At 41.2% G+C, this 144,179-nt stretch overlaps 6 protein-coding genes across 7 annotated transcripts; 1 reads left to right on the top strand and 5 right to left on the bottom strand.

The window, feature by feature from the left end:
* Positions 1 to 9,843: 9,843 nt before the first annotated feature.
* Positions 9,844 to 27,044, bottom strand: LOC311057432 (uncharacterized protein; the record flags this gene model as incomplete). The annotated part of the gene is made up of 4 exons (XM_084074391.1): positions 26,971 to 27,044; positions 26,615 to 26,770; positions 24,672 to 26,301; positions 9,844 to 11,493 (listed from the first exon to the last, which is right to left on the bottom strand). The coding sequence occupies exons 3-4, from the start codon at positions 26,289 to 26,291 to the stop codon at positions 9,844 to 9,846; spliced, it is 3,270 nt and encodes a 1,089-aa protein (XP_083930517.1). The 5' UTR covers positions 26,292 to 26,301; positions 26,615 to 26,770; positions 26,971 to 27,044.
* On the bottom strand, positions 17,272 to 19,591 carry LOC311056913 (E3 ubiquitin-protein ligase TRIM39-like). Its single transcript, XM_084073762.1, has 3 exons — positions 19,499 to 19,591; positions 18,934 to 19,212; positions 17,272 to 18,615 (listed from the first exon to the last, which is right to left on the bottom strand). The coding sequence occupies exons 2-3, from the start codon at positions 19,207 to 19,209 to the stop codon at positions 17,560 to 17,562; spliced, it is 1,332 nt and encodes a 443-aa protein (XP_083929888.1). The 5' UTR covers positions 19,210 to 19,212; positions 19,499 to 19,591; the 3' UTR covers positions 17,272 to 17,559.
* Positions 27,045 to 30,944: 3,900 nt separating the features above from the next.
* On the bottom strand, positions 30,945 to 33,540 carry LOC311056909 (E3 ubiquitin-protein ligase TRIM21-like). The gene is made up of 2 exons (XM_084073758.1): positions 33,453 to 33,540; positions 30,945 to 33,169 (listed from the first exon to the last, which is right to left on the bottom strand). The coding sequence occupies exon 2, from the start codon at positions 33,164 to 33,166 to the stop codon at positions 31,529 to 31,531; it is 1,638 nt and encodes a 545-aa protein (XP_083929884.1). The 5' UTR covers positions 33,167 to 33,169; positions 33,453 to 33,540; the 3' UTR covers positions 30,945 to 31,528.
* A 5,950-nt stretch (positions 33,541 to 39,490) lies between these two features.
* LOC311057433 (zinc finger protein RFP-like) lies at positions 39,491 to 42,024 on the bottom strand (the record flags this gene model as incomplete). Its single annotated transcript, XM_084074392.1, has 2 exons — positions 39,491 to 40,473; positions 42,018 to 42,024. 2 exons carry the CDS (start codon positions 42,022 to 42,024, stop codon positions 39,491 to 39,493), a joined length of 990 nt encoding a protein of 329 aa, XP_083930518.1.
* A 936-nt stretch (positions 42,025 to 42,960) lies between these two features.
* Positions 42,961 to 98,668, top strand: LOC311056904 (WD repeat-containing protein 44-like). 2 transcript variants are annotated; one of them, XM_084073749.1, is made up of 24 exons: positions 42,961 to 43,517; positions 49,404 to 49,437; positions 52,015 to 52,092; positions 55,462 to 55,678; positions 56,798 to 57,012; positions 57,732 to 57,969; positions 59,798 to 59,931; positions 61,418 to 61,516; positions 66,423 to 66,559; positions 67,527 to 67,610; positions 71,116 to 71,222; positions 75,618 to 75,653; positions 75,775 to 75,926; positions 78,850 to 78,988; positions 80,755 to 80,819; positions 81,923 to 82,042; positions 87,338 to 87,460; positions 88,262 to 88,453; positions 90,135 to 90,236; positions 90,536 to 90,651; positions 91,415 to 91,542; positions 92,308 to 92,463; positions 94,233 to 96,927; positions 97,137 to 98,668. In XM_084073749.1, the coding sequence occupies exons 1-23, from the start codon at positions 43,429 to 43,431 to the stop codon at positions 94,319 to 94,321; spliced, it is 2,850 nt and encodes a 949-aa protein (XP_083929875.1). In that variant the 5' UTR covers positions 42,961 to 43,428; the 3' UTR covers positions 94,322 to 96,927; positions 97,137 to 98,668. The 2 variants fall into 2 exon arrangements, with proteins under 2 accessions (XP_083929875.1, XP_083929876.1); XM_084073750.1 differs by lacking the exons at positions 75,618 to 75,653; positions 97,137 to 98,668 and having other exon boundaries at positions 94,233 to 95,246.
* Positions 84,157 to 85,569, bottom strand: LOC311056911 (trifunctional enzyme subunit beta, mitochondrial-like; the record flags this gene model as incomplete). The annotated part of the gene is made up of 1 exon (XM_084073760.1): positions 84,157 to 85,569. One exon carries the CDS (start codon positions 85,567 to 85,569, stop codon positions 84,157 to 84,159), a length of 1,413 nt encoding a protein of 470 aa, XP_083929886.1.
* Positions 98,669 to 144,179: the final 45,511 nt, after the last annotated feature.

A 144,179-nucleotide genomic window follows, 5' to 3' on the forward strand; every position in this document is an offset into this window, starting at 1 on the left:
ATTGGATACAATTGGTATCCTGACCTGAAAATGCATTTTCTGTTTAATAAAGAGCTGGAGAGACATGGAGACTCCTGTTGCTCTATATAGCAATGATGTCAACATATAGAGCTATTTAACACTTATTTTAACCAAAGGAAATCACTTACCCTAACTTTAACTTCATTAAAATAGGGTTATGCATCTGGTCTGGATTGTATTGTAATAGAGCACAATAATGTTGAACGATGTTTTATACTTGACATGGAAACATTATACAACACCTTTTACCAATTGAAAGATCAGACAAGGGAATTTCAGGGAATATGAAAATAGGGTAAAAGCACATCTAGATACAGTTTCATATACCCAGTGGTGGAAAGTAACTAAGTACATTTACTCAGGTACTATAATTAAGTACAATTTTTAGGTATTTTTACTTTACTGGAGTATTTCCAGTTTTCAGTACTTTTACTTCTACTCCACTACATCTCAGAGACAACGATTGTACTTTACTCCACTATAATTATTTGAAAACTTTAGTTACTAGTTACTTTGTAGATTTTAATTATTATAACAAAACATATGCTAACCACTACATTGCTATTTGAAAATAGCCGATCTACAAGTTCACAACGCGTCGCGATGCAACGTGTTGTGAGTTTGTAGATCTGCTATTTCCAAAAGATTTTAATACATTTTATACAGTACATATGATAGCATGTGAAATGGGACTTTCTGCATAATGAGTATAATTTCTACTTTTGGTATTTTAAGTACATTTCGATACCAATACTTTTGTACTTTTACACAAAAGTACATTTTGAATTCCAAAATTGTATTTGTAACAGAGCATTTCTACATTGCAGTATTGATACTTTTACTTAAGTAACAACATGTGAGTACATTTTCCACCACTGCATATACCTTATATTATTGTCTTTTAGTGAATAATAAATCCTTATCTAATGTACTCACCTGTCTTTAAGTGGTCAGTATAGCTGTTAAAGTCCTGGTGAAGGTTTGAGAGAGAGAGAGAGAGAGGTGGCACTGCCACCAAACTGATTTGAATTGTAAATTTCAGGTTCGACTTATTGACGAACTCCTCCTCCTACAGCAGCTGTTAACCCTTCACATCTTCCACTCCTCTCCATACAACGGTGGTGGTGGAAAAGGTACTCAATTGTTTTACTTAAGTAAAAGTATCAATACCGCTTTCCTACAGCTTTAAGTCCAAAAATCTGAACTAACCCTTTAAGTACACTAGTACTTGAGTAAATTAAGACCTGTAAAGCACTTTGGTACAATGCGAGTTGTTTTTAAATGGGCTATATACATACTGTAGTAAACTTCATAATTTGCCAGGTGAATCCATAGTAATAACTCCTGTTGGTATTTGCATTGCATCGTATTGTATACAGCTGTGACTCGACATTCTTTCTCCTTTGTGGTCACAGTTGCGATATTGGACAGTTGTTTGGTACATGGACCTTAATGTCCACTGTTCCATCCACTGTCCCAGGGCTGTTCAGAGTAGACACGCACAGAACACAGAGCCAGCCAGCCTGCTAGCAGCTAGCGTGAATGGTCTGTCTCAGTGTAACCACACTAGCCAGACGCACACATGCACACGCACGGGTCCATGGTTGTGGATTTTAATCTAAAATGTGTTTTTCCCCTGAACAATGCCAATGGGACCATTGGAATGCATTGCACAGTAGCCTAGGCTACGAAGTTTCAGAGAGAATAGCCACCCACAATAACACCCAGAACTGAGCACAATTCAATCTATAATAAGGCCACATCTAATTTGAAAATATTATTAAGAGCATATGAAAGCCATTTAAAATGTTTACACTATTGGAATCACACAGGTGCTCCCAAATAATTAATTACACAGGCCTTGTAGATCGGCTATTTTCAAATGGCAGAAATGTACACAGGGCTGAAGTGGTTAATGGATGTTTTGTAATGATTATCAAAATCTACAAAGTAGTGTCGTATATTGGCCCTTATTTGCTTGTTTTATGAACGGTATTCAAGTCAAAAATCAGATATAAATGATAGAAGTTATTTCACTACAGTCAGGAGTAGCCATGTGTTGTAGGCTAGTCCAGTGGTTCTCAACCTGGGGGTCGCGACCCCCAGGGGGGTCGCCAAATAATTTGGGGGGGTCGCCAGATTTTTGGGTGAATTTAAAAAAAAAAAAAAAAAAAAACTTTTTTTTTTAACAAAATATTTTTTTTATGTTATCATTAATTCATGTTTTATCAGTTAATTTACTCAATTTACCCACTTTTTGCAAAAATGTTTTGATAATAAACAATTATCAAATAACCTATTATAATTAAATAACCTTCGCGCGCGAGAACGGGACCGCGCGCGTGCACGCGGGGGGTCGCGGGAAATAATATCATTATTTTGGGGGTCGCGGCCTGAAAAGGTTGAGAACCCCTGGGCTAGTCGACAGACACAGTCTAACTGTCTGCACTTCTGGGCTATTCAATGATGTTAATGTTGACCTGTTGTTCAAGAGGAAGTCTGCTGCCAGGTATGAATGGTGATTTGCATCTCTATTGTTAATCTGATGACATCAGGCCTAGCTTCCTGACAGGCAGGATACAGACAGATAGTGACACTGATCAAAGGAATTGATCAACTGGTTGTTGAGTTCTCGTTTAGAGACAATGAAAACTACAAGAGCTTGCGTTACACTGTTTACTTCGAGATTAATCATAGGTCATACAAACAGCATCCTCACATGTCGTGCAGTATAATAGCATAGACTTCCTGGTCGGTTCCCGGGCACGCTCCTTGTAGGTCTCCTAAGCCCGGACCTCCCATAGCATGACATCATCATTAACATGTTCAAAGCCAGGTAATAACATTACACCACATCCCCCTTACTTTAACTTGAAAAGATCCTTAGCTTTTCAATTCACTGAAAATTCTGTTAACACCTTGAACCTTAATCCACATGTAACATGACTGTTTTCTTTTCATTAGCAAACACATAACAAATCACATTTCTTCTTCTCTATGTGGTCGGTCTCCAGATTGAAATGTAGGCCCAGGATGAAGTCGCTGAACCTCTCACAGGCCCATGTCAGCACTAGTGCTTCCTTTTCCAGCTGCGCATATCGCTGCTCTGTGTCAGTCAGAGACCTGGAAGCATACGCTACTGGTGACCAAACTTCTTTGTCCTTCTGGAGCATCACAGCGCCTAGCCCATAGGATGAGGCGTCGGCTGATATTTTCAGTGGCTTGTTAGGGTAGAGCTGGAGGACTGGTGCAGTGGAGAGCTCCTGTTTGAGGCTGCAGAAAGCCCTCTGTTGTTCATGACCCCAGCACCACTGATTCTTTTTGGACAGCAGATCTCTCAGTGCTTTGTCCTTCTCAGCCAGGTTAGGTTGACATTTCCCTAACTGGTTCACCATACCCAGGAAACTTCTGAGCTCAGTTAAGTTTGTAGGCTCTTTCATGTCCTGCACAGCTCTGGTTTTATCTGGGTCCGGCTTCATGCCGTCTGCTGAGATGATGTAACCAAGGAACTTAACCTCTCTCTTTCCAAACTCACATTTTGACATGTTGAGTGTGACCCCTGCCTTCTCTGCTCTCTCCAGTACAGCATGCGTCCTGGCGTCATGCTGCTGCTTTGTAGCCCCCCAGACAAGAATATCGTCCATGTGACATACTACACCTTCTAAGCCGGAAGTGACCTCAGTCACCACCATGTTTTGAAAGTGCTCTGGGGCAGAGGAGATACCGAAAGGCAGGCGGTTAAAGTGGTAACGCCCATATGGCGTGATGAAAGTAGTATAGAGAGCTGATTCTTTGGCCAGGGGAATCTGCCAGAAACCCATATTTGCATCTAGCTTAGTGAAATATTGTGCTCCTGTGAGCATGCCTAGCGTCTGCTCTACAGAGGGAAGGATATATTTCTCACGGCACACTGACACATTCAGTGGTGTCATGTCCACGCAAATGCGGACTTCCTCTTTGTTCTTTTTCGGGGCTACCACCATGCCACAACACCAGTCTGTTGGTTCTTCAATGCGGCTGATGACCCCAAGACTTTCCATCCTCTCCAGTTCTTTTTTTACTTTGCCCATGAGTGGCAATGGGACTCGGCGTGGCACTTTAAGGGAAAATGGCTGTGCGTCGGGCCTGAGTTTGATTGTGTAAGGCTTCTGAACCAGCCCGAGGCCATCACAGAGTTTAGGATAAGTCTGCTTTACTGACTCTTTGTCTATTGTATCAACTCTGGCCACCAATTTGAGGCTAACTAAAGCTGGCCTGCTCAGCAGTGCCACCTGTAGGCCTCTCACTACAAAGATCCTCTCTGTAATGTTCCTCTCCTTGTATGAGAGCGTTTCTGTGGCTGACCCCAGGACTGTCAGTTTAACACCACCCGGCCCATAGAGTGGTTTGATAGCTTTTTCTAGCTCCCCCTCACTGTGCATGACACTTTTGTACACCTGCTCTGAAATGGTGTCTATTTTAAAGGACACTGTGCTGCCCCTTATGCTGATATCAGCCATCCATGGGTCCTCTCCTGAGGCCACCTCACCTAAGAACAGTTCATCCACATCCTCAGCCACTTCATTTACAGTTTTATTTGATCTGCACACCTTCCCAAAGTGACCACGTTTACCACAGTTGTGGCATTCAGCACTCTTAGCTGGGCACTGTGACACTGGGTGAGAGGGTAATTTTCCACATTTGCCACACACTTTATTTTCAGCTCTGTTCTGCACAGGTTTATCAGATTTCCAACTTTTGTACTGTCCCTGTGTCTGATCTTTATTTCTGAATTTGTTCTGTTTCCCCCTCTTAAAATGCATAGCATCCATAGCTGATTTGCTAGCACTTAAATCCCTCAGATCAGTCTGTTGCCTCTTTATTTCCTCAGACTGTCTGGCCATTGTGATGGCTTTTGCTAGAGTGAGGTCTTTATCCAGTTGCATTCTCTCTGACAGGGATGCCTTTTGAAGGCCCACTACTAGTCTGTCTCTCAGGAGGTCGTCATGTAGATCGCCATACTCACAGTTCTCTGCTAGTGCATAAAGTGCTGTGATGAATACGTCCACTGTCTCTGAAGGCTGCTGTACTCTCTTGTTGAATTTGGGCCGTTCATATATGACGTTTTTCTTTGGGATAAAAAACTTGTCAAATCCGTTTTTGACTGTACCATATAGCTGTCGCTGCTCGGCTGTTAGGTCCAGCCCTCGTAGCACGTCGTCAGCCTCGTCCCCCATACAGTATACCAGTGTGTTCACCTGGTTCGCGTCGGAGGAGGAGTTCAGGTTACTCGCCAGTCTAAAACGCTCAAACCTCCTTATCCACTTCTCCCACTCGTGTGGCTTTGCGAAGTCGAAAGGCTCCGGAGGTTTGATGCTGAACGTCACCATCGGAGGTGCCGCGATCACCGGCTGGAGTGCTGCTGCGTGCCCCGGCTGCGGTGCTGCTAACTCCGGCTGCTGCTGTGCTGCCGCGCCGGCTCCGTCCCCTTCACCGGCCATGTCCCTTTTACACGGTTTCTTTTTCACTAAAGTCAAACGTTTGGTCGCTCAAAGTAGCTCCACTTCTGACACCATGTTGAGTTCTCGTTTAGAGACAATGAAAACTACAAGAGCTTGCGTTACACTGTTTACTTCAAGATTAATCACAGGTCATACAAACAGCGTCCTCACATGTCGTGCAGTATAATAGCATAGACTTCCTGGTCGGTTCCCGGGCACGCTCCTTGTAGGTCTCCTAAGCCCGGACCTCCCATAGCATGACATCATCATTAACATGTTCAAAGCCAGGTAATAATAATAACATTACACCACACTGGTGGGGGGATTCTCATTGACCCCCACCCACATGAACCGTCTGTATTGTCATGTGACTGTGTGAATGACATGTGAGAGAGTACTGACCACGCCGTGAGGCTGGGGGTGGACAGGGGCTCTGCCCCTGGAAGCTTTCTATGCTGTTGTTGCTGAATAAATGAATGAATGGTGAACATGGATCCGGAGGTCTCTCTTCTTCTCTTCTACACTTCTTTTAAACAGCTAGGCCTGGTAACCCGCAGTATAGTTAAGCCTTAATTGACCACAGTAGCTTATAACTAAAGTTTTCAAATAATTGTAGTGGAGTAAAAGTACAATATTTGCCTCTGAGAGGTAGTGGAGTAGAAATAAAAGTACTGAAAATTGTAAATACTCCAGTAAACCAAAAAATACCTCCAAATTGTACTTAAATACAGTACTTGAGTAAATGTACTTAGTTACTTACATCCAGGTGTTATTGTATGTTATGTAATATTGGATGTGATTTGGAGGTGACCAGCAATGCGCAAATCTGTGTGACAGGCCCCGCAAAGATCACCCTGGTTAATACTGAATGTGCATGTCATTTGCTTATGTTGCCTGTTAAAAGCAATATTGTATTAAGACAAGACAGTAATATGGGTTCAAAATGGAAATTTGTAAAAGAAAAAGTAAACATGTCAATACAAATATATCTAATATAATAAATGTCATCACCAACAGACCAGCTATATACGTTCTATGTGTTCTATTAGTGACATAGAACGTAGCTTGTCTGTCGGTGATGAAACTGCCAGCGAATACTACTACTAGTATAAGTACTACTACTGCAGGAGGCGGTTTCAGGCTGTTGTAAATTCATAGTTATTGTTGTTTGTTCGTCTCCAACAGAGCAGCTACTTTGCATGTGTGCTGTTTTATCCCTGAGGCTGATAGGATGACAGGTAAGTGAGTCACCATCTTTATTTCTGATAAAACATGGTCTTTACAACATGTTTGGACCAACAGTGACCTCTAGTGAATGATGTGAAGACAAACAGTTGGCTTATAGGGTGAACCTGGACATATTTTGTTGAGAGAAAAAAAACTAATATTTCAAATATTTTGTTTAGGCCTACTTTGTTTTTGTTCATTTTCAAAACTCTTCAAAAATGTCCTTAAACAAATCAACCCCCTTTAATTTTTCTAAAATAGTGAAAATAACTGATCTACAAGCTCACAAAATGTTGCACTGTGACATTGTGAGCATGTAGATCTATCTTTACGTTTTTTTAAAGGACTTAAAGGTTCTGCTAAAGTCCTGTCTACAGTAGGTTTTGTATAGAGTGTGAGCGCTGTCATCAAACTTCACCGTTTACCTTCAGTTTAGACTTTAGACTCCTTGTACAATAGCTGTTAACCCTTCACACCCTCCACTCTGCACCGCTTGTTATCAGTTAGGCTATTTCATTTAGACAGGATTTATTTACATTTTAAAGTGACAATTTACACAAGTAAGTCAACTATTTACGACGTGTCAATGCATGTCAAAGCCAAGCAAACAGTAATGACTAGCAACATGTAAGATGGACAAACTGTAAATTTGTAATTAAATTCAATTCAAAGGAGCTTTATTGCCATGAGAAAACATATGTTTATATAGCCAAAGCAAGTGTAAAAAAATAATAGTGGAAGTTTCAGAAAACGGGAGTTGGAGGGGGTACAGCATTGTACACAAAAAAAAAGAAAGAAAAAAAAGATATATATATATATATATATATATATATATATATATATATATATATATATATATATATATATATGTATATGTATATATGTATATGTATATATATATATATATGTATATGTATATATATATATATGTATATGTATATATATATATGTATATATATATATGTATATATATATATGTATATATATATATATATATATATATATATATATATATATATATATATATATATATATATATATATATATATATATATATATATATATATATATATGTGTGTGTGTTTTTTCAAATATTTTCATTTTTATTTCTGTGTCATAAGACCCATCCCTTACGGGATTATAAGACACCTAAAATATCAATAAACATTATCACATTCACTTCTTGGTTAAAACCCCAAAACTAAAATAAATAAATTACATTATGTTTTCTTTGTCCGTTTGTCCCATGCTTTCGATAAGTGTAAATATCTTATTTTAAAATATCCATGCAAGTCTCTCTGCATCACTTAACCAAATCAAATGTATCTTTTTACACCTATTAAATATGTGTTGATGCAGCTTGTGATATAAGGGGCAGTAGAACATAAAGTGGAACTCATTCTTAATATCATTTATGTCACAGTAAGTTCTTCTATTACTCCTCTATACCTGGTTTCCTCCTCATAGGGTCAGTGATGGGATCCAGACGTTAATCCATTTAGATTTGATCTATATCAATATAGGTTTATCACAAAACTGTTAGGATTTAGACGGTATTTCATTGCTTTCGGGCAGAAACCTCTTATCTCCATATTCTGTCTTATCTCCAAAGTAGCAGATCTACAAGCTCAAAACGTGGCGCAAAGCGACGCATTTTCAGCTTGTAGATCTGCTACTTTTGATATTTTTGAATTTTAATTCTGAAAAGTAACAGTTTTGGACATGAGGTGTAGAATCAGCCTCAGGTCTAAATGGGTAATGTTAAAATATGAGACAAAAATTTAAGATTTGTTATTCTTACGTTAGCGAAAAAAAACTAAAGAAAATTGACAATAACACTACTTGTTTCTTTTTTTCATTATTTATTCTTTATACATTTATTCATTTTAACCATAAAAAAACGAAATCTACATTTAAAAGCCAAACATCCCAACAATAACCAATAATTGAACTGAAATAACATAATAAACAAAAAAAGAGTAGGAAGTAGGAAGAAGCAATGCTTATTTATTCCTATATAAGCATTTACAGTAGTTCTAAATTCATGATGAAAAATATGAACTGACACAATAAAATCTATAACAGCAATATCAAAATCTCCTTTGTGTTGGTAAAGTTAAGGTTAACACTGACAAATATGTCAATTGTTGCAGTTGGTTTGAATATACATGAACACAGTGATATATTCACCTATTTGATTCATACATGTTTAAACATTTATAACAAATTGGCAGCAGAAATAATATGATTTCCATAAGATTTAAGATCTTCTTTTTCAGTATGTCATCAAATGACATAATAGAGGATATGCGTGTGACATCATCATCAAACCCGGAAGTTATGCAGGAATGCCTACTGAGTATCAAAAAAATATTTTGTGGCCTAGACAGCCCATGCATCCAAACAGAAAAGTCATATCTTATTGCATTAAACAACATTAAACAATGTTAAACTCATTTTGCATGTTTCTTTGCCACTCGATTTGCCACTCGATGTGCCATTCACTTTCAGCATGCGCATATCCTCTATAGGCTGCACAACACTCAAAATGAGCATGGATAAAACTTCCTTATACCTTTATGTATAAAAGCACCTTTCATGACATGAAATGCTGCTCAAAGTGCTTAACACAGCAATTAAAAAAGAGAACAAAAATAAAGAACGAGTGCTTTAAAAAAAAAGCTAAAATAATTTAACAAAGCAAAAAAGAAAAGCAAAAGCATAAAACAACATTAAAATAATGGCAATAATTGAATCAGGCAAAACAGTGAAGACATATGAATAACAACATAGAGATTTAAAAAATCAACTGAAAGCATGAGTGAAAAAATAGTTATTGAGCTGTGTTTTAAAGTTATCTACAGAGGCTGCCTGTCGGTAGAACATAATCAGGATCAGGATGATAGTGACGTGTCCGAACATAACAAATATACAAGCCAAGTTCTTGGTCTTCCCAGACATGCGTCCACCTACAAACCCCATTCAAACACTTAAAATGTACTGGACAGCTAGAGATGTCAATCTACCATCATTGTCCCAATAAAAAAAGAAAAACTACACAAATCACAAACTGTGTCCCAACCATGCCCCCCCCTCCCCGCTGAGAAACACTAGTCTAATCTATTTGATTGACAGGAGAGATGATCAGAGGAGCAGAGTTTTTACCACCATCTTTAATACATGGAGTGAAGTATGGAAAGAGTTTCTCAGTGAAGGTGCAGCCAGTGTAAGAGTAGAGATGAACTCTGGTCTCCACATCATAAAAGGAGACCAGACCCTCCTCATAATCCACAAACACTCCCACTTTCAGGACTTCCTCTCTTACAGGGAGGAGATCAGAATATGGGTCAGCATTAGCCTCATACTCATTTCCATTCATCAACCCTATAGTCCAGTAACCATTGGTGGGACTCAGTGTGGTTTCACCTTTCCTGTTGATGGACTCTCTGGCCACTCCTAAATCCCAGGCAGTTTTTCCTTTAACCTGAACCTCATAGTAAAACCTTCCTGAGGAGAAGCTTTGTTTTCCTAAGACACAGGGATATTTAGAGAATCTCTCTGTGTTGTCTGGGAGATTTTTCTTTACATGTCCATGACTCACTTGTTTTCCATCCTCTGACAGGATGAGTTCACAGTGTGCTGTATCAGGGTCCAGAGTTACATCCACCTCATATTGCTGGATCCTCCTCAGCTCACCATCACACAGCTTCTTCTTCATCTCTTGACTGAGTGTCTTCTCCAGCTGAGCCACAGCTGTCCTCAAAGTTCCCTCATGTGGAGACTGATGGACATTTACCTTTGTCCAGTCCTTGGTGAGTGGAGGGGTGTGGATGGATGTGAAGTTCTGGAGGAGGTGGAGGTGGTCTTCAGTGAGTGAGAGCTGCTTCAGCTCAGAGCTTCTCTTCTTTAACTCTGTGATATCCTGTTGCAGCTCTTTAATGAAGCCTTCAGCCTGTTTCTCTGTTGTTTTCTGCTTCTCTTCAATCACATCAATGAGCTCAGCCTGGCTTCTTTCAATACAGCTGATCAGGGCATTGAAGACCTGCACACTGTCCCCTATCTCTCTGTCTGCATCTTTCCTGCTGATCTCTACTGAGTGTTTGATCTCCTGAATCTTCTCTTGTCTCCCCTGGATCATCTGCTGAACTTCAGCCTCTGTCTTTCCCAGCTCAGCCTTCTTTCCTTTACATTCTTCTTCCAGAGATACAATGTGATGGGACTTGTGGTCTGACTCAGTGCAGGACTGACAAACACACGTGTGGTCAGTCTTACAGAACAGCTCCAGAGGTCTGTCATGTTTCTTACAAATAAAGTCTTCCAGGTTCTTCACAGGGTCGATTAGTTTGTGTTGTTTTAATCCTGTGCGTCTCTGATGAGGCTCCAGGTGAGTCTCACAGTAGGAGGTCTGACACACCAGGCAGGACTTCAGGGCTTTGAGTTTGGTGTCGGTACAGACGTCACAGGAGACTTCATCTGGTTTAGCAGCCTCTCGGTTGGCAGTGTGATTTCTTTTCAGCTGCAGTGACTTCCTAAACTGGTCAGTCATCTCAGAAATGAAAGTATTGACAAATACTTCTGGTCTCCTATAGAAGGATTTGTTACATAGTGGACACTTACACACATCAGTGCTGTCCCAGTGTTGTGTGATACAGGCTTTGCAGTAGTTGTGTCCACATGGAGTGGTGACTGGATCAGTGAACACATCCAGACAGATAGAACACAGGAACTGCTCTTCAGACTGGACACTACTGGCTGACGCCATTTTCTACACACTGAGAATAAAAGTGAAAGTATCAGTTTTCACTGCCCTACCAAGCCAGAGTGCAGCAACTACGCTCAAGGTGAAACTGAGATAATTGGCTTTAAAGACGGGGTGCCGTGATTTTCAGTGACCCCCCCCCCCCCCTAAAACATACTCATCAGGTATTATGGTTATACTAGGAGGAAGATTCTTTTCAAAAAAGTGTACATAAATTGTTAAAATTATGTTTTTATGTGGACACACCTCCAGTTCATTAAGTATACCTGGTTCTGACCTTAGCATCTCCTCCACCACCTTAGCACCACCCACCTGTCCTAGTCCCTCCTCCTTCCCATGCCCACGCCTGTTGTGTTATGATAATGAGGGGGAGGGTATGTTTTTACTATGTCACTAAAGCGCTGTTTTTTTATTGGCACGTTTGACCCTCAAGGTAGAAACTCAAAATAGTCAGAGAAGACATAAAACACCATAAAAACACCTATCAACCTCATAGACACATGAAAAACAGAAAAAGTGCAAAACCATGGCACCACCTCTTTAAAGTTTGTCAACTGGCCAGCCAAATTAGTTAAAGGTATACAAGTGATATTACTTTTATTGTGCATGTATTCATGTGGTAATTAATAATTACCACATTCTGGTTTTTAGGCATGATAATTACTAATTATCATTCCTAAAAACCAGAGTGGCTGTTTTGACCCTTGACCCCAAAAATGTACTTACTGCTTACTACTTACTACGTACTTACAATGCAAAGTGCAGTAACTACAATGATGTTGTTTTTGCCATCGGTGTGTGAATGTGTGTGTGAATGGGTGAATGTAATGCACAATCTATGTAAAGCGCTTTGGATAAAAGCGCTATATAAATGCACGATTTACATAGTGAGACATACTCACTTCTAGATACGTACATATCAGTTAAAAGAAAGGAAACTAACCCTAAATCCATTCAGCATAACAGCATGTCTAATAAAGAGCCTGCCTTGAGACGCACCATTATGGTTGCTGAATGGGCCAGTGAAGGGTTAACATTTTGAACAGCCATGCTGGATTTGTTGTCTTGACAAAGGTACATTTGTACCTAAATTAGAACTTTAAAGCAGATGCTGTGTTTCCCCATGGTGTTACCGTGAGGAAAATGCATGTTATTTGCCTAAAAGACTCAAGGGGGAAATCCTAATGCACTAACTTCAGGAAGTTGAAGGAGAAATTGCAGGATTTTAATCCCCAAAACTATGCATTTTTTCACAGAATAGGCTACAAGCTTGTCTTGCCTACATTCTCTAATGAAATTGAATGTCAACGTCATGAATGGAGAGTGAAATTATTCGGTACATTGGCATCCATATCAACACATTGAATTTGGGAAACAACCCGAATTGAGATCCCTTTCATTGTAGCTAGATTACATGAAACCCTTGGATTAACTTGATTAACAAGTGGACAAACAACCAAGGTGACGGCATTGGCCGATCGGCGATCACATTAAAGTACAGAGGATTATGTCACAGTTTTTATGGAGCAGATCCCTAACAGGTATGGTAAAACATTAGCCCTCACACATGACTGTCATATCATGAGTCATGGATGAACTTCAACCTGGTGTTTGCACTTCTCCATTTACGGCCCGTACATCTACATGAACGTTCAAATTTCAAATATAAAGTGCTGACCCGATGGCCGGGGATGCCCTCAGAAGTACCCGTATCTTCCGTATTGTTCAATACAATTTTTCATTTTAATCCGATTGGTGGCCATTTTCTATCGGTTGGGAGGTGTACTGCACTCTGATACATTATAACTCTTTCTTTGTAAATGGCCACCAATCGGAATAAAATGCTTTTTATTTAACAATACGGAAGATACGGGTACTTCTGCTGGCCCGTACAATATTGTAAGATCCATGGCCATGGGCTAAGTACTTTATATTTGAAATATGAACGTTTATGTAGATGTACGGGTTGTAAATGGAGAAAGTGCAAACACCAAACCAAGTTTTGAGTTAGGTTTTGTAGTTACTGGAATTTTTTATAATGCTTTTTCTCTAAAACAAAACAAAATTAAACTCTGAAACTTTGTCACAAGAGAACAGACACCAAGGAGTTCAGTTTTTGTTATGACTCAATTTCGACCAAACATGTAGTTACTGTACTCTGGCTTTGTTGTGCAGTAGTAGTTCTTGAATGCTACTTCTCATAGCTCGATAGTTATTAATAGGATTGTATGGGACTAGAGCACAATAATGTTGAACAATATTCTATACTTGACATTAACATTACATGTAATGTTTTACCAATTGAAAGATCAGACTGAGGGATTTCATGGAATATGAAAAAAAAAGAAAAGCACGTTTGGATACAGTTTCATATACCTTATATTATTGTCTTTTAGTAAATAATAAATCCTTATCTGCTGTACTCACCTGAAGGTCTTGTATAGAGTGTGAGCGCTGTCACCAAACTTCACCGTTTACCTTCAGTTCAGACTTTAGACTCCTTGTACAATAGCTGTTAACCCTTCACACCCTCCACTCTGCACTGCTTGTTATCAGCTAGGCTATTTCATTTAGACAGGATTTAGATTTTAAAGTGACAATTTACACAAGTAAGTCAACTATTGGCAGCGTGTCAATGCATGTCAAAGCCAAGCAAACCAATTCAATTCAATTCAAAGGAGCTTTATTGGCATGAGAAAACATACGTTTATATTGCCAAAGCAAGTGTAAAAAAAGAATAGTGGAAGTTTCAGAAAACGGGGAAAGCATATACAGTTGGAGGGGGTACAGCATTGTGTTAAACAGAGCTACATTGAAACAAATGGCAGCACTCTTTTGCTGTCACTTTGGGACAATTAGCCAGATTTAGTTTACAAAAAAGCCTCACATGTTTTACTTAAGTAAAAGTATCAATACTGCAATGTAGAAATACTGTTCAAAATGTACTTGGGTAAAAGTAAAACAGTATTGGCATCAAAATATACTTAAAGTACCAAAAGTAAAAGTATTCATTGTGCAGAAAGTCCCATTTCACACGTTCAAAATGTATTAAAAAAACGTTTTAAAATAGCAGATCTACAAGCTCACAACGTGTCACATCTCGGCGCATTGTGAGCATGTAGATCAGCTATTTTCAAATGGCCGAAATATATATAGTTGTTAGTGTGTTTTGTAATAAATACAAATCTGCAAACTAACTCGTTTTCATATCTTTGTAGTGGAGTAAAAGCACAATATTTGCCTCTGAGATGTAGTGGGGTAGAAGTAAAAGTATTGAAAATTGTAAATACTGAAGAAAATTGTACTTGAGTACATGTACTTAGTTACTTTACACCACTGCTTAACATGTATAAATCATCATGATTTGTGTGCATGGGGATCTCATCTTAAACAAGCTCAGTGCTTAATGACTCTCCCAGTTTAGTAGACCTTGTATTGTGAATTTGTACTTCCATGTACTGATGTTCTCATGTCTTACTAAATACAGTACATCAATCAATCAATACACAAATGCCACTAGGGGGCAGCACACCACTGTGCTCACTCACTGCAACTCTTCAAGTCAGTAATCTTGCACAGTGTCTGTTCTGGATGCAGGTCAGAGGTCAGGATACATTACAGTGATGCTGTTGGGATTCAGGCCTATAGGGGGCATAGCAGTGGTGGCCATTTTGTGGTGCCACAGATAGAAACCCCATTAATTATTTTCCCCATAGATATTTCAGAAAATCTTTATGAAAAATATTTCAAGCCTGGAACCAAAGCCATCCAGGATCCTGGTGAATCATGACCATAAAACATTTGATTCTCTGTCAATAAATATTGTAATATCTAATTATATTTACATACTATATCTTTTAAAAAAAATATTTTTGCGTATCATTTTTTAATATCATTTTTATTTCCGTGTCTTTTCATAAGACACCAAAAACATCAATAAACAATATCACATTCACTTCTTGGAAACAGAAAAGTGCACGAAAAAAACTCAAACCCAAATATATTTTGTTAATATCCAAAAACAAAAATAAAATACATAACATAATATATGTTTTCTTTGTCTGTTTGTCCCATGCTTTCTCTAAATATTCTGCAAGTGTGAATATCTTATTTTCAAAAATCCATGCAAGTCTCTCTGCATCACTTAACCAAATCAAATCTAGCTTTTTACACCAATTAACTATGTTTTGATGCAACTTGTGATATAAGGGGCAGTAGATCATAAAGTGGAACTCATTCTTAATTTATGTCACAGTAAGTGAAAATCTGCTCTTCTTCTATTACTCCTCTATACCTGGTTTCCTCATCATAGGTTAACCTATTTAGACCTGGAAAGCATTTAGATTTTAGTCATAGTACAGCGTCACACAAGCACCAAAAGTAGCAGATCTACAAGCTCGAGGCGTGGCGCGAAGCGTTGCATTTTGAGCGAGCTTTACAACAAAAATGTGGAATGCCCTACCTAAAGGAGTAAAGGAGTGTAAAACCCTACTCACTTTCAAAACTGCCCTAAAAAAATCACCTTCAGGAGGCTGCAATTCCAAACTGGCCCCTGTCAAAGTCTTAACCTAAGCCAAGTGCTTTTATGAGCGATCCAGTTTAGAGGACCTTGTATTGTGAATTGTACTTCCATGTACTGTTTCCATGTCTTTCTAAATAAAGTATTCAATCAATCAAAGCTTGTAGATCTGCTGCATATTCTTGAATTTGAATCCTGAAAAGTAACAGTTTTGGATAATATGATGTCTTCACTAGACAGAAGATTTGTAAAATCAGCCTCAGGTCTAAATGGGTTAAGGTTAAGACTTGAGACAAAGATTTGTATTCTTACATTAGCGTAAAAACTGAACAAAATTGACAATAACACTAGTTGTTTTTTTTTTCCCCATTATTTATTCTTTATACATTTATTTATTTCAACTATTAAAATATATATATCTAAATTTAAAAGGAAAACATCCCAACAAAAAACAATAAATGAACTGAACACAATGCACCAAACAAAGAGTATAGCAAGTAGGAAGAAGCAATGCTTATTCATTCCTAAATAAGCATTTACAGTAGTTCTAAATGTCTGATGGAAAATATTAACTGACTTAACAAAATCAATAACAGCAATATCAAAATCTAAGTTAAGGTTAAAACTGACATCTGTCAATTGTTGCAGTTTATTTGAATATACATGAACACAGCTATATATTTACCTATTTGATTGATACATGTCTAAACATGCAATTTGTCAGCAGATATTATGATTTCCATAAGATTTAAGATCTTCTCATTCAGGATGTCATGACATGTAATAAAAGGCTGCACAACACTCAACATGGACATGGATAAAACTCCCTTATACCTTTATGTAGAATTATGTACGTAGGTAATAATAATAATAATGATAATAATAATAATAATAATAATAATAATAAACTTGACATTAAATGCAGCTGAAAGTGTTTTACACAGTAATTAAAAACAGCAAAAATAATTAAGCGTGTGTGCTTTATAGAAAAAGCAAAAACAATTTAACAACAAAGCAAAAAAAGAAAAGCAAAAACATATAATAACATTAAAACAATAGCAAAAAAGGCAGTGGATCAGGCAAAAATATTGAAGACATGAATAACAACGCAGAGATTAAAACATCAACTGAAAGCAAGAGTAAAAAAAACGGTGTCGGTAGAGTCAGGATCAGGATGATAGTGACGTGTCACTTGCCGAAAAAACAACAAATCTACAAGCCAACGATGTGTTGCATCGTGACGTGAAGTTCTTGGTCTTCCCAGACATGCCTCCACCTTTACAAACCCTATTCAAACACTTACACATGTACTGGACAGCTACAGAGGCCAATCTACCATCATCATCCCAATTTTAAAAAAAGCACAACTAAACACAATTCACAAACCACGCCTCATTTAACCGCAGCGTTAATGAAAGAAAGTCTAGGATTAAATAAATAAAATTTTCATTCAAATACATTAAACTGGTGCCCCCTAAGAGTGCCCTCCTTTCACAAAACATTGCTTCCAGAGCCCCCCAAAATTATTTCCACCCCCACTGATAAACACTAGTCTAATCTATGTGAATGACAGGAGGAGAGATGATCAAAGAAGCACAGTTTCTACCACCATCATTAAAACATGGACTGAAAAATGGAAAGAGTTTCTCAGTGAAGGTGCAGCCAGTGAAAGAGTAGAGATGAGCTCTGGTCTCCACGTCATAAAAGGAGACCAGACCCTCCTCATAATCCACAAACACTCCCACTCTCTGGACCTCCTCTCTTACAGGGAGGAGGACATCAGGGTCAGCAGCAGCACAATACTCATTTCCATTACTCAACCATATAGTCCAGTAACCAGTGTTGGGACACAGTTTGATGTCTCCCTTCCTGTTGATGGACTCTCTGGCCACTCCTAAACTCCAGGCAGTCTTCCCTTTAACCTGAACCTCATAGTAAAACCTTCCTGAGGATAATCTTTGTTTTCCTAAGACACAGGGACATTTAGAGAATCTCTCCGTGTTGTCTGGGAGATTCTTCTTTACATTTCCATGAATCACTTGTTTTCCATCATCAGACAGGATGAGGTTGGGATGTGCTGTATCAGGGTCCAGAATTACATCCACCTCATATTGCTGGATCCTCCTCAGCTCAGCATCACACAGCTTCCTCTTCATCTCTTGACTGAGTGTCTTCTCCAGCTGAGCCACAGCTGTCCTCACTGTCCCCACATGTGAACACTGATGGACATTGATGTTTGTCCAGTCCTTGGTGGATCTCCACCCAGTGCTGATGGATGTGAAGTTCTGGAGGAGGTGGAAGTGGTCTTCAGTGTGTAAGAGCTGCTTCAGCTCAGATCTTCTCTTCTCTAACTCAGTGATTTCCTGTTGCAGCTCTTTAATGAAGCCTTCAGCCTGTTTCTCTGTTGTTTTCAGCTTCTCTTCAATCACATCAATGAGCTCAGCCTGGCTTCTTTCAATACAGCTGATCAGAGCATTGAAGACCTGCACACTGTCCCCTATCTCTCTGTCTGCATCTTTCTTGCTGATCTTTACTGAGTGTTTGATCTCCTGAATCTTCTCTTGTCTCCACTGGATCGTCTGCTGAACTTCAGCCTCTGTCTTTCCCAGCTCAGCCTTCTTTCTTTTACATTCTACTTCCAGAGATACAATGTGATGGGACTTGTGGTCTGACTCAGTGCAGGACTGACACACACACATGTGGTCAGTCTTACAGAACAGCTCCAGAGGTCTGTCATGTTTCTTACAAATAAAGTCTTCCAGGTTCTTCACAGGGTCGATTAGTTTGTGTCGTTTTAACCCTGTGAGTCTTTGATGAGGCTCCAGGTGAGTCTCACAGTAGGAGGTCAGACACACCAGGCAGGACTTCAGGGCTTTGAGTTTGGTCTCGGTACAGACGTCACAGGAGACTTCATCTGGTTTAGAAACCTCTCTGTTGGCGTTGTGATTTCTTTTCAGCTGCAGTGACTTCCTAAACCGGTTAGCCATCTCAGAAATGAAAGTATTGACTGAGACTTTTGGTCTTCTATAGAAGGATTTCTTACAGAGTGGACACTTACACACATCAGTGCTGTCCCAGTGTTGTGTGATACAGGTTTTGCAGTAGTTGTGTCCACATGGAGTGGTGACTGGATCAGTGAACACATCCAGACAGATAGAACACCGGAACTGCTCTTCAGACTGGACACTGCTGGCTGACGCCATTTTCTACACATTGAGAATAAAAGTGAAAGTATCAGTATAGTAGTTCTTGAATGCTACTTCTCATAGCTTGATAGTAATTAATAGGATTGTATTGGAATAGAGCACAATAATGTTGAACAATGTTCTATACTTGAAATGGAAACATTACATTATTTTTACCAATTGAAAGATCGGACTGAGGAATTTCAAGGAATATGAAAACATGAGAAAATTCACGTTTGGATATGGTTTCATATAACTTATATTTTTGTCTTTTTGTGAATAATAAATCCTTATCTGCTGTACTCACCTGTCTTTAAGTGGTCAGTATTTCTGTTAAAGTCCTGTTGAAGGCTTTGTAGAGCATGAGCGCTGTCACCAAACTGTTGAAGTTTTTGTAGAGAGCAGTGAGCGCCACCAAACTGTTGATGGTTTTGTAGAGAGTGAGCGATGCCAGCAAACTTCATGATTACTTTCAGTGTAGACTTTGGACTCCTCCTTGCACAATAGAAGATATGCGCATGCTTAAAGTGAATGGCACATCGAGTGGCAAAGAAACATGCAAAATGAGTTTAACATTGTTTAATGTTGTTTAATGCAATCAGATATGACTTTTCTGTTTGGATGAATGGGTTGTCAAGGCCATAAAGTATTTTTTGACACTCAGTAGTCATTCCTGCATAACTTCCGGGTTTGATGATGATGTCACACGCATATCCTCTATAGCTGTTAACCCTTCACACCCTCATCTGCACTGCTTGTTATCAGTTAGGCTCGAGACACACCTCAAGTTGACATAGCTGTGAGGAAATATGTACAAACATAAAGATTGTGTACTTAGTGACAACAAAAAAGGAGTTGTCCTCTGACAATTTTTTTATGTGAAATTGAGACACACCTCAAGTTGACATAGCTGGGAGGGAATATGTACAAACATCATAAAGATTGTGCACTTACTGTAGTGACAAGTGTTAGAATTTTGGCATGGTGTTTGGTGTGGGTGTAAGGTTTTCAAAACCCACCGCATACAAGTGCTGGCCCACCAGTGGCCGGTTTTCCCAATAGATTATGTTACTATTGGGCATGCTAAATAGCATTCTAACAATCTAGGAAAATGTAAAGGCGTCATTTTCAAGCTGCCGTCCACGATGGAGCTTATATGGCTATATTACTATTCAACTCAGAAAGGGTGAAGTAAGATAAGATATATCTATTACTTACTTACTTATCTATAACTTACTTACTTACGTTATTTAATGACTTAAATAACACAGGATTACTTGACAACACAATGTTGTCAAGTAATCCAGTAAGCAGGTACAAACCCATTGTAGGCACTTGTGTTATACAGACTACAATCACTATTCATCGTCATCCTCTGACTCCTTTTTTATATGGAATTGAGACATTCCTCAAGTTGACACAGTCCACAGACAGTAGTAGGCCTACATAGTTGTCCATATCTTCTACAAAAGCAGCTGAGTGTCTTGTAGGCAGTGCAGAATTTATTATGAATGTCCTTGAATGAATGCTTCTGGAGCAGCATTCATTATTGATTTCAGCTTCACCCAGCTGATGGCTGCCGGGACTGGTGCTGGGGAGCAGTTAGGGGTTAAGTGTCTTGCTCATGGACACTTCAACACATAGCTGGGGCCAGGAATCAAACCTGGGACCTTAAGTTTCCCAGGTCGACTCACCCATTCAACTGTGACCGCCCACTAGACCGGAGGGTCAACTTTTACAAGCTTATGGAAAGCAGTCTTTTAGCAAATCAGAGAAGTCGTGTCACAACCAGTCACAGCACAATCTCGGAACCCAGATTCAACTGAAAAAGGAAAAACAGCGACCTCTGTTCGTCCCTCCTCAGTTGACTCTGGGCCAAAGCTAATGTGGGACCTGTGCGCACGGAAACGGGGTTTAAGTCTGCCTTCAGCGCTCCACTTCCGGGTGGTGCGACTATGATTTCATTCCCACTAACAATATTTCTACACGGAACACTAACACCACTTCTCCCAGAGAACATGGATCGTTTTGGTTATAAGCCCACTTGTTTCTATGATGAAAGAGTAAGTTCAAATGTGAATATCTTTCCGTGGTTTTGTCTGCTCCACGGACGCTATTGTTAAATTAGTTTCCGGTAGTTTCCAGTAGGGAAAGATCGACGGACACGTGAATCCCGCCCACTACATTTTATTGGGTAAAGCGCGGCCTGCTTCCTGATCTGAAGGCACGCCCACTCCCACACAATCTGTACACGTTAGGACGAAGCTTCAGGACAGATTCTCTCACGCAGTGCAGAATCTGTTCTTGAGAGATTAGTCACAGCATGGATTAATATCCATTGAGAACACTTGATATGTCTGAGAATATATTTTAAATGGTCCATGTTATACACTTTAAAACTGGTCTTCTCTGAATTGTACTACTTGTGTGTTGACTGTGTCAACTTTAGGAATGTGACGATTCCACAATAGTTTCTTCCAGAGGAGTCAGAGAATGATGATAAATAGTGACTGCATAACATAAGTGCATACTGTATAATGGGCTGGTTAAACTGGCTTACTGGATTACTTGACGACTTTGATGTTATTTGAGTAATACAAATATGCTTCCAAAAAGATTTACGTTTACTTGACTATATTAAATGTGAGTTATAGTGTACTCATAGTGCAGAATGTCCCATTTCACAAGTTCAAAATGTATTAAAAATATTTTGAAAATAGCAGATCTACAAGCTCACAACGTGTCGCATCACAACACGTTGTGTGCTTGTAGATCGGCTATTTTCAAATGGCCGAAATATATATATATATAATATATATCTATTTTGTAATCATAATCAAAATCTACAAAGTAACTTGTAGCTAAAGTGTTCATATAATTGTAGTGGAGTAAAAGTACAATATTTTTTTTTTTTACTTACTTAAGTATAGTACTTGAGTACATGTACTGAGTTACTTTACACCACTGCTTAACAGGTATAGACAAATGCCACTAGGGGGCAGCACACCACTGTGCTCACTCACTGCAACTCTTCATGTCAGTAAACTTGCACAGTGTCTGTTCTGGATGCAGGTCAGAGGTCAGGATACATTACAGTGATGCTATAGACGGGTTTCCTGTTAGTAAACATGAGAGGAATATGACCGCGCAGACGCGGGGGGAAGCCTATGGGTGCGTTTGGAAATTACGCACCGGAGCACACTCTCCTATTAGTTTGTATTGGCCAGTGCGCTCACTGCCGCTCAGGGCTGTATTTTCGAACGCGCCTTCCCCCCAGGCATGCGCAGATTGCGCATTCTGCTCTGTGATGACGTCGCGCGGAAATCCGTCTATTGGGATTCAGGCCTATAGGGGGCATAGCAGTGGCGGCCATTTTGTGGTGGCCATTTTGTGGTGCCACAGATAGAAACCCCATTCATGTTTCCCCATAGAGATTTCAGAAAATATTGATATAAATTATTTTAAGCCTGGAACCAAAGCCATCCAGGATCCTGGTGAATCATAAAACATTTGATTTTGTGAGAAAATAAATTGAATATTTAATTATATTTAAATACTATATTTAATAAATACCCTTTTTTGTGGTTTTCAAATATTTTGTTGGTTCCACTCACGAATCCTGCTTTTAAAAACGTGTGGTTTGGGGCTGTTCATCTCTGAAGTGTACACATTAGAAATGACAAACACCACCCACTCTCCCTCCCTACCCTCTCCTCCCTCTCCTTTTTGTAATGTGTTGACATATGGTAATGCTTTAGCCTGATTTATACAACAACTTGTAAAGTGTGCTCCTCTGAGCGCAGATCTCCACTAAGCCTGGTGAATGAATGAATGATTTTTAATTTCCGTGTCTTGTCCTAAGACCCATCCTTTAGTTTACGGGATTATAAAATACCCCAAAACATCAATAAACAATATCACATTCAAATGGAAACAGAAGACTGCACAAATAAAAACATTCATTTAACATCCAAAAAATAAATAAATACATTACATAATATATGATTTATTTGTCTCTAAATATTCTGCAAGTGTGAATATCTTATTTTCAAAAATCCATGCAAGTCTCTCTGCATCACTTAACCAAATCAAATCTAGCTTTTTACACCAATTAAATATGTTTTGATGCAGCTTGTGATATAGCCTAAGGAGCAGTAGAACATACTGTAAAGTGGAACTCATTCTTAATATAATTTATGTGCAAATCCTCTTCTTCTATTACTCCTCTATACCAGGTTTCCTCCTCGTAGATTTGATCTATATCAACATAGGTGTTTCCGACAACTGTTAAGATTTAGAAGGCATTTCGTTGCTATCGGGCAGAAACCTCTTATCTCCATTTTTTAACTGTTTGTGTTTTCTCACAAATCAGCACCTTAGTTGATCATACTACAGCGTCACACAAATGCACAAAAAGTAGCAGATCTACAAGCTTGAAGCGTGGCGCCAAGCGACACGTTTGCAGCTTGTAGATCTGCTACTTTTGGTATTTTTCAATTTGAATCCTGAAAAGTAACAGTTTTGGACATATGAAGTTTACACCCGACAGACGATTTGTAGAATCAGCTTCAGGTCTAAATCGGTTAAGGTTAAGACATGAGACAAATATTAAATGTTGTTATTCTGACATTAGCGTAAAAACTAAATTGATATAAACACTAGTTATTTTTATTCATTTATTATTTACACTTTATATATTGAAGAATATTAAAAAAATACAATTCAAACTTTAAGAGCCAAACATCCCAACGATAACCAATAATTGAACTGAAATAACATAATAAACCCAAAAAAAGACTAGGTAAGTAATGCCTATTTATTCCACAAATAAGCATTTACAGTAACCTCTAAATGTATGATGGAAAATATGAACAAAATCAATAAGAGCAATATCAAAATCTCCTTTGTGTTGGTTTATGTTAAAATTAAGGTTAAAACTGACAGATATGTCAATTGTCACAGTTTATTTGAATACACATGAATACAGTGATATATTTACCTCTTTCAATCATTGATTTATACAAATTGGCAGCATTTCCATAAGATTTTATTAACCTTGGGGGGGTGGGGGGGGCACCAAACGGCGTGAAAAAAATAAACCGCAAAAAAACACTGCTTTGGACAGGGAAAGAGTATATTGCTGTGAGCAGCTATGATAAATGTGTTTTCTTATGTACTGTTACTGTATTAGACGTGAAACAGGACATGGCATTCAGATCAGTCGAGTCAAGATCCAGTAAGATACTACTGAATATAAACAGACACTACTGATGTGTATTTCAACTGTGTTTCACAGATACCCCCCTACCCTGAAAACTAAATAAATGTGTTGCACCGGATTGAGGAACCTTCTTCTTTACATATGTGTAACACCCCCCAAGAGTACCTCGGTGCCCCCTTTGAAAACATTGCTTCCCGCCCCCCCAAAGTTCTCTGTACCACCCGTGTTGAGGAACGCCAGTCTAAAATATGTAATCGACATCAGATATTATCAGAGGAGCAGAGTTTCCACCACCATTAAAACATGGAGTGAAGAATGGAAAGAGTTTCTCAGTGAAGGTGCAGCCAGTGAAAGAGTAGAGATGAACTCTGGTCTCCACATCATAAAAGGAGACCAGACCCTCCTCATAATCCACAAACACTCCCACTTTCTGGGCCTCCTCTCTTACAGGGAGGAGGACATCAGGGTCAGCAGCAGCACAATACTCATTTCCAATCTTCAACCATATAGTCCAGTAACCATTGGTGGGACTCAGTATGATTTGTCCTTTCCTGTTGATGGACTCTCTGGCCACTCCTAAACTCCAGCCAGTCTTCCCCTTAACCTGAACCTCATAGTAAAACCTTCCTGAGGAGAATCGTTGTTTTCCTAAGACACAGGGACATTCAGAGAGTATCTTTGTGTTGTCAGGGCGATACTGCAGTACATTTCCATGACTCACTTGTTTTCCATCATCAGACAGGATGAGCCAGTAATTTGCTGTATCAGGGTCCAGAGTTACATTCACCTCATATTGTTGGATCCTCCTCAGCTCAGCATCACGCAGCCTCTTCTCCATCTCTTGACTGAGTGTCTTCTCCAGCTGAGCCACAGCTGTCCTCACTGTCTCCACATGTGAAGACTGATGGATATTGACCTCTGTCCAGTCCCTGGTGGGTCTCCACCCAGTGCTGATGGAAGGGATGTTCTGGAGGAGGTGGAGGTGGTCTTCAGAGAGCTGCTTCAGCTCAGAGCTTCTCTTCTTTAACTCAGTGATTTCCTGTTGCAGATCTTTGATGAAGCCTTCAGCCTGTTTCTCTGTTGTTTTCTGCTTCTCGTCAATCACATGAATGACCTCAGCCTGGCTTCTCTCAATACAGCTGATCAGAGCATTGAAGACCTGCAAACTGTCTACTATCTCTCTGTCTGCATCTTTCTTGCTGATCTTTACTGAGTGTTTGATCTCCTGAATCTTCTCTTGTCTCCCTTGGATCATCTGCTGAACTTCAGCCTCTGTCTTTCCCAGCTCAGCCTTCTTTCCTTCACATTCTTCTTCCAGAGATACAATGTGATGGGACTTGTGGTCTGACTCAGTGCAGGACTGACAAACACACATGTGGTCAGTCTTACAGAACAGCTCCAGAGGTCTGTCATGTTTCTTACACATAAAGTCTTCCACGTTCTTTACTGGGTCGATTAGTTTGTGTCGTTTTAACCCTGTGCGTGTCTGATGAGGCTCCAGGTGAGTCTCACAGTAGGAGGTCAGACACACCAGGCAGGACTTCAGAGCTTTGAGTTTGGTGTCGGTACAAACGTCACAGGAGACTTCATGTGGTTTAGCAGCCTCTCGGTTGGCGTTGTGATTTCTTTTCAGCTGCAGTGACTTCCTAAACCGATTAGCCATCTCAGAAATGAAAGTATTGACTGAGACTTTTGGTCTTCTATAGAAGGTTTTGTTACAGAGTGGACACCTACACTCATCATTTGTGTCCCAGTGTTGTGTGATACAGGTTTTGCAGTAGTTGTGTCCACATGGAGTGGTGACTGGATCAGTGAACACATCCAGACAGATAGAACACAGGAACTGATCTTCAGAAGGGAGACTGCTGGCTGACGCCATTTTCTACACACTGAGAATAAAAGTGAAAATATCAGTAGTAGTTCTTGAATGCTACTTCTCATAGTAATATAGTAATTAATAGGAATGTACTCAATAGTAATTAATAGGATTGTATTGGAATAGAGCACAATATTATTGAACAATGTTCTATACTTGACATGGAAACATTACTTCTGTCATTTTTTACCAATTGAAAGATCGGACTGAGGAATTTCAAGGAATATGAAAATATGAGAAAAGCATGTTTGGGTGTACCGTTTCATATACCTTATATTATTGTCCTTTAGTGAATAATAAATCCTTATCTGCTGTAGGCTACTCACCTGTCTTTAAGTGGTCAGTAGGCCTATTTCTGTTAAAGTCCTGTTGAAGGTTTTGTAGAGAGCAGTGAGCGCTGCCCTAACCGCTATATTTTGGTTCACTCCCAGCAGATGGACGACGCCACACTTCTCTCAGGTTCACAGCATTTATTGCCAACTCTGTTAGACAACAACAACAACAACAGAGACAGTGCGGTTGGTGTTGGTGATGTGGGTTATCAAAACACAGCTCTCGCCCCATAACAGGAAATGCAGCAGCAGAAAGGGCCAATCACAATATTCACAGTGTGATTGTATAGTTTTATCATTTTTTTTTACCAACATGAATTAATAAACTAATTTCCCTTCGCAAAACGTACCCGTTAGACAACAACAACAGACACAGTGTGGTTGGTGGTGTGGGTTATCAAAACACCGCTCTTGCCCCTAAACATCAGAACAGAAACAATACATTTCAAATGGCACACCCATTACTGTTGTGCAATAATACCAAGCTGCATCTTACAACTTATCACGTCAGAACAAAAGACAAAACAGTACAATTTTCATCCTACTGATGACGTGGATATCTGTAGACTAGGATATTCTATCACCAGATGTATGGATGGAGGGAAAGACACTTAGTCCAGGCAGATCATCAATCATCATCTCTTTATTTGCGTGCAGGCAGGTTACAGCATAGCAGTTAGCAGGCAGTCAGCTCCCGAGCCCTCATAGTTCAACTACTACCTCCCTCTCATCATCAGAACTCTCTGGCAGAACCCTCTCCTCACATTTATAGGACCCGATGTTGCAATTCTTATTTTGCTTCTCCCCCTCCTTTTTGATGGAGTCCTGTTCTTACGTAACAACACAATAACAATGTTGATATCATCTCATTTCTGAGCTTCTAGAACTTTCCACTGCCTTCTCAGACGCTCTGATTCAAAGTTCACCCAAAAATGACTTATTTTCTATCAATTGCACACCCCATGAAGCCTTGAATTCATGGATTCATTTTTGTTTTTGTGGCATTCCTAAGCCAATAATTTGATGACCGGGTGTGTATCCGGTAGGAGACACAAATAATGTACTTTGTGTCTCCTACCGGATACATTAGCCATTAGGAGACTGGAATCAAATTATTGGCTTAGGAATGCCACAAAAAAACAAAATAAATCCATGGATTCAAGGCTTCATGCGGTGTGCAATTGATAGAAAATAAGTCATTTTTTGGGTGAACTATTCCTTTAAATAGAAACATATAACAATGGTATAATGTAACTAAGTACATTTACTCTATATTTTTCTTTTATATAAGTATTTGCCACTACCACTGACAATTGCAAAACATGTCCACAACATTGATATCACTCAACATATACTCTGATTTAAGTGAAATTAGCGTTTTGTAACTTAATACGTGAAAAATCACGGAGCTGTAGTGACACATACCAGGAAATGCAGCAGCAGAAAGGGTGGTTTCCAATGACTAATATAAACACCACCCGCCACAGGGGAGCGCAGTTACACCAGAGGGAATATAAAACGGAGCCTTGCATAGATGAACAGAATCAGTGGTGTAAAGTAATTAAGTACATTTACTTAAATACGGTACAATGTTGAGGTATTTTTACTTTACTGGAGGATTTGTAATTTCCGATTTCCGAACCTACATTAACCACTTTAGCCCTATTTGAGTACTTTTTCCACCACTGAACAGAATACACATGCATTTTTACAGACTTCAAACACAACAACAATCCTGTTACACTGGCACCAAATGATTGAAATGAATTGTGCTGAAATTAATTGTGAATTTCAGGTTAGACAAGTTTAGAAACTACAGCTGCTGTACTCCTCATACAGCAGCTGTTAACCCTTCACATCCTCCACTCATATCACCTACAACTAGGGTTGCCAACCACCTGAACACCCGTCCCTTATTTCTAAGAAAACTTAAGGGACGCCCAGAAAAAGATCTCACTGTAAATGTTATGTATAGTTTTTGTATATTACATTAACCACTTTAACCCCAGCATCCATATTCTGTGGGGAACATCAGCCAAATACAGCAGATCTGCACGCTAACATATTCTACGACGATTTACAGGCGATGCCTGTAGATCGTCTATTTGAGACAGCTCAGGTCCAGTCTAGATGGTTTAAGTGATGAACTACCTGTATTATAGAGTATGTATTATTCAATAAAAAGCATTTTAATATGATTGGTGGCCATTTTCTCTGTATTTCCTCCATAAGCTTTCAACTACGTGACCATATCGGTTGGGAGGTGTACTGCACTCTGGATACATTATAAGTCTATAAGAAACTGGCCACTGATCGGATTGAAATGCTTTGTATTGAACAATACGGAAGATATGGGTACTTATGAGGGCCCGTACATAATTGTTGTAACATCCATGGCCATGAAATGTGAACGTTTATGTAGATGTACGGGGCAAAAAGGGACAAAGTGCAAACATCAAGTTGAAGTTTATCCATGACGAGCGTGACAGACGACCGTCGTGTGATCCATATGGCTCGTCCTAGACTCTTCTCCCTTTTTGATCTTTTATTTATTTGACCCTGTACGTTGCTCTGTTTGAGAGTGTCTGCTAAATGCTGGACTCAACCAACATTGTTGACAAAGTCCTCATTCAATGTGAAATAATGACACCACTGCACAATTAGAGCTGTAGGTCTACACCTAACTCTATGGTCTTCACATGGGATGTTGTTTTAGAGTCACTACAGTTATAATCTAGATACACTTTAAATAGCAGAGAGAAAGCATTGCAAAGCAAACTTAAAATACAACAAAACCTTGCAACTTTTTTTTATTCATACTGCTATATGCATAAAACTACATTCAGTAAAAGAAGGTGACTGTCACACTAAACTAAAATTATACCGTTTTTTCCCCCCTCACAGCTTTGAAGTTAACCACTAGAGGGCAACATGGTGCTTGTATATCATTCAGTCTCAGTCTATGATGTGGGTCCTGTATACATGGGGTACTTACTTTTACCTTTGACATAATGTTGTTTTAACTTCCAAGTTATTTTGTGACTAATCATGGATTAAAATAAAAATGTCATAGGCTACATTTGATCTACTTTACCACTTAATGCTGTCCTGACGTGTGAAATATCCAAAACACATGCTCACAACGCAGTTTTCAAATAGTTTGAATCATTTTTATTTTCGTGACTTGTCATAAGACCCATCCCTTACGGGATTATAAGACACCTAAAACTTCAATAAACAATATCACATTCACTTCTTGCAAACAGAAAACTGCACAATAAAAATGAAAATATTTGGTTAATACCCCAAAACTAAAATAAATAAATTACATATATGTTTTCTTTGTCCGTTTGTCCCATGCTTTCTCTAAATATTCTGCATGTGTGAATATCTTATTTGTAAAAATCCATGCAAGTCTCTCTGCATCACTTAATCAAATCAAATGTAGGTTTTTACACCTATTAAATATGTGTTGATGCAGCTTGTGATATAAGGGGCAGTAGAACATAAAGTGGAACTAATTTGTAATATCATTTATGTGACAGTAAGTGCAAATCCTCTCTTCTTCTATTACTCCTCTATACCTGGTTTCCTCCTCATAGGGTCAGTGATGGGATCCAGACGTTAGGTTAACCCATTTAGATTTGATATATATCAACATAGGTTTATCACAAAACTGTTAGGATTTAGAAGGTATTTTGTTGCTGTCGGGCAGAAACCTCTGATCTCCATATTCTAACTGTACAGTATGTGTTTTTTCTTTAGAAATGAACGCCCTATTTGATCATACTAAAGCGTCACACAAAAGCATCAAAAGTAGCAGATCTACAAGCTCGAAACGCGGCGCGAAGCGACGCGTTTCGAGCTTGTAGATCTGCTACTTTTGATGCTTTTGAAATTGAATCCTGAAAAGTAACAGTTTTGGACATTATGAGGTTTCCACCCGACAGATGATGTGTAGAATCAGCCTCAGGTCTAAATGGGTTAATGTTAAGACATGAGACACATATTAAATACTTTCATTCTGACATTAGTGTAAAAACTGAACAAAATTGACATAAACATTAGTTATTTTTATTTATTTATTTTGTATTCTTTATATTGAAGAAAAAAATAATAATACAATTCAAAATGTAAAAGCCAAACATCCCAACAATAACCAATAATTGAACTGAAATAACATAATAAACAAAAAAAAACTGTAGGAAGAAGTAATGCTTATTTATTCCTAAATAAGCATTTACAGTAGTTAAAATTCATGATGGAAAATATAAGCTGACAACAAAATCAATAACAGCAATATCAAAATCTCCTTTGTGTTGGTTTATGTTAAAGTTAAGGTTAAAACTGACAAATCTGTAAATTATTGCAGTTTATTTTAAAATACATGAACACAGTGATATATTCACCTATTTGATTCATACATTTATGCAAATTGGCAGCACAAATATAAGATTTTCTCATTCAGGATGTCATCACATGTAATAATAGGCTGCACAGCACTCAAAATGGACATGGATAAAACTCCCTTATTATGTAGAACAGAATCATAGTGACGTGTTGCTTGTCGAAAAGAACACATCTACAAGCCATGCTTCCACCTTTACAAACCACATTCAAACACTAACAAATGTACTGGACAGCTACAGAGGCCGATCTACCATCATCGTCCCCATAAAACAAAGCAAAGCTACACACAAATCACAAACCACGCCTCATGTAACTGCAGTGTTAATGAAAGAAAGTCTAGGATCAAACAAAGACAATTTGCACTCAAATATATTAAACTGGTGTCCCCCAAGAGCACCTCAGTGAAACCCCCTTTCAAAATCATTATTTCTAATGACCCCCAAAGTTCTCTGAACGTCCCCCGGGGGGGCTGAACCACCCCCACTGAGAAACACTAGTCTAATCTATGTGATTGACAGGAGAGATGATCAGAGGAGCAGAGTTTCCACCACCATTAAAACATGGAGTGAAGAATGGAAAGAGTTTCTCAGTGAAGGTGCAGCCAGTGAAAGAGTAGAGATGAACTCTGGTCTCCACATCATAAAAGGAGACCAGACCCTCCTCACAATCCACAAACACTCCCACTTTCTGGACCTCCTCTCTTACAGGGAGGAGGACAGGAGGGATAGCATTAGCCTCGTACTGATTTCCATTCTTCAACCATATAGTCCAGTAACCATTGGTGGGACTCAGTATGCTTTCACCTTTCCTGTTGATGGACTCTCTGACCACTCCTAAACTCCAGGCAGTCTTCCCTTTAACCTGAACCTCATAGTAAAACCTTCCTGAGGAGAAACTTTGTTTTCCTAAGACATTGACATATCGAGAGAATCTCTTTGTGTTGTCCTGGAGATTCCTGTTTACAGTTCCATGACGCACTTGTTTTCCATCCTCTGACAGGATGAGTTCACAGTGTGCTGTATCAGGGTCCAGAGTTACATCCACCTCATATTGCTGGATCCTCCTCAGCTCAGCATCACACAGCTGCTTCATCTCTGTACTGAGTGTCTTCTCCAGCTGAGCCACAGCTGTCCTCAAAGTTCCCACATGTGAAGACTGATGGATATTGACATTTGACCAGTCCTTGGTGGGTGGAGGGGTGTTGATGGATGAGATGATCTGGAGGAGGTGGAGGTGGTCTTCAGTGTGTGAGAGCTGCTTCAGCTCAGAGCTTCTCTTCTCTAATTGAGTGACTTCCTGTTGCAGATCTTTAATGAAGCCTTCAGCCTGTTTCTCTGTTGTTTTCTGCTTCTCTTCAATCACATCAATGAGCTCAGCCTGGCTTCTCTCAATACAGCTGATCAGAGCAGTGAAGACCTGAACACTGTCCCCTATCTCTCTGTCTGCATCTTTCTTGCTGAGCTCTACTGAGTGTTTGATCTCCTGAATCTTCTCTTGTCTCCTCTGGATCCTCTGCTGAACTACAGCCTCTGTCTTTCCCAGCTCAGCCTTCTTTCTTTTAAATTCTACTTCCAGAGATACAATGTGATGGGACTTGTGGTCTGACTCGGTGCAGGACTGACAAACACACATGTGGTCAGTCTTACAGAACAGCTCCAGAGGTCTGTCATGTTTCTTACACATAAAGTCTTCCACGTTCTTCACAGGGTCAATGAGTTTGTGTCGTTTTAACCCTGTGAGTCTCAGATGAGGCTCCAGGTGAGTCTCACAGTAGGAGGTCAGACACACCAGGCAGGACTTCAGGGCTTTGAGTTTGGTCTCTGTACAGACGTCACAGGAGACTTCATCTGGTTTAGCAGCCTCTCGGTTGGCGTTGCGATTTATGTTCAGCTGCAGTGACTTCCTAAACTGGTCAGTCATCTCAGAAATGAAAGTATTGACAAAGACTTCTGGTCTCCTATAGAATGATTTGTTACAGAGTGGACACTTACACACATCAGTGCTGTCCCAGTGTTGTGTGATACAGGTTTTGCAGTAGTTGTGTCCACATGGAGTGGTGACTGGATCAGTGAACACATCCAGACAGATAGAACACAGGAACTGATCTTCAGACTGGACACTGCTGGCTGACGCCATTTTCTACACACGAAGAATAAAAGTGAAAGTATCAGTAGTAGTTCTTGAATTGTAAATCTCATAGCTTGATAGTAATTAATAGGATTGTTTTGGAATTGAGCACAATAATGTTGAACGATGTTCTATACTCGATATGGAAACATTACATTCTTTTTACCAATTGAAAGATCGGACTGAGGAATGTCAAGGAATATGAAAACATGAGAAAAGCACGTTTGGATACAGTACCGTATACCTTATATTAGTGTCTTTTTGTGAATAATAAATCCTTATCTGCTGTACTCACCTGTCTTTAAGTGGTCAGTACTGCTGTTAAAGTCCTGTTGAAGGTTTTGTAGAGCAGTGAGCGCTGTCACCAAACTGTTGAAGGTTATGTAGAGCGTGTGAGCGATGTCACCAAACTTCACCGTTTACTTTCAGTTTAGACTTGTTGAGAAACTCCTCCTTGCACTGTAGCTGTTAACCCTTCACACCCTCCACTCTGCACTGCATGTTAGTTACTGCATGTCCTTTCATATAGACAGTATTTACATTTCAAGATGACAATTTACATAAGAAAAGTCAACTATTGGCAACGTTTCAATGTTTTTCAAAGCCAAGCAAACAATGACTGTAGCAACACTGAATGTAAGATGAAACTTATTCAACAGAAACATTCAACATTGGTCACACGTTTCCCTTACTCACTAGCTAAGTGTTTTACTTTACTGTTTTTCTTTATCGTGACGTTAAAAATGAAGGTGCAAAAACACATCGGTAGGTCCACATATTAGCAGTTACTTGAGATTAGACATGAAAACACTATAAGCTTCAGACCTCCCAGAACAAACTGATACGACTACTTCTCGGCCTTAAGCCCATGACCCACCTGATTCCAACTGTTGGGTTTTGCACTGAAAACCGTAATACCTCTATATATCTATATCAGGATGGCTCAGGTTAGAAGACAGGGTTAAGCAAATACAAATGTTTTTTTAAGATAGTCAAAGAGACATTGCCCTCAGAGCCCTCAATACCCTCATACATGTCAAACTACTTCAACACTAGAGGGAGCCACCATGATATGGTACTCCCCAAATATAGAACACACATGGGAAACTTCTGACAGGGAAAAAAAAGGCTGACAGGAAATGGGCAGAGATATAGGGAGTGACACGCAGCAAAGGGCGTCAGGGTCGGGACTCCAACCCACGACATGCTGTCAGGCTACTTTGGAGCCTAGGTGCCTGGACCGCTACGCCAGCGGTCCAGCTGCTCTGCCACCAGAATCAGGGATTTACTGACACCATACATTAAAGCAGGGGTCTTCAACAGGGGGTCCGGGACCCCTAGGGGGTCCTCAGAGTTACTACAGGGGGGCCTCCAAATCTTAGTGTGATAGGATTTTTTTTTTACATTAACCACTTGAACCCTAGCATCCCTTTTCTGGGAGAACTTTAGCCAAAAATAGCCGATCTACAAGCTCACAACGCCTCGCGCTGGGAGGCGTTGTGAGCTTGTAGATCGGCTATTTTTGGCAAAGAGGTATAGGTGTAGAGGGAAAAAAGTGCAGACCAAGTAAAAAAAAAACTGCATTAAACGATGTGAATCACTGAAAAAACATGCATTAGGAGCCAACTTTACTAACTTGTGTACATAATTGTGTTTGTATTTGTTGATGACATGTATTATTGTGCCAATTTTGTATGCTATCTTGATGAATTGAATACATAGGACCACAATGGAAACTTAGATCAGCTAGCACAGGAATACTGCGTTAGCTAGCTCTTCTCTAAAACACCCTGGACAACGCTCCACACGTCCTACACTCTTGTCTCTTCTCTAAAACACCCTGGACAACGCTCCACACGTCCTAGACTCTTCTCTCTTCTCTAAAACACCCTGGACAACGCTTCACGTGTCCTAGACTCTTCTTCTCTCTTCTCTAAGACACTCTGGACAACGCTCCACACGTCCTACACTCTTCTCTCTTCTCTAAAACACACACCCTGGACAACGCTCCCTTTTGACCTTTTATTATTATACTTTTTTTTTTACCTTATAAGTCACTCTGGATAAGAGTGTGTGCTAAATGTCAGACTCAACCTCATTCATTTCCTTCACAGCAAACAAACCCCATGTGAAATAATTACACCCTTGCACAACTAGAAATGTAGGTCTACACATGGGCTGTTGTTAGAGCCACTACAGTTATAAACTAGATAGAGAGAAAGCACAACAAGATCTTCCATTCATACTGCATGCACAAATCTACATTCAGCGAAAGAAGGCAACTTTCACACACACTAAACCACTAGTGGGCGACATGTTGATTGTATATCAGTGAGTGTCAGTCTATGATGCTGTGTCCTGTATACATGGGGTACTTGGTTTTACCTTTAATAAGATGTTATTTTACCTTCCAGGTTATTTTGTGATTAATCATAGATTCAAATAAATATTAACATAGGCTACATTTGATCTCCTTTACCACTTAATTCTGTCCTGACTGACGTGTGAAAATATCCAAAATACAAGCTCACAACGTTTTGAGCTTGTAGATCTGCTATTTCCAATTGGCCGAAATATATATAGGGGTTAAAGTGGTTAGTGTGTTTTGTAATAATAATCAAAATCTACAAACTAACTAGCAACTCAAGTTTTCATATAATTGTAGTGGAGTAAAAATACCATATTTGCCTCTGAGATGTAGTGGAGTAGAAGTAAAAGTATTGAACATTTTAAATAGTGAAGGAAATAATGATGGCCAAAAATTGTACTTGAGTACATACATGTAAGGCCTACTTTACACCACTGCTTAACAGGTACAGACACATGCCACTAGGGGGCAGCACACCACTGTGCTCACTCACTGCAGCTCTTCAAGTCAGTAAACTTGCACAGTGTCTGTTCTGGATGCAGGTCAGAGGTCAGGATACATTACAGTGATGCTGTTGGGATTCAGGCCTATCCACCTGTTTCCTAGGCTTTTCACTGTGTTCCACTTCCTGTCTTTTGATCCAATGAAATCCAATGAAACCGGTCAGATGACTAATGATATCCAATGAAATCCGACAGGAAGTGGAAAACACAAGCCTAGGAAACAGGTGGATAGGGGGCGCGTTATTATCATAGACATATAAAGGTAGACGCCTCCTCTGGCTCTGAAGCGTGTGTATCTCGGACGCACTTCCGCTTCCTCTATGCTTGTGGGGGCCAGCTGGAAACTTCCGTGTGCGTCACAGAAGGGGGCGTTCGGTAGGCCAATCAGAGGAAGGTGGGGGCGGGACAACTAGATTCTGACAAGTCCTGGAAAAGACGCACTGTGATTGGCCAGTAGTCAACTCGCTGTGATTGGCCAGTGCCCGTCCCCCGGAAATATGGTGGCCACCATACCAAGCACGTCGCTCCAATGAACTGTAGAGGCCAATGAGGTATCTAGGTTTCTATATCTATGGTTATTATGATTCCCACACCGCGTCGTGGCAAACCCGCTGAGCGGGCGCTGTGATTGGTCAGTAGTCGCTGTGATTGACAGTTCTCGTTTTTGCTACTATGCCTATACCTAACCTCAACCCTAACCCTAACCTCAGTAAAACTATGCCTAAACCTAACCCTAACCCTAACCCTAACCTCAGTAAAACTATGCCTAAACCTAACCCTAACCCTAACCCTAACCTCAGTAAAACTATGCCTAAACCTAACCCTAACCCTAACCCTAACCTCAGTAAAACTATGCCTAAACCTAACCCTAACCCTAACCCTAACCTCAGTAAAACTATGCCTAAACCTAACCCTAACCCTAACCCTAACCTCAGTAAAACTATGCCTGCCGGGGAGCGAATCAGACACGTAAGGCGGGTCTAAATCCAGGACGCGGCGTGGGATTCATAATAACGCATAGGGGGCATAGCTGTGGCGGACATTTTGTGGTGCCACAGATAGAACCCCCCCCCCCCCCCCCCCAACACACAAATAATTCAGAAAATATTTATATGAATTATTTTAAGCCTGAAACCAAAGCCATCCAGGATCCTGGTGAATCATGACCATATTTCCGTGTCTTGTCATAAGACACCAAAAACAACAATAAACAATATTACATTCACTTCTTGGAAACAGAAAAACTGCACAAATACATATTAAAATATTTGGTTAATACCCCCCCCCCCAAAAAAAAAAAAAAAAACAAAAAAAAACATTACAAATATGTTTTCTTTATCCGTTTGTCCCATACGTTCTCTAAATATTCTGCGTGAATATCTTATTTTGTAAAATCTCTCTGTGTCACTTAACCAAATCAAATCTAGGTTTTTACGCCTATTAACTATGTTTTGATGCAGCTTGTGATATAAGGGGCAGTAGAACATAAAGTGGAACTAATTTTAAATATAGTTTATGTCACAGCAAGTGAAAATCGTCTCTTCTTCTCTTATTCCTCTATGGGTGCGGTCACACCGAGCTTTGATTCTACCCACATTATGAGGGTGGATTCTGCCAATGCTTTTCAATGGGAACAGAGTGTTTTTTTTTCTCGCAGAAATCCGCAAATGGCAGCAAACCACTCCATTCCCATTGAAAAGCATCGGCAGAATCCGCCCTCATAGGCAGAATTAAAGTTTGGTGTGACTGCACCCAGATACCTGGTTTCCTCCTCATAGGGTCAGTGGTGGGATCCAGACGTTAGGTTAACCCATTTAGATTTGATATATATCAATATAGGTTTATCACAAAACTGTTAGGATTTAGAAGGTATTTTGTTGCTTTCGGGCAGAAACCTCTGATCTCCATATTCTAACTGTATGTGTTTTTCCTTTAGAAATTAATGCCGTATTTGATCATAATACAGCGTCACACAAAAGCACCAAAAGTAGCAGATCTACAAGCTCAAAACGTGGCGCGAAGCGATGCATTTTGAGCTTGTAGATCTGCTACTTTTGATATATTTTTATTTGAATCCTCAAAAGTAACAGTTTTGTAGAATCAGCCTCAGGTCTAAATGGTTTAAGGTTTAGCGTAGACTAATATTAAATATTTTTATTTTTTACATTGGCTTACAAACTAAACAAAATTGACATTAACACTAATCATTTTTTCCTCATTATTTATTAGCGGTGCCAGCCGCTCTATATTTGACTATGTCCGTCCGTATGTCCGTTTGTCCGTTTGTCCGTTTGTCCGTTTTTTTTGTCCGTGAGCACGGGCTTTAAACAGCTATAACTCCAGTTCGCAGCATGCCAGCAAGTCCAAATTTGGTATGTGGACTTAGACCACCAATAGGGACGAGCATTGACTGCTGAAGCCCCGCCCCGCCCTATTATAGCGCCACCAGGAGGCCACTGCCTTTAAACAGCTATAACTCCAGTTTGCAGCATGCCACCAAGTCCAAATTTGGTATGTGGACTTACACCACCAATAGGGACGGGCATTAATTGCTGAAGCCCCGCCCCGCCCTATTATAGCGCCACCAGGAGGCCACTCATCAAAGGCACCGCTTCCTTCACACAGGGTGCGATTTTTTTTATACATTGAAGAATATACAAAAATAATAAAATGTAAAAGCCAAACATCCCAACAACAACCAATAATTGAACAGAAATAACATAATAAGAAAAAGAGTAGGAAGGAGCAATGCTTATTTATTCATAAATAAGCATTTAGTGGTTCAAATTCATATGAACTGACAACAAAATCATAGACAGCAATATCAAAATCTCCTTTGTGTTGGTTTATGTTCTGTAAATTGTTGCAGTTTCTTTGAATATATATGAACACAGTGTTATTTACCTATTTGATTCATACATTCATATAAATTGGCAGCAGAAATATTATGATTTCCATAAAATGTTCTCATTCAGTATGTCATCACATGTAATAATGGGCTGCACAGCACTCAAAATGGGCATGGATAAATGCCTTATTATAAATGCCTTATTATGTAGAATTATGTAGAACAGGGTCATAGTGACGTGTCGCTTGCCGAAACGAACACATCTACAAGCCAACAACGCTTTGCATTGTGACAAGTTCTTGGTCTTCCTAGACATGCCACCTTTACAAACTCCATTCAAACACTTACAAATGTACAAATGTACGACAGCTACAGAGGCCAATCTACCATCATCATCCCCAACAAAGTGCAACTCAACGCAAATCAAAAACACAAACCACGCCTCATTTAACTGCAGTGTTAATGTATATTAAAACGGGTGTCCCACAAGAGCACCTCAGTGAAACCCCCTTTCAAAAACATTACTTCTAATGCCCCCCATGTTCTCAGAATGCCCCCCCCCCCCCCCCCCCCCCCCCGCAGGGGCTGTACCATCCATGTTAAGAAATGCTAGTCTAATCATTAATCCTGTCAATAATGTGATTGACAGGAGTGATGATCAGTGGAGCAGAGTTTCTACCACCATCATTAGTACATGGCCTGAAGAATGGAAAGAGTTTCTCAGTGAAGGTGCAGCCAGTGTAAGAGTAGAGATGAACTCTGGTCTCCACATCATAAAAGGAGACCAGACCCTCCTCATAATCCACAAACACTCCCACTTTCTGGACCTCCTCTCTTACAGGGAGGAGGACATCAGTGTCAGCAGCAGCCCAGTACTCATTACCATTCTTCAACACGATAGTCCAGTAACCATTGTTGGGACTTGGTATGTTAAAACCTTTCCTGTTGATGGACTCTCTGGCCACTCCTAAACTCCACTCAGTCTTCCCTTTAACCTGAACCTCAAAGTAAAACCTTCCTGAGAAGCTTTGTTTTCCTAAGACATTGGCATATCGAGAGAATCTCTCTGCGTTGTCTGGGAGATCCTTCTTTACGTTTCCACAACTCACTTGTTTTCCATCCTCAGACAGGATGAGTTTGCCGTGTGCTGTATCAGGGTCCAGAATTACATCCACCTCATATTGCTGGATCCTCCTCAGCTCAGCAACACACAGCTTCTTTTCCATCTCTCGACTGAGTGTCTTCTCCAACTGAGCCACAGCTGTCCTCAAAGTTCCCACATGTGAAGACTGATGGACAAGCTTTGTCCAGTCCTTGGTGAGTGGAGGGGTGTGGATGGATTTGAAGTTCTGGAGGAGGTGGAGGTGGTCTTCAGTGTGTGAGAGCTGCTTCAGCTCAGAGCTTCTCTTCTCTAATTTAGTGATTTCCTGTTGCAGATCTTTAATGAAGCCTTCAGCCTGTTTCTCTGTTGTCTTCTGCTTCTCTTCAATCACATCAATGAGCTCAGCCTGGTTTCTCTCAATACAGCTGATCAGAACAGTGAAGACCTGTACACCGTCTACTATATCTCTGTCTGCATCTTTCCTACTGAGCTCTACTGAGCTCAGTAGCAACGCTCCACACGTCCTACACTCTTCTCTCTTCTCTAAAACACCCTGGACAACGCTCCACACGTCCTAGACTCTTCTCTCTTCTCTAAAACACCCTGGACAACGCTCCACACGTCCTAGACTCTTCTCTCTTCTCTAAAACACCCTGGACAACGCTCCACACGTCCTACACTCTTCTCTCTTCTCTAAAACACCCTGGACAACGCTCCACACGTCCTAGACTCTTCTCTCTTCTCTAAAACACCCTGGACAACGCTCCACACGTCCTAGACTCTTCTCTCTTCTCTAAAACACCCTGGACAACGCTCCACACGTCCTACACTCTTCTCTCTTCTCTAAAACACCCGGGACAACGCTCCACACGTCCTAGACTCTTCTCTCTTCTCTAAAACACCCTGGACAACGCTCCACACGTCCTACACTCTTCTCTCTTCTCTAAAACACCCTGGACAACACTCCACACGTCCTACACTCTTCTCCCTTTTTGAACTTTTATTTTTTACGTGTGAGTGTAAGTGACTCTGGATAAGAGTGTGTGCTAAATGTCAGACTCAACTTCATTCATTTCCTTAACAGCAAATGAATTTCATGTGAAATAAGGACACCACTGTGCAACTACAGCTGTGTACGTCTACACATGAGCTGTTGTTTTAGAGTCTCTACAGTTATAAACTAGAACAACTTTAAATAGCAGAGAGAAAGCACTGCAAAGCAAACTTTAAATAGAACAAAACTTTGCAAAAAAACAAAAATGTCTTTAATTCATACTGTACTGCATGCACAAAACTACATCCAGTGAAATAAGGCAACTGTCACATTCACACTAAACTAAAATATAGTGTTTTATTTTTTCTCACAGCTTTGAAGTTAATCACTAGAGGGCGACATGGTGACTGTATATCAGTCAGTCTGAGGCTCAGTGTATGATGCTGTGTCCTGTATACATGGGGTACTTATTTTACCTTTAAAACGTACACCTCATATGGTTAACCGGAGTCCCTCAGGGCTCAATACTACTAGTTTATTTTCTGTTTTCTGTAATTATGAGGAAAGCTTTTGTTGAAAATAGTAGATCGACAAGCTCACAACGCCACGCAACGCGTCGCGTTGTGAGCTTGTCGATCTGCTATTTTCAGCGAAAGCTTTCCTCACAATACCGATGCTGGGGTTTAATTAAGTGTTTAATACAATGTTGTTTTAATACACAGTTTGTTGTGTTGAAGGTATTTTGTGATTTGTCATGGATTCAAATAAAAACAAAAATGTCAGAAGAAGCTTAGATTTGATCTCTAGCTGGATGTTTACCACTTAATCCTGACGTGTGAAAATAGCCAAAAGACCCAAGGCAACACGACACATGAGCTTGTAGATCTGCTGTTTTCGGTGGAGAGAAAAATGGCACATTTTCGAAATCCTCAAAAGCATGGACGACATTTTGGAAGTGATTAAACCCAAAATGTAATTGTCAATAGAAGCATCACAATCATTTTAATCACTTTATCCATTTAAGAAATAGCAGATGTAAGCTCACGGCACATCACTTCGTGCTGCCGCACTACAAGCTTGTAGATCTACTATTTTTGAAAAAATGTTTAAATGTTTGGAACATTTTCCTTTTCAAATGGGGGTCCGTGGCCAAATATCGATATCAAATGTGGGGGTCCTTTTCCTTGACAGGAACAAGTTAGAGAACCAGTGAACTGTTTAACGCAGGGGTCTTCAACGTTTTCAGGCCAAGGACCCCCTAGCTGAGAGAGAGATAAAGCAGGGACCCCCTCTATATTGTTTAAAATTGTGTGAGTTCACCCAAAAAAATACTTATTTTCTATCAATTACACACACCATGAAGCCTTGATTTCATGGATTTATTTTAGTTTTTGTGGCATTCCTAAGACAATAATTTGATGACCGTGTGTATTTCCGGTAGGAGACACAAATAATCTACTTTGTGTCTCCTACCGGATACATTAGCCGGTAGGAGACGGGAATCAAATTATAAGTAAACAAAAAAAAGTTGAATCTGAAACACAATTTTATACAATATAGAGGGGGGTCCCTGCTTTATCTCTCTCTCAGCTAGGGGGTCCTTGGCCTGAAAACGTTGAAGACCCCTGGTGTAGACTTCTTGTAAATTCAGTAAGGCAGATGTTTAACAATAATTTAACTCTTGAGAGCGTAAAATGAAACCAAATGGACCCGTCCCGTAAGGTAAGGGTGACGGTCCATTTGGTTTCATTTTACACTCTCAAGAGTTAAAGATCTATAAGGGTCCATTTGGTTACCAACTCTCCATCATTTAGCTGGGGACCACCTGGAAACTCCTCAAGGACCACCCGGTGGTCCCCAGACCACTGGTTGGGAACCACTGGTCTAAATCTGCCTAATGTCACCTCAAGCAGGGGTAAAAAAACCTACCCTATGCTCCTAGCCCCGCCCTGTGGGGTTTGTTTGTCATTATTACACTAGTGTCTGTCAGTTAGCCTGCTGGTGGCTAACCCTCTGTGCTAGCTGTGTCTGTATAGAGTTATATTATATAAACTAAACCTGTGTCTCTATGAGGAACACATTCATCTACACACTGCTTTAAGAAGAACTACAACCAACCGCCGCCGGAAGCCTTAAAGAACTACAAACAAACCGTTAGTGTGACTGTCCGTTAGACACATAGAGATAGCATTAACCAGCTAGCTAGCTATGCTAGGCTAGCTCACAGTCACAGCGTTATGATGGCGTGATGACGTTTATAACAGATCTATAAATCACTGTTTCTGGAGGATTCGGCGGCACATCAAAGGGCTTTTTTTATTGGATTAGATTCGTGTGCCCCACGGGCGCGTGCACGCATGCACGTATGTGTGCACCTGTGTGTGTGCTGATAGCAGGTTAGCAGCTAACTGTAGCTAACTGATTAAAGTTGAGTTAGTTTAGGGTAAAGCATCATCATGGATGACCCCGTGACCTCTGACACCAGCGACACCGAGGAGTTCTACGATGCTCCAGAGGATGTGAACTCCTCCCCTTCTCCTCTAGTGTAAGACCTGTCTGTCTGTCTGACTGTCTGTCTGTCTGTCTGTCTGTCTGTCTGTCTGTCTGTCTGTCTGTCTGTCTGTCTGTCTGTGTCTGTCTGTGTCTCTGTCTGTCTCTCTGTGTGTCTGTCTGTCTGTCTGTCTGTCTGTGGGTCTCTGTCTGTCTGTCTGTCTGTCTGTGTGACTGACTGTGTCTCTGTCTGTCTGTCTGTCTGTGTGACTGACTGACTGTCTGTCTGTGTCTCTGTCTGTCTGTCTGTCTGTCTGTCTGTCTGTGTGTGTCTCTGTATGTCTGTCTGTCTGTGTCTCTGTCTGTCTGTCTGTCTGTGTGACTGACTGTCTGTCTCTGTCTGTCTGTCTGTCTGTCTGTCTGTCTGTGTCTCTGTCTGTGTCTCTGTCTGTCTGTCTCTCTGTGTGACTGACTGTCTGTCTGTGTCTCTGTCTGTCTGTCTGTGTGTCTGTCTGTCTCTCTGTCTGTGTGTGTGTCTGTCTGTGTAATAATGTTGTTATTTATTATTATATGTTCAGAGGATGTGAACTTCATCGTTTCTCCTAAAGTGTAATAATATTGTTATTTATTATGTTCAGAGTTCAGAGCAGGAAAGATCAGCTTTATGTTACTGTGATGATCAGTGACTCTGTCTGTCTGTCTGTCTGTCTGTCTGTCACCAAGTTGTCTTGCTCAGTGACTTTTAATCAAATCGAATCTAACCTTTATGCTGTGTGTGTGTGTGTGTGTGTGTGTGTGTGTGTGTGTGTGTGTGTGTGTGTGTGTGTGTGTGTGTGTGTGTGTGTGTGTGTGTGTGTGTGTGTGTGTTGGGGGGGTGGCACCAATTTGTCTTGCTTTTGTGGCTTTTAATCTAATCTACAGTAACTGTTATGCTGCCTGCCTACCTGTCTTCCTGTCTGTCAGTCACCAATTTGTCTTGCATAGTGCCTTTTAATCTAATCTGTGTGTGTGTGTGTGTGTGTGTGTGCGCGTGCGTACGTGCTTGTGTACGTGCGTATATGTCAGCAACTGTCTTGCTTAAGTGGCTTTTTATCAAGATCATGTTTCAGTTCCCATATCAGTGTGATAACGGTTATTGTGTGTGCGTGTGCGCGTGTGTGTGTGTGTGTGCGTGCGCGTGCGACTTAACTTGTGTATAGCGTAGTGACTGTTTAATGAAGCTACCGCATATAATGTACATCATAGACCGTTAATAAGACTTAAATCATAATATGACCAAAGACTAGAAGCTGTGTTCCCGTCTGAACAGGCCTAGTCATGACTCAGTCATAAGCAGACCTTACAGAGGCTTACAGATGGTTATGATCGTGTCATAACATAATGTTGGGTGGATTTGGCTTTTTAATTGGTTCCTCTGGGACCAATTTAATCCATTAAGACCGGGATAGAGTCTGTCATTTTTATGATTTCAGCTCACCATGAGCTTGTAGATCTGCTATTTTTGAAAGATCGTGAAAATGTGTGCAAATCTTTGAATATATATATATTTTTTAAAGCGAACATTTATATTTATATTTATAACACAAGTCATTGCTTCTGGGGGGTCCCTGGAACAAAACATTTTGAGATTGTGGTCCGCGGTCCCCGTACACATGATATGTATTTGGCCACAGACCCCCATCTCAAAATGTTTTGTTCCAGGGACCCTCATGAAGCAAAGATTTGAGTTAAAAATCTTCACTTTAAAATATATATATATAATCAAAGATGTGCACAAATTGTTTTAACTATTTAAAAAAAATAGCAGATCTACAAGCTCATAGCGCTATGAGCTTGTAGATCTGCTATTTTTGTATATGGCCAAAGAAATCTTAAAATGACACGGATGCTTCCCACGGTCTTAAAGGGTTTAGATTGTGCAATAACATAATGTTGGGTGGATTTGGCTTTTTAATTGGTTCCTCTGGGGCCCGTCTAAAGCTTCCCAGAAGTCGGATCGCGCCAGGAAAGGCACCCAACACACACACACACACGCACACGCACACACACAGTGGAAACCTCTGTTCATTTAACTCTGAGAGTCTACCAAACAGTGGTGGAAAAATTACTACATTTTTTTACTCAAGTTAAAGTATCAATACTGCAATTTAGAGTTAAAAATGATTGGTATCAAAATGTACTTTAACCAAAAGTATAAAGTACTCATTGTGCTGAATGTCCCATTTTACAAGTTTTCAAATGTATAAAAATAATTTTAAAATAGCTGATCTACAAGCTCGATGCGACGCATTGTGAGCTTGTATATCTGCTATTTTCAAATGGCCGAAATGTATATAGGGTTGAAGTGGCTAGTGATGATAATCAAAATGTACAATTGTACTATTAACTAAAGTTTTCAAATAAATGTAGTGGAGTAAAAGCACAATATTTGCCTCTGAAATGTAGTGGAGTAGAAGTAAAAGTAGTGACAATTGGAATTACTCCAGTAAAGTGAAAATACCCCAAAATTGTACTTAAGTACAGTATTTGAGTACATATAATTAATTACTTTTCAGCACTGGTACCAAACGGCCAATTGTCCTGTTTGGTACTCTCAGAGTTACAAGTTGGATATAAACAAAACACTTGAGGATTTTGTTTTACTGTTTGTGTGTGTGTGTGTGTGTGTGTGTGTGTGTGTGTGTGTGTGTGTGTGTGTGTGTGTGTGTGTGTGTGTGTGTGTGTGTGTGTGTGTGTGTGTGTGTGTGCGTGTGCGCGACTGCGCGTGTGTGTAAAGGTAAAGTAAAGCGAAAGTCCAACCTTTACGTGCCAGTCACATGCTGTTTATGTGGGCCTGCCCTGCCTGGGACACTTTAGTCAATATTTGTGCAACGGTTCTCTGTCCGAAAGCTAGAACTCAGAGCCAAGTCAGCAGAGTGTTTTCCTCCTGTGGTGAAAGTGACCTTCCTTCCCCTAGCAGACCAGACCAGTTGGAATGTTTCTGATAGAACCGTACCTGTACGCTAGTGTAACCCATTCCATCTAGGAACGCGTCTGTGTCATTTTACATTTATTTGGCTATTCAAAAATAGCAGATCTACAAGCTTGTAGATCTGCTATTTTTGAAAAATAAATCGTGAAAATGTGTGCAAATCTTTGAATATATATATACATTTTTAACTCAAATCTTTGCTACTGGGGGTCCCTGGAACAATACTTTTTTTAGATGGGGGGGACCATGGAAAAATAAATACATGTGAACTACTGATATTATAGAAACATAAGTTTTTGTTTTTCAGAAAAAAACTGTTAGGATTTAGAAGACATTTTTAGAATCCCCCAGAAGCAAAGATTTGAGCTAAAAAAAAATGCTTTAAAAAATATATATATATTCATTTTGCACACATTTTCACGATCCTTCAAAAAACAATAGCAGATCTACAAGCTATGAGCTATTTTTGAATATCCTAAAGTATAACATAATGGTTATAGCTATAAAAAAAAGATCTCAAATGACACAGTGTTCCCAGACTGAATGGGATAAAGACATGAAAGACTCTGCCATTATTGTGGGTGACCTAGACTCAGAGAGGTTTCTTTTGAATTGTCATGCTAGCTATCTATGCAGTGAAACAGGAAGGAAGATATGATGTCAACAGAGTAACATGAATGTTTAATTGCACATCTGAAAACAGTATAGGTATGCCAAATGGTATTAACCCATTTAGACCGGGAAAGCATCATTTTAAATTTCTTTAATAAAAAATATATTCGCAAAAAATTGCAAATATACAAGCTCATAGCGCGGCACTGAGTGCTATGAGCTTGTAGATCTGCTATTTTAGAAACATTGTTTTTAACTTCTGGGGGATTCTACAAATGTCTTGGAAAAACTTATTTTGCTATAATATCAGTGGTTCACAAACTTTTTAATGTCAGGGACCCCCAAAATGATATGTATTTGGCCGTGGACCCCCATCTCAAAATATGTTGTGCCAGAGACCTCCCCAGAAGAAAACATTTGAGTTAAAAATGTTTGTTTTAAAAAATATATAAATATATTCAAAGATTTGCAAATTTACAAATGTTGACAATTTTTCAAAAAAATAGCACATCTACAAACTCACAGCGCTATGAGCTTGTAGATCTGCTATTTTTTAATAGCCAAAGCATAAAATAATGGTTAAAGTGGTTACACAGATGTGTTCCTGGTTTTAATGGCTTAAAGCGTAGGGACACGTTGGTGTAGGTTTGGGATGTGTAGTTCTCTTGTCATGATGTGACTCCAAATATTGGCCAGAGATCTTGCTCCATTCCTCCGTTGATTAGAGTTACATGTGGACTTACATCATGGACACTAACATGGTAACTAACTACACAACCCAACCCTCTACCAAAGTGATGTTATTGCTCTTTATGCTAGGCTGTGTCATTTCTTTTCTTTTACGCGTCAATATAACTTGTGCTTGGTACGACAGATTAATGCTGCGTTCACACACTGCCCAGCAGTAGAAGCTGCACAGGCTACAAAATGACCAAGAGTCAGCAGCTTATACGCTGCTACAGAGTGGCTTTTTGCACAACACGCTGGTTCATGGTGTTACCAGTGGTGGAAAAAGTACTCATACGTTTTACTTAAGTAAAAGTATCATAACTGCAATATAGAAATACTCTGTTACAAGTAAAAGTTTGGAATTAAAAATTTACTTGAGAAAAAGTGTTGGTACAAAAATGTACTTAAAGTACCAAAAGTAGAAAGTACAAATTGTGCAGAATGTCCCATTTCAAGTTTTCAAATGTATAGAAATCTTTTGAAAATAGCAGATCTACAGTACAAGCTCACAATGCGATGGTTAAACAGCTCTCAAAGTCACTCTTTTAGCACGTAAACGAACACAAACAAAGTTGATTCAGACAATATAGAACATCACCAAACCCACTACTGTTTGTTTTTTTCATAACAATGTCAACATCCTGCTGATTTTACTATTAGAAGATCGGGATCCGGTCCGTGGATCCAGTCCGGGGTTTCTTCTTAATAAAAATAGCAAAATCAACAGGAAGTTAACATTTCTATTAGACCTATCTCCATGTCTTTTTGTTCCAAAGACATGGCTTGTAGCCAGTGTGAACGCAGCATAAAATGTAAATACGTCAAAGAAAAAAAGCTTCCTAATAAGAATGTATGCACCGTCTAAAATGGACAGCAGTCTTGTCTGTCATCACCAGTAAGACTTGCTTAATGCAGGATGTATTATACCTTCATGTTGGCTGGCTGCCAACAGGGCGCGACAAACAACGAATTAGGCTTAATGTTTCAACATGCATCTTTACCGTTTGTCATCTAAACCCCCAGAGGGTTCTGCCCAATGACATCACAGGAACACAGCTTTCTTCTTTCAGAAAATAGTTCACCTTTGAAACATATTGATTGAACTGTTTTTTAAAGATAATACTAGGATGGATTTTCATTCATTTCTCCATGTCAAACATGTTCTAAACCGTTGGTTCTCAAAGTGGGGTCCGGGGACCCCCAGGGGTACTTGAGGGGGTTCCAGGGGGTCCCCAGCTAAATGATGGATAGGAACCAAACGGACCATTATGGGTCTGTAACTCTGAGAGTGTCCAAATGGAACCAAATGGACCCTCACGGGTCCATTTGGTTCCATTTGGACACTCTCAGAGTTAAATTAACATTGACTTTACAATATGAATTGGGGTCCCAGAGATATAAATGCCATTAAATGGGGGTCCGTAGCCTAAATGCATGTCAAACTGGGGGTCCTTGAAATTAAAATGGTTGAGAATCACTGCTAGAGCCGTAAAAATCGTCTCTTATGGGGGGTCCCTGGCATATCTTTTCAAATGGGGGTCCACAGGCTAATAAGTGTCAATTTGGGGGTCCTTGACATGAAAAAGTTTGAGAACCACTGTTCTAAACTGTTTCTCTTTTGCCTTTCAGGTCGCCTGCAAAGTTTGTCATTCCATCGAGTCAGGTAGGTTGATTAGATAACAGTGGGTTGAATAAAGAACCATGTCTATTTTTAGACTAAAGATAATCTATTATATCGTCCTACTTGATCATACTACAGCATCACACAACAGCATTGAAATGTGGCGTGAAGCGACACGCTTTGAGCTTGTAGATCTGCTACTTTCGCTATTTTTGAATTGTAATCATTGGACATATGAGGTTTCTACCCGACAGAGAGGATATATCTTAATATCTTCTAGCTCAGTGGTTCTCAACCAGTGGTCCGGGGACCACCAGTGGTCCTTAACCCATTTAGACCTGCTGCCACCTATACGTTGTTATACCTTTGAATCCGGGAGCCACCTCTGTGTCTCATTAGTTGTTGCTATACATATAGTAACATAATTTTGTATTCATTTTTTTAGTAAGAATTTGAACGTTTTCAGAAATTTTAGGTTAGGTTTTAGAAGGCGTTTTTAGAATCGGCTTCAGGTCTCAATTAAGGGGGTTCCACGTGGTCCCCAGCTAAATGATGGAGAGTTGGTAACCAAATGGACCCTTATAGATCTATAACTCTTGACAGTGTAAAATTAAACCACTTTCAAGAGAGTGGTTATTGTTAAACATCTGCATTACTTAATTTACAAGAAATCTACACAATTAGAGAATGTAGAAGAATTGTTTTTTGTTTTTTTCCTCTTATCTCTCCTATGGAAGCAACATCAATACAGCATGGATGGAATTATGGACAACATCTTATCCATCGATAACAAAATATTCTTTGTCTTGGGTCTGAGAGGCTAAATCTCATCAAACGGTGATGAATCCGTGGCTCAAATGCCGAATAAATAATGGACCGTGTCGCCTTAATTGAGTGTTAAAAAAACACTGTTCTAGCTCAACCAGTTCTCCTTTAGCAATATGACCCTGTCATGATTATTCTTGAAACACAGAAATATTGTCGCAACAACAACGACACAGCTGACTCTCACATTCCTCGTCGGTTACGTTGATCAAGGGAATGAACCCCATGAACCGTACAGTGTCCTTGTTCTGGGGTGAACAACATTCAGTGAAAATAGCAGATCTACAAGCTCACAACGCATCGCAACGCGATGCGTTGTGAGCTTGTAGATCTGCTATTTTTTGGGTGGAAGAGATTGTCGTAGAGGGGGAAAATAAGGAGCAGGCTAAGTACAGAGCTCTGGGAGAGACCGACCAGCTAAATATATTATAGGGTTTAAGGGTTTGATTTAAAATGGCTCTTGACAACATTCTCGGATAAATACTGAATATATAAATGCGCTTGGATTTTTGTCATACAACCATGAGTTCTGGATTCACCTTCATTGATACAATGTAAGAATGTAGTTTATTCCTTGCACTCGTTTGCAATAGAACCGTGTTTCACTCTCCAGAGGGAACCATAACGTTTCTCTGATGCTACTCTGACACACTTCAAGGTGAAGTCATTAGCTAAGGCCTAAATCACTTAGAATGCATTCAGTGTTGTTGTTTACTTTGGAACACTGTCAGCCCCTTGCTAGTGACTCACTTAGCACAGCAGGGAAAGTGACACTAAACTGTCGTGCATAATAAATCATTTCAGTGGAAAACACTAGTCATCCAGTATGTTGTTAAAGAAGCTCTTGACTTTCTCCTCACTACATGAAACCAGAAAGACTGGTTACAAGTTTTGTTGGGTAATGGAAAATCAAACCAATAAAAGCTTCCAGTCTTATTAACCTATGAAAACATTTTTAAGTACTTAAAGCAATTCTGAGGCAGTTTAACCTCTTTTAAAGGGTCTTGATAACCCTAGGGGGAGTTTGTAGGTTTATTTTTCTTAAGTGTCAATAATAAATAAAATACAAATAGGATAAAAACACATCTGCAGCTAATCAAATTAATAAAGGGGGTGTATTTAGATTAAGGTGTGGTGTGATCAGTCTAATCTTGTCTAGTCTTAGGCCCTGTTTAGACGACAACGGTCTATAGAGGGAAACGTCAACATAAAATATCATATGTGCCGTTCGTTTAGACGGCCACGGCGCTATCCGGGGTTGAAACCGCAACAAAGTGAAAACCACCTTCCTGAGTGGAAATCTTTGAAAACGCTCCGCCTCGTGTCTCCATGGTAACATGCAATATGGGGGAATCCGCAAAACGTGTGATGTCATCATGGCTCACGTCGGCTCTGGTGCAGAGCCGTAGAACCACCGTTGCCAGAGTTTTGTGAGAGAAATAAGCAGCCAGTTCTATGAAAGCGAGCCCAAAAGAAGCGACTATAGGCTACATGAGCACTTTAAACCTATAATACAGTGCATAGGCTATTTGAAAATAGCCGATCCACAAGCTCACAACGCGTCGCATCCGCGACGCGTTGTGAGCTTGTAGATCTGCTATTTTCAAAAAAGATCTTGAAGAGAAAATGTGAAAATAATATTTGCTTGCCTAGATTGGAAGTGAACCGGGACTCGACTGTTTGAGTTGTGTGTGTGTGTGTGTGACCGTACCCTAAAGCAGGTTGAATGCACCCTGTGGACTGAGAGTTGACCGTAACGTACCGTATACCCCCCCCCCCCTCCTCCCCCCGCAGAGAACGGTGAATCCAGCACCACCAGAGGCCACTGTTGGACCGGCTCCAAACGACTCTCATCCAGATGATTCCCTTCAGGTCTGACTCTCATTTTTACCTTTCCCACTGTCAGTGGTGGAAAAAGTACTCAAATATGTTACTTGAGTAAAAAAGTACCAATACTGCAATGTAGAAATACTCTGTTACAAGTAGGCGGCAGTGGCTCAGGGGTAGAGTGGCCGGGTAGAGTGAACTGGAAACCGAAAGGTTCCCAGTTCGATCCCGGGCTGGAGTTAGTGTGGAAGTGTCCTTGAGCAAGACGCTGAACCCCTAATTGCTCCCGATGAGCAGGTTGGTGCCTTGTATGGCTTCCTCCACCGTGTGTGTGAATGTAATGTACATCTATGTAAAGCGCTTTGGATATAAGCGCTATATAAATGTACCATTTACCATTTACAAGTAAATGTTTCGGAATTCTAAATTTACTGGAGTAAAAGTACAAAAGTATTGGTATAATTTTTTTTTTTATAATTACGTTTTCAAATGTATAAAATTCATAAAAATCATTTGAAAATAGCAGACCTACAAGCTCACAATGCGTCACATTGCGTCACATTGGCCACGGTTACATGGACAGTTGTATTCGGAATGAATACACTTCTATTCGGAATGAATGAATGGATGAATTCATTCCGAATAGATTTGCTCATATAAACACCCCAATTGGAATAGAATATTCCATTCCAGTCTGACCCGAATGCATTTTCATTCGGAATAGGAGGGGTGGTATAGACCGTTTGAATCGGGTTAAATCAATCGGAATTGACCATGTAAACACTTTATTCCAAACGCTCCTGTCTGTTTGGAATACATGCATTCCTTTGCGCATGTCCGTGCTTAGTAGGGCTGTCAGAATTGTCCAAAAATGACCTATCAAATCTCTAATTCGGCCACGGTTGGTGCTGAGAAGCGCTCGCTCCTGCGGGATAAAATTAATGATTCTAATAGCGTCATTTAATAAGCCTGTAATGGTTAAGCCCAGACTTGTCCAGGAGAACGGACGCTCCGAGGATTGCTGGCCTAGGCTACACTTATGTATCTTTTTCTAAACAGGTATTTTAGTCCGCAGTTTTTAAAAAGAATCCCTGGCCACATGACAAAGATTAAAAAAAAGAAATCCCTGTCCACACGTAAGCACAGAAACACATTGATCAGCATGCAAGTTTCAATTTTAAATCAGATTTTATTTTATTATTTTTATTTATTTTATATATGAGGGACAAAATACATATACATTTTAATCGCATGTTAAGGCCCAATACTGCAATAGCTGCATTATTTTAATAGCATACGTGAACAAAAATAAATGAAAACAACATTATTAGGGCGCAACTGCAGCGAAAACAGATGAGTCTTCATCAATTCATTAGCCTACATGGGCAGCCGGAACGGTCGTTGAGCGGGCCATCCACGGCTGCTCCATGGTGGCTGGATTTTGACCCGGGGCGATTGTGTTTTAGGGCGAAAGACCCGTTATATTATAGCCTACCTTTATGAACAGACCCCGTGTGCGCACCGCGCGCTACGCGGCGCAGAAAGAGGGTTTTCGTCACAGTGAATGAGTTACAGCATGTTTCAAAGCTTTTTCATAATAATACAAGAAAACGTGACACTCGGCATAATGAGTAGCTTATTTTCTACTTAAGTATATTTTGATGCCAATACTTTTGTACTTTTGCCATAAATGAGCGTGCCTTGTTTCATAGACTGTAGTGTTGCTTGCGCTCTCTCTCTCTCTCTCTCTCTCTCTCTCTCTCTCTCTCTCTCTCTCTCTCTCTCTCTCTCTCTCCATTTATTATTATAATGACCATGAGCGGTCCGGTGTTTAAGTATTATTATTTATTATTATAATGACCATGTGCGAATGCGCGATGACATCATCGTACGGTACCTACATGAGAAATGTGACAAATACTCGGCTAGCCTACGTTTTACCGTGTCTGGTACCAATACAAAAAAAGAAACTGGTCTGAACTTGTAGATCTGCTACTTTTGCATTAAAACGGCGATGACAAAGGAACACAGGCTTGCACCGCATACAACGCTGCCTGGTAAGACCAATAGACCTCCGCCGCGGAGGCACAAGGGGGCTATTGCCTCCTCCCATGCCCACCAGGGGAAGCTCTGCTCCGGGTAGTGGCCCGTGGTCCATGCCCGGGCGTAGGCGGGAAACACTTTGCGCATGTCAAAAGTTATATTCTGAATGAATGCTTTGGTCATGTAAACGAGGAATACTTTTATTCAGGTCCCATGTAAACAGGTGAGTGGATCAGATTCCTCTATTCAGAATGAGTTCATTCGGAATGAATTCATTCTGAATGAATACATGATGGTCCATGTAACCGTGGCCAGTGTGAGCTTGTAGATTGGCTTTTTTCAAATGGCCGAAATGTATACAGAGCTGAAGTGGTTGTTTTGTAATAATAATCAAAATCTACAAAGTAACTAAAGTTTTCAAATAATTGTAGTGGAGTAAAAGTACAATATTTGCCTCTGAAATGTTGTGGAGTAAATGGCAAATGGTGCATTTATATAGCGCTTTTATCCAAAGAGCTTTACATAGATTGTGCATTACATTCACACATTCACACACATATTCATACACACATTCACACACAAACATTCATACACTGATGAAGGAGGAAACCATGCAAGGCACCAACCTGCTCATCAGGAGCAATTAGGGGTTCAGCGTCTTGCTCAAGGACACTTCCACACTAACTCTGTGGGAGCCTGGGATCGACCTTGCGGTTTCCAGTTCACTCTAACCCGGCCACTCTACCCCTGAACCACTGCCGCCCCTTAGAAGTAAAAGTATTGAAAATGGGAATTACTCAAGTAAAGTAAAGATATGTCTTGTAAATTGTACTTGTAGGTACAGTACTTGAGTCCATGTACATAGTTACTTTACACCAGTGGTTTTCAACCTTTTTCATGCCAAGGACCCCTAAATTGATATACATTTGGCCGCGGACCCCCATTTGAAAAAGATATGCCAGGGACCCCCATAAGAGAAGATTTTTTACGGCTCTAGCAGTGATTCTCAACCATTTTAATTTCAAGGACCCCCAGTTTGACATGCATTAGGCTACGGACCCCCATTTAATGGCATTTCTATCACTTGGACCGCAATTTATATTGTAAAATCTATGTCAATTTAACTCTGAGAGTGTACAAATGGAACCAAATGGACCCGTTAGGGTCCATTTGGTTCCATTTGTACACTCTCAGAGTTACAGACCCACAAGGGTCCATTTGGTGCCTAATCTATCATTTAGCTGGGGACCCCCTGGAACTCCCTCAAGGACCCCTGGGGGTCACCGGACCCCTTTACACCACTGCCCACACTGCACGACCTCGACCTCGTCTTTGACTAATTAGTGATGTCACTATGCTCCTCCCATCCAGATCATTGACAGCATCATACAGGAGAGTCAGAAGGAGGTGGATGCAGACGGGGAGGTGGCCCAGCTGTTGGAACAGCTGCACGTGGACATCAGGGCGCCGCCGGAGGCGGAGCCTAACCACCACCTCCTCCACCCCCACCACAGCAAAGCTCCTCCTCCCCATGTTCCCATAGAGCCCGCACCGCCACCAACACCGCCCCCTGCTGCTGGGGAACCTGGTACGGTTCCAATAATCGACAAATGTGTTTTCTATACACTGTATACTGTATATAGCTCTGGTCCATTGCGTTAGAAGTAGTTCTTCTTAACGCTATGCTACTTTCCATCCTTTCCCCTCACACCCGTGTGGGTGCAGGCTGCACAGCCTCTCGTCTTTAGTAAAAATTAAAAATAAACTCTGGTGAAATAAAAAAAAATATATATATTATTTTCTTTTTTGGCCAAAAAGTGTATTCTAGACGTGAGGTGTGGGGCTCAGAGTGTTCCTACTAAGTAGAGTAGGCTTTCAACGAATATATCAATGAATTTATTCGAATGAAAATTGCTGATATGCAACCTCACAAGCTCGTATATATCTGCTCTGTTCACAATTTATTTTTAAATATCGGAAACTTTTCACCTACTGTAATGACATGCCCAACATAAGGATCCATAATTCATATATTATGTCATAAATGTATGAATTATATATATTTACGCTCCTATAAGTGGGTTTGGGACCCATCCGTGGCGAAAGTTTTTCTTTCCGTCGTGAAAATGTGTCTTTCGCTGTACTGTGATTGGCTGATTGGTATTCAGACCCTTTGCTTAGTACTGTGATTGGCTAGCTAGACGCATGATGAAATTAATAACTATAAATAGCACCACTCATTAAAAAAAAATACTTTTTAAAAAAAGTGAGCTTCCATCACTGTGATGACCACTGTTGTTTTTTAAATAGCACCGCTCACTTCACACTGGGTGTGTTTTTGGGGAGGTGTAGCCGCCCCCTATAAGTGAGTTTTGGACACCGACCAAAAGATTTGTATACCCCCTAACCCTTCCATTGTTAATGCAAATCGATACTTTTGCAAAGTCAGCCAATCACATTACAGCTAGTGTCATCACCACTAACTGTAATGTGATTGGCTGACTTTGCAAATTCAGGACTGTGATTGGCTAGCGAAACACATGCCACATGTGCAGCCCTATGAATAGCAGTATGGAAGTCATTTATCCTTTTTTTTAAGTGAGTCATGTTGTGATGACCACACACCGCCCACTTCACACTGGGTGTGATTTTTTTATTAAATTGTGAATTAAATTGATAGTTCCATTAACCTTTTGCACACCTTTAGACCCTGGGCCCATGGACAGTCCAGAAGCACCGACGCAGCAGAACGGAGCGGAGGAAGGCTTACCCGACCCCGACCCCTCAGACGTCTCCGGGTCGCCAGCGGGGGGGCACCGCGTGGTCCAGCCCCCCGACATCACCAGCACCCTGGGGAGACCCCGGGGTCTGCCCGCGGAAGGGGACCAGGAGCAGCAGAGACCCGCCGATCTCTTAGACCAGGTGCAAGGGTTGATATTCTTAAATATTAAAGCACTAATGCTCTTCACTAATGCTCACTATGGGGGCCGTGTCTCGTCCACAGAGAACGCCTTATTTTGAGTTTATGGGCGCTTTGGATAGGGATTTCATGATATCCATAGCGCAGCATGAGTGCCACGCTATGAGCTTGTAGATCTTTTTTTTTAATCGTGGAAAATGTGTGCAAATCTTTGAAAAAAATAAAGAAATACTTGGAAAAGCTGGAGCACCACTGATATAGCAACATACTGTTAGGATTTTTAGAAATCTATTTGGCCGTGAAAAAAAAAAGCTTTAAAAAAAAATATATACATTCAAAGATTTTTTTTCTTCAAAAATAGCCAAAGAAATCTAAAATGACAACGATGCGTTCTCGGATTGAACCGGTAATTTTAACCCATTAAGACCCGAGTCCGATTCTTAAAATGTTTTCTAAATCCTAACAGATTTTTGAAAAAAATAAAATATATATTTTTTTACGATTTTTCAAAAATAGCAGATCTACAAGCTCATAGCGCGGCGCTATGAGCTTGTAGATCTGCTATTTTTCAATAGCCAAAGAAACCTAAAGTGACACGGATGCGTTCCAGGTCTAAATGGGTTAAATGTTCTTCAGAATTTGATTAAAATCTGTTATTTTTTAATAATCAATTAAAGTGATTTAAGTAGGATTTAACCCTTGCCCCTCCCTCCTATACCAGGTCCCCCACCTGTCCGCGGGGTCCTCGGTGGACACGGAGGACGACTCGTCGGGCGGTCCCACCAAGCCCCCCCGCCAGTTCACCGTGGAGCCCGACATCGTGGCCAGCACCAAGAAGACCCCGCCCACGCGCCCGCCCCCTCCCGGCGGGGCCCCGCCCCCCAGGCCCCCCCTCCCCTCCTGGCGCACGCTGCCTTCCAAGAAGTCCCACGACTCTCTGAGGCTGACCGGACTGGACGGTACGCACACGCACGCACGCACGCACGCACGCACGCACGCACGCACGCACGCACGCACGCACGCACGCACGCACGCACGCACTTACGCACGCGCGCACGCACGCAAACACACATATGCGCGTACACACACACACACACACACACACACACACACACACACACACACACACACACACACACACACACACACACACACACACACACACACACACACACACGTATATACACACACACGTATATACACACACACACGCACACGCACACACACACAGTTTCACTTATTTATCCTCTATCCTGGGGGTCCTCAACGTTTTCAGGCCAAGGACCCCTTGGCTGAGAGGGAGATAAATGCAGGGACCCCCATTATATATTGTATAAACCAGGGGTCTTCAACAGGGGGTCCGGGACCCCTAGGGGGTCCTCAGAGTTACTACAGGGGGTCCGCCAAATCTTTGTGTGATATGATTTTTTTCCCCTTAACCACTTGAATCTTAGCATCCCTTTTCTGAGGAGAACTCAAAAAAAAAGTTGAATCTGAAACACAATTTTATACAATATAGAGGGGGTCCCTGCTTCATCTCTGTCTCAGCTAGGGGGTCCTTGGCCTGAAAACGTTGAAGACCCCTGGTATAAACTATGTTGTTTCCCCCATAGATTTCATAGGCAGCTTCATAGACTTGTTTCAGAGCACTATCATGTTCGATTCATGTTAATGTGTATTTCCAGACATGTAACCATGCACTTAAACAACACTTTGCAAATCTGACCTTTCACTCTGTACTTAGTCTGCTCTTTTTCCCCCCTATACCAAACTACTTTGCCAAAAATAGCAGATCTACAAGCGCACAACGCCTCGCAGCGCGAGGCGTTGTGCGCTTGTAGATCTGCTATTTTTGGCTAAAGTTCTCAGAATGGGGATTGCTTGGTTGAAGTGGTTAATGTAAAAATGACACAAAGATTCGGCGGACTCCCTGTTGAAGACGATGCGATGCGGCGATGCGATGCGTTGTTTCCATAATCCATAAACGTTTTCAGCAAAGGCTTTATGTGATCCGCAAGTTAAGATCATTATCTGTTGCCCCTCATCTTCTGCTATTACTGTACAAAAGCATCATTCAACCCGTTTTGTTTTATTGTTCCGCATGTTTTTTCACCATACTGTCCATGCCTAACAGGAACAAACTTTACAGTATCACCCGGATTGCCTCCAAAATCATCAGACTTCCCATACCCACACTTGCTGATATGAACAATAAGGCCATCACACGCTTAGCACTCTCAATAACAAATGACACTGATCATCCCCTGTATCGCTACTTTGACCTCATGCCATCTGGTCGGAGATACAGAACCTTAAAATGGAAAAAGGTTTGTTTTAGCAGGAGTTTTGTCCCCTCAGCCATCGCGGCATTAAACCAACTGCCCCGTCCATAGGAGGGTTTTCCGTGTACAGTGGGGACCTCATGTCTTTGTCTTGTGATGTGTTGTTTTTGTTGTCATGTTGTTATGTTGTTTTTGTTGTGAACAGACCTTGTGAAGACAATTTTCCCCTTGGGGACAATAAACATTATTATTATTATTATTATCATTTTTTCCAATCGAACCCAGTTCGATTTGTGCGTCTTTTCGCATTCGCGGTAAAAACTGATTGACTAATCGCACCCTGTGTGCAAAGGCCTTTACTGAAAAAAAACAAAAACAAGCATCAGTACTCTCTCTCTCCCTGTAACCTGAATAGAGAAGCACTGTTTGTGTCCAGTAGTGGACAGTAACTTTCTCTCCCCTACACTTTAAAGACACAAACACATGGTACTCTTGTCTCCACCAGACGCCGGTGTGGAGCCTCTGGAGCCGTCCGGCCTGCTGTCCCCCACCAGCACGGTCAGGAACATCACCAAGGAGCTGCAACACTCCCTGGACCTGGCTAGCGCCACCAGCGGGGACAAGGTGGTCACTGCACAGGTTAGTGTGGCTTTCTATCTACGTCATACATGGGCAACAGGCGGCCCGGTACATCCAGTGGGCATTGGATGTACGTGTTTTAAAAAACCTCTGGCACTTGATGCGTTAACCCATTGAGACCTGAAGCCGATTCTACATGTCTCCTAAATCTCAACAGTTTTCTGAAAAACCTATGTTTCTATATCAGTGGTGCTCAATCTTTTTCATGTCAAGGACCCCCCGAATTATATGTATTTGGCCGCGGACCCCGATCAAAATATTTTTGTTCCAGGGACCCCCCAGAAGCAAAGATTTGAGTTCAAAATGTTCGCTTTAAAAATCTATATATTCAAAGATTTGCACACATTTTCACGATTTTTCAAAAATAGCAGATCTACAAGCTCGTAGCGCGGCACTCGGTGCCGCGCTATGAGCTTGTATATCTGCTATTTTTGAATAGCCCAAAGTGTAAAATAATGCTTTTTAGCGCAAATCAAAAAATGACACAGTTCCAGGTCTTAATGGGTTAAGTTACGAAAAAACACAGAAGGCTAAAATATGGAGATAAGAGGTTTCTGCCCGACAACAACGATATACAGTATAGTGGTCCAGAGCTCAAACACTGTGGAGAACCACTGATCTACATACTGTATCATCATCTACAATGAAATGGTTGAGGCTGATACTAGTGGCTCATAGGTATGTCACGAGAAAGATTCGCTTAATTTGTTATGCTAGACCAGTGGTTCTCAAACTTTTTCATGTCAAGGACCCCCAAATGGACACTTATTAGCCCGCGGACCCCCATTTGAAAAGATACATTTTAAGGACCCCCAGTTTGACATGTATTAGGGCTACGGACCCCCATTTAATGGCATTTCTATCTCTGGGACCCCAATTCATGTTGTAAAATCAATGTTAATGTAACTCTGAGAGTGTACAAATGGAACCAAATGGACCCGTTAGGGTCCATTTGGTTCCATTTGTACACTCTCAGAGTTACAGACCCATTAGGGTCCATTTGGTGCCTATCCATCATTTAGCTGGGGACCCCCTGGAACCCCCTGAAGTACCCCTGGGGGTCCCCGGACCCCACTTTGAGAACCAATGTGCTAGACCATACCCGGTGATGTGCGCAGGCGAAAGTAGTTGCACGTCCCGTTGCGCGTCCCGTCACGACGCGCGCATGCTCAGCTTGATCTTCTGTTATTTGAAACGCTTATAAACGGCTGAGATTTGATGAAATTGAGAAACGGGCTTCGCAGTTGCGTTCAGATGGTAATGGTCAATGGCTGTGTGCAAAATCAGAGCGATTGCTCCAGCTACTGAGGAGAACCGGGCCGCCTCACCATGACAGCACGCACCACGCACTACAGACAGAGGTTTGTCAAATTATAGGAGGATTATTGAGCAGCAGCTGTAAACTCTATGTGTGTGTGTGTGTGTGTGTGTGTGTGTGTGTGTGTGTGTGTGTGTGTGTGTGTGTGTGTGTGTGTGTTTCCTCCAGGAGAGCGAGGGGGAGGACCAGGCGTCGGCGGACGGCGGTCCAGACACGGCGGGATCTCAGCGACCACGCTCCGGCTCTGGCAGAGAGCTCACAGACGAGGTGAGGGCACTTTGACACTTGGGTTTGAATCTTAATTCCCTTGACATTTCCTCACAGCCGCTGATCCGGCCCGACTTCACACTATATACAAAACTATAAACACATGTATATATATAATAGTGTATGTCATTGTGTATTTTAGTGAATGTTTCATATAGATTCTTGTAAACCATGTTTTTTCTGATCTATAGACCCAGTAGGACACAAAAAACCCGGTTTACATTTTTTTCAGCCCATAGGTGGCGCTACAGCAACCAATTCAAAACGCTAATTCATGATTACTTACAAACTACTCATCAAATATTTATCAAATTCGATGGGTTGTTGCATCATGAGCTGAGGCACAACCTCTGAAAATTTGACCACAATCCACCTATAGGTGGCGCTACAGCAACAGATTCAATATGCAAATACACAATGGTGCAAGAGCTACCTGACGATTTTTAACAAATAGTGTATGTAGTTATGTAGCAATAAGAAGTTAAGTGAATGTTTCATACAGATTCTTGTAAACCATGTTTTTTCTGTTCTATGGACCCAGTAGGACACAAAAAAAGCGGTTTACATTTTTTCCCCCCGCCCTGGCACTATTTTGGCACCATGGCAACATTTGGCAATGTGACGCAGTATTTTATGTCTGTCTGTATTTCTGTCAACATCATTTCTTCAAATCTGCATGGCCAATCCTCACCAAATTTGGTGCACAAATGTATGATGTGTCCCAGAAGACACCATAACATTTTCACCATGATCGGCCAATAGGTGGCGCTACAGCAACCAATTCAAAAAGCAAATTCATAATTACTTACAAACTACTCGTCGATTTTTTTATCAAATTTGATGGGTTGTTGCATCATGAGCTGAGGCACAAGCAAACAAAAATTTGACCACAATCCACCTATAGGTGGCGCAACAACAACAGATTCAAGAATCAAATAGAAGATTTTCAGGACAATTTTCATGAAAGGATAACCAGAACGTTATTTCTCATGTATGTACTAGCTAAGTAATATGAAAAGCTATAGGGAGGAATGAGATAAGAGACACTCTGCGGATCATGTGACAAGTCCAAGTCCTCTAGAGAATTTGACCTGCAGAACGTTGTGGGAACATACGAATTTGCGGATCACAATGCAAGCCTAATGAAGCCTGATGGTTCTCTGTTTCCGACTTCAGCCAAGTCTGCTCTTATCCATGAATTGGAAGGAGTGGTTTCAGGGACTGCATCTCCTGAAGAATCGATAGAAATGCAGAGTAGCCCATCAGCACACATGTTGACCAGTATCTTGATTGATGGCATGGCAGTCGTGCAGGAGATGGTTGTCCGGAAAGGTGAAATAAAATGTTGCCGAGATCTTGCAGAATGTTTTACTCGGAGTGTTGACATGAAGGCACGAGAATACACAGATATATACCTGCTATTTGACAACTATACAGTCACAAAATCCATGAAGGACCGAACAAGACAAATCCGTACAGCAGGAAGAGCACAAGACAAGGGGTACAAAGTAGAAGATTCCACACCGATCAAAGACTTCAAGGCTTTTCTGGGAACCAAGGAAACCAAGGTCAACCTTGTTCTCTACCTTGCACAAAAAGCTGTTGATCTTTGCAAACTGCCAATCACAACACACACACACACACAAGGGTGTCATGTCCACAAACACAAACATGGTGAACGTCACAAGTACACAAGAAGAGGCAGACACATTACTGGTTCTGTATGCAGTAGCAGTGAGTCGTTTAGGTAAAACACCACATATATACTCATGTGACACTGATGTGTTGGTACTTGCCCTTCGAAGGGTACCAGACCTTCAACCAGAGAGCGCAATTATCATGGGCAATGGAGATCAAAGACGGATGATAAAACTGAGACCCATCTACATGGGTCTCAGTTTTATCGCTTACTGGTTGTGATACCACTGGTCACATCAGAGGAAAAGGAACATCTACCTGCTTCAAATCATTCATGAAGGCTGGTGATGATGTACTCCATGCACTTGCTGAGCTTGGTGTTGGCCCTTATCCATCCTCAGAGGTGTTAGCTGGGTGTGAAAAGTTTATGTGTCAGCTCTTCAAACCTGGCTATGAATCAGCTGAAGTACTTCGGTGGCACATGTTTAAACAGCTCAAGGCCAATCAGGGTGTGGAAAAGATATGTCCAACGCAAGGGTCCATCATAGAACATATCCTGCGAGCACATTGGCAAGCAAATGTATGGGCAAAAGACATTGTGGCTCAGCCAAAGGTTTTAGATCCACAATCTTTGGGATGGAGGCAGCAAGAGGATGGAAGTTGTGTCCCTGTAGTCTCAAAGGTTCCACCTGCACCAGAGGCAGTCGTAGAACTAGTCAAGTGTGCATGTGTTGCCAGCAAGTGCAGCGGCCGCTGTTCTTGCAAAGTCAATAATCTTCCATGCACAGAGCTCTGCAAATGTGAAGCTGCAGAAGATTCATGTAATAATCTTCAAGATGATGATGCTGAGAGTGATGACGATGATGCCTACAGTGATTGATTCTTTGTTGATTTGTTAAGTTGAGAATGTGTACTGTTGAGCATTCCTTTATATATTTTTTCTCTGGAGGGGGGAGTATTATTATTTTTGTTTTCTTATTAACAAGGATCCATGTTCCATTTTATCAAAGGTTTAAGAATAAACCCTTTGAATTGAAAATAAACACTTTCTGTTTCTGTTTAAATAAGGTTTTTGTTAAAAATCGTCAGGTAGCTCTTGCACCATTGTGTATTTGCATATTGAATCTGTTGCTGTAGCGCCACCTATAGGTGGATTGTGGTCAAATTTTCAGAGGTTGTGCCTCAGCTCATGATGCAACAACCCATCAAATTTGATAAATATTTGATGAGTAGTTTGTAAGTAATCATGAATTAGCGTTTTGAATTGGTTGCTGTAGCGCCACCTATGGGCCAAAAAAAATGTAAACCAGGTTTTTTGTGTCCTACTGGGTCTATAGATCAGAAAAAACATGGTTTACAAGAATCTATATGAAACATTCACTTAACTTATTTTTGCTACATAACTACATATAACGTGCACGGACTGGCCACCGGGACGTTCGGGAATAGCCTATGGCATTGGTTCTCAAACTGGGGTCCGGGGACTTGAGGGGCTTCCAGGGGGTACCCAGCAAAATGTGTTAATATAGCATCACAATAATTATGACCTTTTATACTTTGGCTATTCAAAAATAGCAGATCTACAAGCTCATAGCGCGGCACCGAGTGCCGCGCTATGAGCTTGTAGATCTGCTATTTTTGAAAAATCGTGAAAATTTGTGCGAACCGTTGAATATATATATTTTTTTAAGCGAACATTTGTTGCTCAAATCTTTGTTTCTGGGGGTCCCTGGAACAAAATATTTGAGATGGGGGTCCGCGGCCACATACATATCATTTTGGGGGTCCTTGATGTGAAAAAGTTTGAGAACCTCTGGCCTATGGGACATCAAGTTTATTATGTCTCAAACTGGGCAATTTATGTTACAGCAGATAATAAGAAACTCCAAGACACAGTAAACATACATACACAAGACATGAACATAGACACAGACATGATCACAAGATCCAGATAATAATAGCTACTATTCCTCCTGCATCCATTATTGATGGCACAAATAGAGGTAGGTACAAATGAGAATGTGTACCTACTGTTTTTAGCTGCAGGGGTCTTTAACCTTTTGGCCGGAAGGCAAACATTCATATTCAGGATTTAGGGGGTGAGAGCTGTCCGCTCTAATAGATGATGCTTTCTTAAGCACCTGCTGGTCATATATATGACTCAGACAGCTGAATTGTACCCCCCGCAATCTTGCTAGCCCCCCTCACAACCCCGTTAAGGGCATTTCTCTGTCTAACGCCAAGGTTTCCATACCAACAAATGGCAGCAAGTGAAATAACAGACTCTTATGAAAGCTCTGTAGAACAAAATCATCAGTGACTTATCCACCTGAAGGAATACAAATCATTCCTTTGACGTCACATGTTATAGCGATTTTTTTTTTACCTGCACCTGAACACATTTGTATTGGATGCACACACCAGCAGTTCACCTTTTTTTCTCAAACTATAACTATCACTCAGTGCTCTGTGCTCATCATCAGTGACCAATAAGCAAAGAGGAACCTCATGGTGTTCTTTGCCTCCAGGTCTCAGTGTGCTAGAGGAAGCAGTGATGATTGTGTCCTTCTTATTCACAGGCTTTGTGAAAATCTACAGTTCCTCATTTCTTAAATATTTCAACAGACGGACAGACCCTCTTCAGACATCAAATGAAGCCACAGAGACATTGACTCACTTTGTTTCACACACAAACACACACTTCCTATTCTCCCACGATGTGCTCGTGATGATGAAGTTGTGTCAAAATACATAAACTTCAATTACAACTTAAAAAGTATGAATGATAAACCGTAACTCTTTAAACTGACGCGTTGCGGTGTTAAAGGGATAGTTCACCCGAAAAATGACTTTTTTTCTATGGATTAGTCACTCCATGGAGACTTGAATTCATGAATATTTGTGGGTTTTTGTCGCAGTCCTAAGCCAATGATTTCATGACCAGTGGACCGGTAGGAGACACAAAGAAGACTCTTTGTGTCTCCTACCGGAACCACTGCCAGTCATCAAATGATTGTCTTAGTAATGCGACAAAAACAAAACAAATATCTATGAATTCAAGTCTCCTTGGAGTGACTAATCCATAGAAAAACAGTCATTTTGGGTCGCTATCGCTTTAAGCCTTCATCAGAGTTATCTAAAAGAAAAAAGTTATCTGAGGAATACTCAGAAGTTAGTACTCTGTAACTTAACTGCTGTGCTGTCCTGTGGGCTGTGGCGCATGCAGGATCATTAAAAGGTGTATTATTATTGTGTGGCGTCCTAACAGGAGATCCTGGCCAGCGTGATGATCAAGAACCTGGACACGGGAGAGGAGATCCCTCTCATCCAGGCCGAGGAGAAGCTTCCCTCAGGGATCAACCCTCTCACCCTGCACATCATGAGGAGAACCAAGGAGTACATCACGTACGTTCTGCTGCAGAACCCTTTTATAGTGCCGTCTTAGACTGTTCTGAAATGAGGGGGGTGCTTTACCACTTAGCATCCCTATTTAAGGGGGGCACATTGGCTGAAAATAGCAGATTTACAAGCTCACAACGCGTGGCACTGTGAAACAATATCACTTACACAATATACACTTACACACTAGCCGATCTAAAGCTAGTATATATAAGCTATAAGCTATAAGCTCACCCTTGTGAGCTTATAGTGTATCGGCTAGTGTAAGTGATAATGTTTTTGGTTAAAACAAAAAGTGTTTTGTTAAAAAAAGCGGTTGAAAAGGTTAACTTAAAGCTCTATATTCTGATAGTAATAATTGCTATAGAGTGTTTGTTCAGTAACAGTGTTAATAGCTCTATATTGTGATAGTAATCATTGCTATAGTGTTTGTTCAGTAACTGTGTTAAATAGCTCTATATTCTGATAGTAATCATTGCTATAGTGTTTGTTCAGTAACAGGGGTCTTTCCATTGTCCCCTCCAGTTTCTAAGTTTTGTTTTTGTTTTGTTTACTAAAGTGCTCTTTAGTAAACAGAAAATACATGTTGTGTAGGTCATACAGTCAGGAGAGAGAACTCCCCAAAGATAATTTATCAGCTTGTTATTGAACGTTAATTTTCAGTTTTTTAAAGAGCTGGAGAGACAGGGAGACCTCTGTTATTGAAACATTCTATAGCAATGATTACTACCTGAACATATAGCATTTAGCACTTATTTGAACAAAAGATCACCTAAGAATCACCTACTGCACCCTTAAATTGTTATAAAGCTAGTGCTCAAGTTAACACGGTGGGATTCAGCTGTTTTAATAGATATGAAGGAGTTGATTTTGAAACAGAAGGTAAGCCAGTTGTGCTAACTGTGTCTGATAATAACTGTTGTAATGGAAGTGCATGTATTTATAAACTCTATGTTTTGTTTCTTCCTCTCAGGAATGATGCCGCTCAGTCAGATGACGATGACAAGGCGGCTGCTCCTCTGACAGACACAGACGCTGGAAAACTCAAGCAGAAAACGTAAGCTTTGCATTCTGCTGTCCAGTAGAGCCTCAAGACAAGGCTCACCAAAGGACAAGTCACAATCTCTCTCTCTCTCTCACACACATTTTAACCATTTATTTATGTCCACATAAAGGATAATACATACAGGGACACAAATATTATAGGTGCAGTAGGGTTACATTCACAAAATCATGGTATATGTTTTCATGATACAATAGGCATGTCACTCAGTACTCTACGGGTATAAGTAACAGCGTCTCCGCCATATATGGCGACTGCCAATTATAGCAGAGATAGCACAATACTTTGCCAGCCTTTTTGCCTCCTTTTTGGGCATCTTAAGTTGTTGAAGCCCTCTAACAACTAATCTGTGGGTATGTCCCAGGCTGCCGAATATAAAGACAAATAGTCTGCACCTATAACCTAGCTCTGAGATGGTATGTAGGAGTGGTTGGTATTTAATGACCTTGGTCATAAAGGCCTCCTCTAGGCTAAGGTCAAAGGTGCATGCTATCTCTAACACAGACACTTCCCTGGACTCTTCATCAACCACAACAACATCTGGTGTATTAGCTGTCAAAGATGTAAAGATGTCTGGGTTATCACAGAGATGAAACATGGATGAAATGACACGGGAATGTTTGTACATTCTCACTGTAGATGCATGATATTTTGATATGTCCTTCGCTATGAGCTCCACTATTCTATCGTGACGTGCTATGTACATCCCTTTGTATGCATAACAGCCATTCAAGATGTGCGACAGTGTTTCAGTGATCTGTTCTGTGGTGTGGTGCATGCAATGAGGAACCTGAGTGCTGGGGAACCAGATGGAGAGGTTGAGTCTGGTGGGAAGGACTTGTAGTCTGGCTTTAACTGTGAATGTGGTGATGTCCTCATTGAGTGCAGTGTTCTTAAGAAATGAGTGTGAAACAGAGTGATCAGCATAGGGAAGACATGCGAGTTTCCCTTGTAGTTTTAGTCCAGTCCAGTGTTGTTGTTATTGATGTTGGTGTAGATCCATGAGGACTCGTCTGGCACCTGCAGCTGTTAGCAGGTGACTGTGACCAGCAAAGGTGACTGTTGCTCTGACCTGGGTGAGGGGGTCAGTTATAATGTCCTCTGAGACCCTCACAGTCCCAGAGTCAGACCGCACCCACTCTAAGGACACTCCAGTGCGGGTACAGAGGTCGTTCAGATCTGGCCAATCTGACCAGACCCCAAAACCAGCGGAACGGGTGTCAAGTTTCCCACTGGGTTTCCTCCTAAATCCAAGAAAGTGTGGCTCTGACTCCCTGGCCAGTGGGACCTTACGCCTCCTTAGGTCCAGAAACAGGGAGGATCGAGCCAGCTCCCTAACATCCTTGTCGTCGTTGTTCAGCATTTTGAGGAGGTGGGAAATCCTCATGCTGGTGTAGATCCATTCCACGTTTGGCACCCCGAGCCCTCCCTCCCACTGTGGATGATAGATGATGTCACGGGTGCTGTGTGAGTTGAGTCCAAACCATTTTCGCACCAGGCTCACTGTTTTGTTATTCATCTCACACAGTACTTTCTGTTGAATGTGGACATTGGAGAACAGGTGTTGGATTTTAGAGAGCGCCACCTGTCTGACAGCTTCCAACTTCATAGTCAGAGGCAGTGGGCATCTGTCAATCAGGTCCAGCCGAGATGTAAAATCAGACAAGATGTTGTTGACCTGCTCCTTCCATTCTCCTGCGATGTTGACTTTATGTCCAAGGTAGTTGTATATCTCATGTAGAGCGTATACACGGAGGGGTTCCGATGCTATGGTGAACACTGGGGGTGTGTCAGTTTTTGAATGGTACCACCTGTTCCCTCCACTCCTCCTCTCATACAAGACAGCACATTTTGTGTTCTTAACCTCTAGGCCTGACCATTCTAGAAAAAGGTCTGTCCTGGAGAGCATGTTCTTTATTGTGCTCTCTTCCCTAGAGGCTAATAAAATATCGTCCGCGTAGCCCTGTACCGGGTTGGGGGAGATTACACCATGGGGGGCACATTGACACATCCACTTTATCCACTGATTGGTGGCAATTATAAAATTAACTGCGCTCCATCAGCCAGTTTTAATGCCTATCTGTAGAGGTGTTGGCTGGGTTCGCTCTTTTCCACAGATGACTTGTATAAAGGAGCCCTTGTACACATTTTTCACAATATCGATAAATATCTGGGGCAGCTGTATTTCCTCCAGTGATTTAATCATGACATTGTGACTTAATGTCCCAAAAGCATCTCTGAAGTCAAGGAACACACAGTACAGTTTACAAGACTCATGCTTAAAGTCATCTATCCCCGTTTTAAGGCTAAAAACATGTTCGTTCATACCCTGCCTGTTGATATAAGCCTTCTGCTTGGTGGACAAGATGTTAGCATCCACCAGCCATGGGAGGACTCGGGCAAGTATGCACTTCATGAATACCTTGTAGATGGTAGGCAGGAGAGATATATCTCTCCATGATGTTAAATCCTCGGGGATATTGTCCTTTTTGGGGATACGGTGGATTAATGCTCCCTTCCATGTGTCTGGTACTCTTCTGTTTTCCAGACAGACATTAGAGATTGGTGTTAAAATCTGGCATGACTGCGTGGCTTTAAGGGTCTCGTATGTCACCCCATCTATGCCACTGGCTTTACAGTTAGGAAGGCCATGTAGAACAGCCTGTACCTCTTCTACTGTAAAGTGCTCACACACACACACACACACACACACACACACACACACACACACACACACACACACACACACTTTCTCTCTCTTCCTCCGAATATTGCCTACTAATTAATTAGTTAATTAAATACACACATATTCTTCATTGTGCTTCTACTGAAATATTAACTGAATAAACTAAGAATTGTATTATTTAATTCAGATTATACCTTTTCTTTTTTTGGCACTTTGAGAAAAGCATCTGGTGACCCCTGCACATTTGTTGGCGCCCCCCCCCCCCCCCACCCCCACCAGGTTGACAAGCACACCACTGTACTATCTTGCTTGGTCCTCGGCACTTGCCTGGGAATTAACTTTTTAAATACAGTTTAAGTATATATTAACAGTATATTAACTCATTCACTGCCTGAATTATTTCTGGCCGTGTTTGCCCACTGCCAAGATTTTTCATTGAAAAAAAAAAGTACTCAGGAGCCGAGATACAGAATTTATTATTATGATTTTTTTTTTTTTGTCGTTTTAGTCGTTCTAGGCAGGCAGGGCTTATGGGACAAAAGTCGTTTTAGTCGTTCTAGGCAGTGAATGAGTTAACAGGTACACATAGCTACATATTTAGCTTTTAGCCAGCGGGTCAATGTGTGGAATTCAGAGCACTCCATCCCTTAAATCATTCCACCTGCAGAGGATATTTACTTACTTAGTTACTGATATAAAAGCATTTTGTCCAATGTCTTTACCCTGCTGTATCTGTCTAAAGTACTCTTTTCTTGCCCTGTAAACTGTACCTTAACTGCTGCGCTGCCTGTGTCATCTTGTGTTGCCCCACAGCACCCAGTTTAAGAAGTTCCTGGGGAAGTCTGTGAAGAGGGCCAAGCACCTGGCTGAGGAGTACGGGGAGAAGGCCGTCAATAAGGTGAAGAGTGTCCGCGACGAAGGTGAGGACGTTTGATATATTTATATCATCACTGTCGCTAGAAACCTTGTAGCTCCATATTTTCCTCGTCGAGGAACGGGACTAGAACAGGACTCGAACTCGAACCCGCAATGCACTGTCAGGCTACATTAGAGCCTAAATGCCCGGACCGCTAGACATGGTCCGGGCCCATATTTTAACTTTTTACAATTATTTTTTAATGCAACTTTTTTAATCTACGTTGTCATACTACTACAGTGTCAGACAAAAGTAGCAAAAATAGCCATTTCTGAAATGTGGTTTAGTGTGTCTGTGGAATACTTTTGTATTAACAAGAGGTCGTGACTGAATAATAACTATTAACTACATTTTGATCCAGTTCCTTTTTTCCTTTTTTAATTTTTTTTTTTTTACATTTCCTGAAAAGTAACAGTTTCCACCGTACACAGACGATGTTATGTTGTGTTTATAGGTGATAGAATATGTACAACCATACCTACGTTATGCCTCCGTTTCTATCTACTGACAGCCTCCTTACCTCACACCCCTGACCAGCCCAGGCGCAGAGGGCCAGGTCGGACGCTAACTCCTCTTTTTATATATGATCATATTTTAACCCTTTTAAGACCGGGAATGCATCTGTGTGTCATTTTAAGATTTATTTGGCTATTAAAAAATAGCAGATTTACAAGCTCATAGCGCGGCACTGAGTGCCGCGCTATGAGCTTGTAGATCTGCTATTTTTTTTGAAAATCTTGAATTTTTTTTGCAAATCTTTGAAAATATACTGTATATATTTTTTAAAGCTAACATTTTTGACTCTGATCTTTGCTTCTGGGGGTCCCTGGAACAACATATTTTGAGATGGGGGTCCGCGGCCAAGTACATATCATTTTGGGGGTCCTTGACATGGAAAAGGTTTGAGAACCACTGACATAGCAACCAAACAACAAAAATGTATTTGTAATGTAATGTATTTGGCAGCGGACCCCCATCTAAAAATGTGTTGTTCCAGGGACCCCCCCAGAAGCAAATATTTAGGTTAAAAAATATTTCTCACGATTTTTCAAAAACATGGCAGATCTACAAGCTCATAGTGCAGCACAGAGTGCCACGCTATGAGCTTGTAGATCTGCTATTTTTGAATAGCCAAAGTATAACATAATGCTCATAGCTAAAATCTCAAAAGACACAGTATGCGTTCCCAGTCTTAATGGATTAATAATAGTCGATCTATTTATTTATTTATCTATCCACTTTTTTATGTGTACTTACCCTCTGTCTTTATGTCGTCCTTACTGTGGTGCTGCTATGACAACTGAATTTACCTCTGGATCAATAAAGGTCTATCTATTTACTTTCTACAGTTAATTATACTTTATTATTATTATTATTATTTGTATTATTATTTATTATTTTTGTTGAGCTACTTCAGAGCTGCTGCTTAAAAGACCAGCTGAAATGAAAACATAGTTGATATGTCTGGAAAAAAATACATTTACATTTTTGTGTCAAAAGTCCAATTAAGTAATTTAGCTGAGGACCCCCTGGGGGTCCCCGGACCCCACTGCCATAGAGGCCAGCAGCATGTCTTTTTGTATGGGCTTGTAACTTTAACAGCGTTGCTCTCTGCACCACGTGGCTGCTACAGTCAACCCTACACTAATCATAGAGCTTTTATTTTGAAATGTGAGTATTTGAATCGGTCAAACTGGCAATAATATGTCCAGAAGCATCTTCCATAAAACCCTGATGGTCTTGTATATCATATAAAATCAAAGGTCAAAGCCTCAATCTGTGATTTTTTTCAACTGCTTGAGGAAAACACATTTAGAACAATAATACCAAAACATCTTAATTTAGACCCTCCAGAACAATGTGATTATGCGGGCGCATAATTTATCGCATAATCAGCCAAATGGCACAGATTATGCAGGGTTTTGTTTTTTCATAAAGGGTGCATCATCGCATATTTATGCGGAAACTTCCCGCATATTTCGCCACTTTTCACTTATTTAACATATTTCACATTTTTCGCAACTTTACGAATTTTTCGCACCTTTCTGCATATTTTGCAACTTCCTGCATTTTCACCCCATAAAATCATATACAACCTTTATTGAGATTTTTGCGTTTTTCTGGAGGGTCTAATAATTGTAGCCACAAATTGTTCTAATTGTTTAGGAAGCACAACGCTAGTGTGTGTGTGTGTGTGTGTGTGTGTGTGTGTGTGTGTGTGTGTGGGGGGGGGTGGGGGGGAAGGGGGGGGCTCCTTTCACGCTGTTTCACAAATCACAGATTGATACTTGGGGCCTGACAAAAACTTTCAGTTATGGGATTTATTTATTTATTGTGTGTTTTATGTATTTGTTTGTTTTTAATCCCTGCATTATGTCAGCATGTTGAATGGAAACAAACATGGCAGATGCTTTTTAACCCATTACGATCCTGAGACCCATTAACCCATTACGACCCTGAGACCCATTAAATCGCCGTCTAAATCCTACCCCAAGTTTTCTGGAAAAAAAAATGTTGCTCTATACTGTACATAGCAACAACAACAACCCCCCAAAGAGGTTCCCAGATTGAAAGGTATAGTTACGTATACGGGTTCCTACGGGTCTAAGTGGGTTAAAGTGGAACAGTACACTAAAATATGTTTCTGAATACATTTGAGTCAAGACATAGGCAACAGAAACGTGACTCAGCAGCACTGCCTTGTTTGATTTATTTATTTTTTACTTTTGGAGCGAGGTGACCTCCAGGAGGTCCATGCATGGTACTCAGCCATGCCCAGGATGAGTGCTCGTAGCCGGGTAAAAGATGTGTCTTTGATATCTTATACTGCTATTGGCTCATGGCGCGGCTCCGAGTGCCGGTGCCGCGCCATGATCTTGTAGATCTGCAATATTTGAAAAAGAAATCGTGAAAATGTGTGCAAATCTTTGAATATATATATATATATATACATATACATTATAACTCAAATCTTTGCTTCTGATGGTGGTCCCTGGAACAAAATATTTTGATATGGGTCCGACGACAAATATGTATAATTTTGGGGGTCCTTGACATGAAAAAGGTTTGAGAACCACTGATATTATAGCAACATCAGTAAAAAAATAAATAAAAATTGTTCAATCCCCAGAGGCAAAGATTTGAGTTAAAAATGTTCGCTTTGAAAAACACGTATATTCAAAGAATTGCACAAATCTTCCAGATTTTTCCAAAAGAATAAGAATCTACAAGCCCATAGCGCGGCACTCGGTGCCGCCCTATGAGCTTTTAGATCTGCTATTTTTGAAATGCACGAAGTATAAAATAATGTAAAATGACACAGAATGTGTCTGGAGGAGGTTTCTAAATTCCCATGAGGTTGAACCCCTCCCCCCCTGTTGGCTGTGATTGGCTGAGATGTCGCAAACACACACACAGCTCCCGGTTCACTATGAAATAAATAAACGTCACAATACGGAAATGAAATGCTCTCACAATACCATTTCAGCTCGTCTTTAAAGGTCCACTTCACCCATTTTCAACCTTCTTTATAATGAGCATCAGTGAGGACTACTTATGTCTACTCAACTCTGTGTCTCTGTGGACAGTTCAGAAACCTGCCTACCAGTGACATCATCGGTAGGCAGGTTACAGTATGTAGCAGTGTTGATTTCGTCTATGAGGAAAAATGATCGTCGACTATACCTTTATTCACTGATGAAAACTAAATTAAAACTAAGCTATGATGAGATGACTAAAACTAAGTCTAAATCTATTGACAATTTCGTCAACAAATAAAAACTTGCCTAAAATGTTATCCTATGGTTGGTTGCGCTCGGATGTTGCACTCTGAAAATAGCCGATCTACAAGCTCACTACGCGTCGCGCTGCGACGTGTTGTGAGCTTGTAGATCGGCTATTTTCAGCATGCAACCAAGTGTAAAATCAGCCATTACGACGCAATCAAGGCACCGCCAAAATACATTTTAGTCGACTAAATCAACTGTAGATTTAGTCGACTGTAATCTTATGATATTTCGTCGACAAAACTAGAGAAAAACTGAAACATTTCAGATGATTAAAATGTGACTAAAATTAAATGGAATTTTATTGAAAAGACTATGACTAAAAACTAAATAAAAATGTTCTGTCAAAATCAACACTGTTATGTAGATGATCTGAACTGTCCATAGTCCACCAATGAGATACAGAGTGAGCAGACACAAATCGTGGTCATCTTATAATGAGATGTGAGGACCAATTATACACAATGAAGATAAGGTGGACAATGGGGGAGGTGGTCCTTTTTTAAAGTGCAAATGAAAGCCGTGCTCCAGGAATGTTTTATTTTATTTTTTGTATTTCTTTCATTTGTTAGCAGAAACATTTTAGCAATTGATTGTGTTTTTTTCTGACTCAGATGGGAAAATCAAGAGGAGCTTGAGCTTTGGGTTGAGTAAGTCTAAAGCCTTCAGCTTCACTCTGGAACGCTTTGCGTTTGAATCCTTTTGAATGGACTACCGTAGAAATAACATGTCTGGGTTCTTGATGTTGTTTTTGTCTGTGTTTGCTCTAAGTGTTCCACACGGACCAGGACGACCCGTCGTCCAGTGACGATGAGGGCATGCCCTACACCCGGCCCGCCAAGTTCAAGGCCGCCCACAGCTTCAAAGGTCCCTTCGACTTCGATCAGATCAAGGTGGTCCAGGACCTGAGTGGAGAGCACATGGTAAGAGGACAAAAGACATAAATGTGTGCATTGGATCAAAGTTCTCAGTCGCCATGACTGATTTCAGTCATTTGGATTGTACAGAAGCAGGGATGGGTCCAAATAATCTAATTATAAATAATGATTTTAGAGGATACCTATGGGTGTAATATGTACGTTTACAGGAGGTCATTACAAATCAAATTTTAGAGACTGGATTGACCGTGGGTTTGCTCTAAAAGTGTGAAAAACTGATCTGATCTGCTATTTTCAAATAGCCGATGCATATAGGTTTATATGTAAAATATATATAGGTTTATATGTAAAATATATATATAGGTTTATATGTAAAATATATATAGGTATATATGTAAAATATATATATAGGTTTATATGTAAAATATATATAGGTATATATGTAAAATATATATATAGGTTTATATGTAAAATATATATAGGTATATATGTAAAATATATATATAGGTTTATATGTAAAATATATATAGGTATATAGGTCAAATGAAACCAAATGGACCCTTGAGGGTCCATTTGGTTTCATTTTACACTCTCAAGAGTTACATTATTGTTAAACATCTGCATTACTTAATTAAATAATTGTTATATTGATCAACATTGGCCTGTTATCTCTCCTATGGAACCAACATCAATACAACATGGATGGAATTGTGGACTATTGATTCTGACTCTGACAGTCTACATCTCATCACACGGTGGTCCTGTGGCTCAAATGCAGAATAAATAATGGACCTTGGATATGAAAAGGGTTGAAAAGCACTGCAGTAGGAGCATTCTGCAGACAGTTTTTTTTAGGAAGCTGTGTGTTAACCAATTAAGACCTGAAGCCGATTCTACAAATGTCTTCTAAATCCCAACAGTTTTCTGAAAAAAACGTATGTTTCTATATCAGTGGTTCTCAAACTTTTTCCTGTCAAGGACCCCCAAAATGATATGTATTTTGCCGCCGACCCCCATCTGAAAATATTTAGTTCCAGGGACCTCCCAGAAGCAAATATTTGATTACATTTCTTTTGCTTTAAAACAATATATATTAAAGGATTTGCACACATTTTCACACATTTTCAAAAATAGCAGATATACAAGCTCATAGCGCGGCACTCGGTGCCGCGCTATGAGCTTGTATATCTGCTATTTTTGAATAGCCAAAGTGTAAAATAATGCTTTTTTTTTACCTCAAATCAAAAAGTGACACAGATGCGTTCCAGGTCTAAATGGGTTAACAAATAAGTATCATTCTGGAGCCCAGAACCAGGCCAAACATCAGAGGCAGGGGAGCGGAAGAGATAAAGCCTGGGGAAAGGACCTCTATTTATAGGCCCAGATGCATGTGTTCCTACTGGAACAACCTGCTTTCAAAGAGATCACGGCACGTTTTGAAAAGGAGGGGCAGAGAACCCTAACCCAGGGTATATATGTATTACTGGTATATGACCGTGGTTCTCAAAGTGGGGCCTGGCCGGCCTTGGTGTCGGGTTCCAGAGGGTCCCCCCAGCACAGCACTCACCAACATCGAAAGGGTCGCTGCGTTAATCTCATTGAGTCCGTGTCGTCCCGTCTAACGACCCCCTCAGTCTGCATAATGGAGGCGCGACGATAGCCCAAATTCGCCTATTTTAACAAATGCAAAGTCTGTTTTTTTTCTCCTAGTAGTCATTGTGGAGTCTCATGATACCATAACAGGCGCTGAAACTTCCGACGAGCTAACTGCTAATGCACAACGAGCCAATGCTAGTTGCTTATTTCCCTGCCTGGCAACACGAGTTGCCAGGTACTGGGAGAGAAATAAGACACGGACTCAATGAGATTAACGCAGCGACCCTTTCGATGTTGGTGAGTGCTAAGCAACACGTTAAAGATAACACTGAAAATGCCCGGATGTCTCCTTTATATACAGCACATCAGATCTGATGTTTTCTTCTTGTTTTTTGGAACGCAAATCTTGTATGGGGATCCCTGGCACAAAATATTATCAGATGGGGGTCCACGGCCAAATACATTTGGGGGTTTTTGAGATGGAAAAGGCTCTCAAACATTTTCTTGTCGAGGACCCCCAGATGGATGTGTATTTGGCCGCTGATTTCACTGTTTTCTCCTCAGCACTATTTTCCTGTCAAATATGTTGTGTAGGCACCAGTTGTCTGTGGTTGAGAATGAGATTCTAAATTCTCATTAGACAACATCAAGTGAAACGTCGCCACACAAATAACCGCTGGTGGGTTTGATTTCGAGGCTGATAGAAATTGCGCGCAGCCTAAAATGCCTTTGATGGAGAGAGAGAAGAGAGAGAGAGAGAGGGGTGGGGGGGAGACGGAGATAGCTATCTCTCTGTCTTAATGTATTGTGTGTTTGTTTATGTATTACGGTTTCTGTGTCCTGATGGCTGCTTGGCACACACCCAAAACAAACGTCCGCAAGGACACATAAAGAATCTATCATCTATCTCAGTGGTTCTCAAACTTTTTCATGTCAAGGACCCCCAAATTGACACTTATTAGCCCGCGGACCCCCATTTGAAAAGATTAAGCCAGGGACCCCCATGAGAGAAGATTTTTACGATTCTAGCAGTGATTCTCAACCATTTTAATTTCAAGGACCCCCCAGTTTGACATGCATTAGGCCTACAGACCCCCATTTAATGGCATCTCTATCTCTGGGACCCCATTCATATTGTAATATTAATGTTAATTTAACTCTGAGTTACAGACCCATAAGGGTCCATTTGGTTCCTATCCATCATTTAGCTGGGGACCCCCTGGAACCCCCTCAAGTACCCCTGGGGGTCCCCGGACCCCACTTTGAGAACCAACGATCTATCTAATAAAACACATATAAAATTGAAACATGGAGGGAGGAAGGTTTCTTCGCCCCACAGCGACGATAATGTGCTTCCTGTGTTGTCCTGCAGGGGGCGGTGTGGACCATGAAGTTCTCTCACTGCGGCAGACTGTTGGCGACCGCCGGTCAGGACAACGTGGTTCGCATCTGGGTCCTAAAGAACGCCTTCGACTATTTCAACAACATGAGGATGAAGTACAACACTGAAGGTAAACCTCTCATCACAAGAACATAATAACAGATTGTTTTTTCTAATCGTGCCTGTTCATCTTCTTTTAAATTAATTAATCACTTAATTACAGGTAGGGTAAGTGATATTGTTTTGGTTTAAATAAGTTAAATAGCTCTATATTGTGATAGAAAAATTTGCTATAGAGTGTTTGTTCAGTAACAGGGGTCTTCCCATCTCTCCAGCTCTTAAACGTAAACAGAAAATGCCTTTTCAGATGGGGATACTGAGTTTATCCCATCAGCAGACAGAACTCACACAGGACACAGGATAAACTAGTGACATTAGAAGTGATGACACACAGAAACGAGCAGACACAATGTGAAACTGGAAGCTAAACTGCCCAAAGAAATCTATAGTGACACAGATGGGTTAATATTTTTGCTTATAACATGCCTGACATGCAACAAGAAAAAAGAAGAGTTTTTTCTTGTTGCATTTTTTTCTCAATCAAAGTTTAGCATATCACGTCTTTTTGTGGTTTAGATCAGGGGTTTTCAACTGATTTTGACCCAGGGACCACCATCCTGACTAAGAGCAACCTGGGGACCACCACTATTGTGCGTGGTGGGTCCATCATAGACCCACCCCACACACTAGTGGTGGGGGGTTCATGCACCACAGAGAGCTGGAGAAAATAGCTATAATATCAATATAATAACTTATAAAATGCAGTGATTTTGTTTGAATATGATGGAATATGATGAAGGATTACTGTGATTATGGTAAGCTCACATTTCATAAGGTAAATTGTCAAAAGACAAAAGGTGGCCGCACACACTGTTATAACAAAAGTGCAACAATTTATTTTAGGACGCAGAGTGAAAATGACCAACGTTTCGCCACAAATGCCTTCTTCAGGGTAGACAGAGCAACATGCAAGGGACACTTAAATATGGTGCCTGAGAGTAATACAGCCAATCACAATGAACTTGGAGGACACAGGTTCTAATGGGCCATGTCCCTGCTCACATTTCATATCACACATATACAGTAAGAACTCCTGTAAGTTATTAACACATCGGGTGCCAGCATTTTTTCATAACAACTTACCGTGGGTGCCAGCATTCTCCCCATTGACTGCGCTTTGCTGTTTAAAGCTTCCGCGTGCGTTACAAGCAAATCCACGCCAAAAAAAGCATCGATTCATGTTGTGCCATGAGTCTGGCTACAGCCTGGAACCATAACATTACCCTGGCGAGTTACAACGGGGGGGGATCGCGCATCGCGCATGACCGGTTTTCCCCACAGGAAACAGATTCGGAGATATAGGCGTTTCAAAGTAGGAAATAGACAGGAAGCGGATGGGAGCCATTTTTTTGTTTCCGGTGAGCGATCTGCCACTTCCTTCGCAGGATTACAATGGGTGCTCCCAGAGCTGCTCTAGCCCCGCCTGCGCGGAGAAAAACGGAAAAAACAAAAATACTAAACTCACGGTTCAGACCGTGTTCGGCACCGAAGCGCCACTATGTAAACACACGGTTCAGACCGTGTTCGGCACCCGATGTGTTAAAAGTAAAAAAAAAAAAAAAAAGTTTTTTGTAGAAGATTCTATTTACCACGTTGTTTTGTTTCATCAACAGCATCATGTTGTGAAAAGCTGTGATTGTCTCTCTCTCTCTCTCTCTCTCTCTCTCTCTCTCTCTCTCTCTCTCTCTCTCTCTCTCTCTCTCTCTCTCTCTCTCTCTCTCTCTCTCTCTCTCTCTCTCTCTCTCTCTCTCTCTCTCTCTCTCTCTCTCTCTCCAGGTCGTGTGTCACCTTCTCCCTCTCAGGAAAGCTTATGCTCGTCCAAGTCTGACTCGGACGCAGCGGTGAGTGAAAACTGTTTTTTTGATTGAATACTTTATTAATGGTTTGCAAAAAGTACAGTGGTACAGTTCTACCATAATGTTAAATTCCATTGTGGTCCTATGTATACAAGATCTATACTAGGAGCAGTACAAGTACACAAAAACAACAGTGGGGGGGGGGTCATTTTGTCAAGCTAGAACATTGGTTCCCCAGCTAAATGATGGATAGTTGGGAACCAAATGGACCCTTATTGGTCTGTAACTCAGAGAGTGGACCTGGTTCCATGTGTTCAATAAACATTGATTTTACAATATAAATTGGGGTCCCAGAGATAGAAATGCCATTAAAATGGGGGGCCGGATCTGGAGGGGAATGAGATCAGTGGAGCCCCCTGCTGGGTGTTCGTTGGGCGGTACATGGACACTGGTCAGGATTTTTGCCAGACCCAAGGGGTCGGGCTTACATGAGGCTTTGTATCTGTTTTCTCCATACATGGGCATGGTCACTTTGTCCCCCGGCCCCAGCCAAAAAAAAGTCTGTCCCCCTTTCGTCATAGAAGGGACATAGAAGGGACACACGTCATGCGAAGCCCGGCCATTCAGATTTCAACCACTAGGTCTGGCAGTACCAGGTCTCCTGGTTCTAGTTTATACATATATATATGCAAATTAAAAAATGGTTTACAATTAGAAAAATATTCAGGTTGGGTTTAAAGGGGTAGTTCACCCAAAAAAAATATTTTTTTGCAATCGGAATTGGAAGAGTTTTACCTGATTTATAGTTTTGTGCCGGTCTTTTGCACCGAAAAATATCCGATCTACAAGCTTGCAGATGTGCAGATTTTTCGGCTTATTTAGGCTTGCGTTTAAAAAATGGCTAAATTGATTAAAAATTGCATTCTGAAAATCGCTGTCCTAAAATATGGATGTCCTCACGGGTATAGTAATATGAACCTGTGTGTGTGTGTGCGTGTGTGTGTGTGTGTGCGTGCTCTGTGTGTGTGTGTGTGTGTGTGTGTGTGTGTGTGTGTGTGTGTGTGTGTGTGTGTGTGTGTGTGTGTGTGTGTGTGTGTGTGTGTGTGTGTGTGTGTGTGTGTGTGCGCTTTGTGCGTGTGTGTTCCCAGGCCTCCATGCCGGAGGACCCCGAGGCAGAGGACAAATCCCCTGAAGCCCCCTTCAGACAAATCCCCTTCTGCAAGTACAAAGGTCACACGGCCGACCTCCTGGACCTGTCCTGGTCTAAGGTAAAACGCTGCTACAACTACATCCTAGGGCAGTGGTTCTCAACCTGTGGGTCAGGACCCCCAGGGGGAGGCGGGGTCCTCACATGATTTTGGGGGGGGGGGGGGGGTCCCCAGATGGCGGGGGGGGGGGGGGGGGGGGGTCCCCAGATGGCAGTGAAGTGATTTAAGGACTTTTAAGACCTTTTCAATAGAGCACCGAAGTCTGACGGAATTTACACATCCTAGGTTTGTCTACCTGGTTTGTGTCAAATAAGAACTGTGTTCCAAAAATAAACAAATGACCCCGGCAGGTTTGACTCTTATGGATATGAAGCATCAACTGATGGTGAGAAAACGCTAATGTTACTTCCGCCAAATTAGTTACATTTTCGCCAGAAACAGACTGTATCAAATATAAGTGACTGACTATCATAAACGATACAGAACCTCCTCCCTGACAATATCGCAGAGACAGTTTGTTTATTTTTGGACCACAATTCTTATATGAGACGATTCTATGATGACCCAATGTTATTCTCCATAGAGACATTACTTTACGAACCAGGGGATGAACGAGTGACGTCAGGACTTCTGTACTCTATAGCTCAAAAAAAGAAAAAGACCATTACTGCATCACAAACTATACAATAAAAAACGGTCAAGTAAGTAGGTCGGGAGAGGCTTATTGTCGGTATCAACCCATAACACGCGGGAGTATGTCCCCGGTACAATGTGCTAGATCACAGGTCTTCAACAGGGGGTCCGGTACCCCTAGGGGGTCCTCAGAGTTACTACAGGGGGTCCGCCAAATCTTTGTGTGATGTGATTTTTTTTACCTTAACCACTTGAACCCTAGCATCCCTTTTCTGAGGAGAACTTTAGCCAAAAATAGCCGATCTACAAGCTCACAACGCCTCGCAGCGCGAGGCGTTGTGAGCTTGTAGATCTGCTATTTTTGGCAAAGAGGTATAGGTGTAGAGGGAAAAAAGAGCAGACCACGTAAACAAAAAGTTTAATCTGAAACACAATTTTATACAATATGTAGAGGGGTCCCTGCTTCATCTCTGTCTCAGCTAAGGGGTCCTTGGCCTGAAAAGGTTGAAGACCCCTGTGCTAGATCCCTAGGAGATGGATTGCTGAGGTGGAGAGCGCCACACCTACCATCAGCTCTCAGTACTTACCACAAGACTTACCGCAAGCAAGCCGTGCTACTCATACCCTGAGTTGGCAGTGTCCGGGATCGAACCCATGACCTTGTGGTCTAAAGGCGAGAGCTCTACCGACCGAGCTACCCTACACTTGGTCGAACTTAGGCTAAGGAACGAACTGGAAACCTCATGGCCTCCATCCGGCCGTGAGGCCATTGTTAACTGCAAAAAATTGTAGATCGGCTTTTTTTTTGTGAACGTTCCCCCATAATAGGGATTGTAAGAGCCATATTATGAGCCTTGTTGTTTCTAATTTGACGACGTCATCGCAGGGCTTGGTCAAGGCCAAGGTTGCCAGGGTTACATGGTATTTATCCCTGTCTGTCATCAAGTGCAGGTGTTGCCAGTGGCAGAGGCAAACAGCTTTTGACTTTGTTTCATGAGAGCCGGAGATCTGTGTGTGTTTGACTGTTTGTTTATTTGTGTATGTAGTGTTGTAAGTGACAGATCGGCTAAAGAGAATAAATCTTGTTTATGAACTCTACGGACACGTTCTGTTTGTATTGAGCACACGTCTGAACTTCCTCCGCAACCAGTAGTACCTAAGTATAGGACTTTGGCACTACAGGGATGCTGGGGGTTCAAGTGGTTAACACAAGAGGCATTTTAAGTTTTAAGCATAATGTTGATTATCGTGATAATATTGTTAATCGCAATTATTTTTACCACAATAATTGTGACGTGTTATTTTCATGATATGGTCCCATCCCTACTTGGGTCAGACTTGTTGTTTTCAGTCCTTCACTGTGGGTAGGCCTCCATCCTTCACTGTGGGTAGGCCTCCATCAGCATGGCGTGCCCCAGCCCTCCTTCACTGTGGGTAGGCCTCGATCAGCATGGCGTGCCCCAGCCCTCCTTCACTGTGGGTAGGCCTCGATCAGCATGGCGTGCCCCAGCCCTCCTTCACTGTGGGTAGGCCTCCATCCTTCACTGTGGGTAGGCCTCCATCAGCATGGCGTGCCCCAGCCCTCCCGCGGCGCACGCCGCCACCAGCCCGTACTGCCCGCCTTCCCTCTGCAGGCGGTGGGCGGCGGTGGTGACCAGCCGGCAGCCCGTGGCTCCGAACGGGTGACCCAGGGACAGGGACCCGCCCCACAGGTTGAGCTTCTCCATGGGCGGGGCGCCCACCTTGGACCCGCCGCCTCCCACGTACGTCCGGGCGAACCAGTCAGAGTCCATGGCTCTGAGGTTGGCCAGGACCTGCGCGGCGAACGCCTCGTGGAACTCGAACACGTCCACGTCGCCCACGGTCAGCCCGGCGCGCTCCAGCACCGCGGGCGTGGCGTAGGCGGGCCCCAGCAGCAGCTGGTCCCTGGGGTCCTGGGACACGTACACGTAGTCTCTGAGGTAGGCCTTAGGGGCGTAGCCCATGGCCAGAGCCTTCTCCTCCGACATGAGGAGCACGGCCGAGGCGCCGTCCGTCAGGAAGGAGGAGTTCGCGGCGGTCACCGTGCCGTGCGGCTTGACGAAGGCCGGCCTCAGCCGGGCCATCTGCTCGGCGGAGGACGGGCGGACGCCGTTGTCCTCGGAGACGACGGCGCCGCCGGGGACCCTGAAGGGGACCACGTCCCGCAGCAGGCCGGCGTCCTGCGCCTCCTTGGCGAAGCAGTGCGAGCGCCGGGCGAACGCGTCCTGCTCGGCCCGCGACACGCCGAAGGCGGCGGCCAGCCGGTCGGCGCTGTGGCCCATGCTCTCCGCCGTGGAGAACTCGGCCACGGCGGGCAGCTCGGGCGCCAGGTGCGCCGGGCGGACGCCGGCGAGCAAGGCGAGCCGCCGGCCCAGCGTCTTGGCCCGGCCCAGGGCCAGCAGGGTCTGCCTCATGGGCCGGCTGTGGCGGATGGGCACGTCGGACATGAACTCCACGCCGCCCGCCACCACGGCGTCACACTGGCCCGCCGCGATGAGCGCCACGGCCGACGTGACGGCCTGGTTGGAGGAGATGCAGGCCATGGTGACGGTGTGGGCCGGGACGCGGTCGGACAGGCCGGCGCCCAGCGCCGCCTCCCTCGCCACGTTGCTGGTCTTCACCTCCTGGATGACCGTGCCGTAGACCACGTGGTCCACGGCGTCCCGGGGCAGGCCGGTGCGGTGCAGCAGGCCCCGCAGAGAGGCTCGGGCCAGGTCGTGAGGCATCAGGTCGGCGTACGCCGTCCCCGACAGCAGGAAGGGCGTGCGGACGCCTTCCACCAGGACCACGTTCTTCACCCCGGGCCGCGCCAGCGTCTTCTTGCTCTGGGTTTGAACCCGAGCCCGGAGCGGAGCCGCCGTGGTGCTGACGGAGCGGACCGGGGGGCTGATGCCGATGCCGCTCCGCATCACCTTCAACAGCATGGAAGCCATTTTAACCCTTTCTTTAACTTTACCCGTCCTTTAAGTCTACATCAACACTGCTTCCAGCTAAATCGTTTGTTTTATGACTGCACTATTATGTATTATGTATGTATGTATTTGGGCATGTAACCATGCCCAAATTTGGTGTGATGATGTCAGAGATACGTCATAGACCAGTGGTTCTCAAACATGTCAAGGACCACCCAAAATGATATGTATTTGGCCGCGGACCCTCATCTCAAAATACGTTGTTCCAGGAACCCCCCAGAAGCAAAGATTTGAGTTACAAATGTTCGCTTTAAATATAAAATTATATATATTGAAAGGTTTGCACAGAGTTTCAAGATTTTTCAAAAAATAGCAGATATACGATCTGATATTTTTGAATAGCCACGGTATAATTAAAGTATATATAAAGTATAGTTAAAGTGGTTCAAATTATTGTGATGCTATTTTAACACATTTTGCGGTGGACCCCCTGGTACCCCCCCCCCCCAAAGACCCCTGTGGGTCCCCGGACCCCACTTTGAGAACCAATGTCATAGACGACTGACGTCATACAGTAGATGAGTGATGTCACAGGCTGGTCACATGACGTCAGAGATCCATGTTGAAGCAGAACTGTGGATCCAGAGATCCACACGATTAGCCAATGGGTCTGGCTGTCTCTCTGCCCGTCTGCCCGTCTGTCTGTCTGTTTGTCTCTCTGCCCGTCTGTCTGTCCAACCCGATCGCCAGAGGAAACGTTCTCATTGAACGTTTTTCAAACTCCGTGCATAGACTACTGGAAAACCACAAATTCCGTGCATAGCCGCCTCGCATCTCCCCCATTGTGACTAAACCATTTCGGAGGCGCGCAGTCTCAAGGGAATTGTCGCCGTGTGAAGGACCACCGAGCGAGCTAAAGCGAGCGAGTTGCCGTCCTGAACGTTGCGACATTCCCTTGAGCCTACTCAGCGCCGTTTGAGTTACGTACCGATAGGCACAGAATCGTAAATTTTGTTGTGGGGACTGCTCTACTTCCGGGTTTTTCCGGGTTGCGACTGGTTACGCCCACCGTGGGACTCCCCGTACATATGCACGGAATTTGGGGGTTTCTAGGCGACTATGCACGGAATGACATGCACTGGATCCGTGCAATGTGTACTAATTCTCTGGCGATCAGGCTGGTCTGTCTGTCTGTTTGTCTCTCCGTAGGTGATCTAGTACAGTGGTTCTACAACCTCTTCAGGCCGTGCCCCCCCCAAATAATCATATTTGAACTGGGGACCCCCCAAAATAATCATATTTGAACTGGGGACCCCCCACCCTGACAAGCACTTGGAACGTACTGTAGGAGTTGAGGCATTACATTTTAGTTTGACACGGTTCAATATTTGACCAGGTTTTATAGTATAGTTTAGTATAGGTCTTATTTTTATTTTATTTTATTGTCACCAACATACTGTTAGGATTTAGAAAGATATGTATATAGCCGTGGACCCCCATCTCAAAATGTTTTGTTCCAGGGACCCCCTGAAGCAAAGATTTGAGTAACAAATGTTAGCTTTAAAAATACATATAGTATTCACAGATTTGCACACGTTTTCAAGATTTTTCAAAAATAGCAGATATACAAGCTTGCTTGTATATCTGCTATTTTTTGAATAGCCAAATCAATCTAAAAAAAATGGCACAGATGCGTTCCTGTTGTGATCATGATGTTTTGTGTGTGTGTGTGTGTGTGTGTGTGTGTGTGTGTGTGTGTGTGTGTGTGGTGTGTGTGGTTGGTTTGTAGAACTTCTTCTTGCTGTCGTCCTCCATGGATAAGACGGTCAGGTTGTGGCACATCTCCAGGAGAGAGTGTCTGTGCTGCTTCCAGCACATCGACTTTGTCACCGCCATCACCTTCCATCCCCGGGTGAGTGACGTCATCGTTAACCTTTATATATACATGTCCAGTGGTGGAAAAAGTGCTCCAACATGTTGGTGCCCATTTTTTGTGCCCATAATGACATGCCCAAAATAGGGATTGATCATGAATTGATTAATTTGTTATATTATGGATTTTTGAGTGGTGCCAACCACTCCTACATTTGACTTTGTCCGTGTCTGTATGTCCGTCCGTATGTTTGAGCACGGCTGATTGGTCAAGCTTCACGTGACACGTGACAACATATTGTTGCTGATTGTTGCGGATGCAACCAGTTACACTTTCAAAGGCACCACTCTCTTCACACTGGCTGTGATTTTTGGGGCGGTGTAGCCGCCCCCTATAAGTGAGTTTTGGACACCGACCAAAAAATGTGTGTACCCCCTAACCCTTCCATTGTTAATGCAAATCGATACTTTTTTCATATCAGCCAATCACATTACAGCTAGTGTCATCACCACTAACTGTAATGTGATTGGCTGACTTTGCAAATTCAGGACTGTGATTGGCTAGCGAAACACATGACACATGTGCAGCCCTATGAATAGCAGTATGGACTTTAAAAAAAGTAATTTATCCTTTTTTTAAAGTGAGTCATGTTGTGATGACCACACACCGCCCACTTCACACTGGGTGTGATTTTTATTAACGTGCCACCTTTTTTATGAAGCCCTACGTTTTATTTCAATCAACTAAAATGTAGTTTTTGTTACTTTGTTTTATTTTGTCGTTTAGTTTGTGTTAACTAAATTATAATTTGACCTTTGACCTGTACTGTATGTTTACCAGGATGACCGGTACTTCCTGAGCGGCTCTCTGGACGGGAAGCTGCGTCTCTGGAACATTCCGGACAAGAAGGTGGCGCTGTGGAACGAGGTGGACGGCCAGACACGCCTCATCACCGCCGCCAACTTCTGCCAGAACGGGAAATACGCCGTCATCGGCACCTACGATGGACGCTGTATCTTCTATGACACTGAGGTAGAACATAACTAAACACCTACGATGGACGCTGCATCTTCTATGACACTGAGGTAGAACATAACTAAACACCTACGATGGACGCTGCATCTTCTATGACACTGAGGTAGAACATAACTAAACACCTACGATGGACGCTGTATCTTCTATGACACTGAGGTAGAACATAACTAAACACCTACGATGGTCCTCTGTATCTTCTATGACACTGAGGTAGAACATAACTAAACACCTACGATGGTCCTCTGTATCTTCTATGACACTGAGGTAGAAAATAAGTCTTTTGAATAAAACTCCCATCAGTCATATTTTAGTCATCTGAAATGTTTTAGTTTTTGTCTAGTTTTAGTCGACTGAATATCATAAGATTATAGTGGACTAAATCTACAGTTGATTTAGTCGACTAAAATGTATGTCGGCGGTGCCTTGATGGCGTCATAATGGCTGATTTTACACTTGGTTCCATGCTGAAATTAGCCGATCTACAAGCTTGTGAGCTTGTAGATCCGCTATTTTCAGAGAGCAACACCCGAGCGCAACCAAACATAAAATGACTTGTCTTTTAGTTCTACTGGATCTCTTCTCCACTAGTCCCTCACTAACATTTTAGTCTAGTTTTTATTTGTTGACAAAATTGTCAATATATTTTGCCTTAGTTTTAGTCATCGTAACTTATTTTTTATTTAGTTTTTATTACGTTTTTGTCAGTGAAAAAAGGTAGTCGACGAACATTCTTCGTCATAGTTTTAGTCGACAAAATCAACACTGCTCCCCATTGCAGTCAGAACCGCAGACCCAATGTTAAAATGCAATTTAGACAGATGCCAGGTTCATGTGTTGACCTGAAAAAGAGAGAAACAAGCACTCATCAGACGAGTAGCTCACAGTACGTGTGTATCGGCTGCACGGTTCTGGCAGAAATAGTCTCTTAGAAAGGAATACCAGCAACTCACTTTGTTCCATTTTAGGATTTATTGTTTATTTTAGTCATTCACCCCCAGCAGCAGTTCATATCAATTCAATCAATTCAATTTTATTAAAGTGTCAAATCACAACAAGTTGTCTCAAGACACTTTACATGTAGAGAAGAGACCCGACAATCCCACCCTGAACAAGCAATTTTGCGACAGTGGCAACGAAAAACTCTGTCTTAACTGCAAGAAGTGTCAGGCAGACCCTAGGCTCTAGGGTGGCGGCCTTCTGCCTCAACCGTGTCGGGGGAAAGAAGAGAGAGAGAGAGAGAGAGGGAGAGGGAGAGGAGAGACAGAAAGAGATACAGTACAAGTAGTAACAATAACAATAGTAGCAAATATAATAGTGTAGGATAGTATATGATAATATAATATAGTACAGCAATAATGTGTATGCAGTATATAATGGTATAATATAAGAATGTTAAGATAATATACAGTATAGTGTAGTGGTAGTGTAATGTAGTAGAAATCCACGGTCATGCTCCATGGAGAGGCCCGGTCCGCAGTCACAGTCTTGAGCCGCAGCTGGGGGTCCGTAGTGACAGTCCATGGAACTGTGACGTGGGAAATAAAAGAAACTCCGGGGAGCGGGTCCCCGGGTGTAGAATTAGTGGCAGGCCTTACTAGAGCGTGAATCCGCACAGGGTTAATTACGATTGTACCAATGGGACACAAACTCACTGTGTTTTTATATATTTTGTTCGTAGCGCCTCAAATACCACACGCAGATTCACGTCAGGTCTACCAGGGGGCGGAATAGAGTTGGTCGTAAAATCACTGGAATCGAGCCTCTGCCCGGAGAGAACAAGGTAAGATGTGATCAGAACTGAGGAGCTCGTTTCGTGTAATCGACCAAATGGATTAGTCTGATTAAACACTTAAGCCGTGGTTTACAACTGTGTTTTGCAACAAATAACAAGATTTGCAATCTCACAAATCCGCTAATTTAGCCATTCATGAAAATTCGATTTAAAAAATATATATATTTTTCCTAATTGATTAGTTAGATGTATTGTTGCACCCTTAGTCATGTTTTTTTTTGTTTTTTTTTGCAGCACCAATCATTCATTTTTCAACATTGTCTTTTGTTTTCTATATTTTACTTTAGATTTTGGTGACGTCCAACGACTCCCGCATCCGCCTGTACGACCTGCGGGACCTCTCTCTGTCCATGAAGTACAAGGGCTACGTCAACAGCAGCAGTCAGATCAAAGCCAGCTTCAGGTCAGCATGGATCCTCCCCTCTGCTGCTTTAGATGCTGAGTTCACACTGGCAGCTATAAAGATTTATTGATTGATTGAATATTTTATTAGGCAGAAATATAAAAACAGCACAAGTACACAGTTAAAACACTTTGTCTAAAAGGTCTGTCCAAGAAAGTCCTTGCGGTCTTGTTTCCATTGAGGTCCTTGGTACTCAATTCATAAACATATATACAGTAGTAGCACCAAACAGTTCAATATCATCACAAAAATACAGAAAAATAACACTTTATGTACAGAGTCTGAAAAAACAATGGGGGGGAGAGTCAAAGCGGGGGGGGGGGGGGTCGTCTGTCTGAGGGAGAAATGGTACTACCTCCCCTTTTGGCCTCCTGAAAGATGAATTTTCAGGGCTGTTTTAAATGAACCAAGCGAAATGAGACACAAGCATTAATTTCCAATAGAAGCCAGTCATGTGAAGATACAAAAATACAGGCTAATATGTTTGACTGTGTGTGTAACACGCAGTCCTATAGACGGCCCGCGATAAAGGGGCGTGCACTTCGCTTTATACTTATACCCCTACCCAGGAAAGGGGGGCGTCTGCTAAATGCCTACATTGTAAATTGTTTCTATTGGCTTGGAATCCAAGCCAATGGGAAAGTTGTGAAATTAGCAGATCTGCAAGCTTTACAAGGCACTTTTTTCTTTTAACTTTTGTCCAAAAACAAAGAAAAAACAAAACACCTTCTACATAGAACTGTCTTCTGTCTGTCCTCTGCAGTCACGACTACTCGTTCATCGTGAGCGGCTCGGAGGACAAGTACGTGTACATCTGGAGCACCTACCACGACCTGAGCAAGTTCACCTCCGTACGGAGAGACCGCAATGACTTCTGGGAAGGAATTAAAGGTAAACGCCTGTCCCTCGTTCTGAGGTCTAAATCATTCAATCATTTCCATGTTGTAAAAAGTTCAGACATTTTCAAATATTCAGTGGAAATAGACGATCTGCAAGCTCAGAACGCGTCAAAACGTGACACGTTTTGTGCTTGTAGATCGTCAATTTCCACTATTCGCATAAAGTGTAAGGTTTCATTGAATCAAAGGTCTGCATGATAGGGCATTCACGAATAGTGATTTTTAGCATTCGAATTATTCGACCTATACGTTTTAGAATATTCGATTAATCGATTTGATAATTAAAATAATGTTTTTGTTTTTTTGCCAATGGCATTGATGACTCGACTCAAGGAATGCAAGTCAACGTCAGGCTCCTCGCCCGACACGTCAACTTTTAGGGGACAGCCCTATAGGCACAACCTCACATACAGTATGAAATGATTTGACAACAATCAACCATGAATGGATTAGGAAAACTACCAACACCAGAGCTCACAGCTGCGTGTCTGCTGTAGAAAAGCCACTGATTATTCTTTTTTATTTTTTTATAATCGACTTGATGTACAGTGGTCAAATAGTGGTTTGAAGTCGAATATTCGAATATTCTGTCAATGCACTACTGCATGATGCCACCAAAGCTTTCTTCCTGTGTGTGTGTGTGTGTGTGTGTGTGTGTGTGTGTGTGTGTGTGTGTGTGTGTGTGTGTGTGTGTGTGTGTGTGTGTGTGTGTGTGTGTGTGTGTGTGTGTGTGTGTGTGTGTGTGTGTCTCCCTCAGCTCACAACGCGGTGGTGACGTCGGCCATCTTTGCACCCCACCCGGGTCTCATCGTCCCCCCGGAGGCCAGCAGCGGAGGTGCGACGGCGGCGGCTGAGAAGCCGGAGCCAGAACGCCAGAGCCTGGACTCTGAAGACTCTGAAACCATTCCCTCAGGTACCCTGAGGCTGCACCTCCAGCCCTGGAGGAACTACTCACTGTCTTTTTACTTAAACACTTGAACGCTATATAGTTGACCGGAGTCCCTCAGGGCTCTATACTATTGTCTTTTACGTTTTCTGTTATTGTGGGGGAAGTTTTCGCTGAATGTAACAAGCTCACAAGCCTCCAGAACTGAGAGGGAGCAGTGAAGCACATTGGACATGGTGGTCGTTCATAGCAGGGACGTGCACAGATAGACTCTAGGTGGTGCTAGAGCACCTGCCCTTTGCCCTCTTGACCAGAAGTGCCCTTTTGAAAAAAATGGAAAAAAAACATTTTTTATCCAGTTTACAGCAGGGGTCTCCAGCAGGGGGTCCTCAGAGTTACTACAGGGGGTCCGCCAAATCTTTATGTGATATGATTTTTATTTTTATCATAACCACTCGAAACCTATCATCCCTTTTCTGAGGAGAACTTAAGCCAAAAATAGCCGATCTACAAGCCCACACTTGTAGATCGGCTATTTTTGGCAAAGAGGTATGGGTGTAGAGGGAAAAAAGAGCAGACCAAGTAAACAAAAAAAAGTATAATTTACTTGAGCACCTGCCCCTCAAAATGTCTGTGCACGCCACTGGTGCAGAGTGACGGAAAACGCATCACCTAGGCCCCAAATAGGCCCCGCCCATCACATTTCCTAACCCGGAAGAAGGGCTGAAAAGGGAGTATGTACGCTGGGTGAGCAACTCCATACAAGTGGATGGGTGGGGATTTCCGGTGCCCTGTCTATTATTTTTAACTCTATGGTAGTAGTGACGCGTTGTGAGCTTGTCGATGTGACATTCCAATGTTTCTAAGAGGGTCAGATGTCATGTCAGTACATCTTATCTGCTGGTCTCATGCTATGTGTATATTGTCGCTGTCTGGCGGAAACCTCTTATCTCCATATTATAACCTTCGTAAATGAATGAATGAATGAATGAATGAATGAATGAATGGTTTATTTCGGTCTTTTTCTTTCACAACAAATCAAAACAATTGTGTGGACTTTACAAAAAAAAATAAAAAATCAAAGTCAGCTCACACACAAAATCCAAAATCAATGACCGAAAAAGGAATAGGCTGAAGCAAAATTGCTTATTCATTGCCTATCCTTTACAATACTTACATGAAATGAACACCCTACTTGATCATGATGTACGTATGTTCTCTTTTACATGCATCTTTACTGTTTTTTTTTATTTTTCCCTGATCTCCCTTCATGTCCCCTCTCTTTTTCTGATGATGGAGCTTATGCAAAAAAACTAATATCACTTCTTTACAACAATAAAAGTAGATTCTGTCAGGACAACTCATGAAGAATACGATTTTTTTATTGAATATAAATGAACAATATATTTATTATGGTTTGGCGATGAATTGGATCAGCTTTTAGGTACTCTGATAAAGCACATATTCCAACCATAGGAACTCAGAATCCCCTGTACATAAACAGCATTTATTTTTTGCAAGACAGCAGCGGTGAGAGCAGCAGCAAAAGCAAACAGGGATTAGTAGTGCAAACTTCCAGCTTAAATAGAGCGTTCTGAGAATGTAATGAGTGTGATTGATTGAATGAGTGGATGTGAACGTGGAGCTGAGGCGGTCCAATGGTCAGCCGACCAAAAACTGCACTGAGTCCCCCTGACAGAACTTGCTCTGCGCATGGCTGTGCCAAGCGCCACACACATTTATTTGATTGTTCCTTCTCTCTCTCTCTCTCTCTCTCTCTCTCTCTCTCTCCTCAGGGGCTCTGAAGACGGACCACACAGAGGTTCTGCTCTCTGCTGACTTCACGGGCGCCATCAAAGTTTTCATCAACGTTAAGCGGTACTGAGCTGAACACCTCAACAACAGGCCTCAACCACCTCTCCCCAGCCTATTTCTCTGGATCTGTGTGAGTGCGAGTGCGTGTGCGAGCGTGTGTGTATGTGTGTGTGTATGTGCGTGCGTGTGTGTGTGTGTGTGTGTGCGTGCGTGTCGGCATTCTGTCCCTGCTGCATATCTATATCTGCTGTCGGAAAGAAACCTTCTACATCCAAAACCTTTTACTTTTCACCAAATGAAAAATACAAAACAAAAAAAAAACTTTGTTCTAATAATTTAGTCACAAGCTCTTCTTAATGCTTTTCATATTTATAACAAAAAAACACAGCTACACTTAACCGCTTACACTTTCTGATTAAATTTTTTTTATGGCCAAAATATCTGTCAAAAATAGCCGTCGATCTGCTATTTCCACTACTTTTGTCGCGACACTGTCGTACAACAAAGTATATAAACAGGGCTTAAGTGGTTAAATTACGACCAATATTAATGTATTAAAAGAGTTATAAGAGAAATAAAAACACACACAAAGATGAATAAAGGAGATTACAAGGTTTCTGCCCCACACACAGTGACAGTATGAAGAGTGGCGAAAGTATGTATGAGTCAGGCTTTACGTGTTTCTAAAATACATAAAAACATAATAATGTTATATAAGTGTTTGTCTGCTGACAAAGTGCTTTGAAAGACGGCGAGCTTGTCCGGGATGTTTTCTTTTTTCTTTTCGGAAGAGCAGTGACCCCGCCCCCCCTTCCCACCCCCCCCTTGAATAAGGACGTTGAAGGACGATCCTATAGTGGACTGTACAACTGATTGATTGATAACGTTGATTGCCTGTTGCATTTTCTTTCTTTTCTTTCCTTTTCTTTTTCCTTCTTTCTTTCTTTCTTTAATCCATTCAATCCGGGGACGCATCTGTGTTATTTTTAGATTTATTTGGGCTATTCAAAAAATAGCAGATCTACAAGCTTGTAGCGTAGCTTGTAGATCTGCTATTTTTTTTTGAAAAATCGTGAAAATGTGTGCAAATCTTTGAATATATATGTTTTTTTTTTAAAGAAGACATTTTTAACTCAAATCTTTGTGTCTGGGGGATTCTACAAATGTCTTCTAAATCCTAACAGTTTTTTTTCGTTTTAAAAACTTACGTTGCTATAATCATCTCAAAAGGTTTTGTGCCAGGGACCCCCAGAAGCAAAGATTTGAGTTAAAATGTATATATACAGTATATATTCAAAGATATTGCACACAAAAAACACAACAAAAAAAATTAGCAGATGCTGCGCTATGAGCTTGTAGATCTGCTATTTTTGAATAGCCAAATTAATATAAAAAACGACACAGATGTGTTCCCGGACTGAATGGGTTAATGCCAAACAACTGTGAACTGTATGTTTCTTTTTTTATTTGAATTGTGTTGCGTCTTACGTGAGTTGCGTACGTGAGGACGGAGAAGACGTGCGTTTGCAGATCGTTTGTGGAATAACGTGGATACATGTACGGTTGGATGATTTTTTTGTATTGATTTTTCTTACAGTGGCCTTACTTCAGCACATTAGCCTGTGTGTTAAAGATGCTGTAAGTTATATTTATCTGTTGGAATAAGTGTCAAATAGCTCTGCATTCTGATAGTAATCGTTGCTATAGAGTGTTTGATCAGTTAACAGGGTAATATTCCTGTCTCTCCTGCTCTTAAAGTGAACATAAAATACATTTTCAGGTCAAGGAAATTAGAAGCACTCAGACAAAATCACTATAACATTGAAGCTGATTAGTGGGTTCTCCTGGCTGATTGTCTTAACACATTCATTGCCCTTTATCAATTCATTCATTCATCCTGCCACTGGCAGCGGTTTGACCTTATTTTGAGTATTTTTGACGATCCACAGATTTTCTTTTTCAACCTGGATGTAAACAAACGATGTCTCGGTGGAAAGACGAGTCTCTCTTCTTTCCACCAGAAAAAAAACAAAACATTGTAACCGTGATCGTCCGTTTTGTAGTTATTCGGCAGTTGAATATGGCTTGTTTTCACCCAAAAAAAACGTCAACACAACATAACGAGCGACGCCCACTGCACTCTGGTTGGTTGGGGAAATGAAACACTTCCTATACCGGGTACACCGACGCGCTGGTCCAGGCTTTTATTTTTTAGCAAAACTAAACAATAAAAGCCTGGAGATCGAGGCTACTATAGCAGTGATTACTGTCAGAATACAGAGCTTTAGCCAAAATAAACCCCTAAAATATCACTTACTCTACCTTTAACTTCTACAAAAACGTATTCAGTCTCCCGTCTAAAACCACTTAAACCCCAGCATCCTGTATTCTGGGGGGAAACGTTTGAGGAAAATAGCAGATCTACGCTTGTAGATCGGCTATTTTCAGAGAAAATGTTGAGAAAAAAAACAGAACATGCACTTGTATACAGTAGAGACCCCTAAGGGGTTTTAGTGGTTAAAAGGGTTCTTCTGAGACAGTGGTTCTCAAAGTGGGGTCCAGGGACCGCCAGGGGTCCTTGAGAGGGTCCCCCCCCCCCCCCAGCCAAATGATTGATTGTTGGGAACCAGATGGACCCTTATGTGTCTGTAACTCTGAGAGTGTACGGTCCATTTGGTTCCATTTGTACAATCTCAGAGTGATTGATACTACAGTGTAGATTTCGGCGTCCCAGAGATCTAAATGATATCAAATGGGGGTCCATAGCCCGAATGCAAATCTCTTTTCAGAAAATGGCAAAAAAAAGAACCTGTGATCCAAGTAGTTATTATTTAGTCATAAGCCCTCGTTAATCAAACCTTAAAAGTGTCGGCATTTTTTGCAAGCAACATTTCTTGGTCCAATAGTCATTTCTGATTCCCATAGCGCGGTCGATGTCGCTCTGCCAAAAAATAATTACTGATCTACAAGCTCGTGCCTCAAGCTTGTAGATCCGCTGTTTTGCGACACTGCGTGCGAATAAGTGTCAAAACGAGCCTTACATGTGTTAGCGTGTCAACAACATTTCTTGGTTCAGCGGTCATTTCTGAATCCCATTATTTTTCTTATATCCATTTCTCTTCAACCATAGCAAGGAAAGACACTGGTATGTTTTAAGTCACTGCATCATTTAAGTTGCAAATCATGTGTATGTTTAAAAAGAGAAAGAAAACGTAATCACTTGATTTAAAAACGAACGGTTGTTTTCAGTTGACAACGTTAATTTATTTAAAAAAGATCAAAGCGAAAAGTTGAATAAAGGACATACAAGGTTTTTGCCCGACCGTTTGTACCGTATATGCAACAACAGTGCATTCTGGGAGATATCGTTTTTGTAGTTCTAAAGGACTGTCGTCTTTACAGGTTAAGAGACTGAAGTAAGGCCACGTTATGCCTGATTTATACCTAGTTGTAGCTCGCCGAAAAATAGACAATCTACAAGCTCAACACCGGGTCGCAGCGCGATGCGATGTGATCTTGTAGATAGGCTATTTTTCGACATGCAACTTGCAAAGTGTAAATCAAACCTTAAAAAGTGTCGTTATTTTTTTGCAAGCAGCATTTCTTGGTTCAACAGTCATTTCTGATTCCCGTAGTCGCGCGCGGTCGGTGTCGCTCTGCAAAAAAAAAAACTTGCAGATCTACAAAGCTGTTTCAAGCTCGCTCCTCGGCACGCCTCAAGCTTGTAGATCCGCTGTTTTGCGACGCTGCGCGCGAATAAGTGTCAAATCGAGCCTTACATGTGTTAGCGTGTCAACAACATTTCTTGGTTCAGCGTTTATTTCTGAGTCTCATTATTTTCTTGTATCCACTTCTCTTCAACCATAGCAAGGAAACATACAGTATCGCTAGCCTCATAGCATAATTGCTCATATTTCTCATATTTGTAAGGTTTTCAGGAGAGACGAAACAAAAAAATAATCACTTTCTGCCTAAGTCACCTATAGATGACTTAGGCAGAGAGTAAAACAACACATTTCCTAAGTCATGTTTATCTGCCTTTATTTATATCTGCCTAACTCTACTCTCCTAACACTGCTGATTCATCCCGCCTTATTGCCTATGTTGTCAGCCTATCAGAATGCTTGTTACATTAGAAAATCATTGCTGCCTAAGTCATTTTGGAATGTAACAAGCATTCTGATTGGCTTACCTTAGCCCATTAAGACAGAGAACGCATCTGTCATTTTTTGATGTATTTGCCTATTCAAAAATAGCAGATCTACAAGCTCATAGCGCGGCACTCGGTCAATTTGTTGTTCCAGGGACCCTCCCCCAGAAGCAAAGATTTGAGTTACAAATGTTCGCTTTAAAATAAATATATATTCAAAGATCCGCACAAATTTTCACGATTTTTCAAAAACAGCAGATCTACAAGCTCATAGAGCGGCACTCGGCGCTGCGCTATGAGCTTGTAGATCTGCTGTTTTTGAATAACCAAATAAATCAAGAGGATACGTTCCCAGATTGAATGGGCTTAGCAACAATGTCAATTTGACCCAAAAGTGAGTTTTTGAGCAATAATGCTATGAGGCTATAACGATTCCTGGTTCAGCGCTCATTTCTGAGTCCCATTATTATCTTGTATCCATTTCTCTTCAACCATAGCAAGGAAAGACATTGTATATTTTAAGTCACTGCATCATTTAGGTTGCAAATCATGTGTATGTTTAAAAAGAAAGAAAAAAAACGTAATCACTTGATTTAAAAAAACAAACGGTTGTTTTCACTTCAAATGTTTATTCATCAAACAGATCTTATTGTGCCTACAGGAATACTATAGTTTATTTTTCATTTAGCGCAGTTTGGTTCTCATAGTTGCGGCCCAGGGACCCTCAGGGTTCCTTTTTGGGGGCGTTCCAAATGGACCCCTTTTACAGGTCTGTAACTCTTGAGAGTGTACACGTGGAACCAAATGTACCCTCACGGGTCCTTTTGGTTCCATTTGCACAAAATCTGAGTTATGGGGAGGAAGGGGGGGTCCTTGGAATTAACCCTTTAAGACCGGGAACGCATCTGCGTGTCATTTTTAGATTCCTTTGGCTATTCAAAAATAGCAGATCTACAAGCTCATAGCGAGTGCCGTGCTATGAGCTTGTAGATCTGCTATTTTTGAAAAATCGTGAAAATGTGTGCAAATCTTTGAATGTGTGTATTTTTTAAGCGAACATTTGTAACTCAAATCTTTGCTTCTGGGGGATTCTACAAATGTCTTCTAAATCCTAACAGTTTTTATTAATGTTGCTATATATCAGTGGTTCTTAAACCCCCCCCCCATCTTAAAATATTTAGTTCCAGGGACTCCCAGAAGCAAAGATTTGAGTTACAAATGTTCGCTTTAAAAAACATACATGTATATATCTAAAGATTTGCACACATTTTGCGATTTTTCAACAGATTCTTAAAAAAAAAAATAGCAGATCTACAAGCTCATAGCGCGGCAGATCTACTATTTTTGAATAGCCAAAGAAAAATAAATGACAGAAGCGTTCCCGGTCGTTAAAACGTTTGAGAACCACTTGATTCTTTTAGAGAGTTTATCGTCAAAAATCCATTTCAATAATCTGTGGTCTAAAAACAAACATTTTGTGTGTCAGTATTGCAACAGAGAGTTCTATGTGGTTACTAATGGAGTATACTAATGATGAGTTATTATGACTGGATGTTGTTGTGGGGAAGCTTTTCAATACCAATTATGGGTCTGATATTTCATTTCTGATACCGGTTCTGAAGTAACCTTTTTGATACTTGTTTCTTTTCTTTTTTCTTTCTGAATGAAAGCACACGTCAAAGTAAATTATTTACCGTGTAACATTTGCACATATCGTCTGTCTGCTTTTCTAAATAAGTCGGACCCTAATCAGTGCCCTTGTCTGTTGATTTCAATAAAATTGTGAATACACTAAAATAAACGTTCTCGGTCTTAATTTGAAACGAAAATGGCTCGTCGGTGTTGTTTTAAACACAATTCTGAGTCGGCTAATAGTCAGATTTGTGAGTATTAGCCAGAATACTCAATACCGTATTATGCATTGAAGAGAACATCTGTTCAATTTATGTTCATGTCCCTGTGAGTTTTGTAAACTTTATTTCTGTTTCCTATCATTTTGTTTTTTATATGAATGTTTTCCTAATATTTTGGCATTGATTACGCATCTATCCATGTTTATTCTTCTTTAGATTCAGAGCCAAAGGTGAAGTATTCCTAAGTATTGATGGTTAATTGTCTGAAAATGCACTTTAACATGAATCCAGCATATAGAATGTGACGATTCTAATGTGTGAACAAAAACAGGTCCTTGGCCTGAAAATCGTATAGTGAATTAGTGATGAGTGTTATAGCGATAGATATATTTCTATATTAGTCGTGTAAAGTAACTAAGTACATTTACTCAAGTGCTGTACTTAAGTACAATGTTGAGGTACTTTCACTTTAGTGGAGTATTTCCAATTGTCTATACTTTTACTCCACTACAGTAAAGAAAAAACTGATCCAAAACAAAACTATATGATATTTCTTAATCATTTCACCCAAAATGTTTATAACAAATTATGCCTATTAAATAAAAATAACACTGTCTGTCAGTTATGTAACATAAGAGATTTAAATAGGATTAAATCTGACTTAGGCCAAAAAATATTTTTTTTAAATTGCCTAAATCAGTAAATCATTTGGCCTAAGTCACACACGTGTTGCAAACAGGCTCGTAGCAGCACAAGAGAATGTTCATGTTATAGCTATTTTTATATTTCTTTATGGACCCGTAAAAAGAGCAAAACCTAGATTCAGAATTGACAGTTGTGTAGATAATGTTTTTTCTACATTCACTGGACAGGTGCTTAGGAGAGGCATAGCGCTGAAAGAGAGAAGTCTCTCAGTCTAATTACATACACTTTTATTAATGTAACATTTTAGTGACTTGCTTGTGTCAGTAGAGAATGGATGTTCACTGAGACTGTATATACAGTACATGTTAATACCAATGGTTATGGTTTTACTTTATTCCATGAAAAGATATTTGTTAAATGTGACTTTCATAACAGCCATACATACACATGCATTATGCATGGATACAGCTGATACAAAATAATTAATTCATGCACTTTTAATATAATTCAGCACTATGCATTTCAAGTTACAGCCTTTGCTCACTTTATAGAAGTCAGTATGTCCTTATGGAAGAAAACAAATTTACCCCTGAGTTAGACACACCCCACAAACATGTCAACAGGATGTTATAGAGCTATATATGCTTTCTATACTGACGGTCAGATGGTTTTGTGGTTTTACTGAGAAACACACAGAGTGGAGGCTTGACTGACGTCAAACTTATTATAAAGAGGAAGATTTTTAATCCACCGTCATACTTCTAATGTATTTAGACAGTAGCACAACTGAGAGACAGACAGTAGGACAGCTGAGAGAGAGACAGTGTAGGAGAGACAGACAGTAGCACAACGGAGAGAGAGACGGTGTAGGAGAGACAGACAGTAGGACAGCTGAGAGACAGACAGTGTAGTAGAGACAGACATTGTAGAGACAGACAGTGTAGTAGAGACAGACATTGTAGAGACAGACAGTGTAGTAGAGACAGACAGCGTAGTAGAGACAGACAGTGTAGTAGAGACAGACATTGTAGAGACAGACAGTGTAGTAGAGACAGACAGTGTAGTAGAGACAGACAGTGTAGTAGAGACAGACAGTGTAGTAGAGACAGACAGTGTAGTAGAGACAGACAGTGTAGAGACAGACAGTGTAGTAGAGACAGACAGTGTAGTAGAGACAGACAGTGTAGTAGAGACAGACAGTGTAGAGACAGACAGTGTAGTAGAGACAGACAGTGTAGTAGAGACAGACAGTGTAGTAGAGACAGACAGTGTAGTAGAGACAGACAGTGTAGTAGAGACAGACAGTGTAGTAGAGACAGACAGTGTAGAGACAGACAGTGTAGAGACAGACAGTGTAGTAGAGACAGACAGTGTAGTAGAGACAGACAGTGTAGTAGAGACAGACAGTGTAGTAGAGACAGACAGACAGTAGGTGTGTGTGCTGAACAACAACATGGAGAAACACGTACAGATGCTGTTGTTTTTCTGTGGTGTTTTTATGACCTCTGTCCACACTCTGAAATGGATCAATGTACCTGTGGAACTGGGACAAGACACCATCCTGAGCTGTTCTGTGAATAAAGATAAGGTCATCTGGCGCATGCAGCTACCAGGAGGAGGGCCCCCTGTTAAGATCCTGAGAACGAACAGTAAATCAACGGAGGGCGCTACTTATTTCAAAGAGACTTTCAGACCCAAGTACTCTGTGAAGCTGGGGAATCGTCTGTTCATTCACAAGGTGACTGTGGAAGACATGACATTGTTTTACTGCACCAAGGCATATGACACCGATGATGGTGATGCAATCTTCCATCTTGTCTCTGGTAAGCACGACAAGAATCATGACTTTGGAAAGATTTGAACTTTTCAGTAATATATAACTATTGTACTCAATCCAGTAAACATCACCCATGATAAATACAGTGTGAAGAAAATTATCAATAGGTTGGCATGATCTATGAACTTGTGTTATTTTATTTTGTAACAACATTACTGTTTCCGAGTACAGCTGTGTTCCTATTAGATCCTTTATTATGACACAGGGATCATTGAAAATGTCTCCACAAATAAACAAAGACAGATTATTGTTATTTTTCAGTGACACATGGTCAACATTGTGTTGGCATGAAATTGACTTTGAGGTTGTTGTTTTTTTAGCTGCCAAGCAGCCGAGTCAGAGGCCAACCTGTCAGCCGTGTGAAGAGACTGCTGAGGCGCCAACCTGTCAGCCGTGTGAAGAGACTGCCGAGGCGCCAACCAAAGAGACTGCCAGAGATCGTCCTTCCAGGTTTTGGCCCAACGGTCCGCTCACAATCGTCTCTCTGGTTCTCAACTTCATTCTGATCACAGCTCTAGCAGGTCTGTACAACTTTCAGAGGGTCAGTGTTTTAAAGCAGTGGTTCTCAAACTTTTCCATGTCAAGGACCCCCAAAATGATATGTATTTGGCCGCGGACCCCCATCTCAAAATATTTTGTTCCAGGGACCCCCAGAAGCAAAGATTTGAGTTACAAATGTTTGCTTTAAAGAAACATATGTTCAAAGATTTGCACACATTTTCAAGATTTTTCAAAAATAGCAGATCTACAAGCTCATAGCGCGGCACTCGGTGCCGCGCTATGAGCTTGTATATCTGCTATTTTTGAATAGCCAAAGTATAAAAGGTCATAATTATTCTGATGCTATATTTACACATATTGCTAGGTACCCCCTGGAACCCCCTCAAGTACCCCTGGGGGTCCCCGGACCCCACTTTGAGAACCAAGGTTTTAAAGGTCACAGGTCATGAGTAGGGTTCAGATTTCATACCAACAATAATGATTTCAGTCTGTTTCACTAGTACTTTAAAGCTGCAATACAGGAAGTATTTTAACGAGGAAAACATGATTTTAACTAATAGTATGTTGATACAATTCATATAAAACAGAAGGTTCCACTGCTCGCGTCTGATTGGTTCAATGCCATTGTAAACACACACATGGACTGCTTGTATCAGTGTCACTGCAACATCAGACGGTTTACAATGTTCACTGTAACGTGTGAACTATTTAAACCCAGGTTTACGGCGGGGGAGACCACATTTCTAACACTCCTCCAAGATGGAATTCTGTTTGTCCTGGGGAGATATTGAGCTTATGAGCTTCAGATGGGTTTGGGTACCGAATAAGAAATGGCGGGTACCGGGTACCCATAAAAACATGTTTAATTTCGGTTCTACATATCGGTTCCTAGGCGTTCAAACAAAGGCGTTTAGAAGTCCTACACAAACGGCACAATCCGATCAAAAATCACAAATTCAGTAAAACACCGTTGTAGGGAGAAGTATACATCAATTGCATCTCTATCTATAGAGCTGCTGCTTCTCTCTGCTTCTCTGCTGTGTGTGTGTGTGTGTGTGTGTGTGTGTGTGTGTGTGTGTGTGTGTGTGTGTGTGTGTGTGTGTGTGTGTGTGTGTGTGTGTGTGTGTGTGTTCCTGAAATGAAACTGAAAGTGACTTCTCCAAAAGGAAGGAATGGCAGGCCTAATATTATTAATGCATTTTGGCTGTGTGCAATAATGCAACTGCAGACATTGTATTGCCTTTTGTTAGGCTATTCAATATTTGTCTTCATTTCTTTGAATTCATATTTATTTAATTTGCAATAATTCAACTGTATGGCAGGGTAATGTTCTGAGGCATATTGTATTTTATTACTACACAATAGTAAATAAATAATTCTACACAATAAATAAATATGTTTTAAATCTCAATATGGACCCATTAGTTATGATACATTTTGCCATTATCATGTAGCTCTACAACAGAGGCATAGCCATGATAGCAATGGTACACAATAATATTTAAAAAAATGTATATATATTAAAATAGTAATAATAATTTTCAGCCATTCGGCCTTCGTCCATGTGTTTCCTATATTCGGTATCGGCCAAAAATTCGGTGCATCCCTATTAAATAAACATTTGACCTCTTATTCTTTTACAATTTTGGAACCAAAATATGGAACCATTAGGAACCGGAACCGATAAGTAGAACCGGAACCGGACTCGTAAAAAATCCTAACGATACCCATCCCTAATCAACAGTCACATTAATATGATTATTAATATGTGTGTGTTTTGTGTTTAACGGTTTGTATTATTCAGTCAGATGTCACAACAAACCCAGTCACCCTGTGTCACCTGGAAACCCCTCCCCCACTGTGTCACCTGGAAACCCCTCCCCCACTGACGTTAGTACATACACATGTTATTAACATGTTATCAACACTCATACAAATGTTATTAACATGTTATTAACACTATATGAACATACACATGTTTTATATATTACATTATACTTTATATGAATGTATTATTAATGTTGTTCTCAGGCAGACTATGAGAACTATCCTCCAGACTCCACCTACCAGACTCTCAATCCACACACCATGGATGACAACACAACCTACTCTACTGTTACACCTACACACACTTAATACACACACACACACACACACACACACACACACACACACACACACACACACACACACACACACACACACACACACACATATGATTTTCAGAAATTAATTTATACCTACAAAAAAAAAAAAAATCCAGAGTTTTAAATGTTGTTTTTGGCAACTTGCCATTCCCTGCAATTGCATTAAGTTAAAATTCTGGTATTTTTATATGCATATTTTTACTTCAGTGTAGCACTGTAGCACTGGTCGCAATTGTTACCTCAACTCTATGTTTAGCCTGACACTCAGCCTGAATGTTCATTTAGTTTCACTTCATTATTCAGTCTGAAAGGCCTCTCAGTGCAGCCGTCTTCTGAGATAGGGGCGTGGCCAAAGTGGGACTCTTTGGCGATTGGTTCATACCGGCAGTGATGAGCTGTGGATTTTTGAGCTAGGGGGGCTCTATTTTCTGACGTCACGTGCACGCGCACGTGCACGCAGGTGCACATATAGCCGATCAGCTCAGTGCTAGTTGAAATACTGTATTCAACATGTGATTTTTAATGTAATTATATCTTATTATTTAGTTGCATTGTTAAATTGTTATTTTTATTTTTGTTTTAATTAATTAATTATTTTATTTTCCTTTTAGTTTGATATAAAATCCCTTTACATAGACTCACCCACACATAAGTAGTTCTATTTAAAATAATCAGACAACTTGTCTTCGTCTTGTCTCAGAGAACTGGGTCCTCTGCTAAGCGATCCCCTTCACACTCTGCAGTGCAGAGACTGTTGTCTCTCATTGTGAGAGGAATGTAAACACATTCAATTCAAGTCCATGGCTTTTCTCCAGTTGCCTAATGTTATGCAAAGCAGCCAGGTAGAGGCTATTGAGAACGGCTCGCCGCTGACGACGCAAACCTTGAGAGGCTATTGTTTAAACTTTAAGGTGTTAAAGGCTGACGGTGCGTGCTTGCGCGTTTCATGTGGAGCTCCCAGCCCCCCAGCCCCCATAGCGCCAGAGCTAAGGGGTCGCCGACCTCCCCCCCTGAGCACCCCCTACAGCTGCATACCGGATCATCCCCATCCCCCCATTGGGCCGGTTAGATTTTCAACTGAGAAAACCCCGCCTTCGACAGCGTCACCAGAGCCCTGAATGCGTGGCTAGTGATTCAGGGTCTGGAGCCAGGCTATCCTATGTGTTCTCTCAGCCCTACATTATGTTCCCTCAGCAGCATAGATGCTTTTCAGGAAATGTAGAACTATTTCCAAATAAATGTTCAAATATGGTGAAAATAGCAGATCTACAAGCTCTGGCCCCACTCCTCCAATTTACATTATTACCATGCATTATTTTAAACCAGCTGTTTGAGTGTTGAATGTTTAATGCCATGGTTCTCAAAGTGGGGTCCGGGGACCCCCAGGGGTCCTTGAGTGGGTTCCAGGGGGTACACAGATAAATGTTGGATAGTTAGTAACCAAATGGACCCTTATGTTGCTGTAACTCTGAGAGTGTACAAATGGAACCAAATGGACCCTTACGGGTCCATTTGGTTCCATTTGTACACTCTCAGAGTTATGGTGGTCCGGTCCGTGGTCTAATGCAGGGGTTCCCAAAGTGGAGTCCGGGGACCCCCAGGGCCCTACATACATCAGATATTTTCCAAAAATCTTGATATTCTTTGAAAATGTTTGAATATTTTTTTACATTTTTAACACCACATCTGGAACTCTCAGATGGGGGTCCGCGACCAAATCCGCATTCATTTAGGGGTACTTGACCTGAAAAAGTTTGAGAACCACTGGTTTAATGAACCACAATGGAGACAAACCTTTGGCTTTTCTGTGTCTCATCCATTAGGCGTTCTCTTAGTTCTATCAATCAAACATAAATACTAGGAATGCACGTTATTGAAACGTTGGTTTCTGATATGTGATTACTGAAGGTTTCCAGGAGGTTTTATCTGTTACACAGTAACCGTTCTCTCTGATACACATGTATGCAAATAGGATGTTTAGGCTTCAGTAAATATGAAGATAAATTAAAGTACTTTTTATTTTTAATTCCTTAAGTTTTTATTAGGTGTTGATGCCTTTTTATGTAGTGATGGTAGTTTTATTCTGTTTTTATTATTATTATGTAACTGAGGAGCCCAGGCAAATGAATTTCACCCTTTTTATTGTAAAGTATTTTTTTAAGGTTTGACAATAAAGTCTTTCTGTTGCTGATTCTCTGTGTTGCTCTGAGTTCAAATTAATCATATTTCAGAATGGACAAGTTAACCAATTACAGATCTGTTTAATGCAGTGGTTCTCAAACGGTTTTTTCATGTCAAGGACCCCCATCTGAAAATATGTTGTGCCAGAGGACCCCATACAAGATTTGTGATGTCAAAATGATTAAATGCGTCACGACACATTGTGAGCTTGTAGGTCACCTATTCTCAAATAGCCGATTTATATGGGGTTAATGTGGTAATCCTTATTGTGTTGGGGACCCCCTGGAACCCCCTCAAGGACCCCTAGGGGTCCCCAGACCCCACTTTGCACGGTTTAATGATCATTTAGTTTCAGCTGGGTATTTGTTTACCCTGCATGGTTGTCTGTCTAGTAGTGTCTCAACGAGGCCTCCTAGTGGTGATGTGGTGAAGGGCCCTCACATTCTACCTTTACGTTTAAATGTTTTTCTATTCACCTGTTTCCTAGGCTGTGTGTTATCCACTTCCTGTCGATTTCATTGGATATCATTGGTCATCTGACCAGTTTCATTGGATTTCATTGGATCAAATCGACAGGAAGTGGAAAACACACAGCCTAGGAAACAGGTGAATAGTTCTCCCAGAGTTTCTCAAACATAGGGTCATGACCCATTGTTGGGTCACGGACCAGTTTTTATGGGTCGCAACTAAATGTCCTGTTTGTTTGTTTGTTTGTTTATTTTTTTTACCCAAACATCCAAAAATGTTTTTTTTTTTAATCAGAAATTAACAAATGACATTCATCCCCAAAATAGTAGATCTACAAACTGAGCTTGTAGATCAGCAATATGTTCAGCGAAGAGATTTGGTGTAGAAAAAAGAACGCACTAAGTACAGTGTAACTCAGGTCCGTTTTACTAAGTATAGATGGAAGTGGTTTAAATATATACACCCAGTCCTCTGGCCCTCACACACTGTCTATTCCCTTTCTTAACCACTTGAACCCCAGTGTCCGTATTGTGGGGAAAGCTTTTGCTGAAAATGGTAGATCAACAAGCTCACAATGCAATACACTAGTATTGACAAGCTCACGACACGTCGCAATGTGACACGTTGTGAGCTTGTAGATCGGCTATTTTCAAATAGCCAATGTACTGTATATATAGGGTTAAAGTGATTGTGAGGCTGTATTAACTCATTTTGCTGGGGACCCCCTGGAACCCCTGGGGGTCCCCGGACCACACTTTGAGAACCACCGAGTTAGAGCACACATGGTCAACATGCGGCCCGAGGGCCAGACCCGGCCCCTGGACTATCTCAATCCGGCACTCGAGGTCATCAAAGGAAAATAAAACAATGCAAGTCATGCTTTGAGTTCATATTTAACATGATGTAATTGTGTCTCATCAGTGATACTGTATATGAATCAGACAACAGTCCAGATATAAATAGGTTAATTTAATAGTTGATAATGTATTGAGGTGAAATATTTCATTTAAGTAATAATTTCGTTGTAACCTCAGAGTAGACCAGCTGATAAAAAAAATTCTAATGTATGCACTTTTAATATAATTCAGCACTATGTACCCTTTGCTCACTTTATAGAAGTCAGTATGGTCTTCTGGAAGAAAACAAATTTCCCCCTGAGTTAGACACTCACTACAAACATGTCAACAGGATGTTACAGAGCTCCACTATTTCTATACTGACGGTCAGCTGGTTTTGTGGTTTTACTGAGAAACACTCATTGGAGGCTTGATTGACGTCAAACTTATTATAAAGAGGAAGATGTTTAATCCACCGTCATACTAGACAGTAGTATATACTAGACGTATTTAGACAGTAGCACAACTCAGAGAGAGAGAGTGTAGGAGAGACAGACAGTAGGACAGCTGAGAGACAGACAGTAGGACAGCTGAGAGACAGACAGTGTAGTAGAGACAGACAGTAGGACAGCTGAGAGACAGACAGTGTAGTAGAGACAGACAGTAGGACAGCTGAGAGACAGACAGTGTAGTAGAGACAGACAGTAGGACAGCTGAGAGACAGACAGTGTAGTAGAGACAGACAGACAGTAGGTGTGTGTGCTGAACAACAACATGGAGAAACACGTACAGATGCTGTTGTTTTTCTGTGGTGTTTTTATGACCTCTGTCCACACTCTGAAATGGACCAATGTACCTGTGGAACTGGGACAAGACACCACCCTCAAGTGTTCTCTGAAAAAAGATGAGGTCAACTGGTACATGAAGCCACCGGGAGGAGATCCTGTTCAGACCCTGAAAACGTGCACAAAAGTTAAAGAGTACGTTATTTATTACAATAAATTCAGAGACAGGTACTCTGGGAAGCTGGGGAATGGTCGGCCTATTGACGAGGTGACTGTGGAAGACATGACATTGTTTTACTGCACCGAGGCAGATGACGAGCCAGATGACAACGATGTAAAAGAAATCTTCCGTTTTGTCTCTGGTAAGCATGACAAGAATCATGACTTTGGAAAGATTTGAACTTTTCTGTAATATCTAACTATTGTACTCAATCCAGTAAACATCACCCATGATAAATACAGTGTGAAGAAAATGATCAATAGGTTGGCATGATCTACTGTATCAACTTGTGTTATTTTATTTTGTAGTGACATTATTGTTTCCTGATTTCTGTGTTTAATTAACAGCTGTGTTCCTATGAGATCATTTATTATGACACAGGGATCATTGAACATTTCTCCAAAAATAAACAAAGATTATTGTTATTTTTCAGTGACACATAACATGGTCAACATTGTGTTGGCATGAAATTGACTTTGAGGTTGTTGTTTTTTAGGTGCCAAGCAGCCGTGTGAAGAGACTGCCGTGGCACCAACCTGTCAGCCGTGTAAAGAAACTGCCGAGGCGCCAACCAAAGAGACTGCTGAGGCACCAACCAAAGAGACTGCTGAGGCGCCAACCTGTCCTACATGTGTAGAGACTGCCAGAGATCGTCCTTCCAGGTTTTGGCCCAACGGTCCGCTCACAATCGTGTCTCTGGTTTTCAACTTCCTTCTGATCACATCACTAGCAGCTCTAACAGGTCTGTACTACTTTTAAAGGTCACAGGTCATGAGTAGGGTTCACACGTCATACCAACAATAATGATTTCAGTCTGTTTCACTACTTTAAAGCTGCAATACAGGAATTATTTTAATGAAGAAAACGTTATTTCAACTAATAGTATGTATATGCCATTGTAAACACACACATGGACTGCCTGTATCAGTGTCACTGCAACAACGGAGTGTTTACAATGTTCACTGTAACGTGTGGAATATTTAAACCCGGGTCTACAGTGAGGGAGACAACATTTCTAACACTCGTCTAAGACAGAATTATGTTTGTGCTGGGGAGATATTGTGCTTATGAGCTTCAGACAGTACTTACTGTCTATCAGCGATACCAGGGTCTAAATGTCTCAATGGGAGATCAACTCCATCTACCATGCATGTACTAGTTATTATATAGTATTAACATACTCTACCATATGTTGGTTAAAAGGCGATTTTTGTTGTTGTTAAACTATAAGTGTCAAATAGCTATATTCCCACTGTAGACATTGCTATACAGTATAGAGTGTTTGTTCAGTAACAGGAGTCTCCATGTCTCTCCAGCTCTTTAGTAAACAGGAAAAACATGTTCAGGTTGGGACACCAATTTCATCCAATCAGGAGAGAGAACACATACATGGTAACAGGATAAACAAGTGGAATTAGAAGTGATGACACAAATACATGAGCAGATAACATATGAACTGAAACACAAGCTGATACTCTATAGCAATGATTACTAGTATCAGAATATATATAGAGCTTTACATTTTTAACAATAAACATTTTTGCTTTAAAAGAACAATATCCGTACAGCACTTAAAATGTTTCATTAATTAAAATAAGTTTAGATTGCAGCTTTAAGTTAAGGAATGGGGTTTTATATTAAGGTAAAGGATTTAATGTTAAGGTACAGTTAGATACTGTATCCATATGACAGAGAGAAGTAAATGTAGTAAACGTGGTGGACCACAGAGGTGTTTTAGTGTTGATGTCATTATTAATATCTTTCTGTTTATGTGTTTGAAGGTTTTTATTTATCAGCTCGTCGTCACAACAGATCCAGTCACCCTGGCAGTGACCTTTCACCTCTCACCCCACCTGGAAACCCCACCCTCCCTGTGGTCAGTATGTCTTCCATACATACTGTACACATGTTATTAACATGTTTAACACCGTATGAACATACATGTTATTAACATGTTTAACACCGTATGAACATACATGTTATTAACATGTTTAACGATGTATGAACATACATGTTATTAACATGTTTAACACTGTAGAAACATACATGTTATTAACATTCATACATTCATACACGGGTGGCAGTGGCTCAGGGATAGAGTGGCCGGTAGAGCTGCCGGATGGAAGCCGCGAGGTTTCCAGTTCAATCCCGGGCTCCCCCAGAGTTAGTGTAGAAGTGTCCTTGAGCAAGACACTGAACCCCTAATTGCTCCTGATGAGCAGGTTTGTGCCTTGTATGGTTTCCTCTGCCATCAGTGTATGAGTGTGTGTGTGAATGGGTGTGTGAATGGGTGAATGTAATGCACAATCTATGTAAAGCGTTTTGGATAAAAGCGCTATATCAATGCACCATTTACCATTTATGTTATTAACACTGTATGACCATATGCATGTTGGTAACACTGATAGGTTTATGACGACATTGTATAGAGCCATTTACACCTGATTATGACTAACGCTACTAGATAGATAAAGCTTTAAATGGTAAATGGTGCCTTTTATCCAAAGACGCTTTACAACGTGCATTACATTCACCCATTCTCACACACACACACACACACACACACACACACACACACATTCACACACCGATGGAGGAGGAAACTATGCAAGGCACCAACCTGCACATCGGGAGCAATTAGGGGTTCAGCGTCTTGCTCAAGGACACTTCAACACTAACTCTGGGGGAGCCCTGTTTGTATTGATTCTTTGGGTAAATTCAGGAGTCCCAGCAGAAACATAGGATACATGTAACAGTAGAGAGTCATTTTTTTTAAATGACATCATCGAAGATGATCCCAAACTAACAGAAACTACAGCCTTTCTCTCATTGTAAAGTGGCCATGTTAAAATAAAAGCCATTGTTCTTGCATTAACAAAAAACTACACCTCTATCGGGAACGACGCAAGTTGGGAGCGAATTAAGTTGAGAATGTAAACCCACCCGGTTTTACAATCCCCACTGCACCCGTTGTCCCCATTGTACCCATCTGTCTGTCTGTCTGTCTGTCTGGGGCCTTGGCGGATTTATCAATATTTTTGGGACAACCACCGAACCAACCAGCTTCCCACTTACATGCATACAGAGTTCACTCACTCAGTCACTCACACGCAAACACAGATATTTCACGCATTTAAAGAAGGATATTAAAAAAGTTTGTTTTTTTATTTAAAATGACCAAACCTGAATGTCACTAGTAGACAGGTTTCTGAGCTGTCCACAGCGCTCCTCTGAGACCCAGAGTGAGTAGACAGTCATGGTGTCATCTGAGCATTAGTGAAGACCGATTATATGAAGATAGGTTGAAAATGTGTGAAGTGGTCCTCTAAGGGGCCCTATAATGGATTATATAATAACAATACAGTAAACATAATGATATATAATGAAATCATATTATCAAAAGTATATTAATAGTTTTCTCTGTCTGTGTGTTTCAGTATGAGGAAATCCCGATCCCAGTGACCAGACGTAACCAGACACCACCTCAAGTTGGCGCTGTCACAGTCTCTGGGTCTCGACTCCCCCCTGGTGCTGGCTCTGGATCAGACTGTGTCTACTCCAAAGTCCAGATGCATTCTGGTCCTGGTTCTGGACCAGCCTGTATCTACTCCAAAGCCCAGCTGCCTTCTGGTTCTGTCTCTGCCGCTGGTTCTAGTTCTGGTTTAGACCCTACAAGTCTTAACATCAAAGTCCAGAAGCCTGTCTCCACACCTACAGTACAATAGAGCAGTGCTTCCCAAACTGGGGGTCAGGAACATTGTTGAGGCGTTGTGAGCTTGTAGTTCGGCTATTTTCACAATATTTATCTGTGGGACAGAGTCAAGCTAAATGTAATGCCTACAATTCCAAGTGCTTGTCAGGGTGGGGTTCAAATATGATTATTTTGGCGTGTCGTAGCACTGAAAAGTTACAATAGAGCATAACCGTATTTATCACTGGCACTGGAGTCGGTAAAAATAGATCTTCTTTTTTTTAAATAATTATCCTTACACGCCTTTAATATTTTAAAGTGGGCCCTGATCCAAAAAAGGTTTAGAATCACTGCTGTTCTATGGAGAAAAATAATGTTTTTACCTCCAACTCCTTCAGCTCTATAACTCTCCTTACAGAGGTGTCTCATCCCATCTGTGTTCCACACAAACACAGATGATTTGTGTAACAGCGCCTCCACATGGGTTGTTTGTGAAGTGTTTGTGACATTCTGTAGAGCAGTGGTTCTCAAACATGTTCATGTGAAGGACCCCATAGTTGACATACACATGTATTAGGCTGCGGACCCCCATCTGAAAATACATTTTGAATTTTTTACATATTTTTTTTAAGCTCTAGTCTACTCTGTAAGCTCATTGTGCTAAGACACATTGCTTGGTGGCACTTTGTGACCTTTTATATTTTATATTTGAAATGCCTGCTTGGCATTCAGCATATAGGGTTGTACTGTACTTGTACGTCATGGCCAGGGGGTGTACTTGTACGTCAAGCCGCCTCACGCTACTGAAACAGTAGATAGGCTCTGGCCTATGGGCCTCAGGGCTCGGCAAGGCTTACTTACTATTCTCTGGTTGTACATTCTAGATTTCACTTCAAAACATAAAGACAATTATTGTATATATCATTTAGGTGTTTGGTTTAACTTCATGACGAGAAACAGGTAGCTAACGGTAGCTACGGTATTGTATATATCATTTAGGTGTTTGGTTTAAGTTTATGATGAGAAGCAGGTAGCTAACGGTAGCTACGGTAACTTGACGACACATTTTAAGGGGTTCTGTCCACTGAGCCTTTTTCCCCCCTGACTGAAAACGTGGGGCGCTCGTCTGGAGGCTTCCAAGTGCTCTAGTTGAACATATTTGATCTCTCTACAGGCAGAGGAAAGGTAACCATAAAATAGCCAAGCTGCTGGAGTTTCCAAAAACGCGGAGGTCCCAGTGCCTTTATTAAAGCACTTTGAGCTGCATATCATGCCATGAAAGGTGCTATAGAAATAAAGTTAATTATTATTATGAACAAAAACATGAGCTGCACTCAGGACAAAATACATCTTGGTGGACACAGCCCCTAAATGCTGCATTTGCTGTATATAACGCCTTTATCCAACCCACTTTACAATGAACACACATACTGTATCAAATCAATTGCAGCATTCTATTCCATTTGAATTGTATAAAGTGGAGTGACATGTTTTTATGTCAATTATCTTTTGATATAATTTTCAATTGATTGATTGAATATTCATCAGTCAGAAATTAAAATATTCTTCTATTCTAAGTTTATGGACTTTGGTGCTGGACTTTCACACCTGTCTTTAGCCTTAGTAAACTTGTCCATCTTATTGAATCGTGTTTGTGAAAAAATGCTTGCAAATGTTTTGACATGGATTTGATTCTGGGTTTAAAACTTCACTGAGAATCACATTGTTGATGCACAACATCACAGCTTTTTGTAACTCAGATATTGTTGCTGTCGAGCAAAACCTTGCATCTCCATATTTCAACTTTCATGCTTTTTTTGTAAAAAAAACACCCTACTCAGTCATAATTATACTGCCACACAAAAGTAGCAAAAATAGCAGATCTAAAAGCTCACAACACGTTACGATATGAAGCATTGTGAGCTTGTAGATCTGTTTTTTTAAGTAAAAAAGAGTCGTTACATTTACAAAAGAAAAACATGAAAGTTTAAATATGGAGAAGTGTGCAGAGCTTGTGACTAAATAAGCATTGGGAGTTTTTTTATTTTTTACTTTTCTGAAAAGTAACAGTTAAAAAGTAACAGTTTTGTACAGGTTCCACCTGACAGCAATGATATACATGTCCATTAGTCACCAGAACCAGCTGTATGCACATGAGTCTGTATTCTATAATTGTTACTTTATCTGCTAACATTCCAGAGACTCCTCCAGACCAGTTCAGTCTATAGTAGACACACCACCAGACTGAGCTGGTCAGCACAGAGACTAAAGGTCAGACAAATAAACCACACAGTATTATATAGTTGTGTTCTCCATCATGTATGTGACACCAACCTGTCACACAGCCTATACCAGGGGTGTCCAAACTATTTCTCAAAGGGGCCATATTTGAAAATATGAAAATACCTTATAGGGCCGACTGCATCTCCTGTCATTACTGTACCTTTGAACCATAACAAAGTCACATACAAATGCAATCAAAGGGAGTCTACTGGCACGCCTCAGCCTAATAGCCTATGGCTAGTCTGGTGTGTCACAGGAGCAGGGACAACAGAATGCAGAAGGGATCGACGCTGGAGTTTAAGCCTTCTTATACAGGAAGTACAAAGAGAAATGACTGATATTTTGATCTTGAGATCTTCCTGACAGTCATTTGTTTTTGTACTTGCACCTGAATAAAAGGCTTAAAGTGTCCGAGCTCCAGTGTTGATACCTTCTCATACAAATGTATTGCATTAAACCATTTTATTCTGCTTTTTTCACACGTTGCACTGCATTGCTATTATAATTTACAGTCTAGGGGGTCTTCAACAGGGGGTCCTCAGAGTTACTCCAGGGGGTCCGCCAAATCTTTGTGATAGGATTTTTTTTTTTACATGAACCACTTCAACCCTAGCATCTCTATTCTGATGAACATTAGCCGAAAATAGTAGATCTACAAGCTCACACTAGATCTGCTATTTTCGGCAAAGAAGTTTCCGGCCCTGGACGTTCTCAAAGGAAAAGAAAACAATGCCTCAAAAAATATAAATTGTAAAAGGCAGCAGATTTTTAGGAAAATGTATTGAACTCGATTTTAAATATTGGCAAATTAATTTATATTTACAGTTTCAGTCCATACCTGCATTCTACTGATGCAGGTAACTGGATGTACTCAAATGATCAATATAAAATGTTTATAATTGTGAAACAGTCTGTCTTGAAGTGATGCATATCACACAGCTGGCAAGATATAAATCAGTAGGATCATTTATAGTTGATAATGCATTGAGGTAGAATATTTAATGTACTGTAAGTAATATTTTCATTGTACACCAGAGTGATACATACAGCTGTTAAAAAAGAAAGGAAAAAAATCATGCCGTTTTGTTATAATTTAGCGTTCGGCAAATGTGTTGCTGTGTTTGCTCATTGTATCGAAGTCAGGAAGAAAAAGAAAAAAGTGCCCACCCCTGAGTTAAGACCAGACCGCAACATTGCCATCGAGATAATAATGGTTGCAAGTAGTTGCATTGGTGTGGACTGGCCTTTAGACACACACCACAAACATGTCAACAGCATATAGAGCTGTACTCTTTCTACACTCATTGGAGGCTTTATTGACGTCAAACACCTTTTAAAGAGGAAGATGTTAATCTACCGTCATACTTCTAATGTATTTAGACTGTAGCACAGCTGAGAGAGAGACAGTGTAGGAGAGACAGACAGTAGGACAACTGAGAGACAGACAGTGTTGTAGAGACAGACAGTGTAGTAGAGACAGACAGTACCACAGCTGAGAAACAGACAGTGTAGGAGAGACAGACAGTAGGACAACTGAGAGACAGACAGTGTAGTAGAGACAGACAGACAGTAGGTGTGTGTGCTGAACAACAACATGGAGAAACACGTACAGATGCTGTGGTTTTTCTGTGGTGTTTTTATGACCTCTGTCCACACTCTGAAATGGATCAATGTACCTGTGGAACTGGGACAAGACACCATCCTCAACTGTTCTCTGGATGAAGATGAGGTCAACTGGTTCATGCAGGTACCAGGACAGTCCCCTGTTAAGATCCTGATAACGTTCGATAAATCAAAGGAGAACGCTACTTATTTCAAAGAGACTTTCAGACGCAAGTACTCTGTGAAGAAGGGGAATCGTCTGTTCATTCACAAGGTGAATGTGAAAGAGAGAAGATTGTTCTACTGCACCGAGAAAGGGGACACCGTTGTAGACGAAATCTTCCATTTTGTCTCTGGTAAGCATGACATCCTGACTTTGGAAAGATTTGAACTTTTCTACCTATTGTACTCAATCCAGTAAACCTCACCCATGATAAATACAGTGTGAAGACAACGATCAATAGGTTGGCATGATCTAGTAACTTATGTTATTTTATTTTGTAATGACATTATTGTTTCCTGATTTCTGTGTTTAATTAACAGCTGTGTTCCTATGAGATAATTTATTATGACACAGGGATCATTGAAAATGTCTCCATAAATAAACAAAGAAAGATTATTGTTATTTTTCAGTGACACATGGTCAACATTGTGTCGTCGGCATGAAATTGACTTTGAGGTTGTTGTTTTTTCAGTTCGTCCTTCCAGGTTTTGGCCCAACGGTCCGCTCACAATCGTGTCTCTGGTTCTCAACTTCCTTCTGATCACAGCTCTAACAGTTCTAACAGGTCTGTACAACTTTCAGAAGGTCATTGATTGGATGAAATGTGTAACCCACCTGAACATGTATTTTATTAAAGAGCTGGAAAGACCCCTGTTACTGAACTAACACTCTATAGCAATACTAGTATCAGAAGAGCTTTACATTTTTAACAATAAACCTTTTTGCTTTAAAAGAACAATATACATACAACACTTAAAATGTTTCATTAATTAAAATAAGTTTGATTTGCAGCTTTAAGTTAAGGAATGGGATTTAATGTACGGTTAAGGTACAGTTAGATGTACTGTATCTGTATGATATAGAGAAGTAAATGCACAGTACATGTGATGGACCACAGAGGTGTTTTATTGTTGGTGTAACTATTAATATCTTTCTGTTTTGTATTTGAAGGTTTTTATTTATCAGCTCGTCGTCACAACAGACCCAGTCACCCTGGCATTGACCTTTCACCTCTCACCCCACTTGGAAACCCCACCCTCCCTGTGGTCAGTATGTCTTCCATACATACTGTACACATGTTATGAATGAATGAATGAATGAATGAATGAATACTTTATTTCGGTCATTTAGCCATGTACAGAGTTTGACATTTCCAAAAATAAAAATAAAATTCATGGACCGAAAAGGTGTAGGCTGAAGCCGTAGCTTATAATGCCTACCCTTATAATGTTATAAAACAAACAATAACAAAACATCAATCAATACTCAAAACAAAACAAAAACAAAACAAAGACAAAGACAAAATTTGTCTTTTCATCTACAAAAAATAACATGTAATGGTTTAAATGGTTATTAACATGTTTAACACCGTATGAACATACATGTTATTAACATGTTTAACACTGTATGAACATACATGTTATTAACATGTTTAACACCGTATGAACATACATGTTATTAACATGTTTAACACTGTATGAACATACATGTTATTAACATGTTTAACACCGTATAAACATACATGTTATTAACATGTTTAACACCGTATGAACATACATGTTATTAACATGTTTAACACCGTATGAACATACATGTTATTAACATGTTTAACACCGTATGAACATACATGTTATTAACATGTTTAACACTGTATGAACATACATGTTATTAACATGTTTAACACCGTATGAACATACATGTTATTAACATGTTTAACACCGTATGAACATACATGTTATTAACATGTTTAACACTGTATGAACATACATGTTATTAACATGTTTAACACCGTATGAACATACATGTTATTAACATGTTTAACACTGTATGAACATACATGTTATTAACATGTTTAACACCGTATGAACATGTATGTTATTAACACTGTATGACCATATGCATGTTGGTAACACTGATTATGATGACACTGTATAGAGCCATTTACACCTGAATATGACTAACACTACTACTGTAGATAGATAAAGCTTTAAATGGTGCATTTATATACTGTAGTGCCTTCTATCCAAGGCACTTTACAATGTGCATTACATTCACCCATTCACACACACCCATTCTCTCACACACACACACACACACACACACACACACACACACACACACACACACACACACACACACACACACACACACACACACACACACACACACACACACACCGATGGTGGAGGAAACGATGCAAGGCACCAACCTGCACATCGGGAGCAATTAGGGGTGTCTTGCCTAAGGACACTTCGACACTAACTCTGGGGGAGCCCAATTTATATTGATCCTTTGGGTAAATTCCGGTGTCCCAGCAAAAATATATAAATGTAACGGTAGAGGTAGCTATAGAGGTAGCTATTTAAATCTTTTTAAATTACATCATCAAAGATGATCCCAAACTAACAGAAACTATAGTCTTTCTCTTATTTGAAAACGGCCATGTTAAAATAAAAGCCATTGTTCTTGCATTAACAAAAAACTACACCTCTATCGGGAACGATGCAAGTTGGGAGTGAAGTAAGTTGAGAATGTAAACACACCCGGTTTTACAATACCCATTGCACACGTTGTCAGAGTCCCCCGTTGTACCCATCTGTCTGTCTGTCTGTCTGTCTGTCTGTCTGTCTGTCTGGGACCTTTGCGGATTTATCAATATTTTTGGGACAATCGCCGAACCAACCGGCTTCGGTCCGTGTACGCTCTGGAACCGGCTTCCCACTTGCATGCGTACCGAGTTTGAAGTCGATCAGTCAGTCGGTTCTCGTGATACGCGGGGGACACACTCACACACACTCACACATGCAGATTTTTCACACATTTAAAGAAGGACTACCATTGGTAGGCAGGTTTCTGAACTGTCCACAGCCCTCCTCTGAGACACAGAGTGAGTAAAGACAGAAATGGTGTCATCTCATAATGAAGATAGGTTGAAAATGTGTGAAGTGGTCCTCTAAGGGGCCCTATAATGATATAATGCAAATACAGTAAACATAATGATATTTGATTAAATCATATTATCAAAGGTATATTAATAGTTTTCTCTGTCTGTGTTTCAGTATGAGGAAATCCCAATCCCAGTGACCAGACGTAACCAGACACCACCTCAAGTTGGCGCTGTCACAGTCTCTGGGTCCCGACTCACCCCTGGTCCTGACTCTGGACCAGACTGTATCTACTCCAAAGTCCAGATGCATTCTGGTCCTGGTTCTGCATCAGACTTTATCTACTCCAAAGCCCAGCTGCCTTCTGGTTCTGTCTCTGCCTCTGGTTCTAGTTCTGGTTTAAACCCTACAAGTCTTAACATCAAAGTCCAGAAGCCTGTCTCCACACCTACAGTACAATAGAGCAATGTTTCCCAAACTGGGGGTCAGGAACATTGTTGAGGCGTTGTGAGCTTGTAGATCGTCTATTTTGTATGTATCTGTGGGACAGAGTCAAGCTAAATGTAATGCCTACAATTCCAAGTGCTTGTCAGGGTGGGGTTCAAATATGATTATTTTTGGGGGTTGTGGCAGTGGCACTGAAAAGTTAGGGAACCCTTACAATAGAGCATAACCATATAAAGTGGAGTGACATGTTTTTATGTAAACTATATTTTGATGTAATTTTCAATTGATTGATTGAATATTCATTAGTCAGAAATTAAAATATTCTTCTATTCTAAGTTTATGGACTTTAGTGCTGGACTTTCACACCTGAAAAGTCCAGAAGTTTCACACCTTCCAAATATGGCCCCTGATGAACATTAGCCGAAAATAGCAGATCGTGATCTGCGAGGCGTTGTGAGCTTGTAGATCTGCTATTTTCGGCAAAGAAGTTTGGTGTAGGGGGGAAATTAAGGAAATCAACTACCAAGTATTGAAGGTTTAAGTGGTTAAATGTCTGAAATTAACAAAAAACATTAATTTACACAACACTGATGATAGTCAATTAATTTATCTATGAAATCTATGAAAAGGTTTAATCTGCAACACAATTGTATGCAATGTAGTGGGGGTCCCTGCTTCGTCTCTCTCTCAGCTAGGGGGTCCTTGGGCTGAAAACGTTGAAGGCCCCTGGTCTAGTAAATTGTCTCAAGATGTGAAAGACCTTTTTACTTACATTTGAACAGAAGACAACATAAGGAACAAGCGGTTAGGAATCCTTACAACATTCTATTGAGAAACAGTATGTCAGTATGTGGTGATGGTACCTCACATTCTGCCTTTATATTCACATTCATTTCTATAATTCTTCCAGTGTTTCACAAAAATGAAATGTTACAAAAGAAACGTTTTTCCCCCTGGGGGTCCCTAGACCACACTTTAAGAACCATTGAGTTAGACCAAACATGGTCAATATAGACCCGGCCTCTGGACCATCTCAATCCGGCCATCGACGTTCTCAAAGGAAAACAAACCGATGCAGCAGATTTTTAGGAAAATATATTGAACTTGATTTAAAATATTGGCCAATTAATTCATATTTACAGTTTCAGTCCATTCCTGCAGGTCTACTGATGCAGGTAACTGGATGTACTCAAATTGTCAATATAAATGTTTATAATTGTGAAACAGTCTGTCTTGAAGTGATCTATATCACACAGCTGGCAAGATATAAATCAGTAGGATCATTTATAGTTGATAGATAATGCATTGAGGTAGAATATTTAATGTAAGTCATATTTTCATTGTATACCAATGTCAAAAAAGAAGAAGGAAAAAAAATCATGCAGTTTTGTCATAATTTAGCGCTCAGCAAATGTGTTGCTGTGTTTCCTCATTTTATCAAAGTCAGGAAGAAGAAAAAAAGTGCCCATCCTTGAGTTGAGACCAGACAATGCAACTACAGTCGCAACTCCTTAAAACAAAACATTTTAAGGTCAGTCCACACCAATGCAACTCCTTGCAACTGCCATTGAGATACTAATGGTTGCAAGTAGTTGCATGTTGCAAGGAGTTGCAGTGGTGCAAACTGGCCTTTAGACACACACCACAAACATGTCAACAGGATGTTATAGAGCTGTATGCTTTCTATACTGACGGTCAGATGGTTTTGTGGTTTTACTGAGAAACACACTGAGTGGAGACTCGACTGACGTCAAACTTATTTTAAAGAGGAAGATTTTTAATCCACCGTCATAGATCGACATACAGCTGAGAGACAGACAGTGTAGTAGAGACAGACAGTAGGACAGCTGAGAGACAGACAGTGTAGTAGAGACAGACAGTGTGTGTGCTGAACAACAACATGGAGAAACACGTACAGATGCTGTTGTTTTTCTGTGGTGTTTTTATGACCTCTGTCCACACTCTGAAATGGACCAATGTACCTGTGGACCTGGGACAAGATGCCATCCTCAACTGTTCTCTGGATAAACAATATGTCCTCTGGAACATGAAGCTACTGGGAGGACATCCTGTTAAGATCCTGAGAACGGACAACAAATTAACAGATGTTACTTATTACAATGAGACTTTCAAAGACAGGTACTCTGTGAAGAAGGGGAATCGTCTGTTCATTCAGAAGGTGACTGTGGAAGACATGACATTGTTCTACTGCACCGAGGTAGATGACACCAATGTAGATGAAATCTTCCATCTTGTCTCTGGTAAGCATGACAAGAACCTGACTTTGGAATGATTTGAACTTTTCTGTAATATCTAACTATTGTAACCAGTAAAAAGAAAATGATCAATAGGTTTGCATGATCTATGAGCTTGTGTTATTTCATTTTGTAATGACATTATTGTTTCCTGATTTCTGTGTTTAATTAACAGCTGTGTTCCTATTAGATCCTTTATTATGACACAGGGATCATTGAAAATGTCTCCACAAATAAACAAAGACAAATTATTGTTATTTTTCAGTGACACATGGGCAACATTGTGTTGTCATGAAATTGACTTTGAGGTTGTTGTTTTTTAGCTGCCAAGCAGCCGAGTCAGATGTGTAAAGAGACTGCCAGAGATCATCCTTCCAGGTTTTGGCCCAACGGTCCGCTCACAATCGTGTGTCTGGTTCTCAACTTCCTTCTGATCACAGCTCTAACAGGTCTGTACAACTTTCAGAGGGTCAGTGTTTTAAAGGTCACATTGTTCAGATGTCATACCAACAATAATAATTTCAGTCTGTTTCACTACTTTAAAGCTGCAATCCAGGAATTATTGTAATGAAGAAAACATTATTTTAACTAATAGTATGTTGATACAATTCATATAAAACAGAAGGTTCCACTGCTTGATTCTGATTGGTTCAATGCCATTGTAAACATACACATACAGTAGACTGCCTGTATCAGTGTTACTGCAACAACAGAGAGTTTACAATATTCACTGTAATGTGTGCAATATTTAAACCCAGGTCTACGGCGAGGGAGACAACACTCCTCCACACGGAATTCTGTTCGTTCTGGGTAGATCATTTGCTTATGGGCTTTAGACAGTACTTAATGTCTGCCAGGGATACCAGTGTGGAGATCACCTCCAACCACTACACATGTACTAGTTATATTTAACACACTATCATACATTGATTAAAGGTCAATAAACTAAGTGTCAAATAGCTCTATATTCCCATAGTAGTCAGTATAGTGGTTGTTACATGGTAACAGGATAAACAAGTGGAATTGGAAGTGATGGAACAAATAAATGAACAGATAAAATAAGAACTGAAACACAAGCTGATACATGAGTGGGGTTCGTTGTGGGGTTCTCTCTCCTGATTGGATGAAATGTGTAACCCACCTGAAAATGTATTTTATTAAAGAGCTGGTGAGACAGGGAGAGCCGTTACTGAACTAACACTCTATAGCAATGATTACTAGTATCAGAATATAGAGCTTTACATTTTTAACAATAAACCTTTTTGCTTTAAAAGAACAATATCCTTACAGCACTTAAAATGTTTCATTCATTAAAATAAGTTTAGATTGCAGCTTTAAGTTTAGGAATGGGATTTTATATTAAGGTATAGGATTTAATGTTAAGGTACAGTTAGATGTACTGTATCCGTATGATATAGACAGAGTAAATGCACAGTACATGTGGTGGACCACAGAGGTGTTTTATTTTTAATATGTGTCTGTTGTGTGTTTGAAGGTTTTTATTTGTCAGCTCGTCGTCACAACAGACCCAGTCACCCTGACATCGACCTTTCACCTCTCACCCCACTTGGAAACCCCACCCTCGCTGTGGTCAGTATGTCTTCCATACATACTGTACACATGTTAACATGTTTAACACTGTATGAACATACATGTTATTAACATGTTTAACACGTATGAACACACATGTTATTAACATGATTAACACTGTATGAACATGCATGTTATTAACATTCATACATGTTATTAACACTGTATGACCATATGCATGTTGTTAATACTGATAGGACGTTTATGACGACTTTGTATAGAGCCATTTATATGACTAAATACTACTAGATAGATAAAGCTTTAAATGGTGCATTTATATAGTGCCTTTTGTCCAAGGCACTTTACAATGTACATTACATTCACCCATTCACACACACACACACACACACACACACACACACACACACACACACACACACACACACACACACACACACACACACACACACACACACACACACACACACACACACACACACATTCACACACCGATGGCGGAGGAAACCATGCAAGGCACCAACCTGCTCATCAGGAGAAATTAGGGGTTCAGCGTCTTGCTCAAGGACACTTAAGACACTAACGATTTGTATTGATCCTTTGGGTAAATTCAGGAGTCCCAGCAGAAACATAGGATACATGTAACGGTAGAGAGCTATTTTTTTTTTTTTAAATGACATTATCGAAGATGATCCCAAACTAACAGAAACTACAGCCTTTCTCTCATTGTAAAGTGGCCATGCTAAAATAAAAGCCATTGTTCTTGCGTTAACAAAAAACTACACCCCTATCGGGAACGATGCAAGTTGGGAGTGAAGTAAGTTGAGAATGTAAACCCACCCGGTTTTACATTCCCCATCGCACACGTTGTCAGAGTCCCCGTTCTACCCATCTGTCTGTCTGTCTGTCTGTCTGTCTGTCTGTCTGTCTGGGGCCTTTGCGGATTCATCAATATTTTTGGGACAACCACCGAACCAACCGGCTTCCCACTTGCATGCATACCGAGTTTGAAGTCGATCGGTCAGTCGGTTCTTGTGATACGCGGGGGACACTCGCTCACTCACTCACTCACTCACACACACGCAAAGATGTCACAAGGATATTAAAAAGGTTTTGCATTTTGTTTGAAATGACCAAACCTGCCTACCAATGTCACTGGTAGACAGGTTTCTGAACTGTCCACAGCTCTCCTCTGAGACACAGAGTGAGTAGACAGACATGGTGTCATTTTATATTGAGAAATTATATGAAGATAGGTTGAAAAAGCGTGAAGTGGTCCTCTAAGGGGGCCCTATAATGGTTTATATAATAAAAAATACAGTAAACATAATGATATTTGATTAAATCATTTTATCAAAAGTATATTCATATTTGTCTCTGTCTGTGTGTTTCAGTATGAGGAAATCCCAATCAGGACAGTGACCAGACGTAACCAGACATCACCTCAAGTTGGCGCTGTCACAGTCTCTGGGTCCCGACTCCCCCCTGGTGCTGACTCTGGATCAGACTGTATCTACTCCAAAGTCCAGATGCATTCTGGTCCTGGTTCTGGATCAGACTGTATCTACTCCAAAGCCCAGCTGCCTTCTGGTTCTGGTTCTGTCTCTGCCTCTGGTTCTAGTTCTGGTTTAGACCCTACAAGTCTTTAAGCCAAAGTCCAGAAGCCTGTCTCCACACCTACAGTACAATAGAGCAGTGTTTCCCAAACTGGGGTCCGGACTGGAACATTGTTGAGGCGTTATGTGAGCTTGTAGATCGGCTATTTTCACAATATCTATCTGTGGAATATTTATCGAGTCAAACTAAATGTAATGCGTACAATTCGAAGTGCTTGTCAGGGTGGGGTTCAAATATGATTATTTTTGGGGGTTGTGGCAGTGGCACTGAAAAGTTAGAGCATAACCATATAAAGTGGAGTGACATGTTTTTATATAAACTATATTTTGATACAATTTTCAATTGATTGATTGAATATTCATTAGTCAGAAATTAAAATATTCTTCTATTCTAAGTTTATGGACTTTAGTGCTGGACTTTCACACCTGAAAAGTCCAGAAGTTTCACACCTTCCAAATATGGCCCCTGATGAACATTAGCCGAAAATAGCAGATCGTGATCTGCGAGGCGTTGTGAGCTTGTAGATCTGCTATTTTCGGCAAAGAAGTTTGGTGTAGGGGGGAAATTAAGGAAATCAAGTACCAAGTATTGAAGGTTTAAGTGGTTAAATGTCTGAAATTAACAAAAAACATTAATTTACACAACACTGATGATAGTCAATTAATTTATCTATGAAATCTATGAAAAGGTTTAATCTGCAACACAATTGTATGCCCTGCTTCGTCTCTCTCTCAGCTAGGGGGTCCTTGGGCTGAAAACGTTGAAGGCCCCAGGTCTAGTAAATTGTCTCAAGATGTGAAAGACCTTTTAACTTGCATTTGAACAGAAGACAACATAAGGAACAAGCCTTTAGGAATCCTTACAACATTCTATTGAGAAACAGCATGTCAGTATGTGTATTGTGACAGGCCCCGCCAGAAGAGAAGATTTATGTTAAGAAAATAAAAATAAATATTCAAAATGTTCCAAGCTCACAGTGCAGCATGAAGTGAATCGCTGCAAGCTTGTAGATCTGCTATTTTTCAGTAGCCAACATATAAATAGGATGTTGGATTAAGAATAAAGTGACCCCCAGCCTATCCATTTGGAGTTGAGGGTCGCCCTGTAGAAAGTACAACTGCCGTGGAAACACCCCCAAAACGCAAGTCTAGACCATGCGTCGTGGCGCAAAGTTCCGCCGTTGCAATAGGGCCCAACATGTGATGTTGTTATATAGGTTATGATAAAGAAGTGAAACACATCAATTAGCGGATCAGTCAATCTTTGAAATAATTACAGACTAAAGGACCACAGCATGACGGTCTATATTACTATAAAATATTCCAAACATGGCACATTTTTTCAAGATTTTTCCAAAATAGCCGATCTACAAGCTCACAACACGTCACAATGTGACACGTTGTGAGCTTGTAGATCGGCTATTTAAAAAATACAAACTGATGTATATAGGGTTAAAGTGGTTAAACTGATTGTGAGGCTGTATTAACTAATTTCGCTGGGGACCCCCCTGGAACCCCCTCAAGGACCCCTGGGGGTCCCCAGACCACACTTTAAGAACCACTGAGTTAGACCGAACATGGTCAATATATGGCCCGGGGGCCAGACCCGGCCTCTGGACCATCTCAATCCGGCCATCGACGTTCTCAAAGGAAAACAAACCGATGCAGCAGATTTTTAGGAAAATATATTGAACTTGATTTAAAATATTGGCCAATTAATTCATATTTACAGTTTCAGTCCATTCCTGTAACTGGACGTACTAAAATGGTCAATATAAAATGTTTATAATTGTGAAACAGTCTGTCTTGAAGTGATGCATATCACACAGCTGGCAAAGATATAAATCAGTAGGATCATTTATAGTTGATAGATAATGCATTGAGGTAGAATATTTAATGTAAGTCATATTTTCATTGTACACCAGAGTGATGTCAAAAAAGAAGGGAAAAAAATCAAATTTAGCGCTCAGCAAATGTGTTGCTGTGTTCATTTTATCAAAGTTAGGGAAAAAAAGTGCCCATCCCTGAGTTGAGACCAGACAATGCAACTACAGTCGCAACTCCTTAAAACAAAACAGTTTTAAGACCAGTCCACACCAATGCAACTCCTTGCAACTGCCATTGAGATACTAATGGTTGCAAGTAGTTGCATGTTGCAAGGAGTTTCAGTGGTGCAAACTGGCTTTTAGACACACACCACAAACATGTCAACAGGATGTTATAGAGCTGTACTCTTTCTATACTGACGGTCAGATGGTTTTGTGGTTTTACTGAGAAACACACTGAGTGGAGGCTTGACTGACGTCAAACACCTTTTAAACAGGAAGATGTTTAATCCACCGTCAAACACGGACATACAGCAGAGAGACAGACAGACAGACAGACAGACAGACAGACAGACAGACAGAGTACGAGAGACAGACAGTAGCACAGCTGAGAAGGAGACAGTGTAGGAGAGACAGACAGACAGACAGACAGACAGACAGACAGACAGACAGTGTAGTAGAGACAGACAGTAGGACAGCTGAGAGACAGACAGTGTAGTAGAGACAGACAGTAGGACAGCTGAGAGACAGACAGTGTAGTAGAGACAGACAGTAGGTGTGTGTGCTGAACAACAACATGGAGAAACACGTACAGATGCTGTTGTTTTTCTGTGGTGTTTTTATGACCTCTGTCCACACTCTGAAATGGATCAATGTACCTGTGGAACTGGGACAAGACACCATCCTCAACTGTTCTCTGGATCAAACAAATGTCATTTGGAACATGAAACTACTCGGAGGAGGTCCTGTTAAGATCCTGAGAACGTACAATAAAAGACTTGAAGCTGCTGACTATTTCAATGAGACTTTCAGAGACAGGTACTCTGTGAAGAAGGGGAACCGTCTGTTCATTCACAACGTGACTGTGGAAGACATGAATTGTTTTACTGCTCCAGATTAGATAACGCCTCCTTTTTCAATGAAATCTTCCATCTCGACTCCGGTAAGCATGATTCTCTCTCTCTCTCTCTCTCTCTCTCTCTCTCTCTCTCTCTCTCTCTCTCTCTCTCTCTCTCTCTCTCTCTCTCTCTCTCTCTCTCTCTCTCTCTCTCTCTCTCTCTCTCTCTCTCTGTGTGTGTGTGTGTGTGTGTGTGTGTGTGTGTGTGTGTGTGTGTGTGTGTGTGTGTGTGTGTGTGTGTGTGTGTGTGTGTGTGTGTGTGTGTGTGTGTGTGCGTGTCCATGAACTGTTTACTGTACATAATAGACCAATTATTTGTTTACCAACATTGAGACTGGACGCACAGGTGATTGTTTCACGCAATCAATTCCCAACCTGTTGTTTCGGGGTGCGTTGGTTTCAGCACACCCCAACCCCCTCTTGTGTGTTGGCTAGTGAGGCGCGTCCTAGCGAGACCTGATAGAATGGGTTTCATTGCGCGCATACTGGTTGCACGCATACTGGTTCTTATCAGTGTGACGTCGTCTGTTAAGGGGTCTATATGTACAGTAAACAGTTCGACTAAAATATTATTTTAGTTTTATATAACTGCGCCCCCTACAGATCTGGTCAATGATAATTTATATTGATCAGATCTGTAGGGGGCGCAGTGGAGTAAATACAATCATTTACATCTGGCAGACATATTTTATTTTCTGCCCATAAAGTGTATTATACAGAGAAGGTGGGGTCCTGAGAGGCTTCCCACCCTGGAGAATAGACTTTCAACAACACAAAACAGCCTTTGTTTCAGTTATTAGCGAAATAGTTTAGTTTTTTTTTTTTTACTAAAGACAGAGACCTCAATGCAGTGTGATGTTGGCTCCATGAGCAGAGCATTTAGAGAGAGCTCTAGACCAGAGCTAGACGCTGCAGTCTATCAGAGCCGATAGTGTTAAATCTGCTGCCAGGATGCAGTGGTGGAAAAAGTACTCTGATACTTTTACATAAGTAAAAGTAAAAAGTACTAAGAAAAAGTACTCTGATACTTTTACATAAGTAAAAGTATCAATACTGTAGTGTAGAAATACTAGTTTACAAGTAAAAGTCCGGTAATCAAAATGTACTTGAATACAAGTACAAAGGTATTGGCATCGAAACATACTTAAAGTACCAAAAGTAAAAGTACTCATTGTGCAGAATGTCCAATTTTATAATGTATACAAATCATTTGAAAATAGCAGATCTACAAGCTCACAATACGTTGCATTGCGAAGTGAGCTTGTAGATCTGCTATTTTCAAATGGCCGAATATATAAGTCTGAATTGGTTAATGTATGTTTTGTAATAATAATCTAAATCTGCAAAGTAACTAACTAAAGGTCTCAAATAAGTGTAGTAAAAGTACAATATTTGCCTTTGAGACGTAATGGAGTAGAAGTAAAAGTATTGAAATTGGGAAATACTCCAGTAAAGTAAAAAATCCTCAAAAGTGTACAGTACTTGAGTACAGTACTTGAGTAAATATACTTTCCACCGCTGCCAGGATGAATGGTGGTGTTGTGGTTTTTGTAGATGAGAAACGGTGTGATAGTAAAAGGCACGTTGGCGTGACCTCAGCAGAATGATGTTCATGGTAATGGACAGGAGTAGGGGCTGAGCACAGCTTTTAAAGTTAAAGTGGATGATTTTGAATCCACTCTCTTTGCTTCAACAGAGAATATGAAGTGTTTGGCTGTGGAGTGGAAGGACATTTGATCAGGTCCTGTCCAGAGAGGGGCTTTGGTGAGGGGACGAGCAATGCTGCTAAATGGGGGAGAAAGCCATGGGGGCAAAATGTTGAACAGGAGACAAGGAAAGTCAATAGAGATGGAGAGGGTACTGGGGAGGGGGATGAAGCTGAAGGGGAAAATGAGAATGATCAGCAGAAATACTGTGAAGGTGGAGTTGATGGAAATTATGTGGTTAATGCTGAACTTGAGGACAACATTATGAGTGCCCAGGACCTACTTGTTGTTAACTAGTTGTACGAGCTCTTGTTTTATTGTTTTAGTGGATCTTGTTTATTCGATACACTTATTTGTTTTAGCTCGTGCTCATTTGATTTTCCTATGTGTCTCATCTGTTTAAGAAAGTAGGTAGCTGATATATTGCACTTCTCCCTTAGCACTAGGTATACTCTTAGTTGCTTGTTTTAGAAGAGAATGCACTTAATGACTTCTGTTGATTAGTAGTTTTCGTTCCCTACCTATGTTGAATGCACTTAGTGTAAGTCGCTTTGGATAAAAGCGTCTGCTAAATGACTGTAATGTAATGTAATGTACTGTCAGTCAAGTGGAGGTGGGAGGGGTAATGCAGATGTGGAGATGAGGAGTCAGGAGGACAGGTTAAAGATGGCGGGGGGGGGGGGGGGGGGGGGCAAAAGCAAAAAAAGTGACAGAGGAAAAAGGAAATCTCAATTCAGAAGATGATAATGATGCTTGGGTGAGTGACGAAAAGGAAAAATGTCTATCGGGTGTCAAGAGATGAAACAGTTCTTACGGAAAACAAAAATTATGAGGATGATCAAAGTTGAGAAATGACTTCCCAGAGAGAAAGGTTTTTGTGAAGGCTGCCAGACTAAACATGAGGATAACAGGAAGAGGGTGTTTTACCAAGCAAGAGCTTTTCAGGTTAAAAAAAAAACATTGGTGCAGAGGGTTGACACAGAGTAGGTGGATGATGGTGGTGATGCCTTTGGGTTCCTTTGCTGTGCTGAATTGAGTCCTCCTTTTCAAGACATAGAACTGGTGAGTCACAGCAAGGAAGAGGAATCTACAGATGAGGAGAACCCTTTCCCAGAGTTGGAACTGAGTCTTGACTCAAAGAGCTACTAGGGAGGGCTACTAATGGAAATAAGACGGTGTCAAAACCTTGACTTGTACTGTACTGTACTGTTGATGACAAGCATGTTGTACAGTGTTGTTTCAAAGGACAGACAGGGTGTGGAGAAGGACTCGGTAGAAAGGACATTCCGTGGCATTCAATTTAATAGCTGAACCCTCTGTATCAATTGAATGTTTATTGTTTGTAGAATGTGGGAGGATTGATCTGATTTAATTGTGAAATATAGCTGTCTTGTTGTTTTTAAGGAAGGCATTATTTTTAATTACTGTACTTTATGTGATAATATTCTATGACCATATTGTATAGTGTGTGTGAAAACACAGGCCTTGTTTAAATAATGATTTTTATAAAAAAAACATCTCTCTCTCACAGCTACCAAGCTGCCAACCAACCAGGCCAAAGACTGTGACTGTCAGAAGGATGTTTGGCCGTTGGTGTCCCTGGCTGTTAACTTCATTCTGATCACAGCACTAGCAGCAGGTCTGTACAACATATACAAGGTCACAGGTCATGAGTAGGGTTCAGATTTCATATGATAATCAAATGTGGATTAGAATTGCAAAACTGTTTTTGAAATTGTTATTTTAAAAACACATAATTTTCACATAATTGTGGTGTACGCCAGTAGGGACCAAGGGGCAAGTCCTAGATATTTACGATGAGGCCGACAAAATGGCCAGAGTGGCGCTGTTTTACCCTGCGCCGACCTGTGGTGTCAGAAAGAATTTATTTTAACCCAAGTGAATGGGTTTTTTGACAAACTTTAGACTAGATTTTCTTACTGTAATAAAAATTGTCATAAATTCTATATGCTTCCAGTCGCTAGTTTAAAGTCTCCTTTCAATCATCAGGATATGCGTTTTTCTAAATTATGGTCCTATTTATTATAAAATTGACGATAAAGTAGGCTATTCTCTAGGAGGGGCGGGATGATTTGATTGACAAGCAACACAACCAATAGCATTCATTCCCCGCCCCCCGCTCTTGATTGACAAGCTACCCAACCAATAATGGTCTGGTCTCATTCTGACGCGTATTGAAAGATGGCGGACCTACAGTCTTGCAACAATCGGCTTCATTTTCGGTCTATAGAAAGCAGCGGAGGGGGTTTGTCCATCTCATTTATACAGTCTATGGTAGGGACGCTAGTTAAAGTTAGAGATAGAGTCTCCTCAATTTTATTGTAGGATTAATAATGATCATTCATTAATCCTGCTAGAGGCTGAATCGAACTTCTGTCTAAACTGTTCTACACATCATAAAATGTCTCAGAAACATAATTATTTCTACACAAAATGTAAATGTTTGACAAATGCTGCTGGTCTAGGATGTGAATATCATTAATGAACATATAAATGACTAGAATATAAATGTGATCAACAGTCACATTAATATGATTATTAATATGTGTGTGTTTTGTGTTTGAAGGTTTTTATTATTCAGTCAGATGTCACAACAGACCCAGTCACCCTGTGTCACCTGGAAACCCCTCCCCCACTGTGTCACCTGGAAACCCCTCCCCCACTGTGTCACCTGGAAACCCCTCCCCCACTGACGTTAGTACATACACATGTTATTAATGTGTCATACTTAATGAACATACACATGTTTTATATGATATATGTTTTTTACTGTATATTAATGTGTTATTAATGTTGTTCTCAGGTAGCCTATGAGAACTGTCCTCCAGACTCCACCTACCAGACTCTCAATCCACACACCATGGATGACAACACAACCTACTCTACTGTTACACCTACACACACTTAATACACACACACACACACACACACACACACACACACACTCACACTCACACTCACACTCACACACACACACACACACACACACACACACACACACACACACACACACACACACACACACACACACACACACACACACACATGATTTTCACATGATTTTCAGAAATTAACAAAGAGTTTTAAATGTTGTTTTTGGCAACTGCCATTCCCTGCAATTACATTTTAAGTTAAAATGCAGGTCTTTTTTAATGCATATTTTTGCTTCCTGAAAATGTGTCGCATATCAATCTGATTTCAGATCATCTTTTCTAAATGCACGTCAGTGTAACCCTGGTCGCAATTCTGTTGCAGAATTTTAGAAATATTGATTTGGTTTCACTGTTGCTTGTTCGCGGTCATAACTACAGTATGTTACCTCAGCTCTATGTTTAGCCACTCAGCTACTTTAGACACTCAGCCTGAATGTTCATTTGGTTTCACTCCATTATTCAGCCTGAAAGGCCTCTCAGGGAAGCCGTTTTTTGAGATAGGGGCGTGACCAAAGTGGGACTCTTTGGCGATTTGTTCATACATCATCCCCATCGCCCCCATTGGCCCGGTTAAATTTTCAACCGTGAAAATCAGCATCACCTGGATGCGTGGCCAGTGATTCAGGGTCTGGAGCCAGGCTACCCTATATGTTCTCTCAGCCCTAGTATATGTTCCCTCAGCATCATAGAGAGGGCCCTTCTATAATGTGCTGTTAGGGTCCCCTGAAGGGGGGGGGGGGCACCGGGGGGGGGCACCACCCCAAAGGGCGATGCCCCTGATATGTGATTCCTGAAGGTTTCCAGGAGGAACATACACCTGTTATACAGTAACAGTTCTCTCTGATACCAGCCTGATCGCCAGAGAATTAGTATACATTGCACGGATTTGTGCACGTCATTCCGTGCATAGTCGCCTAGAAACCCCCAAATTCCGTGCATATGTACGGGGAGTCCCACGGTGGGCGTAACCAGTCGCAACCCGGAAAAACCAGGAAGTAGAGCAGTCCCCACAACAAAATTTACGATTCTGTGCCTATCGGTACGTAACTCAAACGCCGCTGAGTAGGCTCAAGGGAATGTCGCAATGTTCAGGACGGCAACTCGCTCGCTTTAGCTCGCTCGGTGGTCCTTCACACGGCGACAATTCCCTTGAGACTGCGCGGCTCCGAAATGGTTTAGTCACAATGGGGGAGATGCGAGGCGGCTATGCACGGAATTTGTGGTTTTCCAGTAGTCTATGCACGGATTTTGAGAAACGTTGAAAAACGTTCAATGAGAACGTTTCCTCTGGCGATCGGGTTGCTGATACACATGTATGCAAATAGGATGTTTAGGCTTCAGTAAATAATATGAAGATAAATTAAAGTACTTTTTTTATTTTTTATTCCTTAAGTTTTTATTAGGTGTTGATGAACATCTGGAAATGTATTAGAACGTAATTTATGTTGAACAGCTCACTTTAGAATATAGGCTTTAAATTATTTTATCACTTGATTTGCCTAAAGATAGAATAGGATATTGACTGGTTGAAATGACTGCTGAGGTGCACTCGAAGGCTTGCAGCAGGCAGAGGCCTGCATTTCCTGTATGAGAGCTGCACTCGCGGCGTACGTGCAGCAGGCAGACGCCTGCATTTCCTGTATGAGATCTGCACTTGCTGCGTACGTGACATACAGCCTGCATCTATGGCTGATCAGTGAGGTCATAGAGTGCCCAAGATGTGATTTAACCTAATGTTACATGCAAGTGTGAATCATTTGATTTTCTGATGTTATTAATTATTTAATTTACTCATGTATAATTGCTGATAATATGCAGTATAATTGCATTTACTGAATTATGCTCAGGTATAAGACACATTTTGGGGGACATTTAACCCCTCAGTATGCCCATATATGGCCATGCTGATAATGTCGTGCAAGGTGCAAAGTAAGCGTTTTTTTTGTGTGTGCGGGTGGCTGTTGGCAAAGTCACACATACACACACATACAGACACACTGACTTCTGAGTATCACCTATAGCGTCTGACTTCTAAGAATAGACATGCACGCCTATGTGCACGCAAATACACACACACTGACTTTCTTAACTTTCGAAAAGTCACCTACGTGCACACCCACGTGCACACACATACACACACTGATGTCTGGAGAGCTTCCTTTAGACCTTACTACTGTATAAAGGGGCTCTCACAAGAGCATCACAGGAGAGACAGAGGCTGAGGGAGACTTGGGAGGTTTTGGACACGGACGGCTGTTGGGGGCCCTTCGGGCCCCTTGGGCTCTTAGGTTTTTGTGGCTTCTTCTCTTGCACCTTGCTCAGATGTTAAACAGTCATGGCTCCACATGGAGGAAGGTAAAACTTACTTAAATTAGGAAGGTAAAATATTACATAAACAATTAATTAAATCAAAAAGGGTAAATTTCTCTATTTTGAGATCTACTTTAAGGACATTTTTGGAATTACCAAATTTAGACTGGCCTGTATTTCAGGCTGAATGAGATCTAAATGGAACCTCCTCTTTTTAATCTAAATTATAAATTAGTTTAGGACAAGCCTAACTTAAGGCATTTGTAAATCTGACCATACAGACATGAAACCTTACTAGATTTCATTTCTATTTGTATTTTGTATTTTGTATTGTTAAATACACATCTGTAATCCCACTATGAACTGAGCAAATAAAGGGAAGCTTTTAATCTTCCAAAAAGTCTCATTTTCTGAGTTAGCGTTATAAAGATAAATAGGGGTTTCTTTTGAAGGACACCACCACGCCCTCGGTGAGTATAGAGAATTCCACACAACGGCTGATACACATTTACAGATACCATACACACTTCGTGCTGTATACCTTGCCGTGGTGGGGAAGCTTGTGTGTCTCCATGACCTGGGTAGCTATACCGACGGGGGCTTAGCCCCCAGCAGGTTCAACCATGTCGGGCAGGTATTCCAGGTAGAGTCCCGACAAAAATCAGCACCTGGCCCTCCAGGTTGGGGGTTGGGCGTGGGGCTAACGACCCCACCCCGTAAAAAACATCCTTGTTACGGAAACTTTAACGAAAAATACCGACACGGACCTAGCAGTAGACTGGAGCCAACCAATTGGCGGCATGACCTCTTCTGATGAAAGCCTTCAACAGGAAGTCAGGAGAGCGAAAACCAGTCTGCTCGGGCCCAAAAATAAGATCCGCCTAGGCGCATGGAATGTCCGCACCATGTTCGAGACATCCAAAACTGCACAAGTCATCCGCGAAATGAGGAGATACAGACTGGACATTCTAGGGATTAGTGAATGCCGATGGACCGGCTCTGGACGCCAAGTGTCAAGCGATGGCTCAGTTATACTCCACTCTGGGCACGATGACCAACACGCGCGTGGCGTGGCCCTCATAATCACGAAGGAGAAGGCTAGCACCTTGCTAGAATGGGAACCCCTCAGTGATAGGCTTATTAGGGCCCGCTTTAACTCCAAACACTGCAAGCTCACCATCATCCAGTGTTACGCACCAACTAACGAAGCGGAGGAGGACAATAAAGATGACTGGTATGAGGAGCTACAACAGGCAGTCTCTAAAGTCCCCCAGCACGATATGCTTCTGATCATGGGAGACCTAAATGCCAAGGTGGGAGCTGATAATTCGAATTGTGAGAGAGCAATGGGAAGGCACGGATGCGGTGTGATGAATGACAATGGTGAACGTCTTGTTGACTTTTGCATGAACAACAACTGTGTCATTGGCGGCACCATCTTTCCACATAGAACAATCCACAAGCTCACATGGAAATCACCTGATGGTTCCACCATCAACCAGATTGACCATATTATGATAAATGGAAAGTGGCGCAGGTCACTTCAAGATGTCAGAGTTTGTCGTGGAGCTGATGCCAACAGTGGCCACTACCTTATAACAGCCACCATCAAGCTGAAACTAAGGAAAGTGGCAAAGCAGAGTCAGTATAGGAAACATCTAGATGTAGCCAAGCTGAAATGCCCCAAAACCAACAGGGAGTTTGTATTGGAGCTGAGGAAACGCTCTAGTGCTCTGGCTAACACAGAAGACCCAGATATTAACAACGACTGGGAGACCATCAAAAAGCTCTACATAGAGACAGCCACCAAAGTCATAGGCTACAGAAGAAGGAAGAACAAGGAATGGCTAACCCCAGACACATGGAAGAAGATAGATGAACGGAAAGAACTGAAGACCAAGATGTTGTGCACCAAATCACCTAGGCTTCTAGAGCGGATTCAAGAAGCCTATAAGGAAAAGGACAGACAGGTGAAGAAGAGCGCCAAAAGCGACAAGAGGGCCTTCGTAGAGGACATGGCAAATCAAGCAGAGCAAGCTGCAGCAAAAGGCGAGATGAGTACAATTTACAACATCACAAAGAAGCTCAGTGGCAAGTACACCAGCCAGTCAGCCTCTGTCAAAGACAAGGACGGCAACATCCTCAGGACAGAGCAAGAACAGACCGCGAGATGGGCACAACATTTTCGCGAGGTACTCAACTGCCTAGCGCCAGATGACCCTGCTAACCCTCCACCAGCAGAGGATGTCCTCAACATTGACACCAGTCCCCCAACTAATGAAGAGGTAAAGCTTGCCATCAAAGCCATGAAGTGTGGGAAAGCTGCCGGCATAGACTCAATACATTCAGAGATGCTGAAAGCCGACCTTAATACCTCAAGCAAGGTGCTCGCAGACCTCTTCAGAAACATCTGGGAGAAGGAAACGATACCTGAAGACTGGGACAAGGGCCTGATAGTCAAAATCCCCAAGAAAGGAAACCAGCAAAACTGCGACAATTGGCGTGGAATCACACTGCTGTCGATACCATCAAAAGTTTTCTGCAGGATCCTAATTGGCAGAATTGATTCCGCTGTTGATCAGACCCTGAGAGACGAACAGGCAGGATTTAGGAGAGAGAGGGGATGCACAGACCAGATCTTTGCTTTGAAAAACATCATAGAGCAGTGTATAGAATGGAACGCCGCACTGTACATCAACTTCATCGACTTCCGGAAAGCATTTGACAGCCTGCACCGTGACACCCTGTGGAAGATCGCGAGATCATATGGAATTCCTCCCAAAATGGTCTCACTGATGGGGTTGTTCTATCGTCACTTCCAATGCAGTGTACTTGTTAATGGTAAACCATCCGAATGGTTCCCAGTGGAGTCCGGTGTACGACAAGGGTGTATCATGTCCTCCATTCTCTTCCTGATGGCCATCGACTGGGTTATGAGGAAGACAACAGCTGACAGACCCAGAGGCATCCAGTGGACCCTGTTTTCCCAACTCGAAGACCTTGACTTTGCCGATGACCTTGCGGTGCTCTCCTCAAACTATACCCATCTGCAGGAGAAAACTGAAAGACTTAACAGGTTTGCCCTACAAACAGGCTTGAACATCAACACCTCTAAAACACAAGTTATGTGCTTTAATACCACTCCAGGTGTACCAGTCAATGTGAACGGGCACCCTCTTGACTATGTGGAAGAGTTCACCTACCTGGGAAGTCTAGTCAGCAAAGAAAACGCAACACAAAAGGACATCAAAGCAAGGCTAGGGAAGGCTCACAGTGTTTTTGTTAGGCTCCAATCCATCTGGAAGTCAAAACAGTACACGCTTAGAACTAAAATCCGACTCTACAGCAGCAATGTGAAGTCAGTACTGTTGTATGGATCCGAATGCTGGCGAGTCACAATAAAGGATATGAAGAAAATCGATGCCTTCCATAATCGATGCTTGAGGAAAATCTGCCGCATTTTCTGGCCCGAGAGAATATCCAACGAAGAGCTACACAGGGTGACCAAGTGCAACAGCATAGTGTTAGAAATCAAACGGCACCGATTTCGATGGCTAGGTCATGTGCTCAGAATGGCCCAGGATCGTATCCCTAAGGTAGCTTTAAGATGGACTCCTGCAGGGAAAAGGAAGAAAGGTCGCCCCAAAACAACCTGGCGACGAACCGTGACTGCCGAGCTGAAGGAGATGAACCTGACATGGGGCGAGGCACAACATGCAGCACAAGACAGGTCCCGATGGAGGCAGATCGTTAAAGCCTTATGTCCCACTAGGGACGAAGAGGATTAAGCCATACACACTTCATACAGGTAGAGATTTGTAGCTGATGTAAAGTTTGATGCCAATGTTTGATGCAATGTTGAGTGGGGCAATGTGTTGAGCAATGATTTTGGAGTGCAATGTTTGGTATGCAATGCATTGTGAGCAATGAGTTGTTTTTGCAATGACTGTCTGTGTGCTATGATGATATGCTGTGGGTTGGCATTGTGACAATTCTTTATCCATATCAATCTGGCCCACAACGTCCTCAAAGAAAAACAAACCGATGCCTAAAAAAAAAACAAATTGTAAAAAGCATCAGATTTTTTGGAAAATGTATTAAACTCGATTTCAAATATTGGCAATATCATTCATATTTACTGTTTCAGTCCATACCTGCATTCTACTGATGCAGGTAACTGTTTGTACTCAAATGGTCAATATAAATTGTTTATTATTGTGAAACAGTCTGTCTTGAAGTGATGCATATCACACAGCTGACAAAATATAAATCAGTATGTTAATTTAATAGTTGATAAAAACTATATCAACTATATCATACTTTTACTATAATTCAGCACTATGGGTTTGAAGTTCCAGCTCTTTGCTCACTTTTTAGAAGTCAGTATGGCCTTCTGGAAGAAAACAAATGATGTTTCCCACACAAATGAGTTAGACCCACACCACAAACATGTGAAACAGGATGTTACAGTAGGCTACTATATTCTTTCTATACTGACGGTCAGATGGTTTTGTGAGAAACACACTGAGTGGCGGCTTGACCGACGTCAAACTTATTATAAAGAGGAAGATTTTGAATCCACCGTCATACTTCTAATGTATTTAGACAGTAGTACATCTGAGAGACAGACAGTGTATTAGAGACAGACAGTAACACAACTGAGAGACAGACAGTGTAGTAGAGACAGACAGTAGCACAACTGAGAGACAGACAGTGTAGTAGAGACAGACAGTAACACAACTGAGAGACAGACAGTGTAGTAGAGACAGACAGTAACACAACTGAGAGACAGACAGTGTATTAGAGACAGACAGTAACACAACTGAGAGACAGACAGTGTAGTAGAGACAGACAGTAGCACAACTGAGAGACAGACAGTGTAGTAGAGACAGACAGTAGCACAACTGAGAGACAGACAGTGTAGTAGAGACAGACAGTAGCACAACTGAGACACAGACAGTGTATTAGAGACAGACAGTAACACAACTGAGAGACAGACAGTGTAGTAGCCCCTACGGAACCTCTCCCTCCGCTGTACGCTGTATAGCTCCGAGATGAGGTCCCTCGTTAGTTACTGCCGTCTGTTTTCGAAATGGTCGCACGTCGTCCACTTTACATGTTTCTTACCCCTTTCTGCACATCGTATCCAAAAAGTAAAGCATTTCCGCCACTCTCTCAGATGTTTGAAGTTTTAACGCGCCATAAAAGCTATCCAACGGGTTGAAGAAAGTATTTAATTTGCCTCGGTTTTCATCCGGTTCCATAATATTTTGCATTAGAAGATGCAATTCAACATTTGACCAGTAGGGTAAAAAGTAATGTTATCTCTACGGGCGCAACTCTTGCGCAATGTCTTAAAAACCATGTAACCGGATGAAAACCGAGGCAAATTAAATACTTTCTTAAACCCGTTGGATGGCTTTTATGGCGCGTTAAAACTTCAAACATCTGAGAGAGTGGCGGAAATGCTTTACTTTTTGGATACGATGTGCAGAAAGGGGTAAGAAACATGTAAAGTGGACGACGTGCGACCATTTCGAAAACAGACGGCAGTAACTAACGAGGAACCTCATCTCGGAGCTATACAGCGGAGGGAGAGGTTCCGTCGGAGCTAACAGTGTAGTAGAGACAGACAGTAGGACAGCTGAGAGACAGACAGTGTAGTAGAGACAGACAGTAGGACAGCTGAGAGACAGACAGTGTAGTAGAGACAGACAGTAGGACAGCTGAGAGACAGACAGTGTAGTAGAGACAGACAGTGTAGTAGAGACAGACAGTGTAGTAGAGACAGACAGTGTAGTAGAGACAGACAGTAGGTGTGTGTGCTGAACAACAACATGGAGAAACACGTACAGATGCTGTTGTTTTTCTGTGGTGTTTTTATGACCTCTGTCCACACTCTGAAATGGATCAATGTACCTGTGGAACTGGGACAAGACACCATCCTCAACTGTTCTCTGGATAAAGATGGTGTCACCTGGAACATGAAGCTACTGGGAGGATGTCCTCTTCCCATCCTGAGAACGTACGATAAACGTTTTGAGGATGCCGATTATTCCAATGACACTTTCAAAGACAGGTACTTTGTGAAGCCAGGGAACCGTCTGTTCATTCACAACGTGACTGTGGAAGACATGAGATTTTACTACTGCACTGCTGAACTAAATGACGCCACCTTGGAGATCTTCCATCTCGTCTCTGGTAAGTAAGCTTCCTGACACACACACACACGCACGCACGCACGCACGCAGGCGCAGGCACACACACACACACACACACACACACACACACACACACACACACACACACACACACACACACACACACACACACACACACACACACACACACACACACACACACACACACACACACACACACACACACACACACACACACACACACACACACACACACACACACACACACACTCTCACACACTCTCTCTCTCTCTCTCTCTCTCTCTCTCTCGTGCGGATGTGTGAGTGTGGTGCGTAGTGGGTGATGGTTGCGCCCCCTACAGATCTGGTCAATGGTAATTTATATTGACCAGATCTGTAGGGGACGCAGAGGAGAAAACACAATAATTTACATCTGGCAGACATTTTTTTATTTTCTGCCCATAAAGTGTATCATAGAGAGAAGGTGGGGTCCTGAGAGGCCTCCCACCCTGGAGAATAGACTCTAAACAACGCAAAACAGCCTTTGTTTCAGTGAATAATGAAATAGTTTAGTTTATTTTTACTAAAGACGAAGACCTCACGCGGTAGTATAATGTTGGCTCTATGAGATGGTATGACTCTATCAGTTAGAGAGAACTCACTAAGGCAGTGGTTTTCAACCCTTTTTGCGTCAAGGACCCCCAAATTGACACATATTAGCCCAGGGACCCCCATTTGAAAAGATATGCCAGGGACTCAACCATTTTGATTCCTTGGGGGTCCCAATCTACACAGTAGCCTAGTATCATCATCAGTGTTCATGTAACTCCGAGAGTGTACAAATGGAACCAAATGGACCCGTTAGGGTCCATTTGGTTCCATTTGTACACTCTCAGAGTTACAGACATATAAGGGTCAATTTGGGTGCTAACTATTCATTTGGCTGGGGACCCCCTGGAACCCCCTCAAGGACCACTGGTTGAAAACCAGTGCACTAAGGCTCTAGACCAGAGCTAGACGCTGCAGTCTATCAGAGCCTCTAGCAGGGACGGCGGCTTGAATACCGCCCAACTCACTCCAAATCCAACTCACTCCATAAAGACTTAAGAAATATTTGCCCAACTCACTCCAGGGCTCGCCCAACTCACTCCAGGGCTGGGACAACTCCCTCCAGGACCAAAGACCAACTCCCTCCAGGACCATAGCCAACTCACTCCAGGACCAAACCCAACTCACTCCATGCAATGTCACCAGTGTAATATTGGTTCAATGTGTCAGTGGTGTAAAGTAACTAAGTACATTAACTTAAGTACTGTACTTATGTACAATGTTGGGTATTTGTGCGTTATTTGAGTATTCCCAACTTCCAATGGTTTTACCTCTACTCCACTACATATTGGATCCACATATTGTTTTTTTACTCCACTAAATGTATTTGTTTTACTAGTTACTTTGCAGCTATAAATTATAATATTATAGTGTGTGTGTGTGTGTGTGTGTGTGTGTGTGTGTGTGTGTGTGTGTGTGTGTGTGTGTGTGTGTGTGTGTGTGTGTGTGTGTGGGTTGAATCGGTGGAGACTCTTACATTCTAACCCTAACCCTAACCCTAAACCCTAACCCTAACCTGGGTGGAGGGTGATTATGCGGGTGAACTCAGTGGAGGAGGGCCAAAACCTTAACG

Source organism: Gymnoscopelus microlampas, assembly GCF_963454915.1.
Source record: "Gymnoscopelus microlampas genome assembly, chromosome: 12".
Classification (NCBI taxonomy): domain Eukaryota; kingdom Metazoa; phylum Chordata; class Actinopteri; order Myctophiformes; family Myctophidae; genus Gymnoscopelus; species Gymnoscopelus microlampas.

Bases quoted from the DNA above. Each gene is read 5' to 3' on its own strand.
- LOC311056909 (XM_084073758.1), bottom strand. From the start codon at position 33,166: ATGGCGTCAGCCAGCAGTGTCCAGTCTGAAGATCAGTTCCTGTGTTCT.
- LOC311056913 (XM_084073762.1), bottom strand. From the start codon at position 19,209: ATGGCGTCAGCCAGCAGTGTCCAGTCTGAAGAGCAGTTCCGGTGTTCT. The intron at 18,616-18,933 runs GTTTCTAAACCA...AAGAAGGCTGAG, and splicing joins ATCACAACGCCAACAGAGAG to CTGGGAAAGACAGAGGCTGA.
- LOC311056904 (XM_084073749.1), top strand. From the start codon at position 43,429: ATGGATGACCCCGTGACCTCTGACACCAGCGACACCGAGGAGTTCTAC. The intron at 57,970-59,797 runs GTACGCACACGC...TGTCTCCACCAG, and splicing joins GAGGCTGACCGGACTGGACG to ACGCCGGTGTGGAGCCTCTG. The intron at 75,654-75,774 runs GTAAGTCTAAAG...GTTTGCTCTAAG, and splicing joins GAGCTTGAGCTTTGGGTTGA to TGTTCCACACGGACCAGGAC.